The sequence below is a fragment of the Cricetulus griseus genome, chromosome 2 (genome assembly GCF_003668045.3).
Source record: "Cricetulus griseus strain 17A/GY chromosome 2, alternate assembly CriGri-PICRH-1.0, whole genome shotgun sequence".
Taxonomy (NCBI): Eukaryota; Metazoa; Chordata; class Mammalia; order Rodentia; family Cricetidae; genus Cricetulus; species Cricetulus griseus.
The window spans coordinates 169,039,530-169,183,708 of NC_048595.1; the positions used below are offsets into that span (position 1 = coordinate 169,039,530).

Consider the following 144,179-nt stretch of genomic DNA (forward strand, 5'->3'; position numbering starts at 1 on the left):
AACACCATTTGCCTCTCCAGTGTAATGGGTGTTTTGGTTATATTCTCATTGCTGGGAGCAAACACCTGATGAGAAGCAACTTTAGAAGTTGCTCATTAAAATGACTTATTTTGTCTCATCACTTGAGGAGATCTAGTCCATTAAGAAGGGGAAGAAATAGTGACAAATGTGTGCAGCAACTGACTATATCCTGATGGACAATTATGAGGCTGAAGGATGCCAGCTGGAACCAGGCCCCTACTATAACCCTCAGTGTCTGCCTCTCCAGTGACCCACTTCCTCCAGTGAGGCCCCACTTCCTAATAGGTTCCCCGACTGCTGAAACAGTGTCACCATCTGAAAACCAATGACTCAAACAAGTGAGCATGTGGGTTCACACTATATCAAGGGACACGATGTAATCTACCGAAGCCATACATGCAACCAAAAAGCCAAGCATGGGCTGTTTACTGCCTTGCTGTTCCACTGAACTGGGACATTGGTCTTCTCCTTTTCTTGGATGAGGACACACATTACATCACTGGAAGCCCTGGTTTGTTGTAGGCTTTCTGTTTCAGATAGGTTCTGCTATCTCCACAGCTTGATGATGAAGTACTAATGCTTGTGCCCAGAACACCAAGACAGTTTGCTATGGTTACTCCTCACCCACATTCATGTGTTGGAGGCTTGGTCCCTAGGGTAGTAGTATTGTGGACTTTCAAGAGGTGGGGTCTAGTGGGAGTTTCATTGATCTGGAGGGCATGCCCTTGGAAGACATTGAAGTATTTGTCTTAGGATCCTGGTTAGCCTTGGTGATTGAATGGGTTCTTCAAAAAGCATAAGCCTGGTCCCTCCAGGGCTTTTGGCTTCCCACCATCTGCCATGAAGTGGTACAACCAAGGGAATGCCCACCAGAGCTGATACTATACTGTGTGGACATTCACCTTCTGAAACTGTGACCTACACAAACTTCCATTTCTCTATAAGTAGTTCATATCATGTATTTCATCACAGAAATGACAAGTAAAAGGATACCGGGCTGGTGTGGCCAAAAGAAAGATGACCCTGAAGACCAATACTACAGGAAGCAGAGTAGAGGGGGGACCTTGCTGGGCTTGAGAATCATTCAAAGATGGGGTGTGACTTTTAGACTGTAAGAGCCTTTGAAGGCCTCTTGGCAGGAAAACAAATAATTGTGAATTATGTTATTAAAATAACATATTAAAATAGCACTGTGGTTGCTCTGGGAACAGGGCAGATGTTGAAAGGAGGGGTAACCAGTATGTGAGTGTGGCATTGGTGCAGAATATGTCAGCCCAAATACAGCAAAGCAGGGGGATATGAGAGAACATTTGGAGTTAGAACTGACACACTTCAAATATCTTAGTGTGTTCACATGTGGGTTTTACTGGTTAAAAAAAAAAGATCATAACATTATGTAGGGTTTTTTGTTTATTTGTTTGTTTGTTTTGTTTTTTTAAGACAGGTTTTCTCTGTGTCACTTTGGAGTCTATCCTAGCACTTGCTCTGTAGACCAGGCTGGCCTCGAACTCACAGAGATCCACCTGCCTTGGCCTCCTGAGTGCTGGGATTAAAGGTATGGACCACCAATTCCTGGCAACCTTACATAGGTTTAAGAAAATGTAAGAACTTTTATACTGGGATCCAAACTCATGCTTGCCCAGCATGCTTGCACAGCAAGGATTTTTACCAATGAGCCATCTCCCCAGTCTCTCAATGAACTTTTGAATAAACTTTAGGAAATAAGTCTTACAAATATAAAAATTAGTGCCAATAGTTTGAGCCAGGCATGATGCCACTTGGAAAACTGGGAAAGGAAGATCACAAATTTAAGGCCTGACTGAGATTCATACATACATACATACATACATACATACATACACATGTATGTATTTGTAAAATTAAAATTTTCCTTTAAAGTTGAAAAGACTATAAAATAATGATTATCATTTGGCACCAAGTTATAGACTATTACAAGTAATTTCTGTGGTAGTTTGAATAGAAATGGCCCCCATAGATTTGTGTGTTTGAGTGCTTGGCCCATAGGGAGTGGCACTATTAAGAGGTGTGGCCTTGTTGGAGTAGGCATGATCTTGTTGAAGGAAGTGTGTCACTGTGGGAGCAGGCTTTGACTTCTCATATGCTTAGGCTATGTCAAGGGTGGCGCAGTTCCCTTTTGCTGTGGGTGGATTAAGTTGTAGAACTCTCAGCTCCTTCTTTAGCATTATGTCTGCCTGTGAGCTGCCCATGTCCCACCATGATGATAATGGACTAAACGTCTGAAACTGTAAGCCAGCCCCAATTAAATGTTTTCCTTCCTTTATAAGAGTTATTGTGGTCACAGTGTCTCCTTCACAGCAATAAAACCCTAAGATAATTTCCACTTTCTTCTTAGCTCCTTTTTATATTTTCCAAACTCTATAAAATAACCATGCCTGACCTTTGCAATCAGAAAGAGGTTCTTTTTAAAGAGAACTGTTAGGTTAAACTGAAATGTGTAAATATGTAAGAAAGTGTATCTGGTATGTGACAACCTGATAGCACATTAGGTAGTGCTTTTCTCAACAACTAAATCTTGAAGGCTGTGTTTACTAAAAGAATTGTACTGTGATGACATTGATTCCTGCCATCTTCATCCAAAATGACAACATGAGAGCCATCAAGTGTACAGCCTTAAGCTTGTCAAAATGACTATGCAGGCTTTTCACCAGATCTTGAGAGAACCTCAAAGAAAGGTCAAGGCAAAATTTGACTAGATGAAACCAAAACCAAAAAGCAAACTCCTGTCCAGTGTCTCAGACTCTTTTTTGGCCTGAAGAACATGGTATTCAGGAAACACTTTCAGGTTACACAGAGAAAGCCTGAGACTGCAAACCACAGTGACAGTATGCAGTGTGACATGGGTGGGGTTTTCTTTGACAGCTCAAGCTTGCATCAGTTGGAGAGCCTGGGATGAAAGCTACTCAGTAAGTACTGCAGGGCATGCCTATTCTATAACAACCATCTTAGCAGAATTACAGTTGTTTCCAGTCAGTCAATGTTTTGTGATTTGGGGTTTGGGCTTCTCTGTGCTTTAAATTATTCCTGATTTGTTATTTTTTACCTCAGGGGCGACAACAAGCTCCACAAATGAGTGGTTATTTTTCTTAAATATCTTTCTTAGCTGGGACAAACTATTTTAGATAAAGTGTATTTGTTTCCACAGAGAAAAACAAGTAATACTTGTTTCTCTCTTTATATCCTCTTGTCTGTAAAAATGTTCTATACATGACTATTGAGTAAATATAGAAAATTTATAATTAAAAGCACATAACTGAAATGCCCAACTTGGCCAGAGGGATGCTAAACTAGAGTGAGTGGCTGGGAGTAATGTGGTATAGATACTACCAAAGCCCTGGTCTTGGCCCAGTGGACACTTGGGAAGGAACATGTTCAGCACTGATATATGACCGCCACCCATTAGGATGCTGGTGGCTGGGGTAGAATTCTAGCCCACCAAATGTGGCCATCAAAAAAATGTCAAATATACCATAGAAAGTAAAATCACTTTCAGCTGATAAATGCTGTGCTAGGCAAAAGGCCTTACAAAACCAAATCCTTTGGGCCTCTGCCAATTCAGATTGATCATGTGGCTCTGTGGTCAACATGCTGGTTAGTTTCTGTCAACTTGACACAAACGTTAGAGTCTTGGTGCAAGGAGGAATCTTAATTTAGAAATTGAATCCATTAGAAGGGCCTGTTGCCTTGTCTGTGGGGCAGGTGGTCCTGGTTGTATAAGAAAGAAGGCTAACGAAGCCATAGAAAGACTCTTCTTCAGTTTCTTCTTTGAGCTCCTGCCCTGACTTGCCTAGATAGTACACTGTGATGTGAAAGTGAAAGCCAGATAAACCCTTTCCTCTCCAAGTTGCTTTTAGTCCGTGTTTTAGCATAGCAATAAAAATCAAATTGGAACAGCCAATCTTTACCAACTCACCCAGCAATCAACACAAAACCTGGACACACAGAGATGTTCTTCCATTCCCCATGTCAAAGCCTTTGAGGATTGTCTATGTTTCTCCTCTCAGTCCTGAGTGGCCAGTTTGGCAAGCAAGGAATGAATCAGTCACTGATCAGTTACCCATGCCCCATACTTCAGTAAAATAAATGCTCATGTTTACATGTTTATTGCTTTTAATAACCATAAATGCACAATGCATTGATTATTGATGCTTAGAAATGTCCTATGCACTGTTTTTTTTTTTTTCAAAGAACCAACGACATGATCTTATTATGTTGTCCAAACTGATCTCGTACTGTTGTATGGAGGGATCCTCGAGCCTCAGCCTCAAGAACAACTTGTTCTAGCAGGTGCCAGCCATCATGGCTGTCTGCTCTCTCTCTCTCTCTTTTTTTTTTTGATCCGCTAGCAATGCTCTGTAATCCCACACACCCCCATGAATATTGTTTCAATAATAATTTATTGTTTTTCTCATTTGATACTCAAATATACATATAATCCAATCTCCACATATTTATTCCATAATTTTATCCTAGATTATAATTGATTAATTAAAACTAAGTGATTTATAGAATTAAAAATGTTTCTTCTCTAAAATAGTTCCCAACAAAGCAATGTGTGTTATTTTAGCTTGTTACTTTTCTGTTGCTGTAATAAAAGCATGACCAAGAGCAGCTTGAGGGGGAATGTGTTTATTTCAGCTCACATTTCCAAGTAACAGTCCATCATTGAGGGAAGTCAGTGAGAAATGCAAAACAGGAACCTGTAGGCAGGAACTGATGCAGAGGCCATGGAGGAATGCTGCTGGCTTGCTCCTTGTGACTTGCTCAGTTTCTTTTCTTATAGTACCTAAATCCTCAGCCTAGGGATAGTACCACTGGGCTGGGCTTCTGTGGAATAATTTTGTGCACTGTAAATATGTATTATTCTCATTGTTAATAAAAAGGTGATTGGCCAATGACTAGGCAGAGTAAGGTAAGGCAGGAGAATCAGACTAAGAGAATGCCAGGAATAAGAAGAAGAAGGGCAGAGTCAGATGAGATGCGGAGTGAGCAGGATGGGAAGTACATACATGAGTTAAATGAGCCTTGGGAAGCACATAGATTAATAGAAATGGGTTAATTTAAGTTGTAAGAACTAGCCAAAACAAACTTAAGTTATTGGCCAAGCATTTATAATTAATATTAACTATCTGTGTGGTTATTTGGGGAGCAGCTGGTGGGACAGAGCTAGTTGGTGGTCTAGACAGAAAAGTTGGCCTACACTGGGCCTTCCCATATCAATCATCAATCAAGAAAATGCACCCCTAGGCTGTCCACAGGCCATTCTGGTGGGGTCATTTTCTCATTTGAGGTTACTCAAATAACTCTAGCTTGTGTCAAATTGACTTAAACTAGCCAGCACAGCCTGATAATATATTTGAGGGACATTTATTTTTCCCACTCCAGAGAATTTACCATGTGATGCACCATGGAAAATAGCCAGGGGGCATTACTTTCTTCTATGTAGAAGAATTATTTAATTTTTCTTGTGGAGAACTCTGCAAAGCGGATCTGTTGCTGCTAGATTCATATCCTCAAACAAGGACCACCTTTTCCTTCCCCTACCCCCTCACCCCTTTGTTCTCAGAGAGAGGATTTCATGGAGTCCAGCCAGATTTAAAACTTTTCTGTTGCTAAGGATGACCCTTGTACTCTTGATCCTCTTGCTTCCGCCTCCCAAATGCTGGGGCTGCAAGCTCAAGACCTCACACAACTCCTCTTCCCCTCTCTCATTTTTGGTTAAATGAGAATGATAATTCAAGAGCTATTAATATTGGGCTGTAGAGATGCCTCAATGCCCTGGCTGTGCTTCCAGAGTACCCATATTCAATTTCCAGTCCCCACATGGCAGCTCACAACTGTCTGTAATTCCAGTTCCAGGGCATGCAACACCATCCCACAAATGCACATAAAATAAAATTTTTAAAAAGAGCTACCAGCTGCTTCTGACCTCCAAGAGTTTTATAGGTAGCGTTTTGTAGATGCCACTTCTATTCTTTTTCCCCCAGCACTGGCTCATTAATATGTAGGGTTCAGGTACATAGTGAAAATGCTTTCTTGTTAAAAAAATCATTAACCAAGTGTGAGCCCTATGTGACTCATGGGGCTAGTTATGCTTGCTTGTTAGAATTTTCAAGCATCCACTTGTTCATCCTTCTACTCTGCAAGTCTGACAATTGACAGGGAAATAAATGTAACTGACCAATAAGGACTTGACTGTGTGTGCTGTTTTCAATTCTGCTTCATTTAACTCAAGAAACATGTTGAATGTTGGTGAGCCTAGGACTCCTCTGAAGGGACTGTGTTCATCTGCCAGGCTATTTCAGTGCTTTGCATCATTCTCAATCTCTAGAAGAACTGGAAGAAAGAAAACCAGTTGTTTACAAGTAATTGGAGCCTTGAGTTATAGTCCAAGAGACACTCATGGCCAAAGAGGAACTTAATTCTAAGGTTCTGTTTTTAGGCTTGGCAAATAGAATTCACTGAAGAAGCAGCATGATCTTTTTTTAAAATGTATTTTTGAAATTAAAATATAATTACAGCATTTCTCCCTTTCCCTTTCCTCCCTCCGACTCTTCTATGCATCCCTGCCATGTTCTCTTTTTAAATCCTTGACGTCTGTTTCTTATTTTTTTGTTACACACACATACACACACACACACACACACACACACACACACACACGGAGAGAGTCTACATGTTTATATATTCCTAAATGCATAAATACATCCTGCCCAGTCTATATAATATTACTTACAGGTAATATTATATGTGTATGTATGATTTCAGGGTTGACTACTTGGTTTTGGACAACCAACTGGGGGGGGGCTCTTCCAATGGGAAGACTATTTTCCCCACTCTCAGAATTCCTTACTTGCCTGTAGTTCTTTGTTTAGAGCTGCGACCCCATGAGATTTCCCCCTTCCATGTTAGTATGTCTATTGGTGTAATTTTTTTTCAGGACTTCCTTAGGCAACCAAGTTGATCACACTTCATGGGTATTGCTTCCCTGACATTTCTAGATGAAAATCTCACACTTCCTGTTTCTTTTGTTCTTTCATCTTTCTATCTTCATTTATGCTATGATCTCTGAGCCTTGGGTGCAAGAGATATGTTGTGGATATATCAGTTGAGGCTGGGCACCACATGGCCGTGTGTTCTCAGCATTTGGGTCGGTCGTGGTTTTTTGTAAAGGTTCACATCTGTTGCAAGGAGATGTTTCTTGATGAGGGGTGAGACTTATATGGTAGAAGGATAAATATTTTAAATGTATTTAGGATTATGCTGATTTAATAAAGTGTCAGTTGTAGGTTCTCCTCCAAGATCCATGACTTTCTGGGTAGTTAGCTAGGTTTCCAATACCAAATACAACTTTCCTTTTGTTGAGTGGGTCTTAAATCCAATTAGAGAGCTGCTGGTTACAGCTAAGGCATGTGAGCCACTACTGCACCCTTAGGGATATCAAATGCTGGTCATTTTTTATTTAGAAGGCAGCGTAGCTGGGTAAGACTATTGGGTGGTTCCTTCCCTGGAAACTTACATGGAACAATATGCTTGTTCAGAAGTGATTTTGATCCTATGTTGACTTTTTGAGAATAGCTCCAGATGTCTAAGAATTAAATATGCAAAGGAAAGCAATGTCTTTGCTTTCCAACAAAGACATTGGAAAGCAATGTATTGGAAGAAGCACACACACACACACACACACACACACACACACACACACACACACACACACTGTGTTGCTTGCTACCCTGTGTGGATACATGAGCACTTTTTAAGAGAGTCCTCTTTCTCAAGACCCTCACTTCTTATTTGATAAGAAACAGAACTGCAGCTGAGCACGCCTGTAATCTTAGTAGTTCTGAGGTTAAGAAAAGAGGATTGAGAGTTAGTCCAAGGCCAATTGGAGTTAGGTGGTAGAGAAGAGGTATAGAGGGAGAGAAGGAGGGACTAGAATCATGTAAAAACTATATGTACTTACACATGTATACTAGTTATTCATATAAAATAACAACTTTTCTGTAAAAGAAACAAAATAACTTAATCTGAGACAAGTCTAAGTGACCACACATTGTGTAGAAATTTCCTTCAAGTTAAAAATTCTATCCCAGAGGCAGCTTGACAGCTCTCTTGAGTCATCACCCCTTTTGAGGTGGGGTTTGGGTGATGTAGCTGCCTTTGAGCTTTCCATGCTCCTGTAGGTAAGTCCTCACCCATAGTTCTGAAGACAACTTCAGCAAACTCATTGAACCAAGGTGAACTTTGATGGTGTCATTGCTTTGTTTTGTCAGTTTCCTGTCCAAGGTGAGTAGACTTGTCTCCCCAGGATGTGTCACACTACACCAGGGACATGGACTTTAAGTTACCCCAAATGACACATTGCAAAATGAAAGTGGTTGTATGAACTTTCTTTACTCAAGGGAAAAGGACAGGTATAATCAATATAGTTAACAAATAAATCAGTGGTAGTGTCAGGTGACCAGGATATAGTGAACCCAGCAAACCTTTCCAGGAGTTTTCAGATGTTACAGCACTTGGTAGAGGTTTATGATTTGCTAAATTTAATCATGCATTCAAGAAAAGACACAAAGGCTATAGGTAAATTGTTATTTTTCTAAAGGGCCCTAAACAGCCAGAGGTTCTTTTATCTTTTGATATGTGTTGGGATTAGTTTTTCACCAACTTGAAACAGGGTAGATTCCTCCGGGAAGAAGGAATTTCCAATGAGAAAACGCCTCCATCCGACTGGCCAGTAGTCAAGCCTTTATGTCATTTCCTTGATTAATGATTGATATGGCAGGGCCCCACCCAGAGTAGGCAGTGCCGCCCATGAAGATGTGGTTCTGGTTGCTGTAAGAAAGTAGGCTGAGTGTAAGCCAAATAAACCCTTTCCTCCCCATGTTGCTTTTGGTCATGGTGTTTATCAAAGCAATAGAAAACAAAGTGTATCATTTCCTCTGTACAATCTGTATGTTCTACTGGACCGGGTAGGGAGAAACATATTGTGCAAAGTTTCTAAACCCTGATAAGCCTCTCTGCCATGCAGCAATCGTTTAATGGATAAAACGGTCCTGGATGATTTTTCTGGCCCTGCAGATAGGAGCCGGTGAAGAGAGACCAAAACAAAAACAAAAACAAAAATCCAACCAATCAAACACACAAAAACCAAACAATACAAAAATAAAATAAAAAAAACCCAAAACCCCATATGTCTGTTTTCTGAGGGGCAGTTTAAATACCCTGTGGGAGTGGTCTTGAGCATCTCTGGGGGAGGGGTCATCACTTGGCTGCCTTACTGAGAGGCAGCAGGGTTTGGAGAGAGAGGTGGGGGAAGGGGTTTGAAGTGGAGCTTCCGCCAGAACATATTGGAAAACATCCATACACACAAATATCAACATACAGGCAAACATGCACCCCACGAAAAGACAGGGATACACTGAGCTCCTAATATGCCAGTTGCTTTGTAGACATTAAACTATGTTGTTTTACCTCCATTTATGTAATCGAGAGTGTGTTTGTCTGTTTTGTTTGTTTTTACAGTGCAGGCTCAGAGCAGTTACACAACATACTTAAAGTTATGTCAGCAAAATCAGAGTCTGGAATGGCGACTTTATGACCCAAAGCTAATGTGTCAAAACCCACTCATTATTATTAGAGTCTCTTTAAATAAAACTCAACAAACATTCTTGTTAATCATGTCTTTACCTGGTTACCTCGGTCTTAATATCATTCATACCCTTTCCCAGTCCCATCAACACAAATCACTCAGATTTAGGGGTTATAGCGGTTTTGCTAACAAATCATCAGACAGCAAATATACTTAAAAAATTGAAATTTTAGGTATGAGCAGAACACGGAAGCCTTCAGAGAAAACTAAATCGATAAAAGAGAAGAATGGAGCTAAAGAGATTTCTCAGAGGTGAGAGTACTTGCTGCTCTTCCACAGAACCCAAGATCAGTTCCCAGAAACAAGGGGCTCACAACCACCGATTAACTCCAGTTTTAGGGGTCCAATGCTCTTTGCCGGCTTTTGAGGGCACTAGCACTCACATAGCATGTATTCTCACATATACGTTAATAATTTAAAAAAAAAATAAAGAAGAGAGAAGAAAAAAGGGAAAGGGCATTCGGGTTCTTCTTCCTCTACTTTAAGGACCTCAACCAGGTTGCAAAGGTCCTTCCGCTTCTCCTGTCCTCTGCCACTCAGGCGGTTCCGCTCGAGTGCGCAGGCGTGAGGCTGGAGGCTGGGCCGTGGTTTCCTAGGAGACCGTGCAGCAGCTGCTCCGCGGTTGGCCACCGGTGAAGATGGGGGTGGAGTTGGAGGAAGAAGGCGGCCCCGTGGAGGAAGAAGACGCTGCTCGCGCCATGGAGCCCTTGGACGCGGGGGCGGCTGGCAGCTCGCTGGGTGTGCGCCGTCCGGGTGATGGCGGGAAAGGAAGGGAAGGGTGGGAAGGGCGGGCGCCCGGGGCGGTCGTTGGGGCGCGGCCTCCTGGTCCCCCTCGGGTCTGGAGAGTGCGGGCGCTCTGCGCCGGCTTCTGCACGCTTGGGCGACCCTGCATTCCTGCACACATGAGTGGGGTGCACCTGTCTCCTGGGCGGGCAGTCTTTACTGACCTCCCAAGGGGAACTCCTGATGCTTCCGGTGGCTCCAATTCGGAGAATAGGAGGACCTTGTCCATTTAGGTGTAGAGACCTGGCCTCAGCCCAGGTAGGAAAGGATGGCCCCTAATCTAGCAAGCAGGCTGGAGTCCCTAGGTGACCCACATCTACCCCAGCCTGTGGTCCGGCCTTGTGGAGCCAGAAACTCACTAACATCCCCACCCTCCTACCCTCAATGAACAGAAAAGTTATGGCATAAATGCTATTTCTCTAATATCAATATCTCTAATATCTCCTTGGTACATATATCAAAACTTCAAAATTAAAGTAGGTACACAACTAATTCCCATTTACGGAAAGACACACTATATTCATAATTTGTCATTTTCCTACCAGTGTGCTTTTCCTAGCCCAGGGTTGCATTTAGGCTGCTTTGTTGGTAACGAAAGAAGGGAATTGTTCCTATTGCCTCCTTTACCACCCATAATATATACAATTTACTCATTGGCCCTAGGATATCAGGTACAGCCCTGACCCTAGTTTTTAAAATTAGATAACCAGGTTTTCAACTCAGTGGTTAATTATTTGTTGTCTGTTGCGCCCCAGGCACTGTTCTAGGCACTGGGGACTTCAGAACAGGAAATTGTACTCTCATGGGAGCCAAATTTAGTGTCCTGGAACCCACAGGTTGTGCTGTGCCAGTTTGATTTATTTTTTATAAATGTAGGGACAGGCTGCTTGGAGTAATGCTCAAGTTGGTTGAAAATAACATTGCTACAATTTATTATTTAAAAATTTCTAAAAGACAGGATAGTACCAGCTTTTGTGCCATTCATTATTGATCAAGAGTTTCCCCTTAAATTAACTACTCTGAGGTGTGTGTGTGGGGGTGTGTAGTACCTGAAGACATGCTAATCAAAAAGGACTGAAGGCCTTTTTGCTGATGGAGTTTCATGTCTTTATGATTTGTAGATACTGGGGGCATCTAAACGGTTGGCATCTGGCATGTCATAAAATCCAAGGGGGAAAAACTCTTTAAGCCACTGTCCATCCTTTTTCAGATAAAATGTTTTAAGGATCTGTTAGTTGCTCCCTGATGATAAGCAGCCTGAATACATTTGTTTTCCTTTGTGTATTATGCAGCAGTTTTCGATCAAGGGGTGCCAACACAAATCTCTTCATCCAGAGTCATAGTACATGTGGACCTGGATTGCTTTTATGCCCAAGTAGAAATGATCTCCAATCCAGAATTAAAGGACAAACCTTTAGGTAATCCACATTGATGGGATCTTTGTTGGGTGATGATAAAATTAGCCTCAAGTATGATTTATTTTTCTGATTTATTAACCATTCGAAGACAGTTTTTGTAGACTGTTTTAGGAACTTGGTTGGCAGTCATATTTGCTTTGCTACCAAGAGTAAATGTACCATGTCTTGTCCCTTTAATAAATGTGACCACATGAGCATAGGTAGTGTGTGCACAGGAACCAGAATGAGTTCTTAGTAGATGAAGCAGCTTCCTTTGGTAGGCACATAACAAGCTCTTGGATGTAGCTCACTTCTGTAGGCATGCACTTTAAGGAAAACAGCTTTTCATTCATGCATATAGGAAGCACGTCTTTTAGTTTAAACACAAAGGACAGTGTTTGTTTCCTTGTTGCTTTCATCTTGTGCCTGCCTCAGTTTTATAAATCACAGTCCATCCCGTTGATTTCCTCAAGAACAAAGGAATGACTAGGTTTTAGTTCTCTAAGATGAAGCTAAATCTTTAAACTTTCCCAAGAGGTCAAAGATTTAAATTAGGGGGTCAGGTTTTTTATTTTTTTTCCCTTCTGAAAACATTTCTAGTTAGCACAGCTGCCCAGTTTTTACTTTGTGTGATTAAGAAGTAGTTATTAAGTAGTTACTGTGAACTGAGGAGTGTGAGTGCTTAGCCAGCTTTTATTGATAAATGTGCAAGCAGCTCAGGCCAAGATCTGCTGTGGGGAGCCCTTTTAGCTAAGGAGTTACCAGTCAGGCCTTTTTCAACTTTCATTATCAAATATATGAAAAATGTATCAGCAAACTGATTTTGATTTGTCTTAGAATGTCAGATTTAAAAATATGCAGCAAGAATGGGTATAGGTTTTTCTTTTCCATATATTCATCTACGAATTGCAGATGAATATGACTTACATTGTGATGAAGCAATCAACTTGAGTAAAAAGAGAAAAGGGAATAATTTTAGCAATCTTAAATGCCTGGCAATTTTTAAAGAATGTATTCTATAGGTGGTCATAATATTGTCAGTTTCAAAAGGAAGCCCAAAATAATTCCTCTTGGTAAAACTACAAATTATTATAAGCTGTATATAGTTCATTACTTAGGGTACTTAATGGGACAAGATCTTTCATGACTGTTATAGTTTGGCTGCTAGAATATTGTTCATATTCACTGGCAGTTTGCTCAGAGGATAAATGAGTTTTTCTAGCAGCAACCAATATTTAATTGTTCTCTGTTATTTTCATTGGGCTTATTATTTGGTAAACATATCCAAGAGTATTACATGACATTGTAAATTAATTGGTCTTTGAGTTGTCTGAAAAGAATCCTTGAAGGATTTAACTTATGTTTTACCACTGAAAATTCCTTAGAGTATATTGACTTAACGATAATTTAAATTTGAGAAACACAGCTTCCCTTTTGTGTATGAGTAACTGCCCACATTCTTATATGTAATTTCTGCTACAATTATTCAGTGTTTTCTTATTTAATATAATTTCTTTCTTCTCCAATTAGAAAAAAATGCTAAAGATATGGGAGAATAAAATTGGTATTTTATAATTTGTAAGTGGGACATAGCTCATATAACCTGATGCTGCTTCTTAGAATTTTGATAGAGGTTGTTGTACGTAAGTCACATGTCTTTTTGTTCTTGTCAAAACCCATTGTGAGCTGGGCAGCACTTGCATATGGGAGGCAGAGGTGGGAAGATTTCAAGTTAGAGGGTAGCTTGGGCTACATGGCGACTACACAGCCACTGTGGAGGGCTGGGAACTGGCAAAGCCCCCAAAACTCTGAAGATAGCAGTAACAGAGTGCTTGACCAGCATGCATAAGGCTGTGGTCTTGAGCTTCATTGCTGCAAACAACCACAGCAGCAGACAGTGGGTTACCACCTACACTGTTACAGTATGAAACTAGGAGACTGTATTTAAAAATGCTCAATTCTGCTTAATTTCCTCAGATGATACTTATTTTTTTATAGGTGTTCAACAGAAATACTTGGTGGTTACTTGCAACTATGAAGCCAGGAAACTTGGAGTTAAAAAACTTATGAATGTCAGAGATGCAAAAGAAAAGTGTCCCCAGCTGGTCCTCGTGAATGGAGAAGACTTGAGCCGCTACAGAGAGATGTCATATAAGGTCACAGGTACAACTTTAGTTGCTGTATAGTTTAGCATGTAGGGTGATTTTTCACTATACAAATATTGCCAATGAAGTGCTATGTATCTAGATCTTTTTTTCCTAACATTTAAAAACAAAATTGGGCCTTTCTCACTTCAAAAATTATTAAGGAGTTGGCAAGATGGCTCTGTGGATATATGCCCTTGATGTTAGGCCCAACAACTGGAGCCCCATCCCTGGTATCCACATGGTGGAAGAAGAGAACTGATTTGGACACGTTGTCCTCTGACCTCCATATATATTGTAGCATGTACCTCTCTGCCCCCCCCAAATAAATAAATTAATAAAATTTTAATTATATAAGAAGGTAGCTTCATATGCCCCCAAATAAATATATTTAATATAAATTTTTAATTATGCAAGAAGGTGGCTTTCAGTGTTCTAGCTGTGGTGAGAAAATGAATAATTTAAATTTGGTCATGAATAATATTTAATTAAGTAACAAAAACTGTAAATGAAGTTTTAAAATATAAAATGAAAATAAATACTGTGAAGAAAAATACTTTTTGTGGATGTGAAATTTGTGTTTGTGTGTGTGTGGGTGTGTGTGTGCCAAATATCAACATTAATGTCTTCTGTTGCTGTCCAGTTTTTTAAAAAATGTATTTGGTATATGTGAATGGCAAGTAGCTACTGTACTTTTCACCATCTAGTTAGGAGAAGATTCAGGGGTAACTAAAAATGTCTTTAAGGTTGTAATTAGTAGTTAGTTTTCAGTCTCATTTCAGAATTGGTATTCCTTTTGAATTCAGTAGGAGTCTTGGTTCAGGTCACTTTAGTGAACATTGTAAAGACTCAGTCTTGCTTTGATTTAAGGAACTGGAATTCCCGAAGGTTATGGCACTCCAGCTACTTCATCCCCAGGGAATGTTCAGAAGGAATGGCTCATCAAAATACTTCATTGTAGTATATTCTAAAAATTAGTTTTCAATGTTAATGGAAAATATAGCTAAAATATTACTTGATTATTCTTTTCTAAGAAGATTATAATTTATTGACATCTACTTCAAGATTTTAACGATCTCTAAACATAGATTTTCTTTTTAAAAAGTATACTCCAGATAGAGAAGTTATAGATGTGGAAGACTGAATTAGATGTATTCCTGTGAGTGATTATCCTGGGAATATTACTTCTGAACTTTTTTTCTTTGAACATTGTCTTTACTCAAAAGTCTGTTAACTGAGAATGTTATCAAAGGTTGTAGGGCTGGACTGGAGAGATGGCTCATCGGTTAACAGCATTGACTGCTTGTTCCAGAGGGTCTGGGTTCAATTTCTGCTACCCGCATAGGGGCTCACAACCATCTGTAACTCTAGTCCTAGGGTATCCAATGCTCTCTTCTGGCCTCTGCAGGTACTAGGCATAAACATTGTATACAGATACATGCAGGCAAAACACAGACACACACATATAAAGTAAAAATTTAAGTTAAAAATTAAAAGGGTGTGAAGCTATTTTATATATGTATCAGACATCTGGTATACACATTTTTATATGCTGTGTTTGGTATTTTAATCACTAAACAGTGAATTGTGTTCTAGTTGTAAGTTAATTATATCTGTGCTCCAATTTTATTTCAATTTAGAGCTGTTGGAGGAATTTAGCCCAGTTGTTGAGAGACTTGGATTTGATGAAAATTTTGTGGATCTAACAGAAATGGTTGAGAAAAGACTCCAGCAGCTTCCAAGAGATGAGATTCTGTCAGTGACTGTGTCGGGCCATATTTACAATAACCAGTGTGAGTGCTTCCTTCCCATCCCCCTCGGTGACCGATCACCATTGAGTGCGCGTATCCCATAGTCGTCGAGGCTGCTGACAGATGCATGGCCTCTTTGAAGATACAGACATGTTTAGTATGTAAGCCCAAATGAGGACTTGCTGGTCCACATTAAGTATTCAGGATAGTTCAGTGGTGTGTAAGGATGTGTCTTGGGTGACTTTCATCTCTTCTCTCAGAGGGAGTTACCCTCCCATTCTTTCTCCTGTCTGTTTTTAAGAATCCTACCTTTGTAGGTCATCCTTAAGTTCCAGAGGTTGGCTTCTTAACTTTTTAAAAAATCATTCTAATTCTCCTGAATGTGCTGTTGATGTATATCTTCCCTGATTCCTTGTGTTCTCTGAGGCACTCAGAGTTCCCTGTTGGATCCTGGCTGAATCTTGTCCAGGCCTTTAGTCACAGTCCGATCTTGCTGTGTGCCAGTGACCTCTCCAGGCTCAGGTTAGTCAGTTCCAATAACCATTAGCAGCTGTTAGCAAGAAAACGGCGTCAGCTATCTTCACACATTAAGGTGTGGAGTACTGATGCTTTTCCAGGGATATTAGCATCTATAAGTTTCAGTGAGTGCCTGTGAATATCTGATTAGACTGCTGGACACCCATGACTGTTGGAGAATTTATATGGAAGACAAGCTCATGGTGTAAGAGCAGCCTGACCTAGCTGGTCCTATTTTTCAGCATGTGCCTTCCCTTATGCCCCTGTTTGGAGACCCCTGTATAGTCCCCACAGAAGAAAAGAGGCAGAACCCCCGTAAGTTTCTCCTGTGTCTCTTGTACCTCTGCTCTTTTGTCAGTCACCAGGGTGGAAAGCAAGTAAGATTCCAGATACATCTTTTTTCCTTTTTCTTTTTTTGGTTTTTCGAGACAGGGTTTCTCTCTCTGGAGACCAGGCTGGCCTTGAACTCACAGAGATCCACCTGCCTCTGCCTCCAGAGTGTTGGGATTAAAGGCGTGTGCCACCAACACCCGGCTCCAGATAGATCTTTGTTGAGAACAAACACATCAGTGTATAGAGAGACATATTTTATATTTCAAGGCATTATAAATGCCTGATTCCTAATGAAAGTTATTTATTGAAACATCTCACTATGAAGCCTGGCTGGCCTGAAACTTACATGTTGACCAGGATAGCTTTGACCTCAGAGATCAGCTTGCCTCTGCCTCCCAAGTGCCTGGCTCCACAAAGATTTAAAAACAGTTGCTTTCAGACAAGTACATACGTTGAGGAATCATGGTGTGAACAGTCTTCTCTGTTATAGACAAGCCAGTTATCATTTTGGCACGTTTATTTTTATCTTGCCTCTGTGGACTGTGTGCTTGCAAGGCTGAACGATGAGCCATTGGGGACTAATTTGCAGGGTCTGTGACATTTTATCTCCAAATCCTTCCAGCATGAGTCCTAAGGATAAAGATGGGTCCATATCATTCTAACATTCCACACCAAAGAAAATGTGTTTTTTTCTAATTTCCCTGCAATGTCATAAGCAGATCTCCTAACCTATGGGCCAGTCAGAAGTGGTTTTCATTGGGGTGTTCAGGTAGTGCATGAATACATACTTATTTCTACTTATTTATTGGTAATTGTGAGTAAAAGCTTTATGCATGTCAGCTGGAACTTGTTATGAGCTGCATTTTCATAGTCTGCTAATGATTAAGAGCTTCTAGCATGTATTAATTATCATAGAACCTAGGCATTTGGTCACTTTATAGTAATCTATGAAGAACTAAAGAAACAAGTGTAAGAGGGGTGGGGGAGGGGTAGATACAAACAAAATCCTGGGCTTGTTTAAAGCTGTTTGTGGAAAAGAAAATGAATGTTTTTCTTTGTGGTAATAACATTGTCATTGTAGCTGTAAATCTACACAACATCACCCACGTGAGACTGGTGGTTGGATCACAGATTGCCGCAGAGATTCGAGAAGCCATGTATCATCAGCTTCAGCTCACTGGCTGTGCTGGAGTGGCTCCCAATAAACTATTGGCAAAGTTAGTTTCTGGTGTTTTTAAACCAAATCAACAAACAGTCTTATTACCTGAAAGCTGTCAAGATCTCATCCACAGCTTGAACCACATAAAGGAAATGCCTGGTAAGACAAATACATGTGAAGACTGTTTTGCTGTAATTTCTTTAATTTAAATATGCATTTAATTCCTTTGGCTTCTGGAGGAAACCAAAAAACCTGAAATATTTTCTGGAACAAATTTCTATGAAGAAATATGTGAAAGTACTTTTCCACATAAGGCTCTGAGTGGTGCCCTGGTGGCATATGGTCCCATACTTACACTTCACAGAGAGGGGAGTTCATTGTTTGCAATGTCTCTTTGTAGTAGGTCTTTCTTGTTGGACTTTCTTTGAACTTCCAGCCCCCAAATAATGACACAGAGACTTCTTAATTATGAAATCTTGGCCTTTAGCTTAGTCTTGTTCCCAACTGCCTCTTAAAACTTAAAACAGGTATGTATTAATCTACATTCTTCCATGTGGCTGGTAACCTCTCCACCATTCTGTATGTTTGACTCCCTCTGTGCCTCACTGGTGTCTCTTGTTTGCCTAGATTCATCCCTGAGTTCCTCTCTCTGCCTAGAAGTCCCACCTAATCTCTCCTGCCTAGCAATTGGCTGTTGAGCTTTCTATTAAACCAATCACAGTGACAGTCTTCACACAGTGTAAACAAATACCCTGCGACATCTGTTTATGGACATTGAATAAAATATTAGTGGCACAGTAAACTTCCAAAAGCTTCTAGGCCAAGCTTTTCATTAAACAAATATTTTTGTGTCTCCCATATTTTTGTGCATATGTGTTTGTGGTGTACACGTGTGTCAACCTTGAGTATCTTCGTTAATCACCCCAGCATATTTTTTTGGGACAGTTTCTCACTGAACCTGAGCTCATGGGTTAGTGGGATCCTTCTGTCACCACCTCCCCACTTTTGGGGTTATGGGTACGCACAAGAGCTCATGGCTTTATATGTGGATGTTGAGGGTGTGAACTGATGTCCTAGTTAGTGTTTGTGCAACAAGCACTTTACCAATGGAACAGTCTTCCTGTGTTCCTCATTTTAAAGATAAGTGATCTACCCAGTAGTCATGGACAGACAGGCTATCTACTATTAATGAGTACGTTAAAGTTCACTTTCGTAGGAATTTAGGAATAATATGGGGAAATGGATTTCTGAGACAACAGAAACTTCACCATTTAAATGGCACTACTTCTCTTTTTAGATAGATTCTGGTGTGATTTAGTTTGTTTTATGGCCTAGCTTACCTTCTTCAGTAGAGTCAGTTGGAAGGTTTGACTCTTCTGAAGAACCATGTTAGATTGTAATTAGCTGAGATCTCTATAGCTCTATAAAACGCTCTTGCTTGAATTACTTTTTAGTTAATATCTGTGTTTTGTTTTGGTCTCATGTAACCTAGGCTGGCCTGGAACTTGCTATAGCTGAGGATGGCCTTGACTTACTACCTCCGTCTACCCTGAGTTCTGCAGCCACACCTAGTTTTATGCAGTGCTGGAGATAAAACCCAGCCCCTCATGGAAACTAGCCAAGCACTCTGCCAGTTGAGCCTCCATCCCCAGCCCTCATCTGTGTTTTTCATAGACTTCACCTTTTCTTTTATTCAAATTGTCAGTCTTTAATTCTGCTGTAAAGTGATCTGTCACTCCATTTTAATAATTGCCCCGACATGCCTGTTTCCTGCAATCTACTGCTTTTACTGTACAAGGAAACTAGAGAGCTGTAGGATGATTATTTTTAAATGAAGTAAATAACATTTCATAGTGTATTTCTCCTGTGCATAAAATATGACTAGTTTAATGGAGTGTGGTTAGCAGGAAGCTTTTTTTTTTTTTTTTTTTTTAGTTTGCTCTGGATGGCAAGTACAATTGCAGGTTCATGTGTGGTGGGCCATTTCTGAATTTACTTGACACTTCTAATTGCTGCTTGCTGTGCAGTCCTTAGTCCTTTTTGCATACACGAATTATAACTTATTTTTTTGTTTTTCCCTTGTATTGCAAAACAGGCTATAAGATGTGTGTTTGATCCAGACTGAACACAGCTATGTCATAGATGTTACTCCATGTTAGGAGAGTTTCAAAGAAGTTTATATCATTCACGAGCCCTGAGTGGAAGAAAATCAATGCATATTGTAATGCGGTTTGAGCTTAGCAAAGCATTAAGGAACTTATCATATGGTGGAAACATTTTTAATATTTAGAGTAGCTTTATTTTCAAAAGCAAAGCCTTTGTAACATAATACATTTCTATTGTTCAGGTATTGGCTATAAGACTGCCAAACGTCTTGAGGTGCTGGGAATCAATAGTGTGCGTGATCTCCAGACCTTTTCAGTCAAAACATTGGAAAAGGAATTAGGGATTTCAGTTGCTCAGCGCATCCAGAAGCTCAGTTTTGGAGAGGACAACTCTCCCGTCACTCCCTCAGGGCCACCTCAGGTACGTGCTGCGCATGATGCTCATTTCACAAGGTGCTGTTTATAATACCACTTAAGATAAAGATATCTGGCTTCAGTATTCACTAGTCTAGTTTGCTTTGATGCTTGTACAGGATCCCTTCCCTCTGAGAAGGTGGCTTATGTGAGATTAGTAAGTACTCTAAAATTGAAACTTGCCTTTCAGTAGTTTTAATCAAGCTATCTGTTTTCTTTTTACCACTGTCTTAAAAATCCTAACACTCACACAAATATGAAGAAAATCTTTTAATCTTTTAAAACATCTTTGTTTTTAGAATAATCCAGTGATTTGATAAATGGGGAGGGTATAATTATCCACTTAGTGTGGGGTGGTTTTTTTTTTTTTTTTTTTAATGTGCCAGGCACTTTAGAAAGTGTTTCACATATTTGTACATTTAAATTTTACCATAAATCTTGGAGATAGACAGTGCTATTTGTTCATACCTTCCTTTCTGCCTCCCTTGCTTCCTCTCTTTCTCCTTAAGACCAGGCTACTGTACTTTGAAAAGGTTAAATAACTTATCCAAGTATAGACCCAGATTAAAGTTTTAGGACTATAGAAGCCTTGCTGTAGTCCAATTGAGAGACTGGAGCTGGGTGACTTTTGCACAATACCTGCACCCTCGGGGAGTTAACGAATAAGAGAACCTAGTGTTAAGTTCTGCACTAGGATGAGGTGGTAAAGAATGTGTTGAGTATTTATTTGGCATGGGGACTATGTTTGAGTTTATATTAATTTATACTTATTTATACTTCTTTGGTAGTCCTTCAGTGAAGAAGATACATTTAAAAAGTGTTCATCGGAAGCTGAAGCTAAAACTAAGATTGAAGAACTGCTTTCCAGCCTTTTGAAGAGGTACTTTTCATTTTGTCTCATCATCCTTTGTATTCATCCTGTATGTACCCCATAGAAAAAGCTACCTTATGTTCTATGTTGGGCTTTACAGATTAACTGTATTCAAGAGAGATCACTTGTCATTAGATTTCTCTCATCACATACTCTTAATTAAAATTACCTACTTCCATTAGTCTTTATTCAAGTGACATGGTGGCTTTGTTGATCCTAAGCCACATTAGTTATCTGAATTGTTTCTTAAATATTTCTAATGTTCCTATTCCTAGACTTACAGACTTTAGGTGAGAAGGGCATTTTTTATTGCATAGCCTCGCTCCTGTCATCATAATTAACTGCTTTTCAGTTAAAGGGGGAAAATGCAGAGAAGAGTAATTCTGCCACAGTTCTAACACTCTTTACATTGGAATTGATATCTGGGTTCATGATGTTTCAGAATAGGAAGATGCTGAAGTGGCAGTGCTGGAGCAAGCAGTGGAAACCTCCTTTCCCCACTTGTCTCAGACTGTTGAAAAGATAGTGGAGACAAAGGAAGGGATGGCTAATAAATGGGGCAGAGTGTGAGTATGTACAAGTGTGTTCAGGGACTCTGGCCTGAGAGTTAACAATGATGTGTCAACTGGGATCTAAACATACAAAATACGTAACGTAAGCTGAACAAGTGATGTTTCCTGGTGCTCCTTGTTATCTTTGAAATGTGCACTTTCATTTCTTACAAGAAAGCATTAATTTCCCATCACTTCATCCCCTTAGAAGTTATCTCAAATTGGTTTAGAACATGCATGCTTCTGGAATGATCCAAGGAAAACTAGCTGTATGCAGATGAAACAACTTGATGCTCATATCAGAAAACAGATGATCTGAGGTTGCCTTCTGTTTTGCTGCCCTGTGCAGCTGGCTTCATGTCTGGAGCAGAGCCATGCTGCTCACTGCTGGCTGCATGCTCCGAGGGTGAGCATGACTCAGCTCCTGTGATGTGACTCATTCTGTTCTGGGAGTGTGCTCCTGAAACTGGGTCATCACTCACTGCACCTCAGCTCATGAGTACTCTGAGATGTGTGGCTGTGGAGAATGGCCCTGCCACAGAAAACCACAGGAAGTGTATGCTGTATATAAGTTCTCACCCTTGAAGACTCAATCCTGAAGACAGTGGGCACTCTAAACCTCTGAGACACCAGGTGTGAGCATCTGCCCATGCCTCTGCCTTTCAGTGCCCCCAACACCACACATAGCACCTCTTTTATGACAGAGGTATAATAGATTTAAGTGACTGGTATAAACATATTTTCATATATTTTGTGTCTATGTATGAAATATATTTTTCTTCTAGAGAATCTATTGATTAATCCTACAGCGGCCGGGTGGTGGTGGCGCACACCTTTAGTCCTAGCACTCAGGAGGCACAGGCAGGAGGATCTCTGTGAGTTCGAGACCAGCCTGGTCTACTAGAGCTAGTTCTAGGACAGGCACCAAAGCCACAGAGAAACCCTGTCTTGAAAAACCACACACACACACACACACACACACACACACACACACACACACAAAATCCTACAGGGAGGAAAAGAGGGTAAGCTGTATTTTAAAAAGCCACCCCCAAGATACTAGTTTAAAATTGCTTTTAGCTTTTTCCTGATGTCCTGTTAAGTGGACATTAAGTCAAATTAGGCAGCTGCTGGTTGTCACCAAAATACAACTGCTGCCATTACACCGTTTCTGAACATGGCCAGTCTAGTCATGTTTTGGTTCAGCCAGGCTACAGCTGGTTAGGATGACTGAATGCTCCTTTCCCTTGCCAGTTTGTACTGTACTTTCTGATACTGTGAGAGCCACTCCTCAGAGATGAGGTTTCTGGATCAGTTGCAGCTCTATTACTCCCAAGACCTATGTCCAAAGTGCATGGTGTCTTCAGAAATAGGCCCTCACCTTAAAGTTCTGGGAGGCAGTCTAGGGCAACAGCAATAGCCTTGTGTTGTTTTAAGAATTTAGGACTGCTCTGACCAAGAACTTGGGAGGGGGTTTCTCGTGCATGCTACTGGAGTTTTTGTTTGATAGTCCATATCTCTTAGGGGGCCACTATTGCTCCAAGTGGTGCAACGTCTTTAAATCATATAGTATATATTGTGCATATATAGTTTATGTATATATATATATAATATTTTATATAAATATGTGGTGATATCTTGTTTGTACAAATAAAACTTGCCTGAAGATCAGAGGGCAGAGAAAGCCACTAGCTAACTATAGAGGTCTGGAGGTCTGTACAGACAGACAGGAAGTGAGATGTCTGGGTGGAGAGAGGAAGTAAAAAGGCGGGAGGAGAGAGGAGCTCACTCTCTTTTTGGCTGGGAAGTTGAGTAGGTAAGATGGCAGTGGTTTTGCTCTTTCATCTCTGATATCTCAACATTTTCCGCTATATCTAACTCCCGGCTTTGATTATTAAGACCTATTAGAACTTGTGCTACACACACACACACACACACACACACACACACACACACACACACACGTATATGTATGTATGTATAATTTTAGGTATGCCTTTTTTATTATATCTGTTTTACCCTCACCAAGTCTTCTGATATCCTCCTGCCATATCCCCTTCAGTTCATGTTCTCTACTTCTACTGATTCCCTCTATTTGATGTGTTGAGCTGCGTTCATCTATGCATAAGTATTTAAGAGACAGCTAGATGGTATACCCATTTTTTGTTGTTGCTTTGTTTTAGTTTTGTTGCTTTGCAAGACAAAGTTTCTCTGTGTAGCCCTGGCTGTCCTGGAACTTTCTTTGTAGCCATCTATTGCCTATAGCTCCCTGTCTTAGGGTTTCTCTTGCTGTGAAGAGACACCATGACCATGACAACTCTTAAAAAGGAGAACATTTAATTGAGGTGCCTTGCTTACAGTTTCAGAGGTTTAGTTCATTGTCATCATGGCAGGGAGCATGGCAGCATGCAGGCAGACATAGTGCTTGCTGGCTATACCTTGATCAGAAGGCAACAGGAAGTGGACTGAGGCACTGAGCCTGGCATGTGCATATATAAGACTTCAAAACCCACCTCCACAGTGACATACTTCTTCCAACAAGACCAAAGCCACACCTCCTAATAGTGCCATTTCCTGTGAGCTTATGGAGCCAATTACATTCAAACTACCACACTCACCACTGGGTGAGGGGCTGAGTAACCCCTCCTGGTGTCCAGCCAAGACCACTGCTGTGGTTTTGCATAGGCAGTCATACCTATTAATAGCTCTTGGCTGCATAATCCCTGTCATGTCGAGAAGACATGATTTTATAGCAATCCTCTTAGTCCTCTGGGTCCTACTGTCTTCTTCTCCCTCTTCTGCACTGTTCCATAAGCCTTGGTGTAGGAGTTTTGTTATAGATGCACTATTTTGGGTTAGGAGCACCACAGGCACTTTTATTCTCTGCACATTGTCCGTTTGTGATCCTCTGAAATGACCTCCATATGTTACACAAAGAAGCTTATTTGATGTGTTGAGCTGCATTCATCTATGCATAAGTATTTAAGAGACAGTTAGATGGTATACCCGCTTTTTGTTGTTGCTTTGTTTTAGCTTTGTTGCTTTGCAAGACAAAGTTTCTCTGTATAGCCCTGGCTGTCCTGGAACTTGCTTTGTAGATCAGGCTAGCCTCAAACTCACAAAGATCCACCTGCTTTTGCCTCCTGAGTACTGGAATTAAAAGAATGCGCCATCATCGACTGGCAATGTTATACAAGTTTAATGAAATGATAGATTTTCTTCTAGGGTCTGTGACCGATCCAGCCAAAGGCTTATGGCTAGTCTTACAGCACCAGGCATGGAGCTCCTTCTACTAAGCAGACTTTGAGTCTGATTATAAATGTAATACCAGTGAAGGATTGGACTTCCTCATGAGAGTAAGAGCACACAGGCAAAAAGAGAGCAGGCTTCCTTCTTCCATGTCCTTTAGGCTGGCAGCAGAAGATGTGGCCCAATTGAATTCAGTCCTTCCTCGTCCCCTTATATTTAAGCTTTCTTATCCTCTTTTCTTCATGTTTTACTGTACCCACATGTACATTTGGCTAGATTCTGAATATGAGGAAAGACATGTAGTTAATTTCTTTCTGAGATTGTATTCCCTTGCTTAATATTGTATGTCATAAGTCCATCCATTTTCCTCAAACATACCTCAAATTTTTATTTTCAAGAGCTTTGGTTATAAGCCCAGGAGTGGTATGGCTGGGTCATATGGTAGACTTTTTTTTTTTTTTAGCTTTCTGAGGATGTCCACAGTGACTATCCCAGATTGTACTCTCACCAAAAGTGAATGAGGGCTCTCCTTTCTACACTTCCTTACTGGCATTTGTTATCCTTTATCTTAATGGTAGCCATTTTGATGAAATGGCAAAGGAGTTTTAATTCACTTTTCTATGATTGACAAGACTGTTGAAACGTTTTTTGTAAAAAAGGAGAAACAGTTTATTTTGCTTCTTGGTTCAAGGGAGGGAAACAGTCCCCCACCCTCCCAAGTGGGGAAGACACAGAGGCAGGAGTGCAAGGTGGCCTATCCTATCCCATCAGTCTGCTGTTAGGGACTGATGTTTTTTGTTTTTTGTTTTTTTTTTTTTAAAGTGGGGTTGTTTTATTGATGCTTTGGTTTTTGAGTTCTTTATATATTCTCGATATTAGTCCTCTATGGATTTATAACTGGCAAACATTCTCTCTGATTTAATACGTTGTTTTTAACTATGTTTTGGACTATAAAGTAGATTGATCCATTTATGACGGCACTTAATTCTGAGTGATATTTTAAATTTCAGAGCTTTGCTGTATTGACTTTGAGATACTTATTTGGATGTTCTTGAATATGCATTGCTTGTACCATTTCCAATGGTATATATAGTTACTGGATCCGACACTGCAATAAATTAGTGTTCCATCATCTTAAAGGCATGTTTTTACATTTTATAATTCTGTTTTCCCATTTATATTTTTAGAGTATGCCATGATGGAAGGAAGCCCCATACAATAAGATTAGTCATCCGTCGGTACTCTGAGAAACACTGTAATCGTGAGAGTCGCCAGTGCCCCATTCCTTCCCACGTCATTCAGAAGTTAGGGACAGGTATGGGCTACTTTTTTAAGAATGTAGTTGGTATATTGAACTCTTCAAAAAAGTAAACTTTCATTTAGAAACATGCAACATAAAAGTATTTTCATGTGGTTTTCAAAATTAATTTTACTAGGGATTAACAGTAGGAAATACTTAGTTAAAAATATATCCCAGATTCAAAGGGAACAAAACTAAAATAATTGTGTAGAATACATTTAGTAAATATTGCCAAATATCCACTGATCCCAAATTAGGTTTTAATTTCTTAATATAACTCATATGAATAATACTATGCTTTGAATATTAATTAAGATGCAGGTGCTCATTATATCCTTCAACATTTTACTTAGGAAATTATGATGCAATGACTCCCCTGCTTGATATCCTTATGAAACTTCTCCGAAATATGGTAAATGTGAAGATGCCATTTCACCTTACTCTTCTCAGTGTGTGCTTCTGCAATCTGAAAGCACTGAGCACTGCTAAGAAGGGGCCCATGGATTTCTATTTAACGTCGTCCCTGTCAACAACGTCCTACTCCAGCAAGCGAAGTTTTGTGAGTACACCCTTACTGTGCCACTGTGGCTCCTACTTAGTGCTATTTGGAGAGTCTTTGAAGCATTCCTGTTTGGATGATTTACTTGTTTTTAGTTCCTATTACAGGATGGCCGCTGGCCTTAAATATATTGTAATCTGAGAGGAAAGTGTAAAGATCAGAATAAAAGAGACAAGCAGTATGGCGCTTCTGTTTGGGAAGTGTTCGCACATTTTCTAGAGGAATATAAGAATATTGTGGCTTGGCTTATGAATATAAACATATCTAGAAATTAATTACTATTGTATTAAGATTGGGATAGTATTATAATAATTGTTGAGCTGTAGTTGAGTGTGTGGACATTTTTATGTTACATAAAACTGGAAGGGACATTCAATGCAAAAAATTTAAGAAAAATTGTGCAAACTTTGGTTCAGAATGTTTTATATAAACATAGTGTTATGCTTAAAAAATAATATACTTGGGGGCTGGAGAGATGGCTCAGAGGTTAAGAGCACTGGCTGCTCTTCCAGAGGTCCTGAGTTCAATTCCCAGCACCCACATGGTGGCTCACAACCATCTATAATGAGATCTGGTGCCCTCTTCTGGCCTGCAGGGACATATGCAAGCAGAAAACTATACATAATAAAACTATCTGATATATATATATATATATGTATATGTATATATGTATGTATATATATATGTATATATGTATATATATAATATATATATGTGTACGTGCGTGCGTGCGTGCGTGCGTGCGTGTGTGTGTGTGTGTGTGTGTGTGTGTGTGTGTGTGTATCTTTATTTTTTTGTTCCTTTCTGTTAAATGTTACCTTTTAGACAAAAAATTTTTGGAAAATCAGCCCTTTGCACTCTCCGAATATATTTTTTAATAACATTGTATCACTTAGTTTACAGAATTAGATGTTGGACATAATGATTGTTGAGGTCCTTTCCTTATGCATATTTTGTCCCCTACTCTGTGCTAGCTAGCAAGGATAGTATGAGTATCATGATAAGCTACACAGTAGTATAACTCACTGGGACAGATTAATCATCTGTAGCTACTTGGCACTGGCAACAAAAGACTGAAGGTGTTGAGCAAGTTTGAAATCATTTGTGAGACTAGCTATAGGAGTACTTCAGCAGCAGTGATATTTAAAGCATGTCGGACTCCTAAGTTCTGCTGTTCCCCTTTGTTCTAGAAAGTGAAAGATAGTCACAATGAAGACCTTTACAAAGAGAAAGAAGCAAACTGGGATTGTCTCCCAAGTAGAAGAATTGAGAGTACGAGAACTGAGGAGTCCCCACTGGATGCCACGTATCTTTCAAAAGAAAAAGACACAAGTGACTTTCTCCAGGCCCTTCCCGAGGGTGTTGACCAAGAAGTCTTTAAGCAACTTCCAGCAGACATTCAAGAAGAGATCCTTTCTGGAAAATCCAAAGACAGTCTCCAAGGGAAAGGAAGTTTAAGTTGTCCACTGCATGCCTCTAGAGGAGTATTGTCTTTCTTTTCTAAAAAGCAAATGCAAGCTACTTCCTTAAGCCCCAGAAATACTGTGTCTACTGGCAAACAGGTATCGGCTATGTCTCCCTGCGAACCAGGAACATCAGGCTTGAGTACCAGTAGTTCTTCCCATCCATCATGCAGAAAGGATTGTTCCTATTATATAGATAATCAGTTAAAAGATGAACGCATGAGCCAGGGACCTAAAGAATCTCAAGGATTCCACTTTTCCAATACAAACCCAGCTGTTTCTGTGTTTCATTCATTTCCAAATCTGCAGAGTGAACAACTTTTCTCCAAACATCGCCCTGTGGATAGTCACAAGCAGACACTAGCTACCACCTCTAATCAAGGACTAATAGAAAGTAGAGAGCAAGATTTTGCCGATGAAAAACTTACTTTCCCCTCTGATATTGATCCTCAAGTTTTCTATGAGCTACCAGAAGAGGTCCAAAAGGAATTGATGGCGGAGTGGAAAACAGCTGGAGCAGAGCTCCATTCTGTACATAAATAAGCGCACTCAGGAAAAAGGCCAGAAAGAAGGGAGTCATCAGTTTCACATTAGCCTCCCATAGCTCTTCTTATTTAAAAACTAATATTCAGTGATGTAGAAATCCCAGTGTAAGGTGTTCCAAATAAAGCAAGAATGGGTGCAGGAAGTAATTTCTAGCACAAAGGGAAAAAATATTCACAATGTGATAATGTAAAAAAAAAAAATGCTATCTTCCTGTTATTTCTACAGCTGTTTTATATCATTTTCCAATAAAAGGAATATTATGGTCAACAGTAGGCTATTTGCCATAAGTTGTGGGACAGATATTTTATGTCTGCATGCAAAATACAGGCATCACAGCATCTCTTATGCTATAGGAAAGAACAGGTTCTTTTTTTTTTTTTTTTTTTTTTTTTTTTTTTTTGTGAACTGTGCAATGTCTCAAAGTCAGTCCATAGCATCCAAATAGGGAATAATCTTGTTAGTTTCAAACAGGTAAATATCTTTAGCCAAATTATTACATATAATTTGACAAGTTGGCTTGATATTTGTTTTTGAAATAATAACCTACTGTGTAACCCAGACCAGTCTCAATTTTGTGAACTTTCTGCTTCAGACCCCTGAGTTTTGAGACGACATTATTGTGCACAAATCAGCTTTTGAAGAATTTCTTTTTTGTGTTCAAGTGTGTGTGTGTGTGTGTGTGTGTGTGTGTGTGTGTGGTGAAAGAAGAGCAGAGAATAATGTTATGGAGGGTTAGAGCCTAGAAAAACAAACAAACAAAAAAATATCTACTACTAATGAGTACATGTTTAAAATTCAGATGAATTAACAAAGTAAACAACACACATAAGCATAAAAAAATAGATTATGTGTGCTAGCGCACTTCACCCTGTGACCACCTGACGTCATCGCTTCCCAACCACATCCAACTACCAGGCCCAGTCCTGCTCAGGACAACTTGTACAGTGGCCCAACCTGGTGAGTCTTTCTAATCCCAACTTCCCACACCCTTCCCAATTCCACCCTGGGGACTAGCTTTCATAATACAAGTAGGTGCTATGCCAGCTGCCAAAGGAGGGGACAATGAGTAATCCTACCCAGTGTGATGCCTGTGAACCACAATGACCAGCATGGCAAAATAGCCCTACAGATGCAGTAGTGGCGCTTACATCTTTGTGGGAAGCAGCAGCTCTCTAATTAGATTGAAAGCCCATTCAACAGAAGAATATCATGACTGGTAATGGAAACCTAGCCGGTTATGCAGAGCTAGTGAAATCATGATCTTAGGGAGAGCTACCACCGCCACTTTACTAAGCCAATATAATCCCAACTGTGTGGGCTTGTCCTCTGGGTAGAGCCACCTGACTCTTGACAGACTTACTTTTTGGGGACAGATTCTTCTCCCCCATCTCCACCAGTGAACTGTGGTTGAGGCTGTGCCTAGTTACTTCTCTGCATTGCCTGCCCACGCCTCATCCCTACACACCTCCTTGCTGGATTTACAAAGTACCTCTCTATTTCCCTATGGGAATAAGCCTATGTTTTCTTATTCTGACTTCCCTCACATACACACCTGGAAGTTAGATCTACCACCTCACCTGATGGAGCCTAGGGTGTACTGCATATTAGGAAAGCACACTACTGATAGCTACCCTTCAACCCCTAGATTTTTTTCATATCAAGTTTGTGATTTAGAACTTTCTTGAATTTTCACATTTATTCAGATTTAAGTTTTTTAATCATCTGCTGTAGGTAGAATTTTACTGTCCTCTTGCATGTCTTGCTCCCTCTCTGTCTGGCTGGTGACTCCACCCTTCTTCATCATAGAGCTCTCTCCCTGTCCACAAGTGCCACCTAACCTCTTCCTGCCAGCTATTGACCATTCAGCTCTTTATTAAGACTATGAGAGCAACACATCTTGACAGTGTTCAAAAAGACCACTCTACAATAATCAGGATTATTACAAAACCTTGTGAAATCTGTACACACAAAGATGCAAAAACACCAAAATGCAAATAAACACAAGCAAGTGTGCAATGAGACAAAATATAAAGGTAAGTAGTCATAAAGTTTAGAAGTTCTGGCTCCCAGTTAATAGTTATATAGAGTATAAAATGTAAAGAGAATATATCACATTAAGTGTATGCATTAGGATACATACCAAATATGCTATTCTTGTAGAGATTAAGACATTTAAAAATGGTCATTTCCAATAGTCATTTGTTTCAAATTATAAAAGTAACTAAGAAAATTCCCATGTACCCGATTTATCTAAACAAAACCCAGAGGTTTCATAACAATAAAGATAACATATTTGAGATGTTAATTAGTAGAATATTCTGTTTTTAGGTTGCTAGAATGTAGAATACTAGTCTGCTTTTTGCGGGGAGATATTGGGGGTAGGGAATGGCAGTGCTGGTGACTGAGCCTGGGGCCTCATGCATGACAAATAAGTACTGCTGAACTACACACACACACACACACACACACACACACACACACAGCCCCAGCCCGTAGGTTATTTGATTAGATGATTACATTTCCATTCCCCTGGTAATGAAAAGAATTTGGAGGCACATGCTTGCATTATCTCTGTTTACTGAGATACCTGCTTTAGCCTTGGTGTTCAGCTAAATTCAGTATTTAGTTTGGGGTAGTTGAGTAGTCATATTCCCACTTCAGCGTCATTAGTGGTACCCTATGAAACTTCATGCAGTTGTCATGCAATCATTGAAGCTTTCTATTTTATCTGGTCAATGATTCCAGTCCATTAAGATATTTTAACTCCCAAATATTTCTAAATCCAGATAAGCATCTTAACTAGTATATGAGTATTTACTTCTCATTAAATTCCATGAAGCTATAAACTTACTTTTTATTGCAAAAACATTGAAATGATGAATGTAAAATAATGTTATGTAAAAAAATAAAAGCTTTAAAAGGATTAGAATTGGCAGTTAATATCAAAATATTCAGAGAATACATTATATGGTTCATTTTATCACGAACAAAGTGTTTTTGGATATTTGGAAGTAACTGCTACAAAAGTTGGTATCTAGAAATGCTGGCTGTCCCCCCAAAATTACAAAATATATGATATTTAGGCTTATGAGTAACAAGGGTTTGAAGAAATTGTTAGTAAAAGTTGCAGTAATGTTTAGGAAACTGTTATAGAAAACTAGTATGAAAGCTGCTGGTGGTTCCTTCAAAAACAGACCAAATGTTTGGTGTGGGCCTAAGCTATCCACAAGCAAAATGTGGGCGCGCCATCTGGTGGCATTTAAAGGCATAGGATTAAGGCATCAGACTTCAGTTTGTTTTCTTTTGTTTTTTTAAGAGCTCTCTCCCAAGCTTTAAAGTGTCTGTCGTTATCTTTGTTGTTGTCATCACCAACTTCTTCTCCCTCTACTCCTTTCACTTTTTTGTTGACATGTTTGTCTTTCTTTTCAGTCGAAGATTCAGTCTGATGTAGCTGGTTGGAAGCTGAGAGGTCCCAGTGGTCACTACTTCTGTATACCAGCTTTGAGCTGATGAAGGCTGAGGGTGGCTATGGGAACTTGAGTCTGTGGAGTAGTGCAGGCTCTTTTCTTCTAACCATCTAAAGGTAGAAATGAAGGCTATATGCTCAGGGATGTCCAACTTCATCACTGCCCAGGCAAGTATAGTAGCACACCCAGGAAGATTCACCCCTGGCCTGTTGCTTCAGTGAGGACAGGAATTGAGGGAGACTCTAGCCATGTCAATCACTCTAGTGAGCCCAGCATCCCACTGATGCTCCATATGCCCATCCCATATGGTGTTAGCAATACCCTGGTACTCTTTTAACAGGAAAAGTTTCTATGAAGACCAAGGGTGAGGAAAAATAGCAAATCAAAATCAATTCAACCAATTAATGATTTAACACCAAATGTGCAAATCCCGACACAAAAACATAAGAAACAATGTTTGTCCTCTAGAAAGTATTAATCCTACAGAAATGGCCTCCATAAGAGTAGAGATTTCTGTTTCAGCAAATGAATTTAAAAGAAGAAAATAAACACATGAATGAGTGCTGAATGAAGTGAGGAGGTGGATGTTCTCTGAATGCATGCCCACACTTGATCCTATCATTATTTTGAAGACTTTCTGTTATTCTAGTAGGTGTGCTGACTTCTCAGTTTGATTGTTACTCGAATTTACCCAGTGGCTAATATTGTGGAATATGTTTTTCTTTTTTTGAGTTTGATTTTCAATCACATATCTTTTTTAGTGCTGTTGCCTTTGGCCACTTTTGAACTAGACTGCTTTTACACTCCACATGTTGAACACTCCCTGTCTATTTTCAGTGACAGTTCCTTGTCAGAAGGGTCCTTAAGAAGGCCACAGCATCACTGTAAATGTAATTAGCACAGGGGCTGGGTGGTGTTGATCTCTACCCTGGAGAAAGCAGAGCATGGGCTGATCCTTATGGCAGATGCATGTGGCAGTTAACTCCATTTCCACCCCTGTTGATACTTTCTTGGTGGAAGTGGACAATGATTTGCATATGTGTGCTGCCTTTGCAGTGGAGGCATGAGCTCATCTCTCCAGGTGGCACTGATGACACCAAAGGATGAAGGAAATGGAAAGAAAATGAGACTAGCCCTGTGACTCCTAACCTTATTGATACCCAAGAGGAAATGGAGGTTCAGATAAACATCATCAGTTATGTACTGGGGTGGAACTGTTACTTTTCTCTGGTGCTGAAGATGGAACCCAGGGTCATTAATGTTAGGCAATTACTGTACCCTTAAGATGCACTGTGATCTCCCCAGTGGAATTCTTTTCAGTTCTTATGTTCAAGTTTCCATAATTCTCAATTTAAGCAGTAAATGAAGGAAGAATAATTTAAAATACACTTTTTATTTATTTTTGAGATAGGGTCTTTCTGTGTAGCCTAGGCCAGTCTCATTCTTCTGGCCCATCTCAGTCCCTCCGGTATCAGGGTTACAGGTGCTTGTCATCATCCCCAGATAAATAATTACTTTCTAATTAATGCTGGCTGCTGGCTATACCTGCTTGTTTATGATTTGAATATGGAGCATATTCTGGTGGGCAAAGTGTATTAATAGCACATTATTTAATGTCATGTGAGATTAAAAACTGTATTTAATGGAGTTTTCTTGTAATAATGGAGTTCTTATTTTGATAAAATACTTCAAGTCCTCTCTGTACAAGAATAATGTCTAGAGATATATAACCAATTTATGCATATTGACTTAGAAGTAGTCTGCAGTAACAAACTACACTTACTAGCAGTTTGTGTGGTCCAAAATCTCTATGGTTTAATGACAGAATGGCTTTATTTGTTTCTGTACACTGATGAGTGCCCAATGTGGCATCCACATATTGATGGAATCCTATGTGCCTTCGCCACCATCTTTTTGCATTGTGGAAAAAGCTCACTAAGTTGGAAGGCATAAATTTTTCAATTATCGATGGAGGCAGTTTTCCTTTCATTTCTGTCTGGACAAACATCACTAGCTTGGAATATGATGGGTTTCTGTAAGCAAATAGAGTTACAAAAGATAAGCATTCTTAACTTGGCCTTATGAAGAGGCAAGTTTATAGAGAGCAGAAGTCTTAAACTAATTCTCTTTGACCTTTTCTATTGTGAATATGACAGGTTAACTATGGGGGGAAGGGACAGTGACCTGAGGTCACATCCTTATAAAATAAAAATTCTACATGAAATACTAAGTAGTCAGAATGTATACTACAATTTTAGCTTTAGTTATTCTTTTATTTAGTCGATCCTTTGAGTAGATATGCAGTCCTCAGAAAGTCTACCTTTTCTTTTCCCTGAACATTTGTTCTACTCCTTTTATGTAGCATTTCTAAACTTTATGTAGCAGTTTTATATATGTAAATTGTTTACTTAATAAGAAATACAATATCTACCTCTATTAAAAATAAAAAACAGGGAAATGAGAATTCTATACATATGTTCCTGCATATATGTGCAGTTTTTTCAATGAAATATATTTATATTTCACCTTTTATTAAGCATAGATTCTTTGGTCATACAATATAATCTGAATACTGTTTCTCCTCCCTCTACTCCTCCCAGTTCTTCTGTACTGCCCCTCCCATCCAGATCCACTCCCTTTCTGTCTCTCATTAGAAAAGAATAGGTTTCCAGAAGGTAACAACACAAATAATAAAATATAATGAGATAAATGAAAATCATCATATAGAACTTGACCAAGCCAATGTTATGTTTATATTTATATAATTACTTTTATTAATTTCCCCCTCTTTGAGACACAGTTTGGCTCTGCGTCTTAGCCTGGCCTTGAACTCACTGTGCAATCAGCCTGGCCGTGGACTCACTGTTTATCCCAGTCTCACCTTGAACTCTCTGTGCATCTCAACCTGACCTTGAACTTATCATGACAATCCTTCTTTCACTGCCTACATTCTAGGGTTACAAGATTACATGACCACACCCAGCTACATACTTGTAGTTTTAAACCTTAGATACTATGGTCATAGAAAATACATTTGAAAACTTTTAGTTCATACTTTTACAGAAAATTATAAGATGATTTTAAAAATTCAAAGCTATAAATATATTCTATTAGTAAATTATCATGTGAGGGGAAACATTTTAAATGCAAATTCAATAGGAGTGATTTGCAGGCTCTAACCAGTAAGGAGGTGAAGGCTTTATGCATTTGAAATGAGCAGTGTAATGGTGGATTCCAGTTGTTATGCTATATAGAGTCTATCACATTAATTTATAAGGGCTACAGATCCATTTAAATATGGCATATTTAGGATATTCTAGAATGTTCACTACTTGTTTTTGTAAAGTTCTATGTCAACTTAAACATCTGGAGGCAGATAGAGTTTCCCAGTATTAAAATTGCACTAACTGATCATGGGAGTGTCATCACTTCCACATTTCTCTATGGTTTTTGTCAGTCCTGAAGCTCTATTGAGTTCACTATGGGATCACACACATCACAAGCTTTTTGGCTGTTTTTGGAGAGTGATTCAGTATGGACAGTGTGTTTGACAAGTGTTCTGCACAGCTCGATTACAAATCCCTCTGTCTAGAACCTGAGGCGCATGGGAAGAGAAGACAAAGAACCATGGTTTCTGTAAGCATCTTTCTCCGATCTGTGAAAATGAGACTGTAACGTTACCTTAGCAGGATGGAAGGCAGAATCTGACCTTACACAGCTTATCAAGACTGTAAGAGGTCCTGCCAAAGGTGCTTCTCCTCATTTATTTGGAGCAGCAATTCATTAGTTTGTTCTTCCAGGGAGCATAAGATCTTGGCCACAAATTCAAAGGCGACAAATAAGTGGAAAGACCCCACATTATTACTCCTGTTATGACTATGTGCAGCAATAACTGCCCACTTAGGTTTAAGACAGGTCTAAAGTAGAAAAAGCATTAAGGGATACAGTACTAAAACTACAAACACATTTTCTCTTATCATGAATTTATATTTTTTCATGGTGTACATATATTTTTCATCAAACAAAAGTTTTATGTTCATTTTATGTGTTAATATTATGATTTAAAAATAACAGCATAAATTAAAAATAATGAATTTGTGAGGTGGTATTGTACATGCATGTGTACACTCCAATTCAATGCAATATGAGATTTTTCTGAATTTATTTTAGATTACCATTGTATCCTTTGGTTGATCACCTGTCAGTAGTACTTCATCTCTGCTTTTGGCAGTTTTTATCTGAATATACCTACTGGATATTTCATTCCGTAGACATCTTTAATCAGGTGATCCCATATAAATAATTCACTCAGGGTAAAACATTCGTGGCTCATAAACGTGTACTGTAATTTCAGGGAATTTTATTTTTTAATTTAAAATTTTAATTTTGGTTTAGAATTATTCATGAAAATACAGTACTGTATCTGCATCATTTCTACCTCTCCCCCACCTGGCTCTTCCCATATCCTTCTCTCCACTCCCACTCCCTTTCAAATTCATGACCTCTTCTTCAATTATTGTACACACACAAAAACACACACACAAAACTAAGTTCATTTAGTACTGCTCATATATGCATATGTTTAAAAATCCCTTAATTTACAGTGGAGAAATATAAACATCATGGAAAGTTGAGCTGTGGGAAAATATTCCTGTGTTTCATTATGCCCAGAGACCTAGAATATATTTTATAGTAAATTATCTATTCTTCTATTTAAGACAAAAATATAAAAAGTTATTTTTAAAATTGCTTTTAGGGGCAGTTTTTTTCTCCGAACAAAGTATGTTGGTAATATTCCCATTGATAAGCTAGGAATCCTGAAGTGAATCATAAGTTGAAGTGAACACTCCTGTTAGAATGAACACGTATAAATAATACTTACTCTCGGAGAGGTGAACATACATAGCCAGAAGGATGATTACAGCTATGGATATAATGTGACAATGGGGGGTATCCTGGGAAGTCCACATTGTTAGCTGTGATTAAAGAAGTTGAAATGAGATCCAGTTCACAAAGACAAAAATTATTTCTAGAAGCATAATTTCAAAACATATGATAGCATTTGACTTCAGTGTTAACACTAGTTTCATGGTGTACATATATTTGTACTAGTATCCCTAAAGATGCTTGTATATTTTTATATAAGAAAAGCTCTTTAAAAGTATCATTTAGTTACTTTCTGAGTTTTGAAACAAAAGAACAATGCATAGAAGAGATTGTTTCATTGGAGCTCATTGACTTTTAATAGTTTTATTCTCCATGAAATGCCTGAAGTACTTAAGACACATTAAATGCTTTCTTATGTTAATTCCATATACTAATTTCAAAGTGTAATTAAAACAGTAGACTTTGCCTTAGTAATTAATTATGCAGCATAATATGTACATTGTAGTGAAAAGGAGGTGATTAATATTAAATTTACGATTATTACATATTTTCTAAATAGTTTAGAAATATATAACTTTTGCTACACCAGAGAACATGAATTTTTCTAAATTATTTTAACAGTCTATGGACAATGCAAAGTGAAGCACTACTGTAGAGGAGTAACGTGGTTGAATGAATATTCCATTTTTCAATCACTCTCTAAATAGAACTGCATTATAATGGTATAATGGTACTGCCAGAGTGCTAAAAAATATTTTTCTGTTTAAAAACATGGAGACTATGCTTGTATTGCTTTTCTTTTGCTAAATCTGTTACAGTTTGCCAAAAAGTATGATTCTTTAGTGAGGCATGTACTGTGGTCGTTAGCATTTAATTTGAAAATAAGAAAGGGTAGAGATTTAAGTTCAGTTGCTATTAGATAGGTAAATCAATATTTTTACTGCTCAGTTTCTGGAAACTTAAGTTGTAACCTTAGTGAGACTATACATACAGAATGTTTAGCTCAAAGCAAGGTACAGAGTAAAGCTTTGGAAACACTGAGAAGAAAACTGACTATTCATTGAATGTTTAGTTGGCTGGAAATTTTAAAAAAGTAGATTTAGCTTTGTTGCTGCACAAAATGAATAGTTATTTCTAGTCACTAGTAAAATTCCATCACTGCTGTTTGTACATAGAGAAGACAAGTCCCATCAGATGGAATCCTATGCACAGCTAGAAAGCAGTTCGGAACTAGAACCGAACAGCACTATTTTGTCCCTCTGTGGGGTTGGTAAAATAGTCTGAAAAATACATTGATTTGGTACTTTATGGTATAAGGACTAAAATGAAAGAGTAGTGTTTGAAAGCATCTGGTGAAACTGGATTTAGAAAGGATTAACTGCAAATTCTTCCAACTCTGCACCTGCATATAAGTTCTTCCAGAGTTCAACAGCCATCCTCATTGGAAGGACACACAGTCACTACTTATCAGTGATTTCGGCTCTCTGTTGGCCTGGGTTGCATGACAGACTCTTCCTGGAGAGACAAAACACAGGTCTACACATCCCAGGAAGGGAACCCATGAGAGAGCAACGTAAGGGTACACCAAATCCAATGTGGTGAACCAATGAATTTTATTGGGGTTACTTACAGGAAGATGTGTAGGAAGTTACTTACAGAAGCAGAAATGACTCAGACAGCTGCACTACCAAAGCCCACCCAGCACGGGTGACAGATCTTAAAATCTGGAAACCTGGAGCTCAATGCTCTGCCTGCAGGCAGCAGATCTGAGAGTGTCTATTCCAGGTGGCCTGTTTGAGCCTCTTTAGGCATCTCTGCTGGTCTTAGTTTCTTCTAAGCAGTTCTCTGCTTCTTTCCAATTGCTTGGTTTTTCTGAGTGACCTTTAGTAGTCTTTACTTTTTAGATACTCACAAAGAGGGAGGAGCCTAGTGAATCTCGTCAGTTAAATAACCAGAGGCTGTGGGAGGCAGGCTTGTGGTTCCAAGATGTGTAGAAGTTTCCTCCAATTTAAAGCCTCATGGGCGCAGTGCTCTGCCTTTCAGAGGAACTCAGTGTTTTTTGTTTTGTTTGTTTGTTTTAGCTTACATTTGATAATATCACTTATTTATTTATTTTTATTTGAATTACAAACAAGATTGAATTACATGACAATCCTTTCTCCCTCCCTTTCTCCCCTACCACTCCCCCAACTAAAACCCTACCTATCACACATCCTTTCTTCTAATCTATACCTGACTCAACCTTTCTGTTCCCTCATGACCTCTGCATCCTTCCTCTTCTTCCCTTCTCATTCTGTAGCTCCCTCCCCCCTCTTCCCATGCTCTCAATTTGCTCAGCGGATCGTGACCCTTTCCCCTTCTCCAGGGGACAAAGTTTGTCTCTTTTAGGGTCCTGCTTGCTTACTAGTTTCCCTGGTAGTGTGGATAATATCACCTATTTTTAAGTACGGCATTCTACAGTTTTCTGAAATATGTTTAATTGTCTAGCCTTTACCAAAATCCTGTTAGAACTCATTTTTGGTTCTTCCTCCTTCAGTATATCCTACTGACTCCACCTCTAGGCTGTCTTCCATCCTTTGATAACCCTTGCTTCATATTGCTACTGCCCTAGTGTAAACCACCATAAGATTCCATTTAGATTGCTCTGATAGCTTCCTAACTGTTCTCACTAATTTCATCTTTTCTTCCCCCTTCAGTTGTGATGGAAAGTTTTACTAGGCATTCTAATCTGACTTACCATCTGTGGTCTTTCATTACCTGCTCTTCTGGACTTTAGTGTTTCCACTGAAATGGCAGTTGTTATTCTTTTAGAACTACTTTTGTATGTAACTCAATTTTCCTTACTGCTTTGAATACACTTTCTTTTTTTTTTTTTCTGTGTATTTTGTGCTTTAACTACGATATTACAGGGAGTGTTTCTTTGGGGTTCTATACCTCCTGCATCTCTTTCCTTAGATTTGGAAATTTTTCTTCTATGATTTCAACTGAAAATTTTTCTAGGCATGGAATTCTCCTATTGTGCCCACAATTTGAAGGAGATCTCAAATGTTCCACTTACACTTAAATGTTACTACTTAACTTCTTTTTCTACCTTATCCTCAAGCTTTGCTATTCTGTCTTCTATATGATACATTCTATTGTTTAGTTTTTTAAATTGAGTTTTTAATTTGACTTGAGTGTTCATTTTCAGCATCATGGGTTTTCTTTAATCTTTCTATATCTTTATTGAATTTTGTTTTCATATCTCGAATTTACTTTATTAACCTGTTTGTTTTGTTTTCTTGGAATTCTTGGAATAACAAGAGTTATTTCTTGTCTTTAAATTCTTTTGGGGGTTTGTTTCCTTATTCAATTCTTTGAATTTTTCTTATCTTTTAAATGCTTTGAAATTTTGTCTATATTGGTCCTATTAGGGACCATTACTATAGGATTGATGATCTTCAGACAAGATATTTTATTTTGTTTTTCACATTGCTTGACTATTTACATTGGGATTTGCACATATTTTAAAAAATGGAACACTTCATTAGTCTGCATGTCATGCTTACATGGAAGTAATAACATTTTCTCTGTATGGTTTTTAGTATATGTGCTGCCATAAAATGTTCTTTCATGTAGTTCATACTTTGTCTTGGGGTTTTCAACAATGTTTTGATTTGTTTTGTGTGTGTGTGTGTGTGTGTGTGTGAGAGAGAGAGAGAGAGAGAGAGAGAGAGAGAGAGAGAGAGAGAGAGAGAGAACTTGGTTGTCAATTCTTGCCATCCATTTTGATTGAAGCAAGTCCTCTTTGTTGTTTGTCACTGTATACAACAGGCTATCTAACCCATGAATTCTGAGAATTATCCTGTTTTCATGTCTCATCTCCCCCATGGGAATGCAGGGGTTACAGTTGCTACTTTGAATATATATATATAATATATATATATATATATATATATATATATGGTCAAAGTAGTTAGTCTAAATATATATGCTCTTTAGACTAGCTCATCAGTCCTGGTCTTTAATTTTTCACAGTATCTACTATTTGTTCTTCAGTGCTTATCAACACTGTACCTGTTTTCTACAGTTATATTCATAAAATAAACTCAGCCAGGAAACCTGTAGTCATATTACTGATGAGGCAGGAGAATCTCCAGTTTCAGGCCATAAGGGGCAGTGTAGGGAGCACTAGGACCATATGGGTTTCTTAAAAACCAAAAGAGCAGCAACAAGACCCCAAGACCCATGACTGGAGAGATGGCTCAGAGGATAATTGCTCGTCCTGTTCTTTCAGGGGACCAGGGTTTGGTGTCCAGTATTCACATCAGATAGCTCCCAATCATTAGTAACTACAAGTCCATGTGGGTGCTAGGCCTCTGGCCTCCTTGAGCCCCTGTACTCATGGGTATATACCATGCTCTCCCTGCAATATAATTTTGACTCCTCATCAACAAGGCATGTTTAAATTTGGTTCCATATAATAGAGGTGGATATCTAAGTTTAATTCCCTCATAAAAAAACTACATATGAGAGACTGGCACATTAGGAATTTGATTATTTACAAACAGAAGAAAGCTCATTGGAATGAGACTCTTGACTAATAAAAATGAATATTTGATGACTTTTATAACTTTGCAGCTAGGTGTAGTGGTCCATGGTTATAATTCTATCACTCAGAAAAGAGATGTTGAGATCTGGGTAAATAGGTAAGATCTGGTCTCAAACTGTATTTTAATAAAAGTAGTGGTATATGTGTATGGAGTGTGTGTGTGTGTTCAGTGTTTGCTTGTCATGTAAATGGCTCTTGGTTCAATCCCCACCCCTGTAACAGCTAATTTGAATCTATAAGACATTATTGAATACTACACAGTTTTAATAACTCATATTAGTTAAAATATAGTAATACACTAAACAATTATTCATTATTAAATAGTAATTACGGAATCAATCTTGTGTACCACATTGTATCCTTGCAATGATTTGTCCCATGAAACTCTGTTCTCAGGTTGGTAGAAGAAATTGGAGAGCTTAGCTGTTGGTTCTGGAATTATTCCTTCAATATGATATCTATGGTTACCAAGGTAAAGAAAATGTAAAAATTTAGTTTAAGCTGAAGACATAGGACTATTGAAATTAAATATAGCAAACAATAGTAAAGAAATTGTGAAACTGAGTATCTGATATCTAAAATACTTGGGACCAAAAATGTTTTTTATTTTGATGCTTTTTTATTTATTACATTTTATATGTTATATATATATATATATATATATATAATTTATATTCTTCTTGAGTATTTGCACATATATAATGAGATATCTTAGGGATGAGATCTAAGTCTAAGCACAAAATGCATTTGTACTTTAGATTCTTTATTATTACATATTCTAAAGGGAATTTTATATATTTTAAATAACTTTATTTAATACACTGTATTGAATGTGAAATGGCATAGCTTATTTAAATAAGCATTGCAGAAATTATTTCAAAGTTCACTTTTCTAACCAGGCCTGATGGCACAGGCCTGTAATCTCAGCTACTTGGGAGGCTGAGCAGGCAGGAGAAGGTGAGTTCAAGACTCAACTGGGCAACTTAGTGAGACCCCATCTCAAAATGGACAAAGACAGTTTGGGGATATAGTTCATTGATAGAGAACGTTCCCAGCATGGGATTGGCTCTGGTGTGTCTGTGTAGTAGTTAAATTTTTATAGACAACAACTTTTAAATTCTGTGTGATGTCATCATCCATCACGAAGCTGAGGTGGTGGGAGAACACTGGACTCAAACCCAGTGTTAGCAGAAGGTTGCCAGCTGAGAGTGAAATCAGATAGTATGGCCACATCCTTAGTCTTTTATTCATTTCTTTCAAAGAAGGAGAACAGATGTTTACAGGCAAAAGGTTTAAGTCTCTAAAAAGTTAAAATTTCTTCATAGAGTATGTAAAGAATAAAAATGTTATTATTAGAGAGAAGAGCAGTCACATGTGTGGAAAATTATTACCCTCAAATTTTGCTTTGTATTTACTGAGGCTGGGCCAAGCTATGTAGGCCCGACTGTGCAACTTTTTATGCATCTCAGGATGGTCTCAGAGTTAAGTACTCCCTGCCTCAGGCTCCTGAGTTCTAAAGCTAGAACTACAGGCATGTGCTGTTGTATCTGGCCAGCTTCTATGATTTGATCAGACAAGGAATTCTTCAGACAACTTTTTCTTCAAGTGTCCAAAACTAATCACTAAAAGCCCCTAGGGGAGCAGTAAATTATTACTACAATTATCAAAAAGTACAAATGGTAATAAAATACATGAATTACCTTTTCTTTTGAGACAGAGTTTCTCTGTGTAACTGATCCAACTGTCTTGGAACTTGTTTTGTAGACTAGCTTGACCTTGAACTCACAGACATCAGCCTGTCTCTGCCTTCCAAGTGCTGGGATTAAAGGCATGAGCCACCACCACCCAGTTATATCACTTTCATAATGCACTTATATTTCACTTACTGTTTGGTAATCAACATAACTAAAGTCTGTATAGTCACTAAATAAATATGCCACGTGTCTATATGGCAGGCAGTGTTCTGGTATAGGGACACCACAAAAAACAAGGGTGACTTGTTTCTAGGCTCATTCCCATTCAAGTTTCAGTTCACATCATTTCATATTCTAATAAGACACACATGATGAATTAAAAAATAAATTCCATATAGTGTCACCTATGAAGGTTACAACTGCAGAATAGTTAGTTAAACAGGGACTGTACATGTAGGACATTTGACCTGGTAGGCAGGAAGGTCATTCTCAAGATGAGATAGTGAAGTCACGAACCTGACAATCAAAACTGACATCGGCTTTGGAGAGCTATGGGCAAAAGTGTGCCAAGCAAAAAAGGAACCATGAAGGCTCTGTGGGATCAGTGCAGGGTATTTGACAACAGATCTCTCGAGGATGTAATAGAGGGATAAAGAGGTGAAGTGACAGGAAAAGACAGCCTGGGAGTGACTTGGAGGTCATGGTAAAATGTTTGGATCTTATTTTAGGTTGAAAGAAATCCTCTAAAGGATTTCATGAAGGTGAGTGACAAAATCTGAGTTATATTTTAAGACTCTGCTTAGGGCACTGGGTGAACAATGGGATGCAGCTGAGGAAGAACAGAGCCCAGGAGCCATTCACATAATCCACTGGGAGATGGCAGCGGTAGCAGGGTAGCCGCAAGCACCTAATAACAGCCCACTACTCATCTCTGTGCGTGTTTGCTTACACAGGGCTTTTACATGGATCCAAACTTGATACCAATGACCCTTCTCTAGTCTGTTTTAACAATACAGTCCTATTAAAAACAAGATTAGTGAGGCAGCTTTGTGCTTGTGACTGCAGAGGTAAGTGCTGCAGGGACCCAGCATTAGCAGCTGCACCTTCTGGGAATCCACACCAGGCAGAGGTCAGGGAAGTGACAGAGGAGGGGCATGCCGATCTGAATGGGAGGTTACCAGTGCTCACAATCCTCCTTTTCTATCACAGTCTAGGGCAGACAGGAATCTAATCCAGGCACCATGGGACCACCAACTGCAAGAGGAGACAAGAAATTCACCAGCAAATGTGAATGGCTCAGCAACCTGGGGATGGAGGGGGCGGTAGGGGCAGAGAATTCATCAGATGAATAAGATTGGCCAACTATTAATTAAACTAATCAAAAGAGTAATCCAATCTAAATTAATAAGATTAATTAAAATATACATGTGAAAAAGGATAGCCTTTAAATAAATGGCGCTGGACAAGCAGACTATTAGTCTGCAGACAAATGAAATTGGGACTGTGTCTCTCACCTTGTACAAAAATCAATTCAAACTAGATCAAAAACCTTAATGTAAGACATGACACTCTGAAAATGGTAAAGAAAAACACTTCAGGATGGAGATATATGACTCAAAGCCTGACAGCATAGTAAACAGCCATAGATAGCACTGACATACAGATAAAAAGCTACTGCACAATGAAGGAAACCAACCAACAGAAAGAACTGCAGCCTACAGAGCAAGAGAACATTGGCCAGCTATACTGCACACTGTTAGTAGCTAGCCTGTATTAAAAACTGCAACACACGGGCCAATAAACTGAGCAGACATCTTTCCCAATAAGAAACACAAATGTGCACTAAAAAGATGAGTTGTGGAACTAACAGTGCTTTGGGCACCTTGCAGCCACCAGGTGCTCCTAAGGCTGTGAGAATGAAACTGTTCTTTCACCAATCCTTTCATAGCCTACAACTCCACCCAGCCCTCCTTCTCTATTAGTTATTCTTAGCTGCAGCAGTTCAGTAGGTCTTGTAGCAGGACAATACTGCCACCCACTGTTTGAATCTTTTACTACCCCACACCCTCTTCCTTTTTAAGTCCTTGCTCTTCCTCTGTATGCATTCTTCTTATTCAACTTCTCTTGAAGTCCAGAGGCTGGCCTGGTTTATGATATATGAGTACATATTCCCCACATACGTACACCATTTTTCCTTTACTTCGATCATTCCCACTCCTGTGTACTCTCCTCAACTTCCCACCTAACAACCTAGTACCTATCACTAGTATTGTGAGTGATGGCCTTTTTTTTTCTTTCTTTTTTTCTTTGTCAATTATTCATACTAACATATTAGTCTATACAGTACTATCAGGGTATCTTCATTCCTCAAATTAATCAGTATTTATCAAGGGTTGTTTTGTTAGTCTACTTTCAGAGTGGTTAACTACTGGATATCAATGTGTTGTAGGTAGTACTTAACCCACAGGGCAGACTACAGATAGAGTCCTGTGCTGAAACACAAGTCTAACAGATAAAAACATCACCACAACTGTACTATGGTTTAGTCTCCCTCAAACACTGCATATAGACCCAGGAACAGAAGAAAGGTAGAAAGAATTAGAACAACAACAAAAACCTTAGCCAATGTTCTAATTCAAGATAGGTTGACTCCAATGAGAAAACATAAGTAACATGAAGCCAAGACAACCTGACACCTCCAAACATTAACAATTACACAGTAGTGATCCACAATTAAAATTACTTAGATGAAATTCCAGATACAGGATTTAAGAGAATGACTATAAATATGGTAAAACACCTCAGGAATTCCATATTTACCAAGAGAATATTGACAGCTGAATGAAATAATGAAGTCAATTCATAACACAAAAGTAGGATTTAATGGAGACATAGGAATTCTGAGAAAAACTCAGATCAAATGAGGATAGAAATGAAAAATACAGTAGATAAATAAAAGTATAGTTGAAAGCTTTGTCAATACAATGGATCATGTGAAAAAGAAAATAATCAGGATATGAAGATAAAATATAGGATTGGATCACCCAATCAAAGTGAATAGTAAAAGTTTAAAACTGTATGACTAGATTATACAAGAAATTTGGGAGTTTTTGAAAAGGTAAGCCTATGAATTATAGCCATACAAGAAAGAGAAGAATTTCATTCAAAAGACATATAAAATATTTTTAATAAAATCATAGCAGAAATTCTGAAATAGGGAAAGAGAAGCCTATCCAAATACAAGAGGCACACAGAACACCAAATTGACAGAACCAGAAAAAGAAACTCCCTAAATCATTATAGTTAAAACCTAAATTTACAGAACAAAGAGAGTATATCAGAATTTGTGAAAGAGAAGGATAAGTCACATACTAAGGCAGGTCATCAAAACAACTGATTTTCAATCCAAACCAAAAAGGGATGGGACTGGTGTCTTTCAGACTTTAAAAGTTCACAATTGTCAGCCTAGTCTAATATACCCAGCCAAACTATCTGGGTATATCATAATTCAAAGTGAAGGAAAAAATGTCCATGACAAAAGCAGGCTAAAGGAATGGTGGTGCCCACAATAGCCTAGGTCTTCCCATATCAATTAGTCAAGACAACCCCCTACTGACATACCACAGACTTAGCTGATCTAGAAAACTTGCACTTGCATCCACACACCTTTCTCCAAATGGGAAAATGTGCTATCATGTAAAAAGCCAGACTTTGGAATCAAGGACCTGGATGAAACTGGATCTTTGCCCTGTGTGAAGTATGGTATGTAATGTTTCTATTTCTTATTTTCTTCTTGATGTAAAATTAGGATGTACATAACATCCTGTAGTGTCAATGTGTTAAATAAAGTCCTAAATGTGTTAAACAAATGCCCAGAGCATGGCATATTATAGTTGTTCAATAAACCATTATTTCTAAAAATTTCTTCTTTTTTTCTTTATGATGTATCACACTCTGTTCGCCATGTGCTCATGGAATTAACCTTGTTAAAGTGAGTGGCAGAGGCCATACATGATTTCCTCTTCAGGCATATGCCCATCAGTCATCTTCCACTTAGCCAAAATCTCCTAGATGTTCTTCAAATACAACCAAGAACCTTCCTATCTCAAGGTCCTGGCATTTCCTCTCCTTGGAAAATTCATGAAAGATTGCTTCAATGAATCCTTTACTTAAATGCAAACTATTCAGACAAGATCATAATCCAAGCAATTCAGTTTAAACACATTTACTAGATCTCTCCTACTAAGTACTAGGAGAGATCATTGCTAGAAAGTACTACCAATGACTGTTTTCGTCCCACCACATTCACAGCCTGAAATTGGGTGGCAATTAGGTCATGAGGGCAGAGACTTCATGGATAGGATTAGTGTCTTTCTAAGTGACTTCAGACAGCTTATTTGCCACCTCTGCCCTGAGGACACAGTTACAAAGTAGCAGTCTGCATTCCAGAAGAGTGCCCTGATCAGAAACCAAACACTATGGCATTCTGGTCAGACTTACAGCCTCCACAACTGCGAGAAATCAACATTTGCTATTCATAAACCACTTAGTCTATGGTCATATGCAGTAGTTTCCCAAAGGGACTAAGTACAACTGTAAGTATAGCAAAAACAGTAATGATACTGTACCTGTGGTGAATGTGTTCTGGCAGCTAGGACATCATTGATCCTTCAGCCCACCAACCAGTTTTCAGTTAGGGGAGCCAGAGAGGTGTTACAAAGAACATGGTAACATATGTAGGTTCAAAGCCCAACTCTGACACAAAAGCTGGCAAAATGCCTCAGCTTTGAATTTCAACTTCCCTCGTTTATAAAAAGGAGGTAATAATATGCATGGGGATCCAAAGAGGCTAACAGAATAATTATATGCAAACATGCTTCAGCAGTGAGAGGTTTTGTTCAAGGTGCTCAAAGAAGGTTAGTTTCTTATAATGAATAGTTAGAACCATCATTAAAAAGTTCTTCAAATAACTGGCTCCTAAGCACATTAATTCAGCTTAACATAGAGGCAACATGACACTTAGAAGACCCTTAGCTCTCACCTAAAACACTCTGGGCTGGATCACAAATTTGTATTCTCTTACTTAGTTTCCTAGAAAGGCAGAACAACTAGGTGATATTTTTAATATTAGAAAAGCCATTTTAGAGCCGGGAGGTGGTAGCTCACACCTTTAATCCCAGCACTCGAGAGGCAGAAGCAGGAGGATCTCTATGAGTGCAAGACCAGCCTGGTTTACAAGAGCTAATTCCAAAGGATAGCCTCCAAAGCCAAAGCCACAGAGAAACCCTGTCTCAAAAAAAAAAAAAAAAAAAAAAAAAAAAAAAAAAGAAAAGAAAAAAGAAAAGAAAAGCCATTTTAGACTCCTGGTTTCTTTACCTTTCGTAACAAACCTAGTCCAGAACTTCAGTGCCATTGACAACTATTCTCCAAATCCTGGTGGAGATCTCCATATCTGTTAACCTGTAAGGGGATAAAGTGGAGGCAGAATTATTTTGATGCATGACTTAGGTCAACATATTTTATAAATTCTTTTGCAGCTCCATATTGTCCTTCATTAACATTTATATCTTGAGTAAAAACACATTCCTAAGACCTAAGAGGTCTTACTTCTCTATTGCTGAGATAAAATTATTGATGTGATACACCAGGACCAAGGCCACTTGTAAAAGAAAGCATTTAATTTGGAGTTTATGGTTTCAGAAGATTTGAGTCCACCATGACCTAGCAAAGGCATGGTGGCAAGAACAGCTGTGAGCTCCAGAGTTGGACACACACACACACACACACACACACACACACACACACACACACACTGAAAACGGCACAACCCTTTTGAAGCCTCAAAACCCACCCCCCAGTGACACATCTCCTCCATCAGGGCTATACCTCCTAATCCTTCCCAAATAGTTCTACCAAATGGAGACCAAGTATTCAAACATCTGAGCCTCTGGGGCCATTCTTATTCAAACCACTACCAAGTAGTTGAAAAGTACTGTTTTTTTTTTTTTTTTCCAGTGTGGGAATTGAATTTATCACCTTAAGTGTTCTACCACCTAGCCACTTCCCAAAGCCAAGAAACATACAAGCTATTGCTTATGAAAAACCTTTAAAGACAAAATTTAGGTTTTTAAAGAATATAGGTTTATTAAGGCCATGCATAAACATAATTTGGCTGGTCTCCAATATGGGCTTGTCCTAATAAAAGCCTAAAAAACACAGGCTTTTATTTTTCAGTTACTCACTTAATATTGGTCTAGCTATTTCACAATTATTGGCATTTATCACTAGCCTTAAGTTTCTGCATGGGTTGCATTTTTTATTTTAAAAGCATTTCACATTTTCATAATGTGTGTTTAATGAACCACTGACAATCTGACAATTTCATTTGCTAAGAGAAACAGGAAGGTAAAGTTTAGAAGGCCAGGGATGGTAAAAGGTACAGGGCACAGCCATATTATACTTCTATTACCTGATGATGTAACATTGGATAACTAGAAAGTATTCAGATGCAAGTCAAGGATGTCTTCAGCCATAGGGTCAGTGGAAAACAAACAGACCAATTTTGAGACAGCATCTTTATTGATAGAGCACTCGGTGGCAACTTGATTCTTCCCCCCTCGTATCCTGTCCCAGCCTGATAGACAGGTTCACACAAGCTAGTGATCTTTATGTTTGTAGAATTTCCCGACCGGGTCCCTAATCCATGTTGGGTCACTGCCATTCTTTCCTGAGAATCAAGGTCCCCAAAGAGTTTGTTAAATCCCAGCACAGGTCCATCCGACTTCCTTCCCCAGTCCTGAATCTGCAGCGTGTTGAAGATGGGTGGAGGCCCAGGAGGGTCAGAGCTCTGGGGCCGGATGGGGATGGTGGCCGAGGAAGAGCATAATGGCAGAGTGCCCGTAATTGACTTGGTACCTATCTTGGGAGGTGATGCTCTGAAGCCGCGCAAAGCTCAAGGGAAAGTCTTGGCCTGAGGATCTGGCTCTCGGAAGGGGAAACGGTACCGAGGGCGCCTCCAAGTCTCTTATAGCCCAGTTCCCTCCCACAGCCCAGGGAGCCCAGCCGGCCAGTCGTGCTGAGTGGTGGAGAAGAGCAGTGGCTGGGGTGAGGATGGCGTGGACCCTGGATGGAGTCTAGAACCTTTCTATCCAGCTCAGAGAAAAGACAAGGGAGGAACCCCACCTCCCCCGAGCTGCGATCTAATGCCCCTCAGCGCCCTTTGACCTCGGAATTCTGTACGGGGCTCTCGAGCGCCCCCGCCAATCTCCCCGAGCCTAGTGCTACGCATGCGCCCCGCGGGCCGGCGGCGCCATGTTGGTTCGGTTTGAATGCGAGCGCGGGCGTGAGCTGGCCTGTGGCCGCTGAGGGAATAGCGGTCCCGAGGAGGGCGGTGTCCGGTTCAGAGATGCTTTGTCGCCTTGTCCGGTTTGCGAAGGGCCTGGGCTTTCGACCGAGGGTCTGGAAGTGTGCGCTTTAAAAAGTGTCCCGGTGAGCTGTCGAGCATCCTTCCCCAGCGGGACGGAGGAGAGGATCCGCCCTAGGGAGGGGACTCTATGGAAGAAGAATGGGGTCGTCCCGGGGTGAGGTGGCCGAGGGGTCCCGGCGAGGCTCGGGGCTGCGGGTTCGGGGCGGGGGCTTGAGGTTCGGAGGACGCTGTCACGCAGCGTCCACTCGGTCTCGGCAGGATGAATATACTCACTGAAGGCCATGTCTGTGACCGTGACCTACAGGGACTCTGCCACCCCGCAGACACCGATGGGCCACCTCTGTGCAGCCCAAGGTCCGCGAAAGTCACCGTGTTCCCGGTCCATCGACGTTCCCTCCGCAGACTAAGCCGGCCCTGGCTTCCACGCTTCAGAACTCTCAGAGCTGGGGTTTCCAGGAGTTGTTCTTAACTTCCAGAGCGATCTAGAGTTAGCTTCCAGTGCAACTTCCTTTGCACTCTTGGCCCAAATAATCTGTGTTTGGAATCTCAAGGGGCTTGCAATTTCTTGCCCTAAGTTTGCCATTCAACACGATAGATTTCATTTTGGAGGTTTCAAACCGACGCGCTGGCGGAAGGGGATGGTAAGATATATGGGATTTGCTTAAGTTACATATAATTGGAAACAGTCCTGTGGCTTGAAATGGAAGGGGAGGTATAAACGATTAAAGTGTGTTGGTAATTGTTTTGCACAGGCTTGAAAACTTTGCCGAAGAATTTCGGGTTTTCTTTCTTTGTCATGTAAATGGGGCTAACCCTCAGCCACCCACTGAGAACTAAATCCAACAGCTTTCCCTTTGAAGATTTTCCTTTTTCTTGGGGTTTTGTGTAGAATTGGCAGCCTAATTTGTATTCTGATAAGACATATATGGTACTCAAGCGGATTTAGTTGAGCTAATTTAAAGATTCGTAAGAAGGATAAAGAAAGCATAAAACTGACTTTGCCTAGTTCTTCTTTAAAGAAAAATCAATAGCAGGGTGTTGAGCAACTACGAATATTATATTTTGTTGTTGTTAACCAATGCTACTTCCTCAGCCCCTAAGTGCTAGGAATACAGGCAGGAGCTACTTCAGCCCTCTGACTCATATTTAATTAGAGAAGTTGTTATATTTTAAAGTCATATTTGTCATTGCTAGTATTACATTAAATAAAAATTTTCCAAGTCATCGCCAGAATTAAATGTTTGACCTTGCAACATCATAGCCTGTGTCAATCCTATGTGTGAATTTTTAGTACAGAAAATACTTCAATTCTCAATAACTATTATGCTCTGATTTAATACCTGTCTGTTCTATTCTTGTTTACAAATATACTCTTACTGCTATGCTGAGTTCTCTCAATTTTACTAGAAAAACAGAAAGTTGAATATATTAAATGAATTTCCAAACCAGTTAAAACTTGTTTAAGAAAGGTGAACTGAATCTATTTAAGAATTAAAAATACAGGAGCTGGAGAAACGAACTGATTAAAAGTACTGGCTGCTCTTCCAAAGGACCCAGGTTCAATTCCTGGCACCCACATGTGGCTCACAAATATCTGTGGCTGTAGTTCCAGGGGATCTGCAACCCTTTCTGGCCTTCCTGGGCACCAGGAACACATGTAGTACACAGACATACATGTAGGCACAAAACCTGTACACGTAAAATAAGGTTTAAAAAATTAGAAAAGAATTAAAAGTACCAAGGATATGAAGGTCAAGAGGACATTCTTATTAAAAAAAAAAAAAAAAGGCTTATAGCTAGCCCTTTCTGAAATAAGATTTGTCCATTAAATTTTTTGTAGGTAAGTATTATTTTGTTCTCTATAGTTATTTTTTGGGGGGGAAAGAGTTGGCTAAATTTCATATTGGTGACTGTCATTCCTTGTTCTTTCTTGTTTCTGATGCTTTATTTGATGGCATAAAAATTGACTACCTGCTATCTGGAATGTATGGCAGTAGGCATATAAGTCTTAAAGATATACTATCTGTTGGAGAATGATAGGTATTGTGATGTCATAGAATATATTACCATAATAAAAAGAACTGTCCATTAGTAGTTTTAGGACTTTTAAAAAGTGAGTACTTTTTCCTTGTTATTCTGTGTATATGTTGAGAAAATTTTTGTATATGTATTTCCAAGCACATAGTAGGTATTCAAGTTTTTTTTCTAAATCATTCATGAAGTGATTAACAGTAAAGATTATAGAAAACATTCAGTGCTTAAATAGGAAAACTTATTGTTGATAGTTTTATTAATGACAATTTTATTTACACATTTGTTTTTATTGCTTAGTCATTATCCATTGGCACTGTAACATTTTGCTTTTGTATTGCAGTATTTAATGGAAATGAATAACTTGTTTTGAGAAAACCATGGCAAAATCAAACACAAAACACAGAGTTTGTTCCCGGGAATCTTCAGTAACTTCTCTCCTGGCAAGCTGCAGCCTAAGTGGTGGTAGTTCCTCCAGCTCTAATAGCTCTTTTCATTATAAGGACAAATTGTACAGTTCTGCTTCTGAGGCTTTACAGGCCTATATTGATGATTTTGATTTAAGCAGAGAACATTCAGGAGCAAACACTGGCAGAGTGAACATTGATGAAGAGTCTGGTAATATGCTACGATTTTCCAGCTATGTGCATAAACCAAACAATGGTATGCTTTAGTCTTTAGTCTTTCTTGTAATCTTTTGTGTCCAGTGTTTAACATATTAGAGAGATGTGCCTTATAAAGTTGGATTTGAATAAAGATAACTTATATTGCTGAAGTCTTGATATGTTCTAAAATGGACTGCATACTTGTCACGATCCCAGGGATTTTTTTAGTTAAGATCTTTTGACCTTGGAGAGGACACCAGTAAATATAATCAAAAGTGGCCGATCCTAAACTCTTAAGCCTTTTTTCTGTGGCACAATGGAAAGAATATTGCTATTGTTGTCTTAACAAGCTAATGCCTAAATAATCCCAATCATTCTGAGTTTATGCTTGCTCAGTTTCAGCTGGTCAGAAAGGAATATTGTTTTTTTCTAATCATTTGTATTCTATGGATCAATAGTCACAATGTATTAAGAGTCTGTCCCTAATAAAGCTTTCATGAAGACCAGTCTAGAAAAATGAGTGTTTGACAAACACTCCACTGAACACGTGCAGAAGAATATGGAGTGGGAAAGATGTGGGTGGTATATTCAAGAAGAGACCTAGGGAAGCATTCTCTGTGTGGCCATGGCATTGCAGGGTGACTAGGATAGAGGAAGCAAATTGTGTTTCCACTTGGTTTAATAGCACACTTCTCCTTATGTGGTATTCAGTTTTCAGTAATCAGCCTTACTGTGATTGTATTAATGTGAAAGGAATGTCCTCATTTGGAAAGTTGAGAAACAGTAAGTTACAGAACACATACCATGTCAGCTGATTGAGATATATATAGAAATTAAACACTGAAGAGGTATGAAAAAGGATGTTTTATGTTTACCACTTTGTATGTTTAATATTTCCATTCAAAACTAATAATAAAGGGAAAGCACCGAAAAGATTCTTAAATTTTTAATTCTCATTTACTGTTGACTATTACATATGATAAAGAAAGTAATCAGAATTATGCTTTGCTTTTCAGCTTTTGAAAATCTTGATCACAAACAGCACTTAAACTCTTTATGCTATAGAAGAGAAACTATTAATGATATGGACTCCATTAGCCTAACAACTGATGATTTGTTAAGACTTCCAGCAGATGGATCTTTTTCCTTCACTTCTGTTATACCTGGTCACCGACCAAGTGAGAAAAACAAGAAATACATTGAAAGACAGGATTCATCATCGGACATTAAAAAGAAACCAAATTTTCATATAGACTCTACTCCCAAGAGCAAGGATAATGTAGTTACTTGTGATGTATATTCAAATGTAAATGGAAAGAAATGTGGTAGGCCCGGAACCCTAAAACCTGTGAATAGAAATAATAAACGTGTTTTGGAATCATCTTTATCCATTCCTAAAGAATCATCTTTCAAGGACAGTTCAAACTATGGTCCTGAAATGAATTATCCAAGATGGCTCACTAGCCAGAAATCCGATCTTAATATCTCAGGGGTAACTAGTATACCAGATTTTAAGTATCCAATTTGGCTTCACAATCAAGACTTGCTACCTGATGCAAATAATCAAAGTGTTTCTAAATTACTTAATGAAGATGAATATTCCCCTGTGCATAGTTACCAGAAACAAAGAACTACTCAGCTTACAAATGAAGTAGATGGTTTTGAATATTCTTTTCAACCTGTAAACTTTACAGATTCCTTCATCGAGAATAAAGGATTAGTTAACCAATGTAAATGTGATTCTGAAAATGGCCAGTGTCATTGTGAGAATCTACTTCTCCCAGGACAATCCCCAAAGCCATTCTGTGGTAATATTTTGTTTTTAGTCTTTTAAAACGAAGGATATGTTAAACTTTAACATACTTTGTCCAAGTATTATGATGTAATAGCATTTTTATAATGTGAATGATGAGCACTTTAAAGCTATAGTAGTACTCTGTTTCCTTATTTAAAGTATCTTACTCTGTCCTAATTTGCTGTCGTATATGTACACATTCCAAATACTTTATTTCCTGTTGACTGTGAGATGTCTTGAGGCTTCTGCTTTTTTCTTAAAGAGTGTTTTTAAAATTAGGTGACAAAATTGAATTGCTTATCCTGAAGGCCAAAAAGAATCTCAGGCAGTCTACTGAAGACTTAGCAAAGCCTGTGGAGAAGGATGACAGCCCTTGTTCCTTAGACAAGCTTGAAGCAGAACGATCATGGGAAAATGTCCCCGTTACTTTGTAAGTAAGTGACATTGTTTAGTGCACCAAATGAAAAAGTGCTGTGTCCACATCAGATTTGCTTTCCACATAATTTAATAATAATTAACAGTGATATGATCCAGCTTTCATATTGTTTGAGTTGTACTTTTCATTTGTTAATACAAGATGGTGTAATGTTTCATATGTATTCATAAAATACATGCTACATGTTCATTTTGTTTTACTGTTGAATTTTGAATTGTGTGTATATATGATTGTATATAACTATATGTGTGTATATATAATGGAACTTGACAAAAATTCTTTTGCAATTGGAGTAGTATTACTGAATTCTCATTACTTTTTAAATACTAAGTCTTCCCAACACTTGTTATTTTTAAGTCACTGCTCTCATGAGATGACGATACATTCTTAGATATGGTCTGTTGTAGTTTGGAGTGTTCTTTTCATTTGTATGCTCAGTTTTCCCATGACACTATTTTTGGGAATAATTCGAAAAGTGCCTACACACCTAAGATGAGCAGGGTGTTGATCAGCGCTTATATAAGGAAGTTTTTCATTAGTGTATTTACTCTATCTGGATTCACCAGAAACACAGTTTTGGTATCTGTTCTGTGTCTTAGTAGATTGTCTTCTGGAATTCCTGGATCCTTTTTCCTTTTTTTTTTTTTTTTTTTTGCGACAGTGTCATACTCTGTAGCTTAGGCTGGCCTTCAGGTCTCAACCCTCCTCTATCAGCTGGCTGAGTATGTGGGTTCTTTACTGTTGTTTCTCAGTTAAATACTTCAATTTGGGATACAAACGGTGACTGTCATCCCATCTCATCTCTTACTGTTTCCTTTGATACCAGTGTAAGCTCTTCATATTTTGAAGAAGGAGAAATGATAGGGTTGTTAAAACGTTCAATTGATTTGAAAATGGAAGTACTCAGGCTAGTTTCTGACCGAGGGTGATTACTCATAAAACTATTTTCTCCTTTTAGTTTTATTTCAACATTATCTTTTTCAAAAGGAATTTATAACTATCTTATTTAATGTTAACTTCCTTCATTTTTCTCATTTCCTAGTCAATTAGTCTTTGTGTTAGTAAAGAATAGATACAATGCTTTGTTTTCAGTTGAGACCAAAATGAGGAATAAATATTGGAGCTGATTAAGAATAGAATTTTTTGAATGTATTTACCGTATGTGTTTTGCATTTAGTGTTCTAAAAGGTAGAATGTAGATGCTGGAGAGATGGGTCAGTTGGTGAAGTGCTTGCACAGGACTTGAGTATGGAACTGTAGCACCCATGTAAGAAGCCGGGTATGGTGGTGTGCACCTGTAATCCCAGGGCATGGGGCAGATAAGAGGATCTCTGGGTTTATAGGCAAACTAGTCTTGCTGATTTGGAAAACCATGGTTCAGTGAGAGACCTTCAAAAATAAGATAGATAATAATAGCTGAGTGCTTATGAGATTGATCATGGGCCAAACACGTCCAAACACTCACAAAAACACACACACACACACACACACACACACACACACACACACACACACACGAACATAATCAAAATCAACTAATTATATTTTAAACAGTATCTAAAACTGTACTGTTGAATGGTGAGTGAAAAGACTACCCAGACTGAGAAAAAGCTTATAGCAAAGTATAAGTTAGATATATCAACAAGGAAGTGCTTCTTACAAAGAAAACAATAGGCATGCAGTATTTGAATTTTAAGTAAAGATTACTGCATATTGTGTTTTTAAATTAGAAGTATAACTTTATAGTGATATTTAAAGAAATAGGATAATTTCATTTATTTCTTTGACAAGTAGAATTTAAATTTCGGAATGTTTTATTTCTTGTGAGTACTTTGCTTTTCAGAACATCAAGAAAGCAGTGACTACTGAGTATATAAGGCACATAAAGTATTAGTTATTTTAGAGTACCTCCATGAAATAAGGATAATGTAGATGATACTCAGGATTAAACAGGCAAATTACTTGAAGTCATATGGAGGTGGGACTGGGATTAGAATTTTCAGTTTGGGATTTGGATTTTTTTTTTTTAAGATTTACTTATTTATTACGTGCTATGCCTGTATGCCTACAGCCCAGAAGAGGGCACCAGATCCCACCAGATCTCACATGGTTGTGAGCCGCCATGTGGCTGCTAGGAATTGAACTCAGGACCTCTGGAAGAGTAGCCAGTGCTCTTAACCTCTAAGCCATCTCTCCAGCCCCAGGACATAGATTTTAAAATTAAGTTTTTTTTTTTTTTTTTTTTTCTCAGTTTTTCCCTGTGTCAATAGCAGTTCTGGAGGTGGGTTTGTCTTGTCTAGAAGTTGGAGAACATAAAATTGTCACTGAAGTAAAGGCTCTGCTGAGTTTTTGAGTTTTCTGATTATCATTAGATAGTAACTTCTTTGGCGTGTATGCATGTCATGGGGAATTGAACTCAGAGCCTCCTGATGCTAGGTTAGGACTCTGCCACTGAGCTACACTCTCAGCTTTCCCAATATTTACTTGGAGAAAATGTACTTGTCAAGCACATGAACTTCTGAAGCTACCTATAGCTGGGAGAGTCAGTTGAAGAGTAGTAGTTTACTTTATATATGTATTGTCTGTAAAGCTGGAAAGGAGAAGCAAGGAGTACACGACTGCTGAATTCTGATACTGGTGTAGGGATAAGATGGGGGACTTAATACATAACTTTAATATGAGTTGTATCTGTAACATTAATTTTTTGTTCACAACTTCAGATTGTTAAGTGTGTGCCTGTGTGCAGTTCCAGTGTTGTGGAAGCCACAAGAGGGTGATATGCTGGCACTGGAGTTCCAAGTGGCTATGAGCCCCATGATGTGGGTCCTCTGCAATCATAGCAAGTGCTTTGAACTGCTGCGCTGTCTCAACATCCTCTCTTGTTTTATATAATGCCTGCTTTTTAATCGTTGAGAATTTAATTACTGCTTGTATCCTTTAAAACCTGTTTAGCAAATCTCCTGTACCTGTTAATGCTGATGACAGTCCTCAGCAAAGTTCCGGGACGCAATGTATTGATGAGATTCTTGAAGACTCTTTAAATGATGAGAACCAGGTGAGTAAAGTTACTCTTTATAGTGAAAGAAAGTCCGTTGTCAATTTGTGGATACTGATTTCTGTTTTTTATTATTTTAAAACAACAAAAAGTTCCCAAATCCATTTCCCCCCAGCATACCCACAAAACCATGACTAATTATTTTTAGTATTCTAAAGTACAAGAAACTAGAGTTGAATTATACATGCAGCTCGAACTGTTGTTACATTGTGTCCCCCTACCTCCACCCCTGGAAAACATAAAGGAGCGTCAGTTCTTCAATAGTATACATACCATAATAATTTAAATTGTTACCTTATTTTACAAAGTCCATTTATATGTCTTACAAATACAAATATACATGCATGCATTTAAGAAATGATATATGATTTGAATTAAAAGTATGAGTATGACTGACACGTTCAAGGATTATCAGAATGAGTCAGTGTAGCTCCATCAGAAGAAGCAAACAAAAGAATGGTAAAAAGTCAGCTACATGGCTAGGAGATTTATGAAATAGAAAATGCAATGAGACACTAGAGAAGGAGTAGAGAACTCATGCAGGAGACCATTGCAATCTGCAGAAAAGTATGGTAATGATTTGAGTAGAATGGGCACATTGGAGGTGGCCAGCAATTGAGATGTGTCTTGAAGGAATCCAAGATAGTCTACACAAGCAGCTAGGTAATGACATTATTTAGTAAAGGAACACTGGTAGAGAAACAAATGTTAGGACAATTTTTAAAGTTTGGGCAGATCCTAGATAGTACTTTACTATCCATACTCTGTCTCTTTGCTTGGTATCCGTTTCCTTTACTGTAGAGATGCTCATGCCTTCCCTTTTATCTTGGACTGGCTTCCAAGGTTCTGTTTTTCCACACATGTGATTTTTTTGTTTGTGTTTTAACCTCCTGAGTCTCCTGAGTCTCCTCTCTCTCCGGGAGGAAATGCTTCAGTTTTGAGGAAACTCCCATCCCTCACCAGTAGCACTAAGTTGTTAGGACACAGCATTGTAGCATCACCAATATTAAGCAATCCAAGATAGAGGAATACAGGTTAAATTGACTAAAGCCCATTAGTTTGTCACTAGTAATTATGTGGAGTGTGTTCTTAGGCCACAAATTACTTAAAGTATAGAGGTAGCAAATGAGTGAGGGGCAAGGGAAGAAGCAAGGTAAAATATTGGGCAGGAAAAGTAAGTAGAGGAGTAGAGAAGAGTGTTTTGGAAGGAGAGAGAAAAGTTCAAGAGATTAAAAAAATAATAGAAGAAAAAATGAAGATTATTTCCCAATAATGAAGAACTTCATAACTAAAATTAGACAAGTATAATATAGAACAAAAACAATAAAAGTATTAAATGCTTTTCTTAATAAAATAAAACAAAACCAATATAAAGTCAAAATTGTACTAAACATATAAAGGGGAAACATGAGGCAAAAAACCCCCCAAAAACCTTTTCTCTGAAAAAAATATTATAAGTAAAACTAGGTAAGTATATTGAGGAGAGTAAAAAATAGAAACATAAAGTAAAAGGAATAGCTAATGAATAGTACAAAGAGAAAGGAAACGTGGCGCAAAAAAGGAAGGGAAAGAAGAGAAAGGGAAGGAGGAAAGAGAAAATAAATTTGCATTTGGAATGGCTTTCTGGCGGTCAGATATTGGAGACTGTCAGCTCTGTATGTGGGTAGAGGGTCATCTGAACTCTGGACTCTTAGCATCTTTCCTGATTGGACTGGTACTGAGCTTGTGTTGAATAAGAGTGGGATGTCTACTAGAGCTGTCATGTGTTGTGCACCAGGACCTCTGCTGCCCATACTTTTTTTTTTTTTTTTTTACCTCTGAGACAGGGTTTCTCTGTGGCTTTGGAGGCTGTCCTGGAACTAGCTCTTGTAGACCATGCTAATCTCAAACTCACAGAGATCTGCCTGCCTCTGCCTCCAGAGTGCTGGGATTAAAGGCATGGGCCACTAACACCTGGCTTCTGCTGCCCATACTTAGATCTGCAGTCTATTTGTTAGGTACATTTGCCCGCTCTAAGTTCTTCTGACTCAAAGTGTCTAATATTCTAGCTGGGAAGGAAGTATCAAATATTTTTTCAGTACAGAGAGAAGGCAACAAGATTCATGTGAGCTGTTGCTTTTATAAACTCTTAAACATTAACCATTCTGTTAAAGGGATGTGACTGTATATTATTAGTTTGCTAGAACTTCAGAGTTCAGCAGTAAATCTCACCACTTCAGAGTTACACTTGCTAACCTCAGACTCTTGACTATCAGATTCCAGTATTTTTCTCATTGATGAAGCTACTTAGGATGGCTCTCCTTCCCCCTGTACCCAGCTGATGTCTGCATCTTATCTGTCTGTCTGTCTATTTATTTACTTATTTATGTATGTGGTTTAGTAGTGTCTAGGCCTCTTATTCTCCATAAAATTCTCCCAGTATCTATTTCAGCAGCAGGTTGAATTTAGGCTCGCACTTTAAACAAATAGGTGCTATGGCAGTTGGAATGATAATGGCCCCCACATTTTCATATGGTTGAGTTCTTGGTCCTCAGCTGACAGAACTGCCTGGGAAGGATTAGGAGGTATAGACTTGTTGAGGAAGTGTGTCATTTTACTCTTGGGCTTTGAGGTTTCAAAAGACTTGTGCCATTCCTAGTGTGTTTCCTCTCTGCATCCTACTTGTAGATTAAGATGTGAATTCCCATCTATTCTTGCTACTGTCATGGGCTCTAACCCTCTGAAACTGTAAGCCCAGACAAATGCTTTCTTTTATAAGTTGCCTTGGTCATGGTAACAATGCAACAACAAAAAAAATGCCTAAGACTAGTAGCCTCTCAAGATGTCAGTGTAGCAGGGATGCTCTCCATCGCTCCTCAAGCCTAATAGAGAAGTCAAAAAAGAAGTTAAAACTTCTAGCCATTTCGGTAGCTTGAGAGAACTGTGATCTGATCTCATGGATAAGCAAGCTTGTCCATGTTCACTAGGATTACCTCACTTACCTTGTGATGAAGCTTCTGTTTCCTACTAGTTACCAGAGGGCTGTTGGGCTTGGCTTATTTCTTTCCACTGAATTACCTTTCTGTTTCTCTGCACTGCTTAGCTGTCCTGTCTTATTTTCTCAGTTTCCATAGGCCAGTCTTTGTTCTCCTTGGGATAGGGCCTGTTTTTTTCTTGTTCTGATACTTCTCCATAATCAGCTCACATGGAGGCATCTTTTAGTATGCTACTTAGAAGAGGTTTAATTAGTTTTTTGAATGTGTGAAACATGGCTGGATCGGAGGAACAAAAATGATCTTCTCAGAGACATTCACTATTAGATTTCAGTGATAGGTGTCAGAATATTGAATGATGAGTACTGATGTTCAGCCTAACTGAATCTTTTTTTTTTTAGTTTTTCGAGACAGAGTTTCTCTGTATAGCTTTGGAGCCTATCCTGGCACTCGCTCTGGAGACCAGGCTGGCCTCGAACTCACAGAGATCCGCCTGCCTCTGCCTCCCAAGTGCTGGGATTAAAGGCGTGTGCCACCAACACCTGGCCAGTCTAACTGAATCTTTAACTGTTGCTTTTTCTGAGCTGTTTCTTATTGTAGTTAAGTATACTTGACATAAAATGCCATTCATTTTTAAGTATATAGTTCAGTGACATTTTTAATAACTTGATATTATTGCAACCATCACCAATAACTGTGTCCAGAACTTTTTCATCTCCCCAAACTAAATCTCATTGCCTTTTAAGCACTAACTACCCATTCCTCTCCCCACCTCCTGATGAAAGGAATATGTTTTCTGTAACTGTGAAATAGCTTCTTTAGGAACCTCCTAAGAAATGCCATGAGCCAGCGGCACTCAGAAGGTGGAAGTAGGATTGTGAGTTCCAGGCCATCATAAGGTATAAATTCCCAAATAGATGAATAAATTAAATATCCTTATGACTATCTTCAAAGAATTGACTACCCTGTATACTTAAGTACTGTCATGCTCTTTGAATACATGTAAAATTAGCACATTTGGTTGTTAGGTCTTTAAGTGGAAGGCTCTAAAGAGGTAAAAAGAAAGCATCTCTGTATGAAAATGTATACACATGCATGCACACACATATACACTCACATGTATAATTGAACACAGGTCTATATAAGAGGAAAGGTAGTGTTTCTGAGTTCAGCTCATTTTACTCTACATGATTTCCAGTTTCATTCATTTTCTTGTAAATGTGATTTCTTTCTTTGTGCCTGAATAAACTTTTGTTGTGTTTATTTACCACATTTTCTTTATATATTCAACTGTTGCTGGACATCAAGGTTGCTTCCATTTCCTGGCCATTATGAATAGTAGGGAAGTACACATGAATGTGCAAGTGTCTCTGTGGCATGTTTTGTAGTTCTTTGGGTATAAAACAAGAGTAGTAGCTGGGTCATATGGTAGTTCTTTTTTCAGTTTTTGAGGACTAATCGTTCCATTTACATAGTGACTGCAAAATTGGTACATTTTCAAAAGCCAGTGAGTAAGGTTTCCTCTTTCTTTTATCCAGACCAGTGAAAGCATACATGAAAGTGTATTGAGAAAGATTTATTTGAAATCTAGTTCTCACTCAGTTGGTAACTAATTTCTTTGAAAAGAACATTTTGGTTTACCTGGATTCTGAAGACATTTTTGTCCAAAAGCTGTGGTTTTAAGATGTTAAGTAAATATATAATATTAATTTTAAAATATCAAGTATTAGGAGGAATATGCTAAGCTGCTTATTACTATTTATATTCACCTGGAGACTAGGTATGGAGAGGTGGTAAGTTAGTAGCTTTGATTTTTAAGAATATTTTCTTTGATTGGTCTTCGCCAGTGGAGTGATACTGGTTGTATCAACAACACTCCAAGTCAGGCCCATGCCTAGGAGTAGTTAGCCAACACACAACACACACACACACACACACACACACACACACACTTTTTCTTTGAGAATTTTATATATATATAATGAAATACTTTCACCCTCCAAATCCTCCCATATGCCCCCAACATGTGCCCCTCTCAGCTTCGTGTCTTGTTTTCTTTTGTTGTTATTGTTGTTTGTTTCAGTAACACTAAATTCAGTTAGTGCTGTCCATATGTGATGGGTGTGACATCATCCACTGGAGCAGAGAAACCTACCAATGGCCACATCCTTAAAAGAGAGTGAATCTTCCTTTCCTAGAAACTATCAACTTCTGGTCACTCTTCAGTAAAGGATGGGGCCTGGAGATCGTTTATGTCATCTATGCTGGGATGTTGTCTCCTTCTTCTTCTCTAGCTCTGGTACATGGAACCAGAACTGTTGTGAGCTCCAGAGGACAGCACAGCACACCTCCCTTTCCTTCAGCTCTTTGTTTCCTCTCCCATGGTGTTCCCTTAGCCATGTGGCACTACTATAGATGTCTGAGAATTCACTCTTGTATTCTCATCATTTTAACTAGTTTCACATCTCTCCATTGACTATACTGTCCACTGAGAAAAGAAGCTGCACTGCCAAGGCCGAGAGCAGCTCAGGTCTTAGCTTATAAATATAAATGTGTAGAAAGCAATTTAGACAGCTTGACCACTTAGCAGAATAACAATAGTAAAGTTCTGCTTTAGAACTGTGACCTCCCCTAGCCATGGGCTGCTGACCAGACATCATAAAATTCCCTTCTGTGGCACATTCCTCAAATCCAGTCAGAAAGCACTATCCTGTAGCAGTCATGGTGCTACTATACTGGTAGGCACATCTTTTTTGGCTGGTTGAGCAGCTTTCAGAGTCCAGTGCTAGGTGAGATCACAGATAACAACAGATTTGATTTTTAAAAACACCAATTTTAATACACTGTCTGGGTTTTTGCATTAATTCTTTGTTGAGGAATATTATACAAACAATGTACTTTTTTCTTTTTATACTTGAATAGTTTAATTTTATCATCTCATTTAACTTTAGAGCTCTACCCTATCTGGAGGCAAACATCATGGTCCTGTTGAAGCCTTGAAACAAATGTTATTTAACCTTCAAGCAGTACAAGAAAGTTTTAATCAGAATAAAAATACAGATCCAGAAGAAGAGTTTATACAAGTAAGCATGAACTTAAGAATTGATATGTACAATTTTATCTAAAATTGTATGTTATTTTTCTCATCACAGTGGCATGATATATAACATAAACATGATTTATTTTGACTTGTAGTTTCAGAGCTTTTAGTTCATAATCTTTGGCTCCACTGATTCTGGGCCCATGATGGGCAGAACATCAAGGAATCAGGAGCATGGTGTTAGGGAGTAGGATGGGGAGGGGCTGTGCATCTCATGATTCTACTAAGGCAAAAGAATCAGGAAGGGACTGGAGACCAAGTGTAACCTTTGAAGGCAGGCCCCAGTGAGCAACTTCCTTCAGTTAGGTCCTGTCTCTCAGTTCCTACAACTTATCAAAATAGTGTTCCTGGTTGAGGATCAACACTTGAGCTATAGGAGCATTCATATTCAAACTAACAGATTTCATCAGATTGTTTTAGACCTACCTCTAGTAACATGTAAATAAGCATGCCACCATAGTAATGTTGAAGAATTGTGTTATAATTATAGATTTTTTAAGAAATTTTTACTCACACCTGGTATTAGACTTTGAAAGTGGTTCTCTTTTTTTCTGCTTCTGAGCTATTTTGTTCTGCTTATTTTATGTTTACAAGTCCAGCATCCTGTTTAGAGATGCTGCTGCTGCCACCGTTATAGTATGAAAGAGGCACCAATGCCATGTTTAAATATCCTGCAGAATTAATCTGTCTGGCTTCTTACAAATACAAAACCAGAAAATGGTCTCACTGTTAGACTTCTCCACCTTTCTACTTCAGAAAAGCAAATTCATTTTTGTTACCATGTGTTTATTGGCACTTCCCAGGATAACAATTTTTTAAAAAATTTATGTATTTCTTAGAAATTTTGAAAAATTGTTCCTGCTTCATGCTTTCTGTAGAGGATGAATTTTCAAAGTACAGGACCATAGAGTTTATATTCTGCTATATCTCCTGGCAGTGAACTCTAACTGCCACTTACTAACAAGTGGGACATGAATATAAACCAATTAACCTTTTTACTTTCAGTTTTATTTTCTTTCTTGTGACAAAAATTTTGATATTTCTTATGTAATACAATACCTTAAATAGGTATAGATTATGTAATAGCTAAGTCAAGCTAATTGGTATATACCACCTTCTATAGGTATTTTTTTTTTTTTTATCATGAGAACATTTAGAATCTCCTTGAAAATTTCAAGCCTATAATACATTATTAACTATTACCACCATAGTTAGATAGTGGCTAATTTGAACTTATCCTTCCTGAGTGTAATTTTATAAATCAGCGTTAGTATCCCAACCTATTTGTTTAAATTACAGTATTCATTTTTTTTCTCCTGGTGCTCTAATCATAGCATTAAGGTATAGTGTAACCCATCCTTCACTAACTCTTTTAAACATTATTGACACATAACCTCTTATGTGAAAAGTAATTTCATTGTTTTAATTTAGAAAGTCTTATTTTACATATCAATCTCCCATCCTCTTATGCTCCCCACTGATCCCCCCAACTCATCCCCACTCTCTCCCCAAGGACTTCATCAAAGTCTGTCATATCATTTGGGGATGGGTCTGGGCCCTCCTCCATGTATCTGGGCTGAAACAGTATCGCTCTATAGGGAATGGGCTGCCAAAGTCCATTTGTGCACTAGGTATAAATACTGGTTCCACTGTTAGAGGTCCCATAGACTGCCCAGGCCTCCTAACTGGCACCCACATTCAGAGGGCTTGGTTCAGTCCAGTGTTGGTTCCCCAGCTTTACAACTGAGGTCCTTGTGCTCTCAATAGGTCAGGTCAGCTGTTTCTGTAGGTTTCTCCTGCACAGTCTTGACTGCTTTGCTCATCCCCATTCACTCTGAACAACTGGATTCCAGGAGTATGGCTCAGAGCTTAGCTGTAGGTGTCTGCTTCTGCTTCTATCAGCTACTGGATGAAGGCTCTAGGATGGCAATTAAGGTAGTCATCAGTTTTATTACAGGGGAAGGACATCAAAGGTGGCCTCTCCACTACTGCCTAGATTCTTAGTTGGGGTTATCTTTGTGGATCTATGAACATTTTCCAGGTGTCAGATTTCTCTTTAAACCTATACTGGTTCCCTTCTCTTTTTCCTACTCCTCCACCCCATGCTTCCAATTTGCTCAGGAGTTCTTGTCCTTTCCTTTCCTGTGAAGATGTAATTTCAAGCTAAAGTAAGATTCTTTAAATTGTGCATGCTTAGAAGCATATTTTAGAAGAACTGAGTCTAAGTAGTTGTAGTTTTAGAATGAATAAAAAATGAAAGTACTAATTGTTCTCCAAAAATAATTTGGCATAACAATTTAATTTTTTTTTGTTTTTAAAAATAGGTGTCAGAGGATGATTTTTCTACATTACAATTAAAGGAAAATATGATTCCTATTACTAGGTCTCTTCAAACGTAAGTATTCTTTACTGATATGAACAAACATCTATTTCAGTCATTCCTTTGACAAAAATCAGGGAGGAATTCAGTAGTTCTAAGAGTAAATGTATGGCAGGCATATTTAAGCTTCTTGTAGCATATTGTTTTTAAAATTTATTTTAAAATGTGGAGTGTGGCCGGGCATTTGTGGTGCACGCCTTTAATCCCAGTACTCGGGAGGCAGAGGCAGGCAGATCTCTGTGAGTTCGAGGCCAGCCTGATCTCCAGAGCGAGGATAGGCTCCAAAGCTACGCAGAGAAACCCTGTCTCGAAAAAACAAAAAACAAAACAAAACAAAACAAAAATCTGGAGTGTGTGCTTATATGGTGTGTGTGCGTGCATGTGGAGGCCACAGGTCAACACTGATTGTCTTCCTTATTCATGGAATGCATTATTTTTTAAGAACACTGCTTTCTCTTTAACCTGTACCACTTCCTATTTAAATAGTCCTAAGGACTAAAAAGATATTCTTTAAAATGTAATGCATATGCCTGGCTGTTTCTCTTTTCATTTCAGAATAAAACTCTTGTAGATATAACAATAATTTGTTATGAAATGAGCCCATCTAGTCATAAATGCATCATTACTTAACATACGTGAGGCTGGCTAGATGATTCAGTGGGTAAAAGCACTTACTGCCAAGTCTGATGATCTGATTTCAGTTCCTGGGACCCATGTAGTGAAGGACAGAACCTAGTCTTGCAAATTGTTCTCTGACTTCTACACAAGTGCTAGGGGCATGCTTACACTCACATGCATGTACATACACACAAATACATATGTAAAAGATACTTTGTAACATGAATAAATAAATGACCCAGAGACAGATATTGGGGTTCAAACTTCAAGCTGAAGAACAGAAAAGCAAAGTAGTGGGTCACTAGCTCCTACCACTACCTCAGGCTGAATGGTCTGATCCTGCTGCCTTTCCTCAGTATGGCTGGAGAATTCTCAGTGTGGCTGGAGAATGAGTGCCTGCTACTGAGACCTTGCTCCTGCCATATATAACTCTCTAGTGCTGGGACTAAAGGTGTGAGCTATAATTCTCTTTTAGACTGATTTACTCTTATGTAGATCTGGGTGGCCTTGAACTCATAGAGAGATCTGTTTACCTCTTAATCCTGAGTACCACCACCACCTAGCGGCTGGTTGCTGGGATTAAAGGTGTGTGCCTGGCTTCAATGGCTTGTGGCTGACTTTGCTTTCCTAATCCTCAGGCAAGCTTTGATAAAAATCATAACTAATATATCACTACAATACTTCACACATCTGAGGTAGAATAATGTTTTATATAACAGTACATTAAATTTTTTTAGTCATTTTTTCCTAAATAATAATGAAATGAACACTACAAGTTGTTTCTCTTGTCAGGCAATAAGGGTTCTTTATGTTTGTATTTGGTTATAGAAATATGAAATGTGATGGTCTCTGAGCATTTGGAGGAATGGTATGAAATAGATTCCCTGTTTAGGTTTGAGCACTCCTTTATTTGTTTATTTGCTGCATGTTGGCCAGATGTGGGCCTCTGTGTTAATCACCATCTACTACAAAAAGAATTTTCTCTGATGAAGGTTGTTTGAAGGGTCATTAGGAGTCAGTGTAATACTGTGTATATTTAGAAGAGTAATAGTAGCAGGTTCTCCCCTAAGGCCTATGGCCACCTAACCATGAGTTGTGGCCATATTAATGGAAACATATTAATTATGTGGACAAATATTAATTGATCAGTGGACCTTAAATCCGATAGAAAGTGTTTGGTTATTCCTGTAACATTCATGACACTATTATAACAGTGGCATATCTTGCCAGACTCATAGGGTTTACAATTAGGTAGGATTGTCTCCTTAACATGCATAGTGTGTTTCAGTACTGTGAATACTAAGCAGTAGGGATGAAGCTTTCACATTGGTATTAGTTTCATTTCTTTGTGTTCTATGACTCAATTATGTGATGTTTTCATCAATAGGGTTTTACCATCAACTTCTGGAGGGTAACCAAGAACAATGGCCATAACCTAATATTTGAGGGATATTGTAGTACTTCACAGACAAACATTTTGGGAAGAGATAACTCAGATATGACTTTTGGGTTTTCTATTTTATAGCCTATGGTGTCTAGGAAAGGCATTGTCCACTGCAAATGGGTAATTCCATATAAACTCTTTATATATGCATGTGTATATTTTAGGAAGCTTCTATAAGTCTTAGATTTCTACAGTTTTTCAAGGTTCTTCAATGTTACTCCCTATACTCCTTTTACCTTGCTTGCCCATCCACTACCCCACTTAATCCTTCTTGCTCTATTAGTTTCCATTCATCCCCAGCTGTTTCCTATCTCCTTTCCTTTGAAACCCCCTTCTACACATGACTCCTTACTAGTTGAAACATATGTCAAGATTCAAAGCTACTATCTACATGAGAGAACATGTGACAGTTTTCTTTCTGGGTCTGAGTGACTTGACTCAATGATTATTTTCAGCTTCATCAATGTATCTGAGAATTTCATTTTCTTAAGAGCTGGATATTACATTATCCAAGGTACTACATTTTTGTTATCTGCACATCTAGGCTAATTTCATTTCCTGGCTATTGTGAAAAGAGCAGCAATGAACATGGATGAGCAAATCTCTCTATAGTAAGATCTAGAGTCTTGAGTATATGTCTAGTAGTGGTATACCTAGATCATATGGTACATCTGTTTCTCAGTTTTTGAGGAGCTTCCATATTGGTTTCCATAGTGACTGTACCAATTTGCTCTGGCACCAACAATGCATATGTGTTTCTTTTTCCATATTCATTCTATCATTTGTTGTCATTTTTAAACATCTTAGCCATTCTGACTAAAGTAACATGATATCAGCTGCTTGTATTTCTTCTTTGGAGAACTGTTATAATTATGTGCTTCAATTAAAATGATCTTTTTGGATTTACTTTTGTTTTTATGTTATGTTTATGAATGTTTTGCTTACATGTGTGTATATGTATCACATATGTACGTAGTCCCTTGTGAAAGTCAGGAGAAAGCATTGGATTCCCTGGAACTGGAGTTGTGGATGATTGTGAGCCACTATATAGGTGCTGGGAAACGGACCCAACAGGTCTTCTACAAGAAAGAGTACAGGTGCTTTTTAATCCACTGAGCTGTCTTTCTGGTGCTAACTGGGTTGTATTTTTGGTGTTTAGGCTTTTTGAAGTCTTCATGTAGTCTAGACACTAAACCTGTGTCAGCTGTATAGCTGTTACAGATTTTTTTTTCTGCCTCCATAGACTGCCTCTTTACTTAAAAGGTGGTGTCCTTTGCCATAAAGAAGTGTTGTAGTTTCATGAGGTGTCAGTTGTTAGTCTTAATGCCTGTGCTCCTAGGTTTTCCTGTTCAGAAAGTTCCTTCCAGTGCCTATAAGTTTATTTCCTAATTCTCCTCTATCAGATTCAGGTTATTGGGTCTAACATTGAGATCCATGTATTTGGAATTGTTTTGTGAAGGGTGAGAGATAAGGATTAAGTTCCATTCTTCTACATGTAGTTATTGCGTTTGACTAACACTATTTGCTGAAGATGTGGTCTTTTATCTATTGTGTATTTTGAAAAAGAAATCTAGATTGTTAATGTATGCATTATTCAGCCTTATTGGAGAAGTTGTTTTCCTTCTCAATAAAAAATGAGTTTTACTGAGAAGTTTTACTGATTTTTTTAAGTGATATTTTAAAAATTTAAGCTATCTTTACTGTAAATATTAAATGAATTATGTGCCTTGCATCCTAGGTGACCCATATAGCATGGCAAAAGAAAAAATACTTTTGCAGAATTGCTGGGAAAATTATATGAAAAATATTTTTATTAAATATGATATATGCAATACTTTTTATTAGGCTTAGGCATATTAAACTAAAAATTGAATATCAGATATTTCAAGCAAATATTTATAGAATGTTAAATTATTTTAGTTCTCACTTGTTCAGATGTCAAAGTTTTATGTTTTTCTGTAACTTCATTTTGAAGTCAATAAATAATGTAATCACTATTTCTTGCTTTCTACATTGGTTACTCAGTTCTCAATCCTGGTTTATAATGTACTTTTTGCTTTTTTAATGAAGGGCCCTACAACATTTATCACGCCTGAGAGACCTGGTCGATGATACCAGTGGGAAGCAGTCACCAAAAATGTGAAGAGGAAAATAAAACTTAAACCACAATAAACAGTCACCATACAATTCATTGTGTACTTTTGCTATTACTTACATTTACAAAGTAAATATAAACCATATATTTTTCTATGACTACATCAAGTATATTTCTAACAATCTAAACTTGGAAATATTCATAGGCCTGATTTCATACAAAACCATGACTGGAAAGACACTAAAATATGTCCTGAAGTAGTATTTGGATCTTCAGACCAGAAAATGTTTAATATTCAAAAGTGGGTAATTTCCTTCCTTGCCATTGATCTGGACCCAGCTTTTATTGACATTCTCATCATTTGCCATTTAGTTATTTGATGTTAAGGAACTATTTAGTCTCTACCCTAATTTTATATTTGTGTGTGTGTGTACTAAATGTATTTAAGCAGCTTAAGGAGTACCTTAAATTGTTGTATCATATGGGATTTTGTTATTTCTAAGATTTCATAAATTGAATATTTAAGATGTTATATTTGTAAATGACAATGATTTACAGTAGTTGGTGGCTCAGTGCTAATGGGATATTTCTTTTATTGTGATACTAGGGAACCTCCTTATTTAATTAATGCTTTGATTCTTTGTAAGATAATCTTGACAATACTTGAGAGCTCACAAATCGTTTTAGAGAGTATTTTGAGAATTTAATATTTGATATGTAGTTATTGTCTAGATTTTAGTTTCAGATTAATCATAATCTGTTAAAAGCTATAACTTTATGACAAATCTGAAACTAAACAAAAAATGAGTGTGGAAAATCTGAAAATGGTTGTAGTTTAAAGCTATTTCCTATAGTTTTCTGAATAGTTTATCTCTAGATAGAACTGAACAGAGCTGTGTTTTGCAGTTTCTATTGAGTATTAATATTTAAAGTAAGTAGGAAACATCTTCATCAATGAAACTAAAATTTATGTAACAAAGCATAAGTAATGCATTTAAAAATGATGAAATTAAAGAGTATGTTGTATATGATCAAATACTACAAATTAACACTTTACCCAAATGGTTGTATCTTTAATAAATAAGTTGGTTGTTATGTAGAATTTCTAAGCACATATGGTTAAAGAATTTTTTTTCTCAAGCTATTAAGTCACCATTTAACATCACATGCTATAGATATAGAGTAGACCATGTCTTTTTGTGTTCCCTAGCCAGTGAAGTTTCCAACCTATTTGTCTGACTAGTTTGAGAAGCTCTTACCAGTAGATTTGTTAGCACTAAGAAGATCTCATTGCTGCTGACTTTCTGTTTTGTGGCATGTTCTACTGCATAGCAAATGGCTTATGTAACCAAATATAGAGTTACTTTATAGATTAAGTTATGCCTGGCTTTTAAAAGGAAGATTATAGCAGGATTATGTCAGGTAGGTCTGGGAGAGCCATTTCACTTAGTGAAATACACTACAATTTCTAAAGAGAGATCCAGGCTCTTAAGTTCCGATTACATATTAATTATATGTTTGCAACACATAATATAGCCTGTTGCTGGAAAGCATCAGCAAAGACATGGTGTGGAAATGCCTGATGAACACTCATTTGCAAGAACATATCTCTGATACTAAATATAACCAGCTCATTCTAAAATTATGTTACAATGCATATTTTAAAGCAGTTTTATATTACCAAAGGAGCATTGCCTTTTTCTTTTATAATATATATGAAGAAAGGTAGCTGTTACCTAAATAAAAGGAATTGATTGAATCAGTTATTAATCCCAACTTAAAATATATATATAGGAGAGACAACTGAAAAATAAATCTAAATGCTCATGAAATTCTGTAAAACAATCATTGAGTTTACATGTATAGTTAATATTACAGAGATTTTTCTTTAGAGTTTTGGAGGAAAATGTCAATGCAGAGGTTGCTGAGTTTCGAATTTAAATTAGATAATGAGAAAAAACTAGATTTTAAAGCTATATTATAAATGTAAAATTGTATTAATTCATCACTCATTTTTTAAAGTATATTGGGAAAATATTAAATAGTAAAAAGGAAGGGGCTTCAAGGTTTTGAGCATAGCAGATTTAAAAATCAAAGGTGGGGTGTAGTGGTGCACTTGGGAGGCAGAGGCAGGCTCATCTGTGAGGCCAGCCTGTTATACATAGTGAATTCCACCACACTCAGAGTTACATAGTGAGATGCTGTCCCTCATAGCCAAAAAAGTTAAAAAAAAAAAAAGTCACAGGGTATGGAGAGATGGTTCTATTGATGAAGTGCTTGCTGCTCATGTGCAACTTATGTTTAAAAAAAAAAAAGCCAGGCATGGTAAAAGTATACCTTAATTCCAGCCTTGGAGAGGCAGAGAGGAGGACTCCTACAGCTTGCTGGCCAGTTTTGGAGTCTAATAAGTGAGTTCCATGTCAGAGATACTTTCTTAGTAAGGGACACAGACATTCCTGAGGCATGACACCCAAGGTTGTCCCCTGGCCTCCACATTTGCATGCATATGCACTTAAGGTAGTTTCAAAATATTTGAGATCAGGGATTAAAAATATGAACAAATACAGTCAAGCCTGAAATATACTGTCCTTACTATCAGTGTGAATTCATCATTCAGCTTCATAGAGATTTCTGACTGAATTCAGGGCCTATCTCCTTGAATTTGCTTTGGTATATGTTTCTGTAGCCAGGTTATTTTTTGGGGGGTTTTCTGGTACTTATTATTTTGTTGTTTTGTACTTAATGTTCTAGTCTAATATCTTTTTACATGCAGTTATAAAATAAAATTCTCAATTAGTGAAGAGATGACACAGAACCTAGTTAAGTTTGCTTCCAAGCACCCAAGTTAGGCAGCTCACAACCATCTGTAATTCCAGTGCCAAGGTGTCTGGTGCCCTCTTCTGATCTCTCAGGGCACCTGCACACATGGCATTCACTCATAAACCTGGAGTCCATTAGATGGCAGATAAGGTTATTATGTTGGCCACATCTGATCTCATCTTTAGTCACTAGGCAAATAGCCATTTTCCACAGTTCAGAAAAGCTGTTGATAATTTATCTTAGTTTTGTTTCCTGTTGCTGTAGTAAAATAGTCTGATGAAGGAAGGTTTTATTAGCTCAGAGTTCAAGATAGCATTCTGTCACTGACAGAAAGTCAAGGCAGCAGGAAGTTGAGGCAGCTAGTCACATTGCCCCCAGAATCAGAAAGCTGAGAACCAGGGATGTATGCTGCTGCTGCCACCAAGCTGTCTTATTTTATTCAGTCTGGTGTCCTCTGTTTAAAATGAAAACGAGTCTTTGTGCATAAGTTAAGACAATCTCCCCAGGCATGCTCAGAAATCCATTTCTCAGATTCTAGGTCTTATTGAGTTGAATATACCACCATTACAGTGAGTGAGTGCTCACAAAGAGAATCATGGAGAGTGAACAGGAGCTGGCCAGAGTCTAAGGGAAACTTCCAGCTTGGCATTGGAAGACATAAAGGACGGCATATTCTGGGGTAGAGATTGGGACAGGGTGCTAGCTCATATCTTTTGCCATACTCTCTTTACTGATAGAACAGTTGCCAGAAATCAATAGGAAAAGCTACTTCATGATAAATTTGCACTGAAGGTCTTTAAAGTATTTGCTAATACAGTTGTTGATCAGGTAGATCAACTAGAGTAGGGCATTGCTCAGAGGAAACATGAAATAGCTTTCTACTCTTGCCTCCCTTGTTTTGTGGTGGTGGTGCACGCCCTTAATCCCAGTACTCCGGAAGCAGAGGCAGGCAGATCTCTGTGAGTTTGAGACCAGCCTGGTCTACAAGAACTAGTTCCAGGACAGCCTCCAAAGTCACAGAGAAACCCTGTCTTGAAAAACAAAACAAAAATGTCATGTTACTTAGAGAAATCAAAGAACAGTGAAAAAGTTTGAGCTAGTGTTTTCAAACACTAATGAATCTGATAACTTCATGAGATAGAAATCTGGACCTGTGGCAAGAATTCTGCAGTTTTTGGTGACTGGAGCATGGAGTACATGTTTCCATGTTCTTGTCCTCTTATTTAAATAATTGACCATACAGGTTCACACAGCTTTGTAAAAGGAGGAGGATGATTTGATTTGGAGACAAGTGATAGTACAATTAAAGGAGGATGTGCTGTGAAGAGTGATTGCAAGGATGTGCTGTGATCACAGGAGAATATGATGTAAAAATTGATCACAAGACACATGAGTGAACATCCAGGAGCCCCAGTTACTGTTTAAAGTTGTCTTTTGTGTGGCTCGAGAGGAAGAGATGGTTAATAAGGGATATAGTTTGGGTGGTTCTCTGTTTCGATTAGGTTATGTAATCAGTTCTGTACTGTGTATGCCCCTTCCCATAATGTTATCTGATTTTAATCACATGCATGCCATATGCATATGCATAGGCATATGGTGATAAATGGGATTCTTCCTGAAAGGTTACTAATGAAAACAGTTTTTCTTTTTACTTCTCATGCACCCCCAGTCAGTTGAGGTTGAATTGGCCCTTCTCGTCAACATACGTGGATACCTTAGGAATACACTTGAATGCTCTAAATTTGATTATTTCCGGGGTGGCAAAACTACTATCATTCAAAGATGGTAGTTTGTGTAGCCTGATACAGATCAGGGGTTGAGGGGGTTCCAAGTGCATGCCTAGAGAGGCGTGTGTGTTCATATACATGCAAGCAAAGGAACTAGGCTTCTTACAAGAGTAGGTTTGTGCATAGCCCCAAGTCAAATGGGGGTCTCAGAGTACAGAGTTGTCTCCCCTCTTGCGTACCTCAGAGTTACATAAGTGTTTTCCTGAAACAACATCAGGTGCAAATATAGAACATTCCTTTTATTAAGGTGACCATTTAACTTTCCTGTAAATATTTTTAGAAATAGAAAATTCTCTATAATTGGAATTCTTTGTTTTTATTCTTGCCTCAGTTAAGCTGTGGTTTGCATTTCTTTGGCACCTACAGATCATTTATAATTTTACTTGCCAAGATGGATCTCACATATATTTCAGTATTCCTACTATTAACAAGTAATGTTCAGGTGAAGCCTTTAATTTCTAAATTATTTCATGGAGTGAACTTTTGTTATTATATTACTTTTTTTTTTCAGTTGCCGCCTATTTTTCAATGTTGTGGGTTTTGTTTGAAATGCGACTCCAGAAATCTAAGTTTAAGTAGAATGAAGTAGATTCTGAATTTGATTCTTACACAGTTTGTTACTGTGCCAGATGGGAGATGTGTGAGAAACAAGGGAAGTATAGTGAGAGAGGTGACAACAAATAAGAAGGTATGTGAGTTCGTGGGTGGCTTGGCTACATAGCTAGACCCTGTCTTTAAAAGATAAACATGATATAAGATCAAACAGCTAAACCACCTGGGATAATGTTCTTCCAGGATGAAATGCATGAGTTGATCTAGGTGACCAAACTTGGGTTTTCCATAAAGGAATCAGGTAAAGGTGCATTTATTCTTGATAAAAGCCATAAAAAGACTTGAACAGAGTCCAGTACAAATACAGTGGTAAAAAAAGGGTATGTCCTGACTTATATGGGAGGAATCTGGGCTTCACTATCAGGTAGATTTCCGTTATGATTATGTTATTTACAAGCCCTTCCTTGTACACAAGTAAACTTGATCTTCTTGCTCTTTTTCTTTTTTTTTTCTTCGTCTTTTTTTTTTTTTTTTTTTTTTTTTTTTTTTTTTTTTTGGTGATGGGGGTTGAACCCAAGATCTTACTAGTGCTAGGCAGATTCTGTGCTACTGAGGTATTTGCTGACTCTCCCACTCCTTTAGTTTTAAGGGTTAAATGAGAAAAGGTATGGCTGGCACTTGTGATCTCAGTAAATACTAGCTGCCATGGTGTTGGTGTTGATGTATTTAACCAAGGGAGGCACTAGGAATAAGATCAGGCTACTTATTCCCTTGTACCTCCTGATCTATTCACCAGGATCACATATATTACAAACATTAGATGCCAGTGCATCCCTTCTCAGTTTTTAATACTTTACTATTATAATAAAATGTAAGTTTCTAACAGCATTAATCTCCCTTGTAACATGGCTACAACTATTTTTTCATCTCCGTAAACCAGAACATTTTCTTGCACTCCATTTTCTGTGATCCAAATTTAGTCTTCCTCTTCTTACATAACTACAAATATGCTCTTGCCTCCAGACTTTTGTACCTTTCTCTCCAACTAGATAGGCTTATCCCAGTTACTCCATGCTTGCTGTCATCAGATGCCTGCGTAGGGCCCTCCTTACCAAACAGCCTTTTTACAGTTGTCATTTGTTCTCTACCCCTTTGTTTTTCTTCAGTTGAAGTTGATGGCAGGGACTTTACCTCATTCATTGATCTGTATCCACCAAATATAACAGTGCTTAGCCCCATGAATATGTATTTACTGAATAGTAGAGGCAGAAAACATGGCTTGAGGGGCCACTTGAGACATCTACTAACTTGTGCTAACTTGTGCTTGCAATAAATACATTTTCTTTCTGTCCAGGAGCTAGTTTCTTGTAAAAGATAACCGCAGCAGTGTACTATGTTCATTTTTTATATAGTAATATAAGGTAGACTTTTGTAATCTTTTTGTTTAGGGACAAAACAGACCTGTTCATGGGCTTTGTACAGCTCATCAGAAAAGAACAGTTTTCATTATGTATTTATTTTTGTTTTTTCAAGGCAGCGTTTCAAGGTAGCCCTGACTGTGCTGGGAGCCTTGAATTCAAAGATCTGCCTGACTCTCCTTCCCAAATGCTAGGATTAAAGGTGTGTGCCACCATGGCCAGATAAATAGTGTTTTTTTAAGTGGTTGAAGTAAGAAATGGAAACAAACTGAATGCCCTTCAATGAATGACTGGATAATAAAAATGTGGTATATGCACAGTGGAGTACTATTCTGCTGGGAAGAAACAAAGGTAAATGGATGGACCTAGAAAAGGATATGATGAGTGAGGTAACCCAGACCCAGAAAGGTAAAAGCCTAATATTCTTATCCCAGCTCCAAGTCTTCGGATGTGATTTATTACATGGAATACTTGCAGAAAGCAGGAAAATATGAAGGGATTGGATGCTTGAGAATATACCAGGATACAGAATTTAGAAGGGGCTGGAGGGAGGAAAGCGAAGGAGGAGAGTGATATGGTTATATTTTAACTAAGAAGGAACAACTCCAACTGGGGTATTGGGGAATGAGGTCAATATAGGAAGAGGAGGGAGGGGGACAGGTAACATCAAGGTCATTAGATAAAGCCTCAGGAAATCATTTAACAAAATTTATACAATACATATAAGTCTCCCCTCCCCACACTCATGTAGGGTTGTTTTGTAGAATTTTTGGTGTTCTTAAACTTATAAACTTTTAAAAGAAAAATTATTTTGGATTTTTGTTTCATTTTCCTAGTTTTCTTTCATGTGCTTGTGTGTGTGTTGAGTAGGGAGAGAGAGGGAAGGAAGGAGAGAGAGATAGAGAAGGCCATATGTAGCCCAAACTTAGCTCAGACTTCTTGCTATCTTGTCAAGGATGGCTGCTTCAGCCTCTCAAGTGCTAGGCTTACAAGCACACACCCCCAGGCCAGGTTTCAGGATGGATGAAATCTAGAGTGCATGCTGGGCAAGCACTCTACCAACTGAGTGCATACTCAGCCCAAGAAATGATTTTAAAGAACAAGTCTGTAGTGACTATAGTTAAATTTCTCCCAAGGCCCCTTGTTGCCTCCAGTATTGCAACACCTTTCTCAAGGATGTTTCCTTTTCCTTACCACCCACCTGCCAAATGTTCCAAGTGTCGTTTTCCTGCTTCCATCTTTCAAAACACCTACAATTGTGTGATATTACACTGGGCTAGATCAAGTGTTCCTACAGTCCATTCTTAGAACACCGTCTGTTTCACCTGAAGTGCTCATTTCAATTGACTATAATTTTTTCTTAAGTGAGACTTCCATTGCCAGGTCTGATTACACAGAGCAGACACCATGGCAATGGCACTCAGTAGGCTTAAATGAACAAATATTGACTCTTACATAATCTTTACAATATAGTACTAACATGTATAGCTTTCATAATTCTCGACTCATACTTCCAGAGAGCTCCCATAAGCCAGATTTTGACAGTTTGGACTCTGAATATTACTTTGTAGTTAAATGGAATAAACTGAACCCATTAAAAGATCATAAATTGAAAACAATAAAAAATATACAAAACATCAATACCTGCAGCAGCAACATAAAAACACAAGTAGAATACATGCCAAGTTAAAACAAAGAGAAGGGTAATTAACATTAATGACAAATCTAAATTACATATTTTTCTATGAGGAAGAGAACAGTGAGTTTCGCTAAGTAGCTCTAAAGAGAACAGATACTCTGAGACCCACATAAGAAGGACGAATTATCTGTGTGGTCACATACAACAGGGAGGAAGGACAACCACTAAATTTACCGACACTAAAGTCAGCACATCTCTGTCATTTGCAGTGCTCAGCAGCAATGCATGACAACAGCATAATATATGGGTCCTGTTGCAACTATGTGGGATTAGAAAGGTAGTGCTAAATCATCCACAGATGACAGATATGAAATTGATGGCCTCAGGCCTGCCTGGGCTACAGAGTGAGTTCCACGACAGGCTCTAAAGCTACATAGAGAAACCCTGCCTCAAAAAGCCAAAACCACACACACAAAAAAAAAAAAAAAAAAGAAGAAAGAAAGAAAAAAATTGATGGCATCTTTTTGTTATATACATGCACATATATGGTGTGTGTGTGTGTGTGTGTGTGTGTGTGTGTGTGTGTGTGTGTATAAGAGCTGAGTGTTTTTGTTGTTTGTATGTTGTTTCAGAGCTGACCACTTTGTTTTAGGTAGCCAATTAAGGGCATCATTCCTTCGAGAGACTAAGTCTCCATCTCTCACCTATCAGTTGCTTAAAGAGACTTACCTAGGGGTGAACCCCATGAGAATTTCCCCATTTCATGTTAACATGTCTATTGATATTGGCATTGTTTGGGTACTGTTTAGGAGGGCATTTCTGGGAGACACAGCCTCACAGCACACTTCTGGTCCTCTGGCTCTCACAATCTCTCTGCTCCTTCTTCCACAAAGTTTCCTGAACCATAGGTGCTGGAGCTGTTGTAGGTGTATCAGTTTGGGCTGGACTATCCATGATCCATTGATCTCTGCATTATGTCCAGTTGTGGTTTTCAGTGATGGTCTCCGCCTATGGTAAAGGTTTCTTTAATGAGGGGTCAGAGCTAAACTTATCCGTGGTATAAGGATAAAAATATTTAGACAGTATTCAGGAATTGCACTGATCTAATGTGGCAGTAGTAGGTTCTCTTCTAAAATCAATGACCTCACTAGTCCTGGGTTAGCTAGATTTCTAGTATGAGGGTTTAATTTCCCTCCTATGGAGTGGGTCTTAAGTCCAATTGAACAACTGTATGTTCCTGCCAACATATGAGTATCACTACTGTATCTTTAGGGATGTCTTGTCATACATGTCAGTATTGAGGTTTATAGGCATCATGGCTGTATAGTCTGATTTTTCTCTCCTTCCTGCTCCCAAATCAGGATGTAGAGATTTTTAATTATAAATGTTCAGCTATAGCTTAGGCTTGTTTTTAGCTAGCTCTTATAACTTAAATTAACCGATTTCTATTAATCTATGTGCTGCTCTGAGGTTCACTTACCTCCTCTATTAACTTCCCATGCTACTACATCTGTCTCCAGACTCCTTAGACTCCGCCATTCTTCCCAACATCCTACTAGTCTGGCTCTCCCTCCCAATCTCTTCCTGCACAGCTACAGGGGAGCCAGACCTTTATTAACCAATGGGAGTAATGAATATTTACAGTGTACAAAGATTGTTTCACAGCATGGCTGAACAGGACTATTGATTGCCTCCCTTCTTGGCAGCTCGTATAGTACTTTCTGGTATTATGAATTAGGATACAAGGAGGCTTTCAGGTTAGAGCCAGCTTGAACCATCCAAGTCCTGTGTCCTAAGCGTGCAAGGTCTTGAGCAATAGGAACTTGCCTTCAACCTTTGGGAGGCAATCAAGGGCAACAGCAAAGAGCCTGTACTGTTTTGAACTCCTCTGACGACTGACTAAAACAGAAGAAGCATCCTGTATCTGGTCCTGGAATTTTTGTTAGATTAATTATGTCTCTGTGGAAGCATTGTCAGCCCAAGTGGTAAACTGTTTACACACACACACACACACACACACACACACACACACACACACACACACACATCACATAAACCTCATACACCACAAATAAATATTTAAAGAGTACTCACTGAAGTGAGAGTCTGTAGCACTGGGGTGGGGTGATGGCAGTCATTGAGAGAGATCATAGGAAGATTGTTGCAGGCATTGGAGCTACATGAAGTACAAGTGGAGTATGGTGCATCCAGAGGATAACTTGACTTCTAGTGGATAGAACATATGTAATAAGGTCTCCAACTTATAGTGGGAAGGAACTGATTCTATGAGAGAGCTTATCACTTCTTGAATAGATACAAAATAGGTAAGGTAGGTGAAGATTTGAAGGAAGTGTAATGTAGAAGCATTATTAGAAGTATGAGATATCTAAGTGGGATGTTTTTCTGCCAAAGGGAAGGAGACAAGATAAATTAATTTTACATAATCCAATGAAATCTTGAAAGAATGAGAATGTTGGGAAGGCAGCAGTTTGATATTTTTCAAAGTATTATCACTAACTCAAGTTGTCTGCTATATTCCGTGTTGTTTTGCTATAACAATAACTGATGCTGGGAAGTCTACAAAGGAAGTTTACATGAATTATGACTTTGGCACCTGGAAAGGTGAAACAGCATAGTGGGAAAGTGGAAAGGGAGTCACTTCATGTGTTAGAAAGGACTCCGTGTGAAATATAGAGCCATGATAACGTGAGCTTGGTTTTGACAATTCATTTTCAGCAAAGTACATTCAGTCACAGGAGAGCTGACACAGTGCTCTAAACACCAACCCATTTTTGAGGGTGGAGACACTGTGACCTAACTACTTTCCATTAAGCACCACATCTTAGGGGCTTGGCCACTTTGGCACCTCCACACTGGAAAACATATGTCTGCCACATGAATGTTTTCTTGATAATCCATATTCACACTCAGTAAGGCCATTTATTCGAGCTTTAACAATTCATACACATAAGGAAACTGACTTGGCAAAAATATGGAATAGAACTAAATCAGTAAGCTGTTTTTATATTAACTTCAAAATTTACAGGATGCTCTGAGTTTCATTTATTTCAGGAGATGATTCCCATCCAATGCTTGCTAGTTCTTCATAAGAGCAAAGGCATTTCTCAAAGGAGTATTGGTGACTATGGAAGCACTGGAGAAATGTATCGACCTTTTCCCCACAATCAGCTGAATCCAATGTATGTCACTGATTTTCTCTGGAGCCAGTTGTTGTAATTTAAAAAAAGATGCCATGGGACAGAACTTGGATGGAGGGGTTTTTTATTGAGGGAAAGTGAATGGGAAAGGGGGCAGGAGGGGAGAGGGGAGTCTAGACTCTGGGGAAAGGAATGGCAGAAGACAAAAGAGAGGCTGAGAGAAAGAGAGAGAAGCAGAGAGCGGGCCAAAGAGAGGAGGGAGAGAGAGAGAGAGAGAGAGAGAGAGAGAGAGAGAGAGAGAGAGAGAGAGAGAGAGAGAGAGGAAAAGGGGAGGCGGTGGCAGGGCCCTTTTAGAAGGGAACATATTGAATGTGCACAGGTGTTGCTTAGTGGCTGCAGCTGAGGGTGTATCCTGTCAGAACCCCAAGGGCAGGCCAGTACAGAAGCTTGAATACTATCATCAGTAAAGTGTCTTTTCTGTCTTGGTGTCAGGGCACTATAAAACACACTTTAAAATGTTTACTTTTCCTTGTGCATTCATTAGCCAGAGTGAATCATTGCATGGCAATATATTTGAGGTACAGGTCAGTGTCCCTTATTGACCTCATAACTTTTAACATTGTGTGGTGCATGATGTCTCTCGTCTCTGACAGCCACTCATCCTCTTAGAGTTAAGCAGCTGATAAGAAACATTTGCATAATAAGAACATTAATAACTCTTGTTACTGGTACACATTTCATGCCCAACATTTCCTTGCCAGTCTCTCTACTATCATTCTGTTGCTGTGACTAATTGCTCCAGATTTCATATTCTCAACCACTTCAGTATAAACTTGGTAGACCAAGGCCATACAGTTAACTACTTGGTCAGTGCCTGTGCCCTTAGGTTGTTAAATACTTTGGGGAAAACTAGACTATGAGTAAATAAAATATTTCCTTTTGCGTTTACCAAGGCTGATAATAGAAGTGGGGATGACTTGTTATTAGACTTCAGAACCACATTTTTTTCTTCTCCCTAAGGATGGCATATAGAAGGATCTATGTGGCCCAGTTTTTCAAAGGAAAACAATATTCTCTTGTGACTTAACTTGTTCTTGGAAAATAAAAAGAAGTCTTATAAATGGATCTCACCCAGCCCATGACCTCATCCTCTCCTTCAAGGTCACCTTTCTAGTATCCTGACCTGCATGTGTACACTCAAAACTCATGTAGTAAGTTATAGTGATATGTATCCAGATTAGCCCTTTGCTGGGTAATAACACTTAGCAGCTCTTGCATTGCTGTATTTATTATGAGTATTGCCACCCCAAAGAATAAAGTATGCAGCAAATCCTAGTGGAACAGATATTGGGGTTCAAGCTGAAGATCAGAGAAACAAAGCAGCAAGTTGGTAGAGTTCTCACCCTTTTTAGTCAGGGAGCCTGCATGGGACTACTAATACTCACACCCAAGGGGTGATCTACAGAACCTCAGATTGCATCTCCAGACTGCACTGCTCTCCACCAAACCTTAGAATCCTAGAGTGCTCTCTGAGACTCCACAGAACTCCTCATATTCCTTTCTTGTGCTGGGATTAAAGGTGTGAGCTCTGTTTCTCCTTTAGACTGATTCACTCTCATTTAGCCCTGGGTGGCTTTGAACTCACAGATATCCATCTGCCTGTCACCTGATTCCTGGGATTAAAGGTGTGTACCACCACTGACCAGCTTCTGTGGCTAGCTTTGCATTCTGATCCCCGGGAAAACTTATTAAATAATAAACAGTATCTCACCACAGGTTGTGAATATGTTTTTAGTGGATGGTAAAATGGACTGGCCAAGCGAGTAACAGTGAGTTACAATAGAGCTTCCCCACTCACAGGTGCAGGGATTTCTTTACTGGCCAGTGTATTTACACAGATCCAGATTTATCCACCTAGGCTCTTCCCAAAGATACCACTCCAGGCATCACTGCATCCAGCTGGTAAAAGGGGAAGGTAGCTTCAGGAGGGTGTTTCCTCATTAAAAAGGGAAAGTATTGCACAATGCATGACACATCAAATTGAGGTAGGACCGAGCTCCTCCCCTCACATGGAGATGCAATACAGCATGGGTGACAGGTTACCAAAAGCCAGCTAAGTGCCAGGGAGAAGTCCTGCTCCCATGGTTCGAAGATTTATTTAAAAGACCAAGCTACACGATTGTCACACGCATGCAGAGGGCCTAGGTTGGTCCCATTCAGGCTCCCTGACTGCATGGGTCCAGTGTCCATGTCAATTTCTAAATGGAGATGAAGAAGAAACAGATGGGGGAGGGGGGCAGATGGGAAAGGGAATGGGATGAGAGGGGAAACTGGTTGGTATGTAAAACAAATGAAAGCATTGTTATTTAAATAAAAAAATTAACACCTCCCAAAAGAAAAGTCTGAGCTTATAAGTGTCCCACAGTGTTTCTGATAATAATTCTATTGAAACAAGTGGCAACACATGTAAGAGATATTGGGGCATGTATACTCTTCGTTGGCCTAGAAAAAAGGAAGAATAGATTTTTGTTGTTGTCATTGTTGTTTTGAGATAGGGCTTCTCTATGTAGCCTTGGATGTCCTGGAACTGACTCTGTAGACCAGGCTGTCCTAGATCCACCTGCCTCTGCCTCCTGAGTGCTGGGATTAAAGGAAATACTTTTCTTCTCATTCTTTCCTCCTCCTTTTCTACTAAACTTTTAGGGGTAATGGAGAGTATAGACTTGCAAAGACACTCCCTGAGCATCTCTTTTTCTTATATTAAGGTCTGCATACCATAGGCTGGCTTCCAGTTATTCTGCAAGGACATTGTTAACCATAGAATCTCTGCCCAGATCTCATGAGATTTTCTTGTTATAACACTTGTCCCTTACAGGATCCTTCTCATTTAACAGTCATGTTTCCTCCAGTCACTTCCTTTTGTTACAGCTACAGTTAAAACTTTGCAACTTTTAAATTTTTTTCTTTTTGAAGTTAAAAAAATGACTTTGAAGTTATTATCTGAAGTATGTGTTGCATTATAGTATTTTCATGTTTTATTCTAATTTTCCCCTATCAGCCACTGCCCATACTCACCCACTCTGCTGTCATGTCACGTATATTTCATTGTCTTCCCTTCCTCTTGTCCTTTATGCCTTAGGGTCTTCTTTCATGGTTCCCTTTCTCTACATTTCTATCAGTTCTCTCTCTCTCTCTCTCTCTCTCTCTCTCTCTGTGTGTGTGTGTGTGTGTGTCTCCCTTTCTTTCAGTCTTTCTGACTCTCATTCTCACAGATACATATAAACACACAAACATAGACACTTATATATGCAACCACAGAGAGATATATCATATCTCTCATGCAAATATCATAATTTAATTTTCTATGGCTGAAGAGAATTCCATCATACAGACATACCCCATCATTCTCTCTCTCCCTCCCTTCCTTTCTTCATTTTTGTTTTGCCTTTGAGGCAGGGTCTTGTAAAGTTTTTCAGGCTAACCTTGAACTTACTCTGAACTTGAGGCAGGCCTTGAACTTGTGATCCTCCTGCCCCCTTCAGCCTAATAGCTGGAATTACACCACTCTGGACAATCCTAAAAGATAGCTACGATGGATATAGCATCTTTGGGATGAAACATCTGGGCTTGAATATGTTGTTCCATGACTCCCTGATTTTAAGTTTACTGATGAGAGATTTTGGAACATTCTGCTGTTTTTGCCTTTGTACTTAGGTAGGTGTTTTCCCATTATGGTTCTAGTTTGTTTTGAGTTTTTTTTTGCTTCACATTTTTGACATCATGGGGAGGTTCTTCTCTGATCATGTCTTGTTTTAAAAAGATATATATATATATATATATATATATATGTATATATATGTATATATATTATATAAGCATATATATAAATAATATATATTTTTCCACATAATATTTTTATTGATGTTCTGGGAGTTTCACATCATGCACCCTGATCACAATCTCTTCCTAGCCCTCCTTGTGACCCCTCCCCCAAAGAAGTAAAAGGTAAAAAGAAAAGAGGGGGGGAGTTCATTTTGTGTTATCTATGTAATCTCTGATGCATGGTCAAATTTTTAGTGACCTGCTCCTTGAGATAGAACACCTCCTCCAGAAGCCCTAAGTTGTGGGGTGCTACTCTCCAGCATCTCCATCTCACTTTTGAAGGGTTTTCTTCGCTGGCTTCCTGTCTAGGCTGTTACTTTTTTGTGGAGGGGCGAGGTTGGAATGTGGGTAGGGGTTATCACAGGGGCTTTTCATGTCTCTCTTTTTCAACTGTGCACCAAGTGGTCTCCTTGCTTTTTGAAGTCAGCCAGAACATGGATCATGGGCCTCCACTTGGTTTCTGGCGACAGTGCAGACCACAAACATCCTGCTGCAGCAGGACCACGGACCCAAACAGCCTTCAGAGACTGCCCAGACAATGGATATCAACATAGCCTTAGGTGGCAGTGCCGGCCACCCACATCAATATGGCCTCCAGTGGCAGCACATCCTCTGGATATCCAAGTTGTTTCAGGCTGCAGCATAGACCATAGACATCTGCATGGCCTTTAGTGGTAACACAGACCAGAAACATCAACATAGACCTGGCTGCAGCAGGACCATGAACCCCAGACATGGCCCTTGGCCCTTGGTGGCAGATATAGATATATAGATAATGATATGGATGTGTTTTAATTTTTTTAATCTTTTCAGATACCAGTCACTGACTTTATGAGTGTCTAGCTTTCTGTGGAATAGAAACTTTCCTTATCTCCACACTTCTCCTTTAGTGAATCATGTGGTAATATTTTGTCATCCCTCATCTGACTTAAAAATCCAATTTTAATTTTTTTTATTTTTAATCTTTGTTACATAGCAATCCGAGTTCCCTCTCCCTCCCATCCTCCCCTGCCCCCCCAATAGCCCCCATCCCATCCCATCCCCCTTCTGCTCCCTAGGGAAGGTGAGTCCTTCCATGGGGGAAATCATCAAAGTCTGTCACATCATTTGGGGCAGGGCCTAGGCTGAGGGATTATCCCTCTATGTGAAATGGGCTCTCAAAGTCCATTCTTACACTAGGGATAAATACTGTTCTATTACCAGAGACCCCATAGACTGCCCAGGCATCATAACTGACACCTATATTCAGGGGGCCTGGTTTAGTTTTATGCTGTTTTCCCAGCTGTTAGTCTGGGGACCATGAGCAACCCCTTGTTCAGGTCAGCTGTTTCTGTGGGTTTCCTCAGTCTGATCTTGGTCCCTTTGCTCATCACTCCTCCTTCTCTACAACTGGATTCCATTAAAAATCCCATTTTATCTTTTCAATTGACTTAGGACAATTTGACACATTTATGAGAGGTGGTATTTGCATTTTGTTTCATGTAGACAATGTATAATGATTGGTTAAGATAATTCGCCTATGTATTCAACCTGTGACATCATTTCCTTGTTCTGAGAAAAATAAAATAAATCCTATTACTAATTTGGAGTATCCAGTTGTTTGTCATCAGTCATGGATATCTTGTGCTATAGAACATTGTAAGTCATCTGCTTATCTAGTCACACCCATCGAATGCCTTTTCCCTGCCTTCTGAGTCTCCAGGAACCACTACTGAATTGTAGACTCTTATATTATCAGCTCTTAGCCTCTACATATAGGTGTGGAGATGCAGCATTTTCTAATTATGCCTGAATTGAGTGGGTTTTATGTTTGACAGTGTAAGTGAATTCAACATGTACATTTGGTGTTTGTATATAGTTGGAGACACAATGACTTCAGCAATTAAGGCAAATAGAAATATTTATCAATTATTTTTTGCTCAGTTTGTGTTTGTGTTTGGTTATAACATATAAGCATGGTTGTTACATCTGCCATTAGACATTTTACAAAGAAATAGAAATGGATTCACAAGTTTTCTATTCTTTATATTGCTTGGTGATATGGCTTCATTATGGATTCTATTTAATTTAAAGTGTTGCCTTATTTCTTCCCATGCTGCTAACTATTTCTAGTTTAACAAAAGAAGCTTCACCTCTGGGGGTAATGTGAATGATTGGTACATGCCCTCCTGTATTGGTGTCTCTGATCTGCACCACAGAATTCCGTTCACATGCCTCACAGTGATGTTGATAGCATTTCTGTGTTCTGATGCCCTACTTAAATTTATCTTGGCTTTTTGTTGTTGTTTTGTTTTGAGATGAAATGTCACTATGTATCCCTGCCTGCCTGTGACTTGCTTTGTGTAGGAGACTAGTCATGGACTTGCAATGATTCTACTGCTTCGGTGTGCCCCTGTGTCACTATTATATCCAGGCTATCCTCGACTAGTGGATGCAAAGGAATGAAGTCCTCCCGCAAACACATGTTCTGTGGAGCAGTGGGAAGAAGGCTGCCTAGGAGTGGACTAGCTGTGTTTTTGTTTTGCCAGTGACCTAGTCTGTTAGCTTGGAAAAAATTACTTAGCCTCTTTGAACCTCTATTTTTTTTTAGTATTTGCAAAACTCAAAGGGACCTTATCTAGCTACAGTGGTTTTCTTATTGAGTTTATCTGTGTATTCTAGTATAGCTGGGTTGATGATTTGCTTGTGCAGCTGCTTAGATAAATTTGAAAGAGGAAAAAAAAAGCATAGACTCTAAATGTGCCAGTGTTAGAGGGCAGTATTTTCATATATTCAATAGAGAAGAGGAACACACAAATTGCGTAAAATTTGCTCTTATGGTCTGAATATTACCATTGTCTGATAAACGGTAATAAAACTGTGTGAACTATTTTTCAGTGAGTTTAAAAGACGACTTAAATATCTCCCTTTTACAGAGATGTCAAATGGTAAATCATGCTCCTTGGATTGGATAAATATAATAGGAATGTTTCAAGGTCAGCTCTTCATCAGTTAAGTATAGGTTTATAAGCAGACTGGTTGGGGCCTAGGCTGATTGGTCCAGGTAGGGTTTGCATTCTTGTCACCTGGTCTATGGTAGAGCTGCTTGTGGACAAGCAGGACTGTAGGATCTACTGTAATATACTGAGTGTGTCTCTCAGTGGTCTATGCTGGGACTTGAGAGCTCAGTTCCAAATGACATTTCATTGAACACATGTGTCAGGCAGCCATTCTTTCTTATATCTCCAAGGACCCTGCACAGACTTCTAACACTCAGAGAACAAAGCTTAGCACATTTGTTTAAGTGTTCTCTTTTCCTCTGGTGTATTTAAAGATACTAAGGATTGCCTCTGCCCTCAACATCTTAATGTTATGTAGCCATGGTGAAACATTTGGTCATGTTTATAGAAAGGATAAAGGTAGGAAGATGGGTAGAAAACAGGAAGTAGTGATGTTTTTTGGATTACAGTTGCTGATTTTAGAGTAGTCATTTATCACTCATAATGGGGAAAAATGATTCAAAGTGAATTTTACAAAATTTAACTTAAGTATATTGTATATATGAAAATGTCACAGTGAAATCTATTTATATAATTAGTATGTGCTAATAAAAACAAAAAATTAACTGGTTACAAAATTATTTCATAAGCATTAGAACAACTCACAAGATTTAGACATAGCTGATTTGCATATAAAAATGTTTTACTATATTACATGTCTATCATCAAATCCTAAGAGAAGTAATATCATGGGAGAATCATAGGTGCTTGGTCCCAACACTAAAATTGGTTCTAACTTTGTAGATTAGTTTCTGCATCTCCCTGTGGCTCAGTTTCCCATTTGAAAAATGAGAATTATAGAAACAGACAATATTACTGTAAGAATGAAGTCATACACAATTTTGAAAATACTCAACATCTGACGCATACTGCTAGGAGGAAGTAAAGTTAGTCTATGATTATCATCGTCTGAGCATTTGTTATCAGTTGTCAAGGAACTGGGGACTATTGTGAGTCCTTTGCATCTCTTCCTTGAGTAATTTTTTTTTTAGCACTATTATAATTTGGGAGACAGCTTCCTTATTTCCCTTAGCTATCAGCTCTATATAAGTACTTCCTTTCTTAAGAATTCTCATTCTTTCTTCTTTGAGATCTTCATTTACTAAAGCCCTACTTTTCTCCTTTCCATTTCAGTGAGTTGCTTGGTGCTTTTTGCCAATGGACAATTTAGCATTTGAAATGCAAGAAGATGGAAAGAAAGCTTTATCTATGGGAAAGATCACTACCTCCTCCAAAGTGGTAAGGTGGGGATTTGCATACTGGGGTTATGTGCTCTGATTTGTGTGGCGCTCAGGAAAGAATCCACCCCTCTTTGGACCAGTGCTCTCAATGAGACCCTTTTCTCATTGCTGCTGTGTCCCTCCTTATAAATCCTTAACTACTGCTTCTTTACTGGCCAATTCTCTCTGAAGCATCATTCATAATATCAAAGAATGCTACTGACTTGTTGGGTTTTATCACTAGGTTAAAATAAATTTGCCTCTTAATTGGGATCTCCCATAGGCAATATTGTTATACATTCTGATCAATTAACTTCAAACAGTCAAAAGGAAGATTTTTTTTTAAATTTATTCTTTTTGTTTGGTGGATTATTCATTGGTGTTTATACTGTTTCCCTTCTCTACTAATAGGATGAGGCAGTATAAACACCTGTTTTATTTTCTATTTAAAGGGACCTAGCCAAACTCCAGGCTGCCTCCACTAGTCTTAGTGTGTAAGAATAGTATTTTAAAACTAGTAGAACAACAAATATTATTTAGGAGAATTTTGTTTGAAGGATGATGATGATGATAATGCATATGTGTGTGTGTGTTGTGTGCATTTTGTAAAGCATAAACATCTTAGATAAGTATAGTAATATATTTCTTAATATGGTTGTGGATAAAAAAAAGGAAAGAAGCACTAAATGTTTCATGTTCTGATCATTTCCCCCATTCAACATCAATGAAGTTAGCAGAAAGAAAGTATCCAGAGAGGAGACAATGTTTCTATTTTCTTACAAGTGGAGAATAATGGCTTCACAATTTCTCCTAGGAAAAGAAGAGGCAGTGGTCACTGCTGAGCATTTTCCTGCTGTGCCTGCTGGCCTGCTTCATCACCACAGCAGTAGGAGTACTTACTCTCTCCCTGGTTTATGTCAACACCAAACCTCACTTTGAGCAGGAAGCCTCACCTCCACACACAATGGTTCCCCAAGGACAGAAGACTGTTGATTCAAAATTTCAGTTTCTTAATCATTTACCCAAATCCCAGGTGAGAATAACGAAGATTAGGAAATAGTTCTCTCAATGATGGGTTTAAACTATGTTTACACTTCATGTCATTAAACTGTTCTCCATGGGAAGGGCCGGTGGGATGAAAGAAAGTGGGGAATAGAGAGTGGAAAGCTGAGTTGACAATGGCAGCAGGCAGAAAATTTAGTAGATCATTCTATGTTCTAGCTAGAGAAGAGAAATGCCAGGTTATAAATGGAAAGGTAGGTTTGTGGTGTGTGTGTGTGTGTGTGTGTGTGTGTGTGTGTGTATGTAGTATGTATGATGTGTGTGTGTGTGGGTGTATGTGAGTGGGTTGTGTGTGGTGTTTGTATGAGGGGTGTGTATGAGTGGGTTGTGTGTATGGTGTGTGTATGTATGTGGGTGTGCATGATATATGTGTGTGTGTGTTGTGTGAGGTGTGAGTGTGTATGTGCTGTGTGTGTATGTGGTGTGTATGATGTATGTGTGTGGGGTATGTGTATGAGTATGTTGGGGGTGTGTTTGCATGTGTTGGGGGTGTGTATGATTGTGTGTGTGTGTGTGTGTGTGTGTGTGTGTGTGTGTGTGTGTGTGTGTGTGTGTAACAGGATTAGGTTGATGGCATAGCATACACAACTGTTGTAATTCCTAGACTCTTACAGGAGTGTTGTTCCTTTTGGGAACCCCTAAAATCCACCTCACTTTTCCATTTACCTCCTACTTACTCTGTCAATAAAAATGGCTTACATTCTTTATGGACAGAAACGTGGAAGACAACTCAATGCTGATGATTGCTTGCTTGATTTTTAGGTGTTTGAATTCCCTGGTGGTGCAATCCAGTGGGCAAGGTACAGGAACAACATCAAAGACTATCTCAGTGATGAAGAAGAGGCATTTGGCACCAGCTTGAACAGTCTGAGATCACAGATGACTCTGGGGACACTGAGAATAAAAAGCAAGGGCCTCCGGGCTCCTCACTGGCACTTCAATGCTAATGAACATGGCTATCTCGTGCAGGTACAAGCAGTTTGCCCTCTTTCTGCCTTTTAACTTTTATACTATACCTCAGAGTATTATTTTAGATGTTACCAAGTCTCCTAAGTTAGCTATAGACAAGCATTCAGGCTTTCAATTAGATTAGCCATCCTGGAGAATTTGCCATCACTTTGAACTAATTATTGTTAAAATAAAATCACTGTTGAATTTTTCTATAAATTTGAGACCCCTCTAAGATTTTTCTTTAATATTTTAAGTTAGCAGTTTTATAAGACTGTTATTCAAGTGTATATTCATATCTAGTTCTATTTACATATTTATGCATTTTTTAATTCAGCAAGGGATGAAAGTATTGACTGCCTGCTGCAAGTGCAAAACACCCCTATTTCTCAAAATAAATGTTAGCTGTATTCATAGGGCTTGATGACACATTTCACTTTCTATCTTATATTACACTGTAATATAAATAGTAAATTTTGCTAAAGCTAAAACTAAACTAAAATCACTGTTCTTTGGGCCAAAGTTAAAGTACCAACTCTGATCTAAAGATCAAAGAAACAGTGGCTTCTGAGGAAAATGCAGCAGGTGGAGTAACAAACTAGCATGCTGATGTTCTGCATAGACTCCAAGATCAGGTCATTGAATGAGCTTTTGTTGTTTAGACCTTCCAGAGGATTCTCAATTCAAGTGAAATAGTGACAGAGTTCTTGTAGAACGTTCAAAGTTTCGTCTGATTCAATAATCAGCCAGTTATATGGTATTTTTTCTGTTGTTAAGACGCCCCTTGGCATAAGCATTTAGTCCCAGCACTATGGAGGCAGAGACAGGTGAATCTCTGAGTTTGAGGCCAGCCTTGTCTGTAGAGAGAGAGAGTCAGAACAGCTAGTGCTACACAGAGAAACCCTGTCTCAAAGAGAAAAAGAAATAAAAACTTCACCTAGTCTTTACTAGAGGGAGGATGTCTTCATTAGCATTACTATTGCTTTGATAAAACACCATGATCAAAAGCAAGTTGGGGAGGAAAGGGTTTATTTTACTTACATTTCCACATTGTAGTCTACCACCAATGGAAGCCAGGGACAGGAACTCAAACAGGTCAGGAACCTGGAGTGGGGAGCTGATGCAGAGGCCCTGGAGGGGAGCTGCTTACTGGCTTGCTCTATGACTTTGCTCATTTTGCCTTCCTGTAGAATGTAGACCCAGGGATGGCCACACCTACAATGAGCAATGCCCTCCCCATCAATCACTAATTAGGAAAATGTCCCACAGCTGGATCTTATTTTTAACAGTTTCTTAACTGGGTTTCACTCCTTTCAGATAATTCTAGCACGTGCCAAATTGACATAAAACTAGCCAGGACAGACTAGATGCTCATCTATCAAAGCAAACATTTGTTATTTTTCATGGAAAGCTTGGTGAAATAGAGATGTTTATAAATAACACTCTAGTGTTGGCAGGATTGAACTAAATCTAGGTAGTCTGACTTCTGTTTTTCCAAACATATAAAACAATAAGGGAAAAATTTCCAAATGACCAATTTTTCTGCTATTGGCCAAACTATGGTAGGGTGGTAGGGGAAAGAAAAGCCAGCTGGGTAGACTTCCTTGAAGGGTTCACCAAACAGACTCCACTAAAGAAGTAGATCTGCAGCTTCAGTAGGGAATAGGTCCTGGGAGTCACTTGGTCTGAGGAGGCTGTTTCAGAAGTCAAGGGTAATTTATAATTTGCTTTCTGAATGCGTACTGTATAGACTTGGGTATTCTCTAGCCCCTGGGGAATTGTCAGATCCCTGACTCCTATAACTAGGTCAAAGAACTAACAAAGAGGATGAGGAGGAAATAACTACCACTCAGGTCTGTGGAGACTATGTCTGCCTGCCTCTGATTAACTTGCTGAAGGCCTTGGCACCATCTTTGAGGTGGCTAGTGAGCCTGACCCAGCAGTGGACATCCTGTTGACCACTGTGCTGCCTCTGCTCTACCTCTGGAGTGGTTGGTGTCCTGATGGAATAAATGGATATTTATTCCTGTATCCTGTATGTGGATGAGGACAGAACTCTTTAGAGTGGTGGTTCTCAATCTGTGGGCCATGACCCCCTTGGGGTTGCATATCAGATACACTGCATGTCAGTTATTTATATTACAATTGATAACACTAGCAAAATTGCAGCTATGAAGGGCAATGAAAATAATTTCATGGTTAGGTATTAGCACAACTGAGGGTCACAGCATTAGGATGGTTGAGAACCACTGCTTTAGACTAGGTCTATCTTTTCCTTCTTTTTTTTGTAACAACCATTTTGGATTCAAGATACATATTGCCTATCCAGGCAGAACAAAGACTTCTTTGTTTACCTATCATTTATTTGTCTTACTATGTGACCCTCAATGTCTGATAAAATCTAAGTAATGGCAATAATACAAATAAATACAGAAGGACAGAGTAGAAAATGAAAGCAAACATTATTTGTCCTCAGGGTAGTATGTTAGCTGCCACAAAATAACTTAACTAAATGGTACACAAACATCTAGGATTTAGATTCAGTTACATTACTTAACAGTGCCTTCACACATTAGCTTATTTAATTTTGTATCAGGAGACTTCAAGTATGATGTAGTATGGACAAAAATGTAGACAGTGGAGCTTGCTTGCTTCGGTCCAAATCCCATTTTTGTCACTGACTACCTTAAGTTACTTCAAGAAAATGTATATTCTTAACCAAACTCACTTTTGTCACCTACAAAATAAGAATAAAAATAATAGCACAATTGAATTCAATCAAGTAAAGTGCTTTAATAGGTACCTGATATAATGAAAATATTAAATGTGTGCTATTATATTATCTCCATTATTAAAATTATATACAGACTTTCTCTTGTTTGTAACACACATGTGTCTGTGTGTACCCCAACACACAAAGTGCATATACAAACATATGTGCTTGTACAATCACCTGTGACCAGCACAGATCCTGCATCTATGGCTTCATTTGTTTGTTTGTTTGTTTGTTTTGTTTTTGTTTGCTTGCTTTTGAGACACGGTCTCTCTATGTAGTCTCAAGCTGGCCTCGAACTCACAGAGGTTCACCTGCCTCTGCCTCCAGAGTGCTGGGATTAAAGTTGTGTGTGCCACCACTCCAGGTCTAACAAACACAACTGAGGCTTCAGTTTTTTAAAAGCAAGTTCTAAACATGTTTAAACAAGTTTTAAAATATGGATTCTTAGTGGGAGCCATATTTCCCTTAAGGAAAATGGATTCTAAGTGGAGGCAAAAGATCACACAGAGGGCGGGGAGGGGAGAGGAGGGAGGGAGAGGGAGGGAGGGAGGAGGGATCGGGGGAGGGAGGGAGCGGGGGAGGGAGAGAGCAAGAGGATGTAATAGTTATTATATTAAAAGTTTATAAGGTAATGGAAGGAAAAGTGTTTTAAAAACTTTGTTTACAACACGGGTGATAAAAGAAGATTGAGAAACATTGGTCTAGGTGAAACTAAGGTTTTTATGTTTTAGGGGACGGCATGGATAGGGGTGATTGATGAAGGTGGTGAGGTCGCTACCACATACAATGTTACAGCTGGCCAAGTGATCTTCTTTCCTCAAAATACACTGCACTGGATAAAGAACGTGGGTCATGAAGACTGCTTCTTCTTGCTCTTCTTTTCTACACACGATGAGCTGCAGACTCTAGATCTAGATGATGCCTTTTTTTCTACACCTGAAGACATTGCTTCCAGGTCTCTTAAGGTATGTGATATTTGTAAAATCATGAAGATATGTACTACACAGGCATAGAGTATGAATATCAGTGTTTCTAAAATATAACAATCATCATAGATCCACAAATTCATTAACAGGGATAATAGTGATTGAATAACACACTCAAAAGTGGATCTTGTATTCCTACTATGACCAAAGTTGAAATTGCATTTCTTTTGATTTTCCTCTATGAAGATCTTTCACCTGAAATTGTAATGCATTGGGAGAAAGATTATGACATAATTAATGGAAAATTGCTGCTACTTATAGTAGTCCTAAAGAGCCAAAAGATCACTCATCCTTTTTGTGGGGAGAAGCTTGCTACATAAGAGAGAATTATCTTTTTTTCTTTTCATTTTTTTTTTGTTTTTTTGAGACAGGTTTTCTCTGTGTAGACTAGGATGTCCTAGAAACTCACTTTCTAGATGAGGTTGGCTTAGAACTCAGAGATCTGCCTGCCTCTGCCTCCAGAGTGCTGGAATTAAAGGTGTGCATCACCTCCACCCAGGTGGAACTGTATTTTCATAATTTTCAGAAGAGAATCCTATGTTTCCTGAATAATTGGTCACTTTAAAAGAAATCTTTAAAATTTTTATTTTTTAATGCGGTGCCAAGGTGTTTTAATGCATCTATATATGACATGAAGTCAGGCTAAGCATATCCCTCTCCTCAAACATATATCCTTTACAGTGAAAACTCTTGTTTGCTAACCCCTGAAAGCACACAGTGCATTATAATTCCCTACTGTCACCCTACTGTAAAATAGCATAGCACAATGTTTTGCTCCTGTAAATTACTACTACAATCACTACTTATGATTTCTCTAGACATTTATTTACATTATCACAGGGGAATAACTGATATTGTTTACAGAAGGTCAGGCATAGATGCTTGAAATGCTAATGGGCAAGGTCTAGTGATGGTCTTTAGCTAGCAGCTGGAGAAGGTTCAGTAACAAGCATAGGAATCTGCACAGTAAACTTTTGAGATTGCCTTTCACGGGGGGCCAGTATTCTAGTGCTCTAGAGAGAGTTAGAGAGATGGCTGTTTAGGGAGAATGCTGGTAAGCTTGGGAAACAATGCATGCTTCTGCAGATATTTATATTGACCATTTCAAATCAATCATCTAAACCCAAAATGCATTGGAACCTTTCACAAATATCTAAAATTCTTCTGCCCGGGTCAACAAAAAGCATCTGTGTTAATGTTACTGCAACCTCTGCCACTTACTTTTCTGTTACCAAAATTTGTTAAGTGTTTCATAGCCATACATGTGATTTATGATTGTTTTTCAGCCTGAAGGTGGAATTAATTTCATTAGAAAATTCCAGAAGCAAACAGAGGATCAGGGGGTCAATCTTCCTCCCAACTTGGCAGAGCTAGTTACAAATGCTACTTATGTACAGTCTCCTGACAGCATTGTGTGGAGATATTTTTTTGACCTTAAAGGTATGGCATGTTTCATGAAGGCTTTTAATTAAGTTTTGTATATATGGTTACATATTTTTGGCTTGGGATGTATTTTTGATGGTGGGGTATTGCTAAGAGAAATTTGAAAAACAAAACAAAATTACCATGCTTTTCAGTAGATTAGGAAATGTAGGGGAAATCCTACAGTCAAAAGTGAATGTGGCAAAGTGGGATGGGCATGTTTTAGATTGTAGGGTCAGAGACTGGTGGCAGAGGACATTCCTAACCATGTTAAGGTTAGAAGCCATTCTGAGGAGTTTTTGCAGTATCTTAACTGAAGAGTAGAGCAATTGTGCATATTAAATAAGTGTGAAACAGGGAATTTTGCTTTTTGAAGTGAAGATATATCTGGCTGGTTTGTAGGGAATGATTATAATGAGCCAGTTGGGCAGAAAAGAGATGAGTAGAGGGGCTGTCATAGTCCTTCTAATAGGGGATGGTATAGACCTACACTGTGGCTGTGTTGTGAGGTGGAGCAAAGGATTTAAAGAGATAGCATAGAAAAGACTTGATAGTTGACTACTTCAAGGGTGATGTACAGAATTTTGTTTGGGATAACTCCCAAGTTTTCTAACTAGGTCCCCTGCATTGAATGAAGAATACTAGGATTCTCTGTATTAGAAATTTCAGTACAGTTAGGGAGGTGCCTAGTGGGGCCCATATAACCTGGGGTCAGCAATTCACATTATGTAAGTTTTCTGTGAGTAGAAGAGCTTTGTGTTTTACTGGGTGTCTGTTGAGGTACAATTTTGAAGCATTTGTTATTATGTTTTAAATTTCATTTGTTTCAGGTTCAAAAGAATATAAGTTTCCAGGGGGAGTCATCCAGCTAGCACAGTATTGGAAAGATGCAGATGAACTAAACAGCAATGAAAAAATTTTCAATGAATTTCTACATCAGGTAGTTGAGGAAAAAGCTTTTCTTTTGTTATAATTAAACAACATTTAAAACTTTCTCATATATGTTAATTTATTTTCTTTTTCTTTTTTATGTTTTGAATTAAAGTATAATTACATTGTTTTCTCTTTTTCCTTTCCTCCCTCCACCCCTTCCCATGCATACTCACCTTGCTTTCTCTTAAACTCATGGCCTCTATTTCTTTTTTTTTAAATTTTTTGTTTAAATTAGAAACAAGCTTCTTTTACATGTCAATCTCAGTTTTCTCTCCCTCTCCTCCTCCCCTGCCTCCCACCGACCACCCCCATCCCAAGCCCTTTCTGCTCCCTAGGGAGGGGAGGCCTTCCATGGGGGAATCTTCAAAGTCTGTCACTGTAAGTGGATCAATATTTATCTCTGGTACACAAATGAACTTTGGGAGCCCTCTCCATATAGAGGGTTACTCTCTCAGCCTAGACATGCTGGAGAGGGTCTAGGCCCTGCTCCAAATGATCTGACAGACTTTGAAGATCCCTCATGGCCTCTATTTCTAAAACTGCTATTATACAAACATATACATATATATGCATACATATATAATGCTAAATATATAAATAAAACATGTTCATTGCATATATCAGGATTCATCACTTGTTGTTACTTAACCAGTTTTGCAGCTGTTCCCTGAGGAGGACTATTTATCCATCTCTCAGCATTCCTTAATTGCCTGTAATTCTTTGCTAAGGGTTGAGGCCCTGAGACCTCCCCCTTCCTTGTTTGCATGTGTTGTCCTTGTTCAGGTCTTGTTCATACAACCATGTTGGTGAGACCTCATAGGTGTAACTTCCTTGATATTTCTAGAAGAGGAACTCTCACAACAAATGTCCAGTTCCTTTGGATTTTACAGTCTTTACAGAGGGAACAACTTTTGTTGAATATCCAGGCAGGTGAAATAGAAGATTTAGGTCTGATTCATGACTCTTCTTACTGGAAGAAGAAGGGAATCCTGGGTTAAACAAGAATGGGCTGATTCCATTCATGTGAGTTGCCAATTAAGGCTTGCAAGGGACTTGGAACTTTCCTGACACAAGCAGTCACATCAGTGAAGAGAGTGGAGCATTGTGAGAGTTCCATTTTTGTTTTTAAGAAAATCCAGTTATGTTAGCATATTTCCTGTGTTCACATTCTAGTTGTGCCATATCTTTGCAACTGACTTAGATGTTTCACTCATCACCTGTGAGGTAGGGAGAATGATGCAACTGTAAGATTGTTGTAAGCAGTAAGTGATGTAATACCTATGAGGAATGTGGAAGACATTTGCAGAGATGCATAAATATCAGGGATTTTGTGGTCTTATCAATTGTTGAGTTGCTGAGCAATGAGTTGGTTAAATAACTATCTTTTCTCCTTTTCTTTTGAAAGCATCAAAATGTCCTCGCATTGAGTACACTCAGGATTTATAATAATGGATTAAGACAGCCACATTTTCATTTCAATGCAAATGAAATGGGATATGTAGTGAGCGGATGTGGAAAGGTAATTCCTCAATAAACATTTCTTTAAAACTTTCTTTGATGCAGAAAGGAGCAAATAGATAGTTCTCATGTCAACCTAGTCATCAGGAACAAAAGGAATCTGTCCTAATGGCTTGGTGGACACCTTTTCTACAGAGGATAGTACACAGATCTCATTAGATGCTTGTCATATTTGATGAGAAAGAAAGATTTAAGAGGTTCTGTATTTCTGAAGTGGGCAAGCATATTTCTGAAGTGATGAAGATTAATGTCTTATGAAAGAGGTCTGAAGAATAAGCCGAAGCTGTCAGTTTTGCACCATCACCTAATGCAAACTGCTCTGCCATGGGGAAGTAGAAATAATTCAGAAAGGCTTGGGACATCAGCGTGATGACCATATATACCAGCTTGTACCCCAGCATCTGAGATACTCCTCAGTATACTTATCATCTGGCTGAAGCTATTGATAACCCATTTTACTCTTCAGAGAGTATTTGGCTAGGATGGTCACTTATGTGGTCAAGCTCTATACCCAAGCTATATAGTATGTTACTAAAGTGATCTGACATTAGTTACTACACATTGTCATGAATTCCAGAGATAGACAAGGCTTTGTTTAGAGAGGAGTCTATAGAGGGTGAAAGGGCACAAGGGGATGAGGAGGATGATAGAGGAAAAGAGAGAGGGGCAAGTGAATCAATAAAAATAAATTACACTTGAAAATGCCACAATAACTTTCTCAACTAGTTTTAATAAAATGCTTTGATGCTCTGTATTTCTCTCAATCTTGGAGGAAAGAACAAAAATTATATGAGTTTCACTCAGACCAAAGTCTTGTATGTTTTCAGGAATGAAAGTTTTTGAAAACTGAAAAAGAGCATTGTAGTCCTCCATGCATTGGGTTTCAATTATCTGAACATTCCCCATGTGCCAGAGTGCCTTTATGCATGTTTAGTCTCTAACTCTTAAAAGGAAGACTCTTTAGATGGTGTGATGAAAGATGGATTAAATGAAGGCATGTAGGTGGGAAATCACTGAATGTAAATCCCCTCTGGTATGTCTGGGGCAACATTTGTGACATTAACTAGAACATGATGGCTGATACCTTTTATGGCATGATGTATTTATACATGATGGATATTTATGTACAATTTTTTGGCATCTGTGGTGCTCTGTCATATCCTTACTAAGAAGCCCCTCTATAGCCACAAGCTATGTTATATTTCTGTCCTTCACATTTAATACTTACCCCAATGAGTGTGTGACTTTATGTTCTAAAGTATCACTTCCCCTCAGGTGGGCATCATTAATACTGAGAGAACCATTGAGTTTAATATCCACATTGGAGACGTGGTGTTTTTTCCTATGGGAACCCAGCATTACATCAAGAACACATGTGATGAGGATTTGCTCTTTGTTCTTGCCTTCAGCACCAGAGATCAGGTAAGACTAACAGTCATCAGTGATCTGCTAAGACATGAGCTTGGAGAGAGGTGGCCTTAAGAAATATGAAGAGGTGAATGCGTTATCCAGATGAAAAAAAGTGTATGAAGAGAAGGAGAATCAATACATTTTCTATTATATTCCTCTGAAGTCTGAACAGTGAACCAGAAGATCAGTATGTAGAGATCCATGAAATCATTTCACTCATGGTGAAATAGAAGATATGACAATTATCTGTTGACAAATATATTTCCCAGTATTGATCCCCAGGAATGGATAGGCCTCCTCACATTGAAGCAGAGGTTATCATACTGTTGTGAAAAGTGAGTGTGGCCATTGAGTAGCAGGAGCATTTACCTGACTGTAAGGCTTGCCTCATCATATGGCTGCAGGGTTAGTAGCAGGCCTTCACTAGTTCTTGCTTCAATTTCTTAGCAGGACTGATTCCTTCTAAGGAAGGTTTGAGAAATCTTAGCTCATTTTTCCATCAGACTTTCCTTATCAGAAATGAAGATCTGATTTCCCCATGGCTAAGGGAGACTGGCACTCATAGACACCTGTGTGAGGTTAGATAGCCAAGTACCAAGACATATTGCCAATGCCTCAGCAGTTCCCAGGCCTCTGCAGTGCTCTGAGCAGTGTGTAACTGACGCAGCTTTTGTTTTACATCATCAGGTACAAACTCTTGACATGGATGATTATCTCCTGGCCACCTCAGACCATATTTTGGCCCAGCTTTTCTTCAGAAAGCAAAGCGAGTTTAAGAAGATTCCCAAATTCACGGAGGACCAGGCCATCAACCTACCTTAAATTACTAATGACTTTATATCTACTGTTCTTTGTCATTTGTTGATAAAGAAAGGCCACTGGCTAAGAAAATGTGGCTTGTTACACAATGAAGTGAGGCAACCAAGGCACAACAGCCCTAGGATCACCCATGTGGGCATCTGAATATGAAAATGATCGAACATTTCACATTTGGGTGTCTGATGTATTTGATAAATTGGCATTATTAATGCATTTTAATATGTATATACATACATATACATATGTATGTCTTATTACTTCAAATGTATAGTGTTAACATTTGTTTTTATACATATAAGTAACATTTAACTATGCAAGTACTAGTCATTATTCATCACTGTGGGAGTTAGAAAAGAGACTGGTTTATGTATGTAGTTTGTGAGGCACTGTAATCCATATGCAAGGCCATGTCTGAGGAGTTTACTACCATGACTTAAATTGGAGATTCTCAATCCTTTTTGGCATGAGGTTGTTTTGATATAGTCAACATTAAAAAATTTCAGTCATACCAGTAATTGTGTACTTATATTACCACAGAAGATATTTAGTGGCAAAATGGATATGAACTAATGCCATCTTTGAATGTATTTGGACTTTCTTGGTAACCTCATCATCTGTCTACATTTGAGGAAGTTCTTCCCATGTTTGAAAAACATCTGATAGTTTGTTGTTGGTGTTGGCTGTGTCTGAAGATTCAGGGGTCCCTTATAATCTTTCTGAAGCTGGTTGGGGCTGGTGGTTTCTTAAGTTATATGAAAAGAATTAGTGTATATTTGATATGTACCTTAATTTTGATTGCAGTTTATTGTAACAGGCATTTGATATACTGACAGTGTGCTAATCAATACCATCAGCTCTGAGCTACCCTATGTAAAACTCTTAAGGAGATAGAGCTGGCTTTAATACCATCTTTTAGTCATTACCCTAATACATAATCTGATTTCTTTCAAAGGCTCAGACCGTTTCTTTTTCTTGGCTACAAAAGAATCTGTCCTTTCTTTTCCTCCTCTGACTGTCTCTCTCTTCATTAGACTATCTAGCTCTACTGCTTACTAGTAGAACAATACAGTGAGAACTTTTATCAGGGGTACATGGCTACCTACAAAAAGGGCTGTAGGAACATGATGATATCTTGTCTCTGCTCTCAGTTGTTTGCTAGTCCATTTACCCATATAAGATAAGCACTGTGTTGGATATTAGAGAGACATAGTTGAGTTAATCTCTGCTTCAAGGACTACTGAGGTAGACATGAGGGCATATATTACAAGACATGGTAGAAATTCACTATGATAAGTGGTAAATGTGTGCACACAAACTATATATGGATATACACATTCATGTATAAGCAAAACACCAAACCCAGCTCTGGGAGCCATATGGAGGGTGTTAAGATTTCCTGGAGTAGATCTGAGTGAAGCTGAGCAGTTAGCCACAATATTAAGAGGAAGATGGAATCTGTGAGCAGGCAAGCTCTTCTAGATTGAAGGTTGAAAGAGTCAGTCAGTAGTGCCAAACAGGAAAGTGTGAGAAAGCAGTTCACTGTGGGTGGAGGAAAAGGCCAATAACAAGGGATGAGGTAGAGCTGGGAGGGTCCTGATAGTGAAGATGCCAATATCCTTTAGAGCCATGTTACTGTGCTTTTCCTTATTGCCTTTTCCCAGTAGAGCCAGCCAAGATCAGAGCTTAGCAGTAAGCAGAGGCTTAGCGGTGTTCTGGAGGGAAGTAATGTTGAAAGGACTTAGGGAATAGCATAAAGGAAATGGCACATGGAGGAGGATATCCAAATAGATGCATTGCTTTAGTCATCAGTAATGACTAAATTACTCTGTGAGGTTGTTTTTCTCACATAAAACAATCTCTGAACTGTTAACAGGAGCTTTCCTTACTGACAAACTCTGAGGGTCATAAGGCAGAAAACAATGTGTGTACATAGCTTTTATCTGCAAATTTTACCTTTGAATGTTAAAAAAATATATTCTATAAGTGTGTTTATATGTATGTACTCCTTTTTATGTACTAGGAAGGACTGTATCAGATTACTATGTGGTCATTAAATAAAAATTTTTTCTATCTTGTTATATTATTTTGTCTTTTAATTTTGAACATAATCTGTTCTTATGGTTTTATGTACTTAAAGTAGTCTATTCTTCTCTTTAGGTATCTTTGAAATAGGATTTATTATCTCCTAAGTATTAACTAATGTATGTTGTGGTATTGAATCACTTTGGGTTTCCTGATAACAATATACTTGACATTTGCCTTAGGAACCCACTCAACTATCAATTTTTTTTAAAAAAAATCACAAAGCACAGATTATCTAATGAAAAATTTCATTGGCATAATATTGTCTTATTGTGGGATATGTTCTTAAAATTAAGATTCCTCTAATATCAACTTGTTTTTTCATAACTTTGAGGTATTTTTATTTTTATGTTGGATCTTGAACCTAGGGCCTTGCACATGCTAGGCAAGCACTGTATTGGTGACATATAGCCCCAACCCAGAGGAAGTTAGTATCGATTGCTCCTCTAAGACACTCTTCTCCATGGTTATTTCATCCATTAATACTAAAGTGCTGGTGCTAGTATAATAGCTCCATTAGTAAAGTGTTGGTCTTGCAAGCATGAGGATAAAATTACCCCATGACTCACCTAAGGACAGGTAGGCATGGTGTTGTATGCTTGTAATCCCTTAAAAGTTCTAGAGCAGTTGAGAAAGGTGTATCTAGCCTTCTAGCAAGCTAGAGTACTGGAGATTTCTAGGTAAGTGAGAGACCCTGTTCCAAAAAAAAAAAAAAGAAAGAAAGAAAACATATACACAAGAAGTGGATGGACTCTGAGGAACAACATTGTCCTCTGGCTTTTACAGCCATACAGGAGGAGATATTCATACATGCACAAGTACACACACACACACACACACACACACACACACACACACACACACACACAGTGAAGTTTTAGGCTTTTGGGGGGTAGATGTTATTTCTTATCAAACTGATGTCTTGATTAGTGAGTTACTCAGATTGATTAATGATACCATAAAGGCAAAATCCCAAGACTTCTACTGAAAACCTCCATTAAAAGTGAACTCCTCCTAGCCATTTTATGGCAAACACTGTAAAGATCTGCCCATATTTTATCCACTTGAAGTGATATAAGCTATAGTACATGAAATCCCCTAAATGCTGAAAAATTTTAAAGAATTTTCTTGTAGCCACCTTGAATGGCTGAGCAGAATGAATTTAGTTTCTGTAGCTCTCCAGGGCTGGGGAAGAAGTGCCAACTTAGAAGCCGTGTTGCTTCTAATAGGAGGTGCTCAGAAAAAGTTATGTGTCTATGCTTTCATCTTTTCCTATCCTGGAGTAACCAGATTGCTTTAAATTACCAAACTAATCCACAACAGGGAAATAGGTACTATTATCATATGGCTTGACTCTGAATAGCCGTACTCTGCCAGTAGTTAAAAACTGAGCCATTAGTATAGGATTTTTGCTTAAAACAAAACAAAACAACAACAAAGGCATCCTTTTTGTTTTGGGGACAAAGTCTTACTATGCAGCCCAGGGTAGCCCAACACTTTAAATCCTGCCTCAGCCTCCTGAATGCTAGGCTTATATGAGCTACAATTCCCTTTTGAAAGTTAGTTACTAGAAGTTAAAAGTGATGTCTTCACAAACTGTCTATGAACTGCAACTTTTAGGAAGCTGTCTTCTTTAAGTTGGGGGCCCTGATCCACTGGGGAAAAATAGGGTAAACCTGATAAACCCAAAAGAGAACATAAATGGTTAAAGAAATATGTGTGCACTCATGCAAGTTTTCTTCTTTGTACTTAATTTGGAGCTATTCAGAGAAAAGCATGCTTTAGAATCATGGAACTGCAGACCTGGTACAGACCACAAATCATATGGTCCCATCACTTTAATTTGTGGAAATGGAAACTGATACCTAACTTCGATGGGTTATTTTAGACATAAGGTCTTTGAGGTTCTTGTCTTCAAGGGTATGGGAGAGTCTTTCACATACAGCAGAACTCTGTACTAGGAAATGTACCATCTCAGTTGGGGGAAAGGGCTTCTATCACCTGAAAATCAGTACCACCTTCTTTCTGGGCTGCCCACATTCTGAGATGCTGGAGCAGTTAACTGTTGAATAAAGATAGTCATAGTCTCTTTGGATCACAGTTCATTGTTCCTGTCCAGTCAAGCTTTCAATGCTTATTTTAATTTAAAAGTTGTTGATGGCTTTTAAACCTGCAATAAAGTACAACAAAAAGTTGCCATACAATTTGGTGACTCTGAAAATGTTCACGATTTGGTGCAACTATCACAAAATCCATTTCTGAAATCTCTCCCCTCCCACTAGACAGAAACTACAACCATTAAACAACTCTGTTCTCCTCTCCTGCCATCCCTGGTATAGTCTACTTTGTATTCATTCTGTCTCTGTGAATTGACTTATTTTGAGTACCTACTATAAATGGAATCACACAACACAAGCAATTGCTTAATTTCATTATTTGCTCATTTAAAAACCTTTGCCTTGGCTGCCTCCTTAGCATTGTTCTAGGATTATATATGACACAGGGATGTGGCACTAGAGACCTTACACTTTAAATGACTTATGTACAGAAATAGCTTCTATTTCTCTTCTATCTCCATCCTTGTACTTCACGTTCTTAGCTCCTTTTACATCACAAGCATTCAAAAATGTTTGTCTATTCAGATTTTGTTAGGTGAAAACATGTTTAAAAATGACACAAGCGAAAAGTTCAGGACCAGCCTGGTCTACAAGAGCTAGTTCCAGGACAGCCTCCAAAGCCACAGAGAAACACTGTCTTGAAAAAAAAAACCAACCCCCCCCAAAAAAATGACACAAGCAAATCCACATTATTCTTTGCCATTTTAGTGGTGTTCATTCCAGTGTCTCTCTAGTTATTTAGTGTACAAGCTTTTCATGAAACTTGAAGCATTACTTTGCCCTTGCATGCTTTAGTGGGGAACTTTGTTCCAGTACCTGAAATTTGAATGTGAAGACTAGATTGTTTGAACTCTGCTTTTTCCTTCTTGACATTATCAAGAAATCCCCAAGAGCCTAAACAGGTGTCTTTCATATCTCTTATCATGATGCTGTATGGCCCAACTGAATCTTGCTTGGCAATAACTCTAACGTTTATGTACAATAGCCTTGTGTGTTCTGTTTATTGCCTGGCTAGGGATGCAGAGTCCCTCATGTTGATGGGAGGAAATTGCTATGTTTAGGTGACAGTATTGGTGTTCTATATTGCTTCTTTGAGACATTGCTTTACCAATTGGCTATCAGCCTGATTACTCAGCACACTTTCAAAGGGCCTGCTTTTCATGCCATGCCAATGGAGAAACTTAGCATTTTCAAAACATTAACTCAGTGTGTTTAAAGCTATCTCCCACGTTCTATTGTGTCAGGTTCAGTGTATCTGGTTTTATGTGGAGGTCTTTGGTTGCCTTGGACTTGGGTTTTGTTCAAGGTGATAGATATGGATATTTTTGCATTATTCCATATACGGACATCCGGTTAGACTAGCACCATTTGTTGAAAATGCCGTCTTCATTCCATGTGTATTTCTAGCTTTTTCATCAAAAATCAGGACGTTTGGGTCCTCAATTCAATTCCACTGATTAAAATGGATCAATCTGTCCATTTTAATGCAAATACCATGCGGTTTTTATTCCTATAGCTCTGTATTATAGATTGGAATTAAGGATGGTGATATGTCCTGATGTTCTTTTATTGTACAGGATTGTTTTAGTTTTCCTGAGATTTTTGTTTGTTTGTTTGTTTTTAACTTGTGAAGTTGAATATTGGCCTTTCAAAGTCTGTAAAAAATTATGTGGGAACATGTGATCAAGCATGTATGTAAAATAGACTCATGCCACTGAAGAAACAGATTTTTCTATTCATTAAAATTCATTTACTCACTAAGGAGCATGTAGTTACATCCACAGACCTTGAGAAAAAATTTATAACTGTGTAATTTTTACTGCACTTATACTTGTTTTTTACTTGTAAAAAAACCCAGATTCTCATTGTAAAAACAAAACAAAAACATTCACTCAAAACAAAAAGCAATTAGTAATGGTTTATTTCAGTTTTCAGGAAAATGGGGAGGTGTAGGGAGGGAGTTTTGTTTTTACCTTGGTGTTAGGCATTCATTGTGCTGTGGGTGTTAGCAACATTGGGTGTAAATTAAAAAATAAAATAGAGAAGCTGCTGGTAAAGGCGGACTCAAATGATTCATGCAAAACTTTCACATGTGTCTTGTCTCTAGATAGCATTTTCTCAGAATCAGTGCAGCTCAAATAATGACTGTTCTTTGAGACAGACTCAACTCTGTTTATAAAGGAATAAAAACAGAGAAGTGATGATATAGCCTGGTAGGATGGGTTGCTTTTCAAACATATCTTATCTTGTAGAAATAATCTGCTGGAGATAGTTTTACAGGTGTATAGCACTGTGCTCCCACCTTGCCTGGGTGTGAGGAGACAGCTGCAGGGTTAGTGTTTATTTAAGCTGTCACCATTTGACCAAAGATTGGGGCAGAATTCTTGGACTTTCTCCCCAAGATGTAGACTTGTATATTTTCTTTGTGAAGCATTTGAATTCATAAAATAGTATATGTCTTTAATTAGGTGGGATCTACTTCAGCCAATGTGGGAGCTGTTGACCTTTAGACTTTCAACTTTCAAATCTTAAGTATTAATGTTAATGCGCAAAAGTGCACGTGTCATGAGAGTATAACTTGATGGGGCTCTGCACACTGAATATACCTGCCTAAAGAGCATTCTGGCTGCATCATATCTAAGTCTCTGGTGCCTGCTTGCGCTTGTTTGTGTGTCTATATAGACTGTTAGGTGTTTCTTTGTATCCATTTTTTATTGTTGACGATCATGTTTATGAAACTCACTATTTTTATTCATTTTTATCATTCTTTCTTAATTGTTGCTTCTTATTTGATCCTGCTCAGATAAACAATTTAAGTCTGTCATCATCTTCATTTAATAGTGATATGCAGGACATATACCTAGGTACAGTGTCTCTACATCAGATCCTCATGGTAGCCTGGACAGCTGAGGCTGCGGCTCTTGGTTTTTCTCTTCCACACACTTATCTGAGAACATGTCCAAGAGGAGAGAGGATGGAAAGACAAGGCCAGCTCTCCCCTGCTTTGTAACATACATTGCTCTAACGCTGACTTCGTCACCTTAGTGCAGATCACAGGAAGGAGGGACTTAGCAGGGTAAGCTGTAACAACTCATTAAATTCAGGAAACATTATCCCTAGCGAGAGACATTTACTTCTCTGCAGAAATAATGGAGGGATTGTGCAACAGGTTACTAGCCCTCATAACAAGGTCATTCATTTCTTTATGTGTCTGTGTAAATATCTGTATACATGCTTATGTGCATGTGCAAGTTCACCTGCACATGCCTGTACACACACACACACACACACACACACACACACACACACACACACACACAGAGAGAGAGAGAGAGAGAGAGAGAGAGAGAGTTCATAGGACAGTTCAATAGTCATTTCTCAGATAATACATAATACCTTTTTTTGTTTGTTTGTTTTTTGAAACAGAGAATTTCATTGGCTGGGAACTCACTGAGTAGATTAGACTAGCCAGAAAGCAAGTCCACAAGATGCATCTGCTTCTGTCCAGTACAAGGATTACACGTGAGTGCTGTGCACCCTGATTTTTTGTAAATGTGGGTTCTGGGGATTGAACTCATGTCCCTGTGCTTGCACTTTATTCACTAATCCATGTCATCAGCACTCATAGTGGGTTGATTTATTTACCTAGTGATTTCTCTATGTTTCTCTTATATTTTGAAGGTAAGGATGTTCATGAGAAACAAACTTTATAAAAACATACAAATTTAAGATTAATAAGTTTTATTTTGGAGATGGATGGATGGATGGATGGATGGATGGATGGATGGATGGATAGGTAGGTAGGTAGATAGATATTTAAACCATAGAAGCACATGCCCTAGATGAAACAAGTCTCTGATCCGTTCAAGACCGAACACAGTTGATTCCATAAATATTTTTGCAAAATATTTATGATGAAATATTTTTATTAGTATCTCTGTAAACTTTAGGTTATCATTTTGCTGAACACTATTCCAAAATCATTCCCCATGGGGCATTGTGCCAAGTAAAGTCAGTAATTTATGTACTAGCTGTCTTCAAACCCTGATACAGTGTAAAGACAAGCAATAGGCTGTAACCATTCTCCTAACTCATTCTGGTCTCAAATGAGATTATTCATTGGAATTAAACTATATTCAAAGAAGTTAGGAACAAAATTATTTTATACAATAAAAGTACATATGTTTTGCACATACTTCGTTATATGTTGAGGTTGTATGAGAACTTTAGGCTAAGAGCAGATGTTGGGATATGTGATGGAAAGTGTGGCAATTGCTGTTGTGATTTTGAGATATGAAGGGAGACACATTCTTGTGGTTTGGATGAGAGAGACGCCCATCATAGGTACTTGAGATTCATCATAGATAATTGACGTCCATCATAGGTACTCGAGGAGCACCTGTTTGCTATTTGTTAGTGCTATTTGGTTAGGTTATCAGACCTTTGGGAGATGGTGCCTTGTTGGGGGAAGTATATGGGTGGCCCTTCAAAGTGTCTGCCTCATGTTTATTGTTGAAGCTGTGATCTCTCAGCTTCCTACTCTGGCCACCTCTCTGTTGTCAAGCCTGTCTTGCCATTAAGGACTGCTTCTCTGGAACTTTCAACTAAATGAACTCTGTTTTTTTTCTGTGAGTTGTTTTGGTCATGATTATTCATCACTGCAAACAACAAGGAAGCAATACCCAGATGCTCCTGGAACACCATGGTTGTGTCCAAGAAGAAATCAAGGTGGTGTGTGTGAAGGAGGGAGTGGTGAATCTTTTTGGAAACTCCTTTCCTAGGCTTTTTGGCATTGGTGCCCATTTGTAAACTCCATTTTAGAAACTCCCGTTGAAGCATGAGAGTTATCTTGACTTACAAGGCAAAATCTTGACAATTTTCAATGCATGGGTACTAAAAATATCCAAAGCCCCATAATAAAGGTATATAGAATTGGATACGCAATTTCTGAGACCTTAAAGGGGAATATGGGTAGGAAATGAGAATTTAAGTAACTTGGGATGCTGGTTATAGGCAAATTAATAGGAATGATAAACTTTAAGCAGTGGTACATCTTCCCATACTGACTGTGTCTGTATGAACTTGAACTTGAAAACTGTAGTTTTCTCTTGCAGCCATTTTTGTTTAAAGGAGAGCAAAAACTTGGTGTTATAGTTTTGTTATTACTTTGTCACCTGCTATGGATTTGTAGCTAACATTAGGAATGTCTTGTAGCTGTTGTGCTTCAGAGAATCTTTTATCAATGGCCATGTGTATGTGGCCGTCCTCCTGTCCTCAGATGGTTGACCTTATCCCACTGCTGTATTTGGGTTGTATGTAAGACAAAAGAGAACCCTTAGAATTGAAAAATGATGAACTAACCCAGGAGAGTAAGGACCGTTAAAACTGACAGCTTGGGTAACTTTCACTTTAATGCTCCAGTACAGTGTTTACCTCTGTTTTTGGCTTGTATTATGCCCAGATAATTTAAAAGACTGTATGTTTTCCTCCTGCCTTCATATTTGTCATCTAAAACTTTTAAATCATAAGTTTAAGTAATTGCAAATGATACAGTTATCATGTTGTTGCATAGTGCATCTATAGTGTATTTGCACTTCAAACATCATTTTGAAACGTTAGAGTTACTGCTTTGCAGAATACACAAAATCACCATAGATTAATCAACGAAATGTATTCATTTTCAACCCAATTAGTGAAATCAGGTTCTGTTTTAAGTTTTTTTAAATCTTATTTTTATTTTTGTCAGTTCCATTAGAATGTGTTTCTGAGGTGGTCATCTCACTTTTAAGTTCTCACCAGGAGAGTAGTGACAGAAACAGAGATTGTGGTCCTCCTCTACCCAGGGGATGAGCAGGGGATTCCTTCCTCACTGTTTCCACATCACTTCCCTTGGCCTTCTTAGGACTCCAACAAGGGGCAGCATTTTCTTGTATTTCCCCTGACTTTGGTGACCTGGAGGTTTTCTAGCCTAAGTTAATGGTCCATAGAAGATTAGGGGAAGGCTCTGCAAATATTGGCTGAATGCATTAGAGTCGAGGTAAACGAGAGACCCAACACACACACACACACACACACACACACACACACACACACACACACACACACAGAGAGAGAGAGAGAGAGAGATGGGCCTTGACCAAACTCTGAACATTAGCATAAAATAAAATTCCTATAAAAAGATATGGAAATAAGTTACATAAGGTTTTAAGAAATTGTGACAGATACTATGAGTTACATTTTACTAAGACTTTTAACAGAATCCAAGGGACAGCTGGGTATTTTGATGCCATTTTTTTGACATCATGAATTTTTTGGAAGTTTAGCTAACATATGTATAAAAGCATGTGGAAGGAATTCTGAAAATGTGAACATAAATAGGAAAAACAGGAAGAGCAAGCGTGAAGGTGGGCAGGCAATGAGCATGCCTACCATCTTCTGTATACTCTGCGGAGGTCTGGGACGGAAGCCTCTCTGCCTCTGGGCATCAGGTGGCGCTCACACACCACCAGAGAAGCTCTGCAAACTGTTTCAGCTTCCGTTTCTGTCTCAGAGGTTTTAAGTGAAATTTGGAACAAACTGATTTCATGTAGACTTTCCGTCTGTGGCTCTTTTCTTCAAAGGTGGTTTAAAAGGTGGTTTAATACACACATTTGAAACTTCTTTATATAGCACCAAACTCAGACTGCATGGTCTTTGTGAGGTTATATATCTTGCTTGCAGAAGGAGGGGAAGGCTACAGGGAAGGGCAGAAACAGACAGCTAAAGATACCACAGAGTATTAACACCACAGAATCTCTACTGTTCTACAAAGAAGTCCACCCAGAGTGGTGGCCCATGGCATCTGGGACCATGAACAAGATTGTTGTTTATTTATTTACTTATGTTTGAGACATGATTTTGCTACACAATTCAGGATAGCCGGGAACTTACTGTGCAGACCAAGACGGTTTGTATTTGCAGAAATCCCCCTGCATCTGCTGCCTGAGCGCTGGGTTCACAGGCGTGTGACACCAGACCTGGATTCCCTATGTGCTTTACACACATATTATCAGGACACTGAGTATTTTATGACCTTTGGGGAAGTGAGTTTCTACCATGCACTGTCAAGTCCCATCTTCTTTCTCTGTAAGAACATTGTGGAAAAACTCTTTTGTCTTTCTCAAACATGGGGGGAAATGAAGATGAGGAGGAAACTAGGAAACAACTAGGCTAGGAAACAACACATGAACTTAACACTTACTGAAAGGCCTCTTATTTTTATTATCCTTACATGGCAAATGCAAGTGTGTGTGTGTGTGTGTGTGTGTGTGTGTGTGTGTGTGTGTGTAACACATATTTGTGGCATATGTGCAAGGCATGCATGTGGAGGTTAGAGACAGGTATTATACCATTTCAAAGTTATGAAATAACTAAAGTCACATTATATAGTTCTTCAGGAAGTGGAGCTAGACATCAATTTCAGATTTTTAAAATTTTTTTATTTTATATGTTTAGGTTTTGTTTGTTTGTTTGTTTAAGATTTTATTTATTAAGTATACAGTCTTCTGCTGCATGTGACCGGCAGGCCAGAAGAGGGCATCAGATCTCTTTCAAGGTGGTTGTGAGCCACCAAGTGGTTGCCAGGAATTGAACTCAGGACCTCTGGAAGAGCATTCAGTGCTCTTAACCTCTGAGCCATCTCTCCAGCCCCCAATTTCAGATTTTTAAAAATGAATTTACTCTAATTTTTGAAATTTCAGTTCTTGGAATTAAAGTTTCTATTTCTTTTAAAGACTTTTATTGCTGTGACAAACACCATGAACAAAAGAAACTCGAATAGGAAAGAATTTATTCAATTTATGGTTGTGGTGTATCATGAAAAGAAGTCAGGGCAGGAAATTAGGGCAAGAACTGATGCAGAGGCTGTGGAGGAGTGCTGTGGTTGTTTGTTCAGCCTGCTTTATTATACAACCCAGAACCACTGGTCTTGGTATGGAACTCACATTGGGCTAGGCCCGCCCACATCAAACATCAATCAATAAAATGTAAGTTTTAAAAAGTAAGTTTTAGAGACATATATCATGTGCGAGAGACTCAATTTACCTGTAAGGTGGTATTTAATGACACAGACATGGAAATTCTCATATGTTGGTGGACTAAGTTGTTACTAAGAAAATGCTTGAACAGAAAGGATTGAAAAGATTTCTGGCCAGAATCCAGAATCCGAGAACATCACCTGTGCGATGCACTCTTTCACTTTAGAAAACTTGTAGATTTTAAAGTCAAATCTGTTAATCAGTCAATTTACCTAGGTGTGAGGAGAAATTTAAAGAACACAACGTTTTTCTCCAAGAAATAAATTCATCCATCCATCCATTTATCCATCCACCCACCTATCCACCCACCCATCCATCCACCTACCTATCCATCCATCCATCCATCCATCCATCCATCCATCCATCCATCCATCCATCCATCCATCCATTTATCCATCCACCCACCTATCCATCCATCCATCCATCCATCCATCCATCCATCCATCCATCCATCCATCCATGCCCAAAGCAATATTGCAACACACTCTAGCACAGATCCTGTGCCAGACTCTGGATCAACGATATGGATAACAGCCTTTGAATGGCTCTTAAGGTAGGCATCTGGTGTGTTACTTAATGCCTTCACACTTCCCATTTACAAATCAGGAAGTGAGGTCTGGGCAGGTTAGGTTAGACATCTGACATTTTACCCCAGGAAGCCGTCCATGGTTGGTAGTTTGGTTCCAGAGCCTAAGTCTCATCAATGTTAATGTTCTTGCCTTTGAAAACCCACAGTTTGTTGGGAGAGGAACAAATGAGAAACAGTGAGCTCCAGTCTGGCAAATCTGCACCTATAGACCTAGAGCTGGGAGGACCTGGGTAGGTAGATGTCTGCAAAGAAGAGCATTGTGCTGGATTGCAGCTTAGTCACAGTCCAGGAATCACTTCTTGCTTCTCTTATTTTCCTACTTCTCTGCTATTAGTGGTACCATGCTACTGGAATTAGTTTAGCAATTCAAACTTTGATTGTTGGTGATATTTGGGTTGGTAAGATGTGGAGATGTCTCTCATTGTCTTCTTGGTTCCCTCTTTCAGCATTGCTTAGTCTTTGGGTTGACTGTGTGGGTTCATCCAGACTGGAGATCTTAAGACCCAGCTTGGTCTGAAAGAAGTGTATATACTTAGATGTGCTCGAGGTATAGAAAGTGGATAGAGATAAATTCAGCCAGATCAGAGACAGTGTGAGATTTTGATGTGTATTATGTTTGCCCACTGTCCTTTAAAGTCTTGCTACACCTCCCTGCCGCCCAGAGCACAGGACCATCATTTTCTTGCCTACCTTTAGTCCCACACAACCCAACTCCTGGCTCAGTATTTAAGGAAGCCTTTCCTAGGCCCTTGACTGCTATCTGTTCCTCATTTCAAACTCTATCATATTTGAAATAATAACTCATGGTGTCTTTTAATCTCTGCATTCATATCACTATTACACATGTACTTGTTTTGAAAAGCTGATCTTAATATCATGTTATGATGTTATCCTTCATACCTCTTTATGCTCCTGTTCAGTTACCACCTTTTCTCCAAACTAAAGCTTCCAGGTAGCTCCACATCTAGGATGGTATCTCTCTTTAAAGCCAACTAAACATTGCTTTGTGCCTTGTAGGTTTCTCTCCTCTCATTCTTAGAAACCAACAATGTTTCCTAATACCATTTTACTTCAAAGTCAGTTTTCTTATGGTCAATTCTATTAATATTTTACATAAATTTTAATTACATTTATTGTAAACTTATTAAGTCTGTTTCAGAAATTTGTATGTATGAGCCTAACTGTTGTCATTTTTGAGATACCAGCATTGTTTTGTGTATTCTTTAAAATTTTTAAATCTTATAATGATCCTAATGTGTAATTCACCATCTTAGCTATCTGCATATTCATCTTAAAATTTCATAACTCTGAGAAAAATAACCTGAGCAATTTTCTTTATTATATTTCTAATATTTTCTAGAGTATAACACTCTGCATATAATTTATGAGATATATCCCATCAAAGCATTGTTGCCTCCTCTTTGCTGGTTTTCAATAAAGATGAAAACATGGCATGAATAGATACATCACAAAAATATTTACATAATGATTTCACTACACTTTAATTTTAAATTCATAATTAATTTTAGAACACGAAAGTCTAATTGGCGAGTTTCTGTTTACAGGTTACTTCCACTCATTAGTTTTCAACTGTTATTCAGACTCACAGAAGAGGCTGACATATTTTTGACACTATATTGAATACTATGATTTAAAATCAAAATAATACTAATAATCTGAATAGCACTGCTAATAGCTGACACTTGTCAAGTACTTATTCTACTTCTGGGAACCATTGTAAATGCCTTACGCAGATTGACTTCTGCACTGAAAACATTGATTACAGCCATACTTTCTACAAAGCTAGACTTACCAAAGATGCAGATGTCTCTTGTCACTGGGTTCGCTTGTTGAATATGAAACACAAGTGTAGTAGCTGCTATGGGCTGAATGGTGTCTACTCAAAAGAATCTTGTGCTAACATTTTAACTCCTAGTACCTCATATGTGATCATATTTGGGAAAAGAGTAGTTGTAGATATCATTAGTCAAAATGAGGCTAAGCAGTGGGTGTTCATGGGGCAGCTAACCCAGTGAGACTAGTGTCTTTGCAGAAAAGGAACATTTAGAAATAGATACACAGAGAGAACATCATAAGAGCATGGAGGGAGAGATGGGGTAGAAGAATACTGTGGCTATTGGTAAATCAACAGAAGCTGGGAACTGGTACAAAAGACCCCAAAAGGAGACTCCCCTTGATAACACTTCAATCTTGGCCATCTCCAGAACTTTGCATCACATAATTCATTTTTCATAGCAAACTAGCAGGATGTCTCACCAGGACTGGTGAGTAACAAACTGCTTGGCAACCCTTTAAGTTATTTATTTTTGATGTCCCAAGTCTTACTTACCATGTAATTATTTGAGAAAAAAATAATTCTTGATGATAGCCAACACAATATAGCATCTCATTGGGCTTTGAAATGGCAAGGGAAACAGATGAACAGGGAGTGGAGTTTGAAGTTAAAACTCACCTGCTGTTAGGGAGGGACTATTCTTGTTAAGGCAAATTTAAAGTACATCATATTGGCTTTACCCATGATTGCAAATGTCAAAATTCCATTAATTTGATTTTTAAAGTTTAAGGTATTCTGCCATTTGGTGACTCAGTATATGAATAGAATGACATTTATTCGACTTGGCTCTCTGGAAGATACACAGGCACATTTGTTCGAAGGGTATCATTTAATGAGCATTTTGGGAGTACGAAAAGATGTGTGCTCTGAAGGACAGGGACACACTCTGAAATACCGGGCATTAATGGAAGATGGATGTGTCAAAAACAGTGTGGGATTAACTTGCAGCAAGTGATCCAGACAAGACAAGATGACCACAGAATCCAGAGAAGGGAGAGAATGACCTGCTGAGGGGAGGAAGGGTGGTTCTTTAGAAATAATGATAATGTTGTGATTATTCAGTTCAAGTTAGGACTGAATGTCTTTATTATGAGGGAAAGCAATGATTTTTCTCTTGGTTGAGTATGGAATTTAAGAAGAAGGCCATTTACTGGTACCTGCAATGTGCCAGGCATAGTGCCAAATGTCAAGGTATGTCATTTAACTAAATACACACAATTCCCCTCTGAAGTGTCTGTTAATAACTCTATTTCCAGATGAGAAAATGCCAGCTAAGGGAGGTTAAGTTGCTTAATAAATGTCATGGAGCTACTCAGTGGTAAACACTGAATATCTACTTCCCCTTCACAAAGGTTTATGTGCTAACTCACCTGCTCTCATCCTAACCTCTCTAAATTTAGGTATAATCCACACATTAATGTGGATCTAGGTCTTACCTTTCTTTAGCTTATTTATGAGAAGTTGGGTTTATCTTTATCTTATCCAAACTATCTTTCTGTATAACCACTCTGATCATTTCTGTCTGTGTGTCCCTGGCCATCTGGTTTCATGATGATCACTTCCTAGACTACATGACTATTGTCTTTATGATATTGTACTGCTATTATGAGGTTGGCTTCAACAGAATGGGGATGTTCTTTCATTCTTTTGCACACTACCACCAGAAAGAGTTACTGAATAAGTAAACTAGAAGTCATAATTGTTAGGTTTAACTGTGAAAGAGACTCATCATAAATGATTAAATTACCTTGTGAGGTTGTTTCTCTGACCTAAAAATCTCTGAAATGCTACAGTGGCCCTCTTTACTAACAAAGTTTGAGGGTCTTGACTTCTCCCTATTTCCTCTATCATTTCAAGACTGTTGCATGTGAAGGCTGAGATGATCTACTTTATGTCTATATCCTAACAGTCTTTCTAGAGCACATGTTACATCTATCACACACATTGCTTTCACAATCATCCTGTTGACCACAGCCTAGTTACAAAACCCCATCCATTTCCCTGTGAGGAATAAGAATATTGTCTGTACTTAGAAGAGAGTAAACACTAAGGGACAGTTAACAATTTCTGCAGAAGAGGGAATGATAAAAACACAGAAAACTTCAGTGAAGATATCAGATACAGCTGTTCTCAGAGTTCAATAAAGAAGACCAATTTATTAAGTTCCATTTAGAAGGGCTTCTGTCCCATAATGGGTATTGTTCAGTAGTAACTACAAAGTTTATGTCCCACTTTCAGGTACACTTTCTTTTAGAAACAGGTAGATAGAAGAAAGGAAAGAGAGAGAAATAGAGAGAGGATGCCTGATAGCCTGATGTGGTTTCCACTCTCACAGGTAACTAACTGTTTTCATCCTACTCATGGACCTTTACCAAAAATGTCCTTAGAAAGCACAACTTGTGGTTCTATATTTCCCTGAGTTATTTTTTAGGTGAGGCCATAAGAGACATGCCTAGAACAATCCAGTATCAACTTTGGTTGACATGAAGTTTTGCCACTCCCTCTCTTCATTTACTGTTGCTATAGTAAACACTATGACCAAAAGCAATTTGGGGAGGAAAGAGTTTATGAAGCTTACACTTCTGAATCACAGTCTTATCATTCAAAGGAGACTGGGCAGGAACTCAGGCAGGAACTTGGAGGCAGGAACAGAAGCAGAGGACATGGAGGAGCATTGCTCACTGGCTTGCTCCTCATGGCTTGCTCAGCTTGTGTTTTTATACAACTCAGGACCACCTGCCCAAGGTTGTCACTACCTATAGTTGGTGGAGCCCTCTCACATCAATCATTATAATCAACAAAATATCCCATAGATGTGTTCACAGGCATCTAATGGAGACATTTTCTCATCTGGGGTTTCCTCTTCCCAGATGACTCTAACTTTTCAAGTTCACACACAAAAAAAACTCTAACCACCATGCTTCTCTAACACACAACTGAGGTAGTTACCATGTATGTGCACTCACATATATAGATGCTCACTCATCCATAACTTAGATGAACAAAACTTTTCTCTAAATTGTTGAATATGAGTCTAAATTGGTGAAGAGAGATACTAGAGAGATACTTTTTTTTTTTTTTTGGTTTTTCAAGACAGGTTTCTCTGTATTGCTTTGGAGCCTGTCCTGGAACTCGCTCTGTAGACCAGGCTGGCTTCAAACTCACAGAGATCCACCTGCTTCTGCATGTGCCACCAACACCCAGCTAGATACTTGTTTGTTTGGTTTTTTGGGTTTTTGAGACAGTGTTTTTCTGTGTAGCTTTGGAGCCTTATCCTGGCACTCGCTCTAGAGACCAGGCTGGCCTCGAACTCACAGAGATCCACTTGCCTCTGCCTCCTGAGTGCTGGAATTAAAGGCGTGCACCACCAATGTCTGGCACTTTGCCTGTGTTTAAGAAACCCATATTTTATACAACTATTCTCCTAAGCACAGAAGTTGTGGTCCTGGCAATTTGGAAATGACAAAGAGAATCCATAATATTTATCATTTAAGTGAAACAAAAAACTAAGTTCTTAAAAAAGAAATAAAGATGCTGGATGCAAAGTCTACACCAAATTGTTGTTAAAATCTTGTTCTACTTAACTTATCAATTAAACTATCATACACATATATGTATATAGATGAAAATATGGTATATACAGGGTATATACATGGTACATATTACCACTCATTTCAGGCACTACAGAGGATCTTGAAACCCTATCCTGTGTGTACAAGGAGGGGACACTATAGAAATAAATGTCAGTCCTACCTGGCCAAGTTTGCAGCAGGTCAGCAGTGTCTGCAAGACAGTTCTTACACAGCTGTATGTTAGACTCACTAAAGGAGAACTTTGAAACTTTTAATGCTGATGTCAGGCTCTCATTCTTAGGGCTTCCACATTAATTGGTCTTGAATGTGGCTTAGACTCCAGGATTAGCAGGTGGATTTACACACAGTCACTGCTGGATATATGCTTGACCTTTTCATAGAAGTATTCCAGGGTGGATACAATTCTGGGTCAGTGATTTTTAAAGCTCATGTTCTGAAAGTGCTTATATAGGAGATGGCAGAGAAAATAAATTGGTGAGAAGCACTGAGGATTGGTCATAATCAGGGAAAAATGGATTAAAATTCTTTAAACCCCAAAGGAATCGAGCTTAAAACGAAGAAAGATCCATGTGCTGTGTATGCAGGAAACAGAATGCATGTATTACACCTCAGGACAAGGTGCAGAAGGAAGAGGCTGTAATGTGAGGCATCCTATTCAGGTTTTTAAGTCAACAATTTTGTCCACAAAGATTTAAATAAGGTGAAGACATGGTAAGTGGTTAAGAATATTTGCTGCTAAAACCAAGGACCTGCCTTCAGATCCCAGAACCAGCATCATCATCATAAAACTCCTGTCATCCAAGCTCCAAGGAATCAAATGCCTTTCTCTCTCTGAAGGCACACATATACACGTGTGCTTACGACCACCTAGACACACTTACACAGAAACATGAACACGCATAAGATTTACGTTTTCTATGTGCTTTGGAACAGACTGTTGGAAAGGAAGAGTCCCAGGTGTGGAGCAGAAGTTCTCCCAAGCTTCCATTCTCCACAGCTGCTTGGTTAGCCAAATATCTAGGAAGGGCTGGGATCAAGCAAGATGGACCCAGCCTTCTTCCTAAACCCTCTGCTCTGCAGTCGCCCATGTTGCACCACCATGGACAGTTCCTACTGGGCTGTGGGTGGTGGGGAAAGAGAGGCTGGAGCGCTGCCAGGGTGCATATTAAATTTGACCTGGACTTTCATATTTTCCTAAATAACTTTTTAAAGCCTCACTCTTGGATTTAGTTCTTTTTGGCTATCTAGGTGCTTTAAGTGGGAGCCTAAAAATAGAGCAGACAGAAGAGTGGGGAGAAAGGAGAAGTAATTCCTGTTAACTCCTATTTAAACATGGAAACAAGGGCCAGCTGGTGAGGCTGTCTAAAGCATTGCTTCAGCCCCTCCCTAAAGGTGACTTTGCCCTTTGCTGCCATTCGTTTGGTGTTTTCTTTCTTTTCTTTTTACACTAACTTACCCTTCAGTAATTAGTATGATCTGAAGCACATCCAGATGGAGTGACATTAAAGGACTATGATTTTTGTCTCACATTCATCTCTGCCTTATAGTAGTTTGTTTTAATAGGCCACTCACTTTTTAAATTTAAGTGCAATATAAACACCAAGACTGGCCTTTCCCTGGTCTTTACTGTCAACAACTGGGAAAAATGGTGTATAAAATTTACAAGTGTCTTAGAGACCTGTAGCTAAAGGATTCATACAGTTTTCTTTGAACATTTAAGATCACCAAGTTTGTTTTTTGCAAAGTGAACAATTTTAATATTTATTTTATGGTGTTTTTTCATTGTGATGATGATGGACATATGTGTCTTTGAATGTGTACCTTTGTGTGTGTGTGTGTGTGTGTGTGTGTGTGTGTACATGTATGTTCAGGAGTCCAGCAATCAAAAGCCCCCTTTGATTTGCCTAACATGCCCAGTCAAAATATACCTCTGCATTTTAACCCATCTTAACACAGACTTCCCCCTTTCCTGTTCCTAAAAAAATTGTACCTGCAAGGCCATTTACTGCTGTTTTTCTGCCTAAGTCAGAAAGCAGCCACTTTAACTACCTCCTCCCCTTAATAAAGGATCTCTCTGTGAAAACAGGTGTTTGGGTGTGGTTTGTGCCTAATATAGGGTCAAGAGAGGAGGGAACCCCCACTGTTTGGGGGAGGGTCTCCTTCAATTCATGTTCAACATAATGTGCCTCCTGCTGTACTTAGTACTTAACTTTATATTCTTGAGGAGTCAAGGTTTTTTTTTTTTTTTTTTTTTTTTTTTTTTTTTTTTTTCTTGTTTCATGGGAAATAGTTTAGGATCACCCTCTTACACAATGCAAAATACCAGACCAAAATAATATGTTAGAATGAATTAGTGAAATGCTAATTGTTCCTTTCTGTGTTATTTTATCTCTCATTTACACTTGGGGAAGAGAGCCTTGCCCTGCCTTCATGGCTCAGTGACTTGGGAAAGCAGAAGCCCGGATGGCTGTCTTTGTTGTTTGTTCCCATCTCTTTCCCTTGCTTCCTTTTAGTCTTGAATATTAAAAGGTAATTAGGGTATTCTATCAAGGAAAAGGAAACCAATAAGGCTTTAAGTCCTGGGAAATTCTAGAAAGATTTTCTCCAAAGTAGTAAGACGAAAGAGGTCTGAGAATTGCATGGGAATAGGAAGGATTGTGTATGTTTGGTCAGTAGCTGTTGGATGAGAAAAGGGCAAAGGTCAGATTCCCACCTTCCTGGGCTTGAAGCATCAAAATGACAATGCTGGTCATCACAAATTGTTGACCAGAAGCACTTGTCATCTTTTTCTTTTTGTGCGTGATCATTGATTTTGATATGACCCAGCAATAGAAGTTATGCTGACAATTACTGGACGATAACACAGGCTTAGTGCCATGTTAAGTTGATTAAAACAGCAATATTTGTTGAACACCTGCTCTTGTGAACTGAGACTCATAGCTGCTACACTAGAATTAATTCATGGCTAATTGATTTGAAGGGAAAATATTGATCTTTCACAGCAAAGGCAAACCTTCGAGTAAGTCCAAACAACAATAAAAATTGTGCACAATGCATCAAGGGGTGAGAAGTAAATTGTATGAATATAGGGTTTTTATTTCTTTACAAATCCAGAGAACATCACCAAGTTTCTTCTAAAACTCTGAGTGAACTTATCCACAACCCCAGAGAAGCTAGGTACAAAGGGGGACTATAAGAGGGACACAAATGGAAGCCCCCAGGAAGGGAAAATAGTTAAGATCTCCTGGGTAAACTGGGAGGGAGGTATAAGGGAAGGGGTGGGGATGGAAACATGAGAGATCAAGAAGATCAACAGGGAAGGGAAGGAGAGGGAGAGCAATGAAAGAGACATCTTGATAGAGGGAGCCATTATGGGGTTAGGGAGAAACCTGGTGCTTGAGAAATTCCCAGGAATCCACAAGACTTCTAGCACTAGTGGAGAGGATGTCTGAAAGGGCCTTCCCCTTTTATTGGACTAGTGCCTGCCCTAATTGTCATTATAGAACCTCAGATGCAGTGACCCACAGTCAAGCTCTGGGCTGAGCTCCTGGAGTTCATTTGAAAAGAGGGAGGAGGGATCATATGAGCAAGCGGGGGGGGGGGGGTCAAAAGCATAATGGGGAAAACCACAGAGATGGTTGACCTAACCTGGAGGGAGCTCACGGACTATGACTAACAGCTGGGGAACCTGCATGGAACCAAACTAGGCTCTCTGAGTGTGGGTGACAGTTATGTGACTTGATCTGTTGTGGCGGGGAGGGGGGAGGCAAGGGCGGCGGTCCTGGCACTGATACCAGGACCTATTTCAGGGGCATGAACTGGCTTTTTTTTTTTTTTTTTTTTTTTTTTTTTTTTTTTTTTTTTGAGCTTACTCCCTTGCTCAACCTTGATAGAACTGGGAGGGCTTGGTCCTGCCTCAACTTGGTATGCTAGACTTTGTTGACTCCCTAAGGAAGACCTTATTTCCTCTGAGGAATGGATGGGGGTTGGGAAGGATGCGAGACAGGGTGGGGAGATGGGAAGGGAGGGGGAATTGGGATTGGTATGTAAAATGAAAAATAATTTTTAAATAAAAAATAACAAAAAATAAAACTAAGTGTTTTCAATTTTTTTTGGCCATGGTTTTGGGCTTGAGAAAGGGGAAATTAGGATGTTGAATGATCCATTGTCCTTCCTTTCCTATGTCCATTTTGTACAGTTTTGTATTTCCATTTTAATTTTTTATCATAAATATAAGAATCAAGACCCTGGATTCCGAGTCACTGTACTCTAAAGGAATAAAATTAGATGGGGCATACCTGGGAGTCCATCAGTTTTGGATGTTGGAGGGGATGCATAGCTAATGGGAGTGAATGGTGAGAAGAACCCTGGGTTTCCTTTGATGATCTGGGCTCAAATACTTTGTGGTTTTTATTCTTCATCCTCCTCCTCTTCCTCCTCTTCTTTTTCTTCTTTAAGCCACTTACTGGCTTATCTGGCCTTTAGCACATTATTTAATTTCTTTCAATTCCAATTCTTTATACTGAAAAGCCCATGTACTGTCTCATGATCATCAAATGCAATGGTGTATGTTATGTGCTTTGTGAATTTCAAAGTACTGAACAGCTTTAAGGTTTATTAAAATGAATCAACAAAGACTTAAAATAATTTTATTCTTATTTTAGTTATTTAGAGATGTTTGTGCACATTAGTGCAGTGCTGAAGAGGCCAGGAGAGGGAGTATGATCCTCTGGAGTTGGAGTTATAGGAAGTTGTGAACCACATGACATGGGTGCTTGGAAGGGAAATCTGGTCCTTTGGAAGAGCAGGAAGCCCTCTAACCACTGATTGATTTCTCACCCCAAAGTTTTCTTTTTTTTTTGTTTGCTGTTGTTTTGAGACTGGATTTCACTTTGTAGCCCTTGACGATCTGGAACTTTCTATGTATCTGCCTCTCCTTTCCAAGTGCTAAGATTAAAGGCATGAGCCAACACACTTGGCTACAACAAAGATTTTTGATGGCCTGAAATCTAGTACTTGGGCTTGGAGAAGCAATGACAGGAACCTAAGTTATGGCTTCAAGTCTCAATGAAACTTGAGTTGGATAGAGAAATATTGGAGCAAAGTAAAAATTTCAAGAAATGTTTTATTGGAATAGGTATGGAGAGTTAGGTCCAAAACAACTGTTATTAGACAAAAACCAATTATCTGTGAAGCTTTCTAAAATCTAACAAAACAAATATTTCCCACATACATATCATAGTGGTAAGGAGTTCCTATTGAAAACAACAAACATGGGAGAGCTTTTCTTGGTGGGGTTCTCCACATCAGCCAAACCCTTGACCAGTGGAGAACCTTGTTACTTGGATTTCTTGACATTGCCTTGTCTATGATTAGTGCATCTTAGGAAGAAATGAGAATAAATGCCACATATCATCCCACGTTACAGAACTCCTTTAATTCTCATAGGGATTGTGTGATGGTGCCATTACTGTCACTGGTGTCCCTATTTTTTATAGAGTGGAAAGTGAGACACAGAAAGGCTAAGTTTGGCAACTGCACTCAGACCTGATCTTGGGCACTGTAATGCCGGGTCTTGTACTTACCTATTGTTACCCTATGCTTTTAGAAAGGCAGAATCAAAATGGGAATCAGTCTACCACAAGATCCAGCAATCCCAATCTTAGGCATATACCCATAAGAAGCACATTCATCAACAAAGACATCTGTTCAACTATGTTCATAGCAGCACTATTTGTAATAGTCAGAACCTGGAAGCATCCTAGATGCCCCTCAACTGAAGAATGGATAGAGAAAATGTGGTACATTTACAGAATGGAGTACTACAGAGCAGAAAAAAAAAAACCAATGGAATCTTGAAATTGGCAGGCAAATGGATGGAACTAGAAGAAACCATTCTGAGCGAGGTAATCCAGTCACAAAAAGACAAACATGGTATGTACTCACTCATATATGGATTTTAGACATAGAGCAAAGGATTACCAGCCTACAATCCACACTGCCAGAGAAGCTAGGAAACAAGGAGGGCTCTAAGAGAGACATAAATGGTCTCCCCGAGGAGAAAGGGACAAGATCTCCTAAGCAAATTGGAAGCAAGGGAGGAGTGAAGAGGGAGCTAGAGAGTAAGAAGGGGAGAAGAGGAGGGGTGAGGAGGACATGAGGGAGCAGGAAGGTTGAGTCGGGGGAAGAACAGAGGAGAGCAAGATAAGAGATACCATGATAGAGGGAGACATTATAGGTTTAAAGAGAAATCAGGCACTAGGGAAATGTCTGGAGATCTACAAAGATGACACCAATGAACAATCTAAGCCACAGAGGAGAAGCTACCTTAAATGCCCTCCTGTGATAATGAGATTGATGACTGACTTATACCTTCATCCAGCAGCTGGTGGAAGTAGAAGCAGACACCCACAGCTGAAAACTGAACTGAACTGGAATCCAGTTGCAGAGAAGGAGAAGCGATGAGCAAAGGGGTCAAGACCAGGCTGCAGAAACCCACAGAAACAGCTGACCTGAACAAGTGGGAGCTCTTGGTCCCCAGACTGATAGCTGGGAAACCAGCATGGGACTGATCCAGACCCTGTGAATGTGGGTTTCAGTGAGGAGACCTTGGAAATCCATGGGGCCTCCTGTAGTAGATCAGTACTTATCCCTTGCATAGGTATGGACATTGGGAGCCCATTCCACATAGAGGGATACTCCCTGAGCCAAGACACAAGGGGGTGGGTCTAGGCCCTATCCCAAAGGATATGACAGACTCTGAAGACCCCCCATGGAAAGCCTCACCCTTCCTGGTGAGCAGAAAGGATATATGATAGGTAGGGTTTTAGTTGGGGGGTGGTGGCAGGGGAGGAGAGCAGGGAGAGGGAATTGGGATTGACATGTAAAACAATCTTTGTTTCTAATTCAGATAAAAAAAAATGGAAAAACAGAAAGGCAGAATCATTTTCATGTGCTTGACAAACTCAAAAGTTACAGTATTCAATGTAGAACACCCAGAGATCTTCAGGTCAGGTTATTGAAATATAATTTTATTGCATTCAAAATGAAACCCCTTATGGCAATCTGTCTGTTGTTTCTGGAACAATCAGTGAAAATCATAACCTAGTAAAATGGGCTATTTATTTTTGGCTAGGAATATTTCAGAGTGACACTAAACCTTTACATTAGCAGCTGATTAGAAGAGACAAAGAAAAAAGAACAAGAAGACAACAGAATCAGGTCTTGTGAAGACAGAGTGAAAAAACAACATATGTCTAATTTATTTTCACACAACTCATTTGAGTTCAGTGCAGATTGTGCACAATTTTTCCCCCCAGAGATATTTGTATTTCCAGATTTTTTGTAATTAGCATACCCCTTTGCTTCCTTAAAATTTGAGTTAGGTATTTGCATTGCTACATACTCATCTTTAGCGAAAAATAACTTCCTATATACATTATAATAAGCTATTTGTATAGTTAACAGGTTGAATAAAAATATTAATTAATTCATTGGGCTAGGAATTATAGTTATGCTTAACTCCTGCTCACTAGACACAGTCACCAGTGATTTTTCACCAGTGATTATTAGTTTCTCTTTTTCAGCCACACCTTCTTTCCACCTTTAACCCTTCATCCCTCACCTCCTGCCTTCTTCCCTGATTCCTTCCCCCTTGCTTTCCCTCTCTCCTTCTCCTACTTTTGCTCATTTCTTCCTTTTCTCTATCCCTTTTCTTGCCTTTCTTGTTTCCCTTTGTTTTTTAATTAAAATATCATTGCCATTAATTGTAAAGATTTAAGCTACATAGCTTGAATATTTACTATAATATATGCACATGTAGGAGGCAGGGAGAACTTGCTGTTGGTTGGAGCAGCAATTCTTCAACACAACTAAGTTCTGGAAAGCTAATGAATGGAATGCTGTTCATAGTTCAAACACTATAGTTTGCTTTAAGTTTATCAGTAGATTAAGCCTTCAATCTCCTTACTATATTCATTTATAAAAGTGACAAAAATGCACAGATGAGACACGTTATCTTTAACATGGTTATTTTTTTGCCTCCTCCTCCTCTTGTTGGCTTTTTGAGACATGATATCAGGTAGAGTAAGCAGACCTTGAACTCACACTGTAGCCAAGGTTGATCTTGAATTCCTGACCCTCCTACTTCTACCTCCCAAATGCCAAGATTACAGGTGTATGCCACTATGCCTAGCTCAATTCTTCCTTCCTTCCTGTCTTCCTTCCTGTCTGCCTGCCTTCCTTCCTTCCCTTTTTTCCTTCCTTCCTTCCTTCCTTCCTTCCTTCCTTCCTTCCTTCCTTCTTTCTTTCTTTTACACATGCTCACTAGATAGCCACTGTATACCCATGACCATGGCAAATGTACTATACCCACAATCACAAGCCCAAAGCTAAACGGCCAGATGTTGATGGACTGACTCTATGTAATCACAAGAAAACTAAATTAACCCCTTTCTCTTTCTACTTTGATTATCTTAGGTATTTTATTATACTATTAGAAAGCTGATTAAAGAAGCTAGGTTAATCAACTTTAAGCACTAATAATGTTATAATACAAAGATAGAAAAATTGAAACTACTTTGTTTTCTACTTTTTAATGAGTGCTGTTCCATTTCACTTGAAAAGTATTTAGACTGTAAACATTTTAAACTGAAGTTTCATGTTATGGACTATAAAATAATAAATTTCAAAACTTTTGATGATCACACACATGCACACACAAACACAAAGTACTCAGACCAAAAAGAAATTCACTGAGAATATCACTGATCTCAGAGAATAAAAACAGAAAACTTCAAATAAACTTCAAAAGCAAATTCAAGTTGGCTTGTGGCAGTGACACAATTGCATGCTAAATAATCCCATTTCCCACTTCGAAGACTGTGGTTTTGCAAGTGTTTAAGTGACTGTTGATGCATTCAGCTCACAAAACAAAGAGAAGAATTTTTAGCTGTACCATTGGATTTTTGAATATTAGTGATTGTGTGTGTGTACAGCAAAAACCATGAAACAGAAGCATAGAGTTCATCTAAACACAACTGTATCTTGGTATGTGCTAAATACTTTTCCTCTCCCCTCCTCTCCCCTCCCATCTCCTTCCCTCCCCTCCCCTCCCCTAACTCCTCTCCCCTCCTCTCTTCACTTTTTCCTTTGACCTTTATTGTATTTATGCACGAAGCCAGATTCTCTGGAGTCAAATTTGCAGGTCATGTCACCTTTTACTGTATCTTGAGTTTATGAATGTCTTCCTGTATTACTAGCTAACATGATATTGCTTTTTTTTCCTTAACAGAGTAAATCAAAATAACTGCAAAACCTTTATCAGAAGTATTTTCTTTCATTTTCACTCATGAGCATTAGGAGTTTGCTCTCCTTGAAGGATAGCAGTCTGTGAGGGTTTGTGCTTAGTCTTATCGTAGCTTGTTATGCCATGTTCAGTTGATATCCCTGGGAGTCCTGTTCTTTTCTGAAGGGAAACAGAGGAGGAGTGGATCTGGGGGAAAGTGGATGTAGGGTGTGGGGGACTGAGAGGAGTTGAAGGAGGCAAAACTATGGTCAGGATATAATGTATGAGAGAATAAAAAAACAAAAGAAAAGATAGTAGTCAATCCTATCAAGTCCAAGACCTACCACAGATTTTAAATTAGTTTCAATAAGGCAAACATAAAAATATAGTCTCATTTTATCTATTTCATATAAAATTGTCTCTCTATATACAAAATTAATCAGTTCTAGGATGCTCCCTGGACTTGACATCTTTGTATGAGATTGATTGACAGTTTGTATATAATCTATGAATATATTCCCATAAATTTTTATTTCGTTTTGTTTTTGCTGGAAATTGCTTTCATGCTAGACAAGCGCATTTCCACTCAGTCACATTCTCAGCCCCTCCCATGTACTTTAAATCATTTCTAGATTAGTTAAAATACTTAATACACTATAAACACTGTAAGCAGTTGTTATACTCTATTGTTGAGGGATTAATGACAAGAAAAGAGTTTGGGTATACTTGAAACCAATGCAATCAAGGCTGGCTTGACTGCTTAGTAGGTATTGCTAAGCACATGCTCCACCAGTAAGCTACACCCCCAACACCATAGTAGGTATTGCAGCAACTTATATTTTAATCTGAGGTTGGGCTCTGACTTTACTGGATAAAAATTCACAGCTGATTTTAGTAATAACTTTATAAAAGAAATTACCTTATGTAGATACTTCACACATTTTCCAAACTAAAAAAAAACCCTTTAAATATTTAATTTAATTTATATGAATTTCAGCAATCTAACCTTTTTCAGTTAGTTTTTGGAAGATGAAAATATAAATAACTGAAATAAAGCAATAGTGAGAAATAATAGTATTAAAATCACAGTATCAAGAGACTTTGTAGACAGGCTACACGAGAAATCATACAGAATGTTTATCTATTAAAATTAAAATTTGGCCTAGGTGGTAACAAGCTGTATCATTTACTTATAATTCTAGATTTTTAAGCTTAATATATGAATAGAGAAATAGCCTGACTGATTTATATCCCATATGTAAAACGCCAGAAAATTCAGTGTTTGTAAAGTTAAGATTTTTACTTTCAGAGGCACCTGCATTAGGTGGCTCACAACTGCCTTTGGCTCTAGGTCTAGAGGATCTGCCACTCTGTTCTGGCCTCCAAGTCACCTGCACTCACACACACAAACATAATTTAAAAATAAGTTTTTTAAAAATAGATTTCTACCTTCTGAAGCATATTCTGAGAGAAGCAGACACTCTACTGACACAAATGTGACTTGGTGCTATGTGTGAACATGGGGAAGCAGAGCGCTGCAGGTAGGCCCACACAGAGAGACTGACACAACTGTCTGCTGGTCTTCCCTCCACTGCTACCACTATGGGTGCTGTATAGAGTAATTCAATTCCCCAAGTTCCATCCCTTATTAATAACATTTTAAAAATATATCTATTTATTTATTTTATATATGAGTGCTCTATCTGCATGCACATTTTTTTATGCCAGAAGAAGGCATCAGATTCTACTATAGATGGTTGTGAGCCACCATGGGGTTGCTGGGAATTGAACTCAGGTCGTCTGGAAGAGCAGACAGTGCTCTTAACCACTAAGCTATCTCTCCAGCACCTTATTTGTAACATTCCAGAAAAGCTTCAAGTTCTACAACCCATAGCAATAAGTATTTATAGTGATTTATATAGGCAGTCTAAGACACAGCCTCCTGTCATTAAATATTCCGTATTTGTTAATTTCTAAAAACACCAGTAAAGTCAGTGATGTATCTATGCAATGTCAGAGTTTTTACAGAGCATGAGTCCTTGAAGGACTTTTGACACCCCAATGGAGCAAACAAAGTGATACTAGCTACAAAGCAACCTGGCAGTTCTTTCTGAGGTGATACTGGCTTGATTGACCATTCTCTTTCATGAGGTTGGCAGTGAGAGGGAGACTTCATCTGCTTCCTCATACAAAGAGCTATTAAACGTTAGTTTCTACTTTGTCAAACATCAAAGGCAACTTATCAAAAGCAACAGCATATTATTGACAAATAGCCACATTTTACTTTTTAATGAAAGAGAAGAATGCCTTAATAATGTACAATAATAATCAAGGCTTACTTAATGCAGTTTTTAGCCATGGGGTGGTTTCCTGTACCACCCTGTAGAACTCACATGGAAGCTTAATTGCCATTGTAACAATATTAGAAAATGGAGCCTTTTAGAGGTGATTACACCTCAAGGGCGATGCCCTCATCAACGGATTAATGTCATTACTGCAGAAGTGGGTCAGTTACCAGAGAGTGAGTTCTTTTTGTTTCTACCTTTCATTCTCCACTGCCCTGCTACCCTGCTGTGGCACTGTAAGCAGGATTTCAACAGATGCCAGTATGGCGTTCTTAAACTTTCCAGCCCCTGGAAGCATAAGGCAAACAAATTCCCATTGTCATAACTTGTACGGTTTAACTTACTCTCTCACTGCAACAGAACCGAGACACACTCTTGTTTATTTTAGCTCAAATGTAACTAGTACATTGCATAAATTTCTTCTGACTACATTAGACATGTACTTAAAGCCAAGAAAGCTGATGTTTCCCCGGAACATGCAAACCAAATCTGAAAATTTTGCTTATTGTAGAATAGATTCTGCATCAGACGTTGGACATCAGTAAGGCCATCATGCAACTGCCCCTTTAACTTTAGAGATCCAGATGCCTTTACTCTTAGCATTTCCCTATAAAGAAGCTGATAACATGATTCTCAATCTTGATTTTGCTATTCAATATCTTGCAATTTCTTATACATCAGCCAACACCTCAATAGAGACTTGGGTTAAATACTACTCTGGGTCCTTTGATCTTGTTTTTATAAGACAAAAGCCCTCATATATTAATTCGTCTCTATGAGCACAAAATAAAATTGTGCATATGACCTACACTCATACAACCCAGGGAAAACATTTTACCAAGTCTGGAAACCATGTGCTTGGGTCTGTCTAGATGCCAAGCACTGACTTCCATGAAGGATATAACTCAAACCATAGCCAGAGTACAGTCCACTGCAACACAGCTGTGAGGCCTTGTGGTCTCTCCCTGTCTTGCATGGCATTGAGAAAGCATAGGAGAAAGCAGAATGGAAGGAAGGAGCCCTCTGGGATCATACCCCATTCCTTCCTGACGGTGTGACTGGTAAAAGGTCACACTTCACCTGTCAGACTTCAGCAGCTTCACGAGTGTGAAAGCGATCTGGTCTTTGCTTATCCTTCTCTGTCCCCTACATAGAGAGAATGATGAGCCCTTCTATTAGAGGTTAGCTCAGCAGTCATATTTCTTCACCGTTGGCTCCTTGTGACATTTCAGAGCACAAGGATCTTCTCTTTTATGATAGGTTGTGCACCCATGCTGGGCACGTAGCACCTTCTGTTGAAGAGAGGAGGGAAGGGGTTTTCTTTTTTTTTCTTTCTCTTTTTGGGTTTCAAGAGGTATCTTATATAGGGTTCCTAGAACCTTCCCTCCTGTCACCCTAGCCAAGCCCACCTCTGAAGACAGAAGGTATGATTTTGCCTCTATATTTGTGGAACAAAATCTAGTTAGTAGTTATTTTATAAATATCTGGAGAAACTAACAACTCAAAACTCAGAAACTGCTTGTTCATCAAATCTGCTCATTAAGCCAAAATGCCAACTTCTACCCAGTTATTGGGGGGCATTGAATATGCACACATAGGCTGAGGGTGAGGCACTGTGGCTGAGAGAACAGGTTTGTTTCATTGTGACTGATGAGTTTTATGCTGAGATGAAGTGGTTGTCAACAATGTAGAAGAGTTACATAGATTTTCACCAATTTCCTGCCCCATTACTTTATTCTAGACAAGAATTATGTCTGAGCAGACAGTGAAAAGCCCTGCTCAGAACTGCTGGGCAGTTTATTTCATTTTGTCCAATCAACTCAATATTTTAGCTGAATATGATTTTCTATCCAAATTATGTAGTTGATTGCTTCATTTTTTGACTTCCTTCCGCATGTCTAGACACATCATTAGGACTTATAAAGAAGATGAGATAATGCAAGTGACAAGCTCATCTCCACAGGGCTGTGTGAGGATAATTACCTCAGGAACTTACTCTCCTTGAAAAACAATTCATATAAAACAAGACATACAGTTTATCAGCCTAAGGAAGTCTGTTACAGTCATCACTGAGTTGATAAGGTAAAGATACGACAAAATACAGCCATGGTCACAGTGCTTTATGGATTATGAAATTTTGTTCTTTTTAAAGAGTCATGTAGACACAAAGATGCTTTGTGATGTGATCTCAGAGGCTCACAGTGGGTGGCAGGCCCTCACTGTATTCCTCAGAATGGTCCCTTTATTCCTTTCTTCTTGTTTTCATGAAATATTCTCCTAGTCCTAGATATATTACTGTCAGCTATGTATCTTTAAGAGCCAAAGAAAACATAGAGATTAAACAAACAACACTAAACAAACAAATCAAATGCCTGGTGAATGGCTTTTTTTGTGCATAAGCTTATTAAGAATGTAAAATATAGGTTACTGTTGACACTTAGAGAGTCCTGTGGTTTACCACAAATCCCTACCTCGGTTTTGAAAGAGCTGGTTCCACTGGTCTGTTCTAATGTATGGTGTGCACTTTCGGGTCTTTTTTCTTTTCCAATTGTGAAATGAAACTGATGAGATTAAGTACCCATTGGCTAGTAGCCTGATATATAGTTGTTGGCATGCTTATATATGATGTATGTGCTATTGGCATAGCCAGAGTTCAAATTCAGACTGGTTGTAGAGTCACATGCCTATAGCTAGATCACTCGGGAGGCTGATCTGTGCTGCATAGCAAGATCTCATCACACATACCCAAAAAAGCAAACCAAACCAAACAAAACCAACCAAACAAAAAATAAAAAAAACCCCAAATAATTAAGTTTGCCATTTGTTACTCTACTTACTCTGCTACTGTAATAGATAGCTGAGATAATCAATTTACAAAGACACGGTTTGGGTTTTTAGTCCATGATCTATTGGCTCTGTTGTTTGGGCTTGGGAGAGGCAGTATGTCATAGTGGGACTATGCCACAGGGGAAACCACCTACTGTATTGCCAGGAAGTGACGAAGGAGGAATAGACTGGAATCCACCAAGTCCCTGTCACAGACAGTTATCCCAGTGATGCAATACCTCGTAATTTCTACCACCTGCCATCCTGGGTATAAAGCCTTTCACATACAGCTTTTGGAAGTCATTCAAAATTAACACTACAGTACATTTCATTTATATAGATAAATCATGTGTATATGTGAAATATACCAAGATCAGCTTTGCCACACTATACTAACTAGTGCTAACAATTTAGGACTAACTTTAAAAATATTGCTTGCTAAACAAAATTCCTAGAGGAGAAATTTGGGAACCTCGACTTTCCTGGAGTATGCCACAACTGAATGGAAGAGGAATAGACACAGTGTTTCTCAGTAGAATTATTTTTTTCTTTCATAAACATTTGAAATTCTGTGCTGTGGAATTGGTAATGAATGCTTTCTCCAGGAATGATAATTCTTTGATGTTCAGAAACTGATAAAAAGATGACCATCGGGAGGTGTATTGTTATCTACATCCTTCCATTCCCTTTTCTATTAAGTGTTATGGCGATATTTTCTGCTGCATAGTATTTGAATTTAAAGAAAACTTAATTTATAAGTTTGAGTGACAACAATTTCCTGCCAAACATCCAGGTAGCAAGCAAAGCCTGTGTTCTTAGATTAGTACCATGGTCTGGGCAGCATTTCAAGTACTAGTCAACTAGAGAAGTCAGATAAGGTTATAGACAATGACAAGGTCATAACTGTCCTGGGGAAGACACCTGGGCTCAGACTTAGACATTTGATTTGAAGATGAAATTAGTCACCATATAATGGGTGGGATTGTGGTGGTATGGAAATGTGAGAGGATTTGTGGAGTTCACTACCCAGAAGAAAATATCATAAAGTAAAAATGAAAGGAAGGACATGTGCTGGGTTATAAATAGGGTAGAGTTGTCTGGGATTTTATTTTATTAGGTGCTGACCCTATGATCTATATGTGAGTCACCTGGGTTAGAAACATGTGGTCGAAGGACTGCAATAACAGACAACACAGGATTTAATGTTATACCCCCTGAGTAGCTAAAGTGATTTACCCTACTCTGAAGAGAGTGGCTGAGGTTACTGACTTCTGATTTTTCTGCTTTTGATGAATCATCAGAACATTCAAAATATTTCCTTTTCCACTCCCCCATTTTGTTCATTTCTTTCTTTCATAAGAAATAGATCAGAGACAGAAAAGGAAATGAGAAACAAAGGTGGTACATAATTTGAAAATATTTAGAAGATGCTAATTGCAAAATTCATCAAAGAACATAAAATGCATGTTGGATAACTATCTCCCAGATAATTAAAGTTATTAGCTTTTTGCCTCTATACCATTTGTGGCCAGAGCACAAGCCAATATACCTTTTTACTCAGAAATAAAGACTTGGAAAACATTCATTCTTTCATCTACAAATCAATTTAAAATGAAAAAGGTCAAAAATATAGTTTCTTCCCCAATTAGTCTCTCACATGACTCCAATTTATTTTGGTTTCATTTTTGAAGACACAAGTGAAGCGCTTATCATCTTCTAGACCCACCATCCTTGGCTGTGTTTTCTGCTTTGGTTCAAGAAAAAAGCAGCTGTCAGCAAACCCCACACCTCTGTGATGAGCTGTGTTGCTATGCATGCTAGAGACTCATCACCAGCCGAGTCTGGGGAGGCCGTGTTTCCTGAGTGATGGACTAACAGGTTCCTTAGGATCTGGAAACACATGGAGATGCTTTAGTGGATAAAACATCAGGTTCTTGTACTATTAACAGTATTCTTACTGCAATGATCCAATATAAAATGGTTTATGTATATAAGATGGCTTATGCATCCTCCTTAGGCCTTTACTTATTATGCAGATATAAGACCAAAATGAATTTATAAAGTCAGTGTTAACAAGGTTCTGAAGCAGTGGTTCTCAACTCGTGAGTCACAACCCAATGACAAACCCATACCTCCAAAAATATGTACATTATGAATCATAACAGCAACCAAATTAAAGTTAGGAAGTAGCAAAAAAATAATTTTATGGTTGGGTAGTTACTACAACATGAGGAACTTCATTTAAGGGTCCCAATACTAGGAAGGTTGAGAACCACTGCTCTACAGTTCACAAAATTAACCAACAGCATTACTTTGATGTGCTACCTGAAGCTATGCTGTGAATTTCAGTAGTCCCTTATGATGGGAATATCCAGACCTCAGGATCACAGACCTTGGCTCAAGAATGTTCTAGAATAATGGCATTGACACCTTTGAAAAGAGGAAATAATTTAATAGACACCAGGCAGGATTTAAAACCAAACAGCCGAGTCTGACCTCTTCTGTGAAATTTCTGTACACAGTGAATACTAACTTGGAAAAATGAGTTTATTTTCTTTAATATTATCACCAGAGAAATAGGGCTATGAGATAAATAACACTCTCATTGCAGGTACTGTTTTCAAATAAATTTAATGTCTTTGACATAGTGACATATTTGATAACTTTAGCTCTGTTTTTAACCTGTAGTTAGTTTTAAAAACTATGCTAATAACTTCTAAAGAGATTAACATTTTATCAGAATGCATTAAAATTTAAGTAGCTAAGAATTAATCTTAGAAGTCCCAGAGAAACCGTATCTGACCTTCTTCTATTTATAATTTCTTTTTTTCCCCATGACTGTTTATCTTTCTTTCTTCTACACTTGTGTCTCTCTTAATATTACTACACATCTAAATACAGCTCCATTTCAAGATTACATGTATGAATTGTGTGCAAGATGGCTATTCCAATTTATGTTTTGCTCCAATGGTCATTCTCTTTTTACAGTAAACCACTCACATGATAATAAAATTATGGTAGGATAGTTTGATACATCCTACACAATGTCAGGGACTTGAAAGTGGCTCAGAGAGGAATCCTTCTATAGTGCAGCAGAGCTAGAGACAACTGGCAACAGATGCAACCCATGGCACAGCCATAGCTAAGCCCTTCAGCACCCCTGGCTAGGGGGTGTATCAATGCCCTGAAATGGTCTTTGTTGGGAGGATTACTGTGTCCCATCTACCCTTACAGATAGTCTGAGGGAAGAAAATGGTTACACAGGTATGTGGTGATGTAGGATTCTCCTCATACTTTATGCAGTAAGAGTATGAAGGAGTCTGTGTTGGCAAAGAGGTGGTTCTCATTGGTTGCACAAGAAGCTGACTCAGTAAGTGGGTCACCTTTGAATTTGGAGCTTTGAGGGAATTTCTTTTATACTATTGGTTCTGGGAGAGATAGAAGGGACCAGGAAACAAGAGCACTTCATAAAGAAGATTCAGCTAGAGCACATAAAATAAAAATAAATAAATAATCTCTATCTATCTATCTATCTATCTATCTATCTATCTATCATCTATCTATCTATCTACCTACCTACCTGTCTCTATCTATTTATAAACTCAGGGTTAGGGTTTTAAATACCACAAACAATAGGTTCAATTCCTGTTTGTCTAAGGGAAAATCTAGACAAAATTATGATTTTTAAATAGAATATTTGACTTTTAAATAAAATGACTCTTAAGTAAAATAAATGACCTTTAAATAAAAAAATCTGAACACACACACACACACACACACACACACACACACACACACACACGCATATATACACACTTTAGAAGCATTGCCTTTATTTACTTATTTTGAATTGTAAACAGGAAGTATTTGTGACAGATAATGTTAGTGTGGTTTCTTCTATTTTAAATGTCAAAGAACCAAAGGAGCTCACTAAAAATGAAAAATGTAGCTCATTTCCTTTCATGTACTTCCCTCAGCCAGAATGAGTAATTTGTACTCTATGAACCAAAGACTCCTTGCAAATTTCTAGTCAGACTGTGCCCTCTTTCCTGGAAGGGAATTTTTTTTATTTGAATTACAAACAAGATTGAATTACATGACAATCCTAGTTCCCTTCTACCTCCCTTCCTCCCCTACCACCCCCCCCCAACTAAAACTCTACCTATCACATACCCTTTCTTCTAATCTACACCTGACTCAACCTTTTTATTCCCTCATGACCTCTGTATCCTCCTGGAAGGAAAGTTCCCCACAGTGTAAGACTGGATAGAACTGAAAATGGATCTAGATTCATATTGAAAATCTGGAGGAATAACTTTGTTGAGACTTGGACTCACTGAAGAAATAGAGAAGAAGAGAGAGAACTAAGCCAGAGACAGGAAAAGGGGAGGGGAAGAAAGGAGGGAGAGGGAAGAGGGAGGAGGGGAGAGGAGAGCTGGGGGCAGGGGAGAGCACACAAACTTTCTGAGCTGGTAGTTTCTGTCTCACTGAATCTCTGTGCAATTCTGACAAACAAATCAGTGATAATGGACATTTCCCCATTATCAAGACTAACCCACTCTGTGATAGACACAGTGATATAACCCATGTGCATTTACTGTACCAGTAGCATTGCCTGGATTGTATTCCCTACTCCTCTTTACTCAAATGTCTCTTCTAAGCATGTGTTTTCTTCAGTTATCTTCCCCATTAAATAACTAAAACAAACAAACAAAAACGAATCTTTGGCTCTGTGACTCACTCTTTAGCCACCGCCCTTTTTGTGTACTTCTTTCCACAATTGAGTATATGCAATGTACATTCTAAGTTCGCTATTGTAATTAGCCCACACATTGCATTTTGGCTTGGCTTTACTCCGTCACACAATTAAAACTGCTCTTGTTAATTCCATCCCTACTTTTCATTGCCTTTGTTAATAATTTTCTTAGTTTACTGCCTAGTGCATCTGACCATGTCCTCCTCCAGAAACCACCCATTTCCTCAGTTGCAGGGGCAATACTCTCTTTGGGTTTTGCTTCTAGCTCTCTGCTTGATCCTTCTTTAGTTTTCCCTAGCAAATTTAAATCTTCCGGCCTTAGAAAAAAAATATGCATTACATTTTCAAAGACAGAAAAGGAAGGTGATTTGACCGTGGACAACCTTAGAAATACTATATTAAACTTGTCTAATATTTAATGATTCTGTGGAGATACCAGACACTGATCTTTTACTTTGCTGTGATGAGAAAGGGTACTTTATACTTGGGACACACACACACACACACACACACACACACACACACACACACACACACACACACACAAACCCCTAAATCCAGTATGGTTCTGAGAAAAAATATATCAGGATATTGCACATTGAAAAACATTGTGACAAATACTTGGTTGGTCCTGTATTCTTAAAAAATATTAAGATCATGCCTGTATCCTTAACTGAGGAGATATGGATAGTTGCTAGCGTCTAGAGGAGGCAGAACCAGTTTCTTTTAAGGGTGTGGCTCCTGGTAGGTTGACATTGCTCCATTGTATGGACCACACTCAAGAGTTTAAGTGTAGCACAATTAGACTTGATGGGTTATTAAAAAGAGAGAAAGAGGACAGGAAATTGGCAAGGTAAGGAGGTGGGGTGCATCTGGGAGGAGTGGGGTGTGAATATGATCAAAATAATTGTATGAGGTTTTTTAAAGAATTAATAAAAATTTTTAAAAAGGATAAAACAGGGAAGGATTAAGAAAATGTCAAAGGCAAACTAACGTGACTTAACTTAATGCAGCATGCTATCCTGAAATTAATATTGGAAGAAAAAAGACCATAATGTAGAGACTAGTAGACACAAATATCTAGAGCATAATTAATAATAATAACAATAGTGGTAATAACAATGTACAACTTGATTTCTTAGATTTGACAAATGTGCCATAGTCAGATGAGATGATAATGTCAAGGCAAATTGACATGGGGTGAGGGACGTAAGGGAGACTCTGTGTGTCCTTTGAAATTTTCTGTGAGTCTAAAATTAGTGAAAGCCGAAGGTTAATTTTTAAATGATTTAGGTCTCTATGCATTTCTATGACATATTTAAGCAGTCTGCTTTCATTTAGACAGTGAACTATAGTCTAGATTCAACTCAAGGTTATTGGCAGCAGAAAAACTACAGGGGCTAATCAATGGCAAAGCATTTGGAGAAGGGTTTCAAAGGTCTGACCAATTAAGGACAATTCATGCCCATAGCTAGAAGCATGGTGACACCCTACTGCAGTCATTCAGAGCCAGGCAAAGCCAGAGTAATGATGAACAAATCAGAATTGAAATAAATGGCAGAGAATACATGCAATTGCTAGGAATACCCAGATGTGTAGAGTAACACCTTAGCTCATCAGGCTGTCATTTAAGTTATTTGGATAGACTAAAGTGGCCAGAAGGTGTTACCAGTTAATCTTTGGAAAGAGCTCCAGCTGCTACCAGGTTTCATACTACTCTATAGAATTTTCACCATCCAGATGAACAAGCAGGTTGCATAGGGTTACACACTAAGGAGAACCACTGGTTAAAGTGCTGCTGCTTTTAACTTTTACTTATTAATTTCAAAAATTTTCTCTGATTTATGTAGAGGAAGTTTCTTATCCTCTGTTAAGTGTTTAACCTTGCAGATTTGGCTGAAACAGGGTCTGAACCACAAATTATTGCTCTGTTCCAGGTTAGTGACCTGAACTGCTTAATTGATCCGTAAGACCTGCAGGAAGGCAGACATGGCCATCCTTTGGAAAGGAGCCTTTGCTATTTACCCATAACCCACTGTCCCTAGGGCGCTTCTGATCTCCTGCTATTGTTAAATCTGTCAGGGTAGAGTTACAATTCCTTTTTAGAAGTAGTTAATACTCGTCTAGGAGGAAAGCCTAGCACTAAAATCTTGTATTTATTGAAATGTTCCTTCACAACTTCATATAGCCAGATGACCAAGTTTATTTTCACATGGCAGGCTGGAGCCAGTGGCTTCCTTGTCCATAAATGGAATGTTTTTTGTTTTTTAGAAATTAGGGCTTTCAAATGTATTCAGTCCATCAAAAATATTTCTTCTGAGAGTTATTAGTTCTTTTCAGTACTTAGTTAATTTAAACACAGCTTAAATTCTATAGTGTTAGCCAATGCAAATTTCCCCTTCTCCTGGCCATAGGAAACATTAATTATATATTACCCATCCTTTGCATATATTTTAGGACATTTGTTTATGTGAGTTTAAGTTTCAGTGATAGTCACTGTTCACAGGCCAATTTCAGAAAACAAAATAAAACAAAAGAAAGCAAAGCAAAACAAAACAAAAGCAAAAACAAAAAACAAAAACCAGTGTAGGCTACATTCCTGATGACAGGTACCAATAACAAGGACAGTTGTCATTTAGATAAAAAAGAGCTCAGAGTCCATGAAGAATAGTCAGAGGAAACCTAACAGGAAAGTAAAGAGAAAAAGAGGAGGGAGAGCCGGGTGTTGGTGGCACATGCCTTTAATCCCAGCACTCGGGAGGCAGAGGCAGGCAGATCTCTGTGAGTTTGAGGCCAGCCTGGTCTACAGAGTGAGTGCCAGGATAGGCTCCAAAGCTACACAGAGAAACCCTGTCTCAAAAAACCAAAAAAAAAAAAAAAAAAAAAAAAGGAGGAAGGAGAATAGGAGGAGGAAGTGGAGCAGGAGGAGAAGAAGAGGATGAAGAGAAAGAGGAGGAGGAGGAAAAACAAGAATCACATATGTCAGGATTAAATCTGTCGATTGGCTATCACATGGTTGATGTCTTATCTCTATGAGAAATGAATTTAAGAATGGTTATGAGAAGAATGAGAAAAGAGAAAAGAAGTGATCTTGTAATGTAAGAATGGCTGTGAACAATGATTCCTTCCTCAGTCACCCAGAGCAGATAGCTGCATTCTTATGGTCTCTGACCCTGGATTGCCAGGAACATCTGATAAAGAAGCACTGAAGTCTTTTAAAATTTGTGTGAAGTTTTCTTCCAGGGAGCAGAAGGCCCTTGGTCTTTTGAGTGCACTTTACACAGGTGCAGTGAAGTTGCTGAGCCAGTAAACTAAGAAGGGAAAGGTAACAGTGTGGTACTTCTGTTATTGAAGAAATATCTCAATCCATAAAACTTATTTTTCAAAGGAAATAGTAAAAAATGTCAACATTTGGTGATGAGAAAGGAATGAATGCAGATACTGGACATTTGTGTCATTAAAGAGGACACAAAGTTAATTGTTTTTCCAGTCTTATCTTTGTCCTGGATTTCTCAGTTTTGGTGATGGGCCAGTGCATAAAGATGTATTTGGTATTGAAAGTATAAAATCCAATTTAAAGTCCCATAGATTCAGAATGGTTATTCTAACTGCATAGAAATTCACTGAGATGTATAGAAGTTTATACAGTTAATTTTACTACATGATTTTATTTGAAAGTTCTTTATAATACAATTTTAATAAATTAAAAAATATCCGAGGATATAAAATTAAAAAGACATCTGATTTATGCTCAAGCTTTGCATGAAAGCTCATCTTTATGTTGAATTTAAAAATAAAAACTTTTTTTTTCTGGGGCTGAA

General features: G+C 38.5%; 3 protein-coding genes across 11 annotated transcripts; 2 read left to right on the forward strand and 1 right to left on the reverse strand.

Moving 5' to 3' along the window:
- Window positions 1-10,322: 10,322 nt before the first annotated feature.
- Window positions 10,323-47,382, forward strand: Poli (DNA polymerase iota). Of its 7 annotated transcripts, XM_035440068.1 has the most exons (11): window positions 10,323-10,447; window positions 11,785-11,910; window positions 13,888-14,052; window positions 15,674-15,826; window positions 17,715-17,951; window positions 20,140-20,318; window positions 21,100-21,191; window positions 26,170-26,297; window positions 26,636-26,841; window positions 42,192-42,267; window positions 44,699-44,815. In XM_035440068.1, exons 1-10 carry the CDS (start codon window positions 10,348-10,350, stop codon window positions 42,216-42,218), a joined length of 1,413 nt encoding a protein of 470 aa, XP_035295959.1. In that variant the 5' UTR covers window positions 10,323-10,347; the 3' UTR covers window positions 42,219-42,267; window positions 44,699-44,815. The 7 variants fall into 7 exon arrangements, with proteins under 7 accessions (XP_035295959.1, XP_027258443.1, XP_027258438.1 ...); XM_027402642.2 differs by lacking the exon at window positions 42,192-42,267 and having other exon boundaries at window positions 44,699-47,382; XM_027402637.2 differs by lacking the exons at window positions 42,192-42,267; window positions 44,699-44,815 and adding an exon at window positions 28,032-29,117 and having other exon boundaries at window positions 10,324-10,447.
- Window positions 29,190-39,325, reverse strand: LOC107980382 (stAR-related lipid transfer protein 6). The gene is given in 4 exon segments (XM_035440070.1): window positions 29,190-34,221; window positions 34,224-34,350; window positions 37,200-37,293; window positions 38,607-39,325. Coding segments are annotated over 4 exon segments (333 nt in total). The 5' UTR covers window positions 38,647-39,325; the 3' UTR covers window positions 29,190-34,149.
- Window positions 47,383-51,417: 4,035 nt separating the features above from the next.
- Window positions 51,418-104,912, forward strand: CUNH18orf54 (chromosome unknown C18orf54 homolog). 3 transcript variants are annotated; one of them, XM_027402646.2, is made up of 11 exons: window positions 64,835-64,892; window positions 67,234-67,304; window positions 90,875-90,979; window positions 91,775-91,993; window positions 92,785-92,991; window positions 96,478-96,711; window positions 98,019-98,172; window positions 98,985-99,094; window positions 100,493-100,606; window positions 101,881-102,027; window positions 102,703-104,912. In XM_027402646.2, the coding sequence occupies exons 3-11, from the start codon at window positions 90,899-90,901 to the stop codon at window positions 102,835-102,837; spliced, it is 1,401 nt and encodes a 466-aa protein (XP_027258447.1). In that variant the 5' UTR covers window positions 64,835-64,892; window positions 67,234-67,304; window positions 90,875-90,898; the 3' UTR covers window positions 102,838-104,912. The 3 variants fall into 3 exon arrangements, 2 of the variants coding, with proteins under 2 accessions (XP_035295960.1, XP_027258447.1); XR_004768323.1 differs by lacking the exons at window positions 92,785-92,991; window positions 96,478-96,711; window positions 98,019-98,172; ... (2 more) ...; window positions 101,881-102,027; window positions 102,703-104,912 and adding exons at window positions 51,418-51,556; window positions 53,290-53,609; window positions 54,568-55,359; window positions 55,626-55,776; window positions 58,735-58,837 and having other exon boundaries at window positions 64,761-64,892; window positions 91,775-91,911; XM_035440069.1 differs by lacking the exons at window positions 90,875-90,979; window positions 91,775-91,993; window positions 92,785-92,991; ... (4 more) ...; window positions 101,881-102,027; window positions 102,703-104,912 and adding exons at window positions 51,418-51,556; window positions 53,290-53,609; window positions 54,568-55,359; ... (1 more) ...; window positions 58,735-58,837; window positions 71,422-72,548 and having other exon boundaries at window positions 64,761-64,892.
- The last annotated feature ends 39,267 nt before the right edge of the window (window positions 104,913-144,179 follow it).

What these genes read in the sequence shown, in the direction of transcription:
- CUNH18orf54 (XM_035440069.1), top strand. Translation starts at nt 53,327, where the DNA reads ATGGCAAAATCAAACACAAAACACAGAGTTTGTTCCCGGGAATCTTCA. An exon ending in CTTTAAATGATGAGAACCAG is followed by an intron (nt 58,838 to 64,760) that starts GTGAGTAAAGTT and finishes ATTTAACTTTAG; the next exon opens with AGCTCTACCCTATCTGGAGG. An exon ending in ATTACTAGGTCTCTTCAAAC is followed by an intron (nt 67,305 to 71,421) that starts GTAAGTATTCTT and finishes TTTTTAATGAAG; the next exon opens with GGCCCTACAACATTTATCAC.
- Poli (XM_027402637.2), top strand. Translation starts at nt 10,348, where the DNA reads ATGGGGGTGGAGTTGGAGGAAGAAGGCGGCCCCGTGGAGGAAGAAGAC. An exon ending in GGCGGCTGGCAGCTCGCTGG is followed by an intron (nt 10,448 to 11,784) that starts GTGTGCGCCGTC and finishes TGTATTATGCAG; the next exon opens with CAGTTTTCGATCAAGGGGTG. An exon ending in ATTAAAGGACAAACCTTTAG is followed by an intron (nt 11,911 to 13,887) that starts GTAATCCACATT and finishes ATTTTTTTATAG; the next exon opens with GTGTTCAACAGAAATACTTG.